Source organism: Moschus berezovskii, chromosome 3, assembly GCF_049115385.1.
Source record: "Moschus berezovskii isolate FMDL1 chromosome 3, NW_MosBer_1.0, whole genome shotgun sequence".
NCBI lineage: Eukaryota > Metazoa > Chordata > Mammalia > Artiodactyla > Moschidae > Moschus > Moschus berezovskii.
Genome location: NC_142462.1, coordinates 58249812 through 58393990, shown reverse-complemented (window position 1 = coordinate 58393990; position 144179 = coordinate 58249812). Strand labels below are relative to the sequence as shown.

General features: G+C 40.4%; 3 gene segments (V, D, J or C); all 3 read left to right on the top strand.

Moving 5' to 3' along the window:
• The first annotated feature begins 77838 nt into the window (after window positions 1–77838).
• Window positions 77839–78557, top strand: LOC148778333 (T cell receptor gamma variable 8-like). The segment is given in 2 exon segments: window positions 77839–77989; window positions 78133–78557. Coding segments are annotated over 2 exon segments (450 nt in total).
• A 5397-nt stretch (window positions 78558–83954) lies between these two features.
• LOC148778332 (T cell receptor gamma constant 1-like) lies at window positions 83955–99880 on the top strand. The segment is given in 5 exon segments: window positions 83955–83963; window positions 85031–85145; window positions 91063–91392; window positions 95251–95370; window positions 99416–99880. Coding segments are annotated over 5 exon segments (717 nt in total).
• An 8874-nt stretch (window positions 99881–108754) lies between these two features.
• LOC129551940 (T cell receptor gamma constant 2-like) lies at window positions 108755–135883 on the top strand. The segment is given in 8 exon segments: window positions 108755–108934; window positions 109021–109324; window positions 121155–121207; window positions 125064–125393; window positions 131395–131454; window positions 131947–131994; window positions 132296–132337; window positions 135306–135883. Coding segments are annotated over 8 exon segments (1056 nt in total).
• The last annotated feature ends 8296 nt before the right edge of the window (window positions 135884–144179 follow it).

Below are 144179 nucleotides of genomic sequence, written 5' to 3'. Positions count from 1 at the left end.
TGGACATGAGTTTGAGTGTACTCCGGGAGTTGGTGATGGACAGGGAGGTCTGGCGTGCTGTGATTCATGGGGTCGCGGAGAGTCGGACACGACTGAGCGACTGAACTGAACTGAACTGATGCGTATTTCAGAAAAGGAAGAAAATGGCAAAGGCCATAGGTTAAAGAAGGCTGAATCATCCCTTAATTTAAGAAATGGTGAAGCCCATAACCTCCAAAATATACAAATAGCTCATACAACTCAACGGAGAAGGCAATGGCAAGCCACTCCAGTACTCTTGCCTAGAAAATCCCATGGATGGAGGAGCCTGGTAGGCTGCAGTCTGTGGGGTCGCTAAGGGTCGGACATGGCTGAGCGACTTCACTTTCACTTTTCACTTTCACACATTGGAGAAGGAAATGGCAACCCACTCCAGTGTTCTTGCCTGGAGAATCCCAGGGACAGGGGAGCCTGGTGGGCTTCCGTCTATTGGGTCACACAGAATCGGACACGACTGAAGTGACTTAGAAGCAGCAGCAGCATACAACTCAATAACAAAAATTCAAACAATCCAATAAAAAATAGGCAGGAGGCTTTAATAGATATTTCTCCAAAGAAGACAGAAAGATGGCAAGTAGGCATATGAAAAGATGTTCAACATCGCTAATTATTAGAGAAATGCAAATCAAAACTATAATGAGGTATACCTCACATGGGCCAGAGTGGCCGTCATTAAAGTCTACAAATAACAAATGCTAGAGAGTGTGGAGAAAAGGGACCCTCCTACACTATTAGAGGTAATGTTAAGTTGGTGCAGCCACTAGGGAAAATAGCAGGGGGACTCCTAAGAAAACTAAAAATAGAATTCCATACATCCAGCAATCCCACTCTTGAGCATATACATGGACAAAGTGTTAGTCATTCAATTGTGTCCAACTTTTTGTGACTCGTGGACTGTAGTCCATGGCTCCTCTGTCCATGGAATTCTCCACGTAAGAATACTGGAGTGGGTTGCCATTTCCTTTCCCAGGGAATCATCCCAACCCAGATTTTTAATCTGGGTCTCCACACTACAGGCAGATTCTTTACCATCTGAGCCATGAGGGAAGCCTATCTAGACAAAACTCTAATTCAAAAAGATATATGCACCCCTATGTTCACAGCAGAACTATTTGGAATAGTCAGATCATAGAAACAACCTAACTATCCATTGACAGATGAATAGATAAAGATGTGGTACATATATACAATGGGAAATTATTCAGCCATAAAAAAGAACAAAATAATGGCATTTGTAGCAATATGGATGTAATTAGAGATTATCATAGTAAGTGAAATAAGCCAGAAAGAGATAGGCAAATATCATGTAATATCACGTATGTGTGGGATCTAAAATATGAAATAAATGAGCCTATCTACAAAGCAGAAGGGGCTTCCCAGGTGGCGCTAGTGGTAAAGAACTTGCCTGCCAATGCAGGAGACATAAGAGACATGGGTTTGATCCCTGGGTTGGGAAGATCCCCTTGAGGAAGGCATGGCAACCTACTCCAGTACTCTTGCCTGGAGAATCCCCTTGGACAGAGGAGCCTGGCAGGCTACAGTCCATGGGGTCACAAAGAGTTGTACACGACTGAAGTGACTTACTCCTGGAGTTGGTGATGGACAGGGAGGCCTGGCGTGCTGTGATTCATGGGGTAGCAGAGTCAGACACGACTGAGTGACTGAACTGAACTGAGCTGAACTGAAGTGACTTAGTAAGCATGCACACACGAAGCAGAAAACAGACTCACAGATGTAGAGATCAGACTTGTGGTTGCCAAGGGGGTGGGGGGAAGGGAAATGAATGAGCTAGGAGTTCAGGGTTGGGTATAGGCAAACTTACTTTCAGAATGAATAAACAACAAGGTCCTACTCTATAGCACAGTGAACTATATTCAATGTCCTGGGACAAACAGTAATGGAAATGAATATTAAAAAAGAATGTATGTATGCATATAAATGTCTCACTCTGCTGTACAGCAGATATTGACACAACATCGTAAATCAACTATACTTCTATACAAAATAAAAACTAAAAATTAAAATAAGTTTTCTTTTAATATGGGTTAAAAATATACAAAGGACTTCCCTGGTGGCCCAATGGCTAAGATTCTGCGTTCTTGATGTAGACGGGCCAGGTTCGATCCCTGGTCAGGGAACTAGATCCCACGTGTCACAAAAAGGAGTGAGGACCTCGCCTGCTGCAACTAAGACCTGGTGCAGACAAATAAATAAAATTTCTTAAAAAGGAAAAGAAGAGAAATGATCAAACCTAGAGTATTCTCAGAGATTATTAACCCTGCAGTAAAGCTAATCTTAGAGCATAATTTAGCTATTCTGCAAAAGGTCCAAAAGGTTAAATTTTAATTTTAGTTTCTACAAAAAGCAAAAACAGTTTCTTCCCCATATACCAGCAAATGAAAAGAAAGTGCTTTTGTGTTGTCTTGATTTGATGGGAATGCACATAGAAAAGCTATTATACTTCAAAGGTGCCATTGAATTGAAAGTATAATACAAAAAAAGACTAGCTATTAACAAAATGGGCTTCCCTTGCGGTTAGGCTGGTAAAGAATCCACCTGCAATGCAGGAGACCCCACTTCAAATCCTGGGCTGAGAAAATCGCCTGGAGAAAGGATAGGCTACCCACTCCAGTATTCTTGGGCTTCCCTGATGGCTCAGCTGGTAAAGAATCTGCCCGTGATGTGGGAATCCCTGATTTGGGAAGATCCCCTGGAGAAGAGAAAGGCTACCCACTTTAGTATTCTGGCCTGGAGAATGACATGGACTGGCATGGGGTGGCAAAGAGTCAGACAAAACTGAGTGACTTTCACTTTCAAGACTGGGCCACTTTCCTTCCAAATATACAGTAGTGAAAAGGAAGTTCATCTTCACTTTCCAAGAGAGCCTCTTGATGAAAATGAAAGAAGAGAGTGAAAAGGTTGGCTTAAAACTCAACATTCAAAAAACTAAGATCATGGCATCTGGTACCATCACTTCATGGCAAATAAATGGGGAAACAATGGAAACAGTGTCAGACTTTATTTTCTTCAGACCCAAAATCACTGCAGATGGTGACTGCAGCCATGAAATTAAAAGACGTTTGATCCTTGGAAAAAAAGCTATGATCAACCTAGACAGCATATTAAAAAGCAGAGACATTATTTTTCTGACAAAGGTCCATCTAGGCAAAGCTATGGTTTTTCCAGTAGTCATGTATGGATGTGAGAGCTGGAAAAGAAAGCTGAGCGCCAAAGAATTGATGCTTTTGAATTGTGGTGCTGGAGAAGACTCTTGAGAGTACCCTGGACTTGCAAGAAGATCCAATCAGTCCATCCTAAAGGAAATCAGTCCTGAATATTCATTGGAAGGACTGATGCTGAAGCTGAAGCTCCAATACTTTGGCCACCTGATATGAAGAACTGACTCACTGGAAAAGACCCTGATTCTGGGAGGGATTGAAGGCAGGAGGAGAAGGGGACGAAAGAGAATGAGATGGTTGGATGGCATCATAGACTCAATGGACGAGTTTGAGTAAGCTCTGGGAGTTGATGATGGACAGGGAAGGCTGATGTGCTGCAGTCCATGGGGTTGCAAAGAATCAGACATGACTCAGCAACTGAACTGATTAACAAATACACCCTTTGGAGAGTATCTCCTAAAAAATAATAATAAATAATACAACCTGGTAAAAATTGACAAAATATGTGATCAGTTCATTTCAGTTCAGTCGCTCAGTCATGTCCGACTCTCTGTGACCCCATGAATCACAGCACGCCAGGCCTCCCTGTCCATCACCAACTCCCGGAGTTCACTCAAACTCATGTCCATCAAGTCGGTGATGCCATCCAGCCATCTCATTCTCTGTCGTTCTCTTCTCCTCCTGCCCCCAATCCTTCCCAGCATCAGGGTCTTTTCCAATGAGTCAACTCTTCACATGAGGTGGCCAAAGTATTGGAGTTTCAGCTTTAGCATCAGTCCTTCCAATGAACACCCAGGATTGATCTCCTTTAAGATGGACTGATTGGATCTTCTTGCAAGTCCAGGGTACTCTCAAGAGTCTTCTCCAACACCACAGTTCAAAAGCATCAATTCTTTGGCGCTCAGCTTTCTTCACAGTCCAACTCTCTCATCCATACATGACCACGGGAAAAACCATAGCCTTGACTAGATGGACCTTTGTTGACAAAGTAATGTCTCTGCTTTTTAATGTGCTATCTAGGTTGGTCATAAATTTCCTTCCAAGGAGTAAGCGTCTTTTAGTTTCATGGCTGCAATCACCATCTGCAGTGATTTTGGAGCCCAAAAAAAGTCTGACACTGTTTCCACTGTTTCCCCATCTATTTCCCATGAAGTGATGGGACCAGATGACATGATTTAGTTTTATGAATGGAGCTTAAAGCCAACTTTTTCACTCTCCTCTTTCATTTTCATCAAGAGGCTCTTTAGTTCCTCTTCACTTTCTGCCATAAGGGTGGTGTCATCTGCATATCTGAGGTTATTGATATTTCTCCCAGCAATCTTGATTCCAGCTTGTGCTTCATCCAGCCCAGCGTTTCTCATGATGTACTCTGCATGTAAGTTAAATAAGCAGAGTGACAATATACAGCCTTGACATACTCATTTTCCTATTTGGAACCAGTCTGTTGTTCTATGTCCAGTTCTAACTGTTGCTTCCTGACCTGCAAACAGGTTTCTCAAGAAGTGTTAAAACCAGTGATAGATGTTATATCCCAGGTTTGCAACCAAGATGTAATTTTTGCCCTTCTCTTCTTCCTCTGGGTTCCTGTATACTTTCCTTTTCAGGAAGGATTCAGGTCAGTGCCTCATTTGGCTCCAGGTAGAAGTCAGGAGACTTGATCTGAAAAGAATTTTATATGGACACATGATATTAGCCTGGCCATTCAGGATGTCTGGTCTCCTTCAGCTATTTTTATCCAGATAATCATCTCTAAGTTGTTTAATCTTGGTTTTGTTGAAAAACAGAAGAAAGGTTAACAGAAAGACAGGAATCCAAGACCAGTAAGTGAGTCAAAACAGTGTACAGACAATAACACACGGAACAAACCCATGTGACCCCATGAGAAGGAACAATGGTTTCCAAGGGTGGAGCAAGGACAGGGCACTTGGCCCCTTTGAGCAGAGGAGGGAATTAGAGGTCCTTGGGATTGAGGGTGCTGGTTCCCACATCCACTTTCTGCTTCACTTTTGTCTAACTCACCAAATGCATCTGTTTATCTTTATTGCAGTGTAAGCTAAAGTACAAAGAACACTTAGAAGCCATGGTTTCCAATTCCTGGAAATTAAATTCTGAAATTTAAAATAAATTTTTAAAAATCAAGTTTTATGACATCATTAAAAATATAGAATCATTTAATGAAATTTTGATAAGCATATATGTGCATATGTGCATTTACAGAGGTATCTGAGGAGATGGTTCCCTAAATATGGACAAGACTGATCTCTAGGCAGTAGCGTTTTATATAATTTTAAATGTTTTATGTATTTTAATATTTTAATCATAGTATGCACTATTTTTATAATCAAGAAAAATTTATCTTTTCAAATTGCAAAGCAGTTCATGAACTGTCAAACACCAACTATTTTTTAGAGTTAAAAGTCATCTTAGAAGTACATATTTTTTAATACAAAAACATTTTTTAAAGTGTGTGTATGCTCAGTTGCTCAGCTGTGCTTGACTCTTTTCCACCCATCAGGCTCCTCTGTCCATGGGATATTTTTCAGGAAAGAATACTGAAGTGGGTTGTTACTTCCTCCTCCAGATTTTAAGTGAAGTGGCATTAAAATTGTTTACTACTAACGTTTAGCTTCTTAAAATATTGAGTTTTTGTGACAGTCCTGATGTTAAATACAGGTTCCTGTGTACAAAAGGAGGTGCTATGGTGTCATAATTTACTTGCAGCTGACACTTCTATGTTATAGGTTTATAATTTCATAATATCTCATTCCAATTTAACTTTTTAGAAAAGCGCTTTTGATTATCAGCTATGGGGCTCAAATGATTCTTGCATCACTTTGCAGACAGAGACCACCAATCATAAGCAGTGAACATAAGTCCTCAACACATTTGCAAGCAGAATCCAGGCCCATCTCAGCCCCCATCCCCTCCCACCTACCATCTGGACCTCCCTGTGGTGACGGGAGCAGCAAGAGGAAGCAGAAAGGTGCACCCCTCCTCCATTAACCATTGCAGCCACCAGAAGCAAGATCCAGAAAAACAGGCCCCAAGTCATGACTTGCCTCCTTTCTCAGCACCTTACTGACCTGACAGAAACTTTACAAGATTCTTCAAATCCTTTTCAAATCTATAATCTGTGAATTTACAAATAATTTCAAACAGTAGGCTTTCAAATCTAGTGAAATTGAGTGTTTTATTCCCTCTTACTAATTAGATCAACTTTTTGATAGCAGATTATTAATAAATTTCCAATTCAAACCCTACCCTTCCTCTGTTTTAAACTCCGAAGTTCTTCTCATAAAAACATCTTTACCAATTTAGTGACATCTCCTTGCTTGGTGACTTCTCTGGGATTTGATCCATCAAGTACTCTCTCTCTGTCTCTCTCTTCTGAAGTTCTCTATTGACTTGATATATCTAAACAAGTTTATCTGCTCCCATGCTTAAAAGGACTTTCCAGGTGGCACCATGGTACAGAATCCACCTGCCAAAGCAGGAGACAGAGTTCAATCCCTGGGTCAGGAAGATCCCCTGGAGGAAGGTGTGGCAACCCACTCCAGTATTCTTGCCTGGAAAATTCCATTGACAGAGGAGCCTGGTGTTGCAAAGTCAGGCCTGAGTGACTGAGCACATATGCTTAAAAGCAAGGCCTAACACTACCTTCTACTTCAGCTACAATCCCGCCTTTTTCTTCCCTCCACCCCCATCTTCACCTTTTATTTCTCCTCTCTTCACCCATGATCGATTCCCTCTGCTGTCACTCTGAGTAGTAACGGCTTCTAAAGACAGAACCAATGGTCATCAGGCGGCACCTTGATGAATCATTTTATTTTGTTCATTTTTTCTTTCCTTCTTAAAATGTACTTCCATCAGGATCATGGACACTAAATTCTCCTGTTTTTTTCCCATTCCACTAGACTCTTTGCTGGTTTCTTGTCTTTGCTTACTTCTAAATATTGGTGTTTTCTAGATCCCATCTTATTTTCTCCATTTTCCTAGGCATCTCACCCAACTGATATTGTTGGTCACCCCTATATACCTCCATTTTTTTATATGAGTCCCACATCAACATTTTTATTTCTCAGTGGATATTTATTTTTTTTCTCAAACACTCAGCGAGTCTATCAGTGCACCAGTTAAGAAGTAAAAATATTTAGTCTAACTATTGGCCTCTTTTTATTCATTTTTCCCTCTTTCTAACCTATGTTTCATTCTAAGATACGAATCTGAGCAGGTTAATCCTCAACATTAAAATTCCGGGTCTTCCTAAGGGTCCAAGTGAAAAATACAAAATGTCAAACCCTGGCTTGCAGAGTCCTTCCTCTCCAGCCTGCCTGTGGATCTTCATTTTCTTTCTTTCTTTTTCTTTATTTCCTCAGGCCTGCCAAACAACCATACATATGGGGGTACTCTCAAGCACACCATCTTCATGCATATCATTGGGTTTCATCAGATGGTTTTCTCAGACTGAAATGCTCTCCCCTTTCTTCACAGCCCAAATGCTTCCTGCTAAATTAAACTTCCCCAGTTTCATCGTTTTCCCCACTCATGTGTTAACTTTAATACAATATTTTTTCTGTACTGCAAATCTTGGGCGAACTAGAACCCCATTTTTGTGTCTAGAATAATTCCTGATAAACAGGAAGGCTCTTCAAATTTGTGAATGAATTAACAAATGAAATTACAGACTCACACAATAGGTGAAATTTGGATAGCCAGAAAAATGAGAAAGTTTGGATTTTAAGTGAATAAATAGGGCTTTCATTTATATCTCAGTTCAGGTCAGTCACTCAGTCATGTCTGACTCTTTGCTACAACATGGACAGCAGCAAACCAGGCCCCAGAGCTTGCTCAAACTCATGTCTGTTGAGTTGGTGATGCCATCCAACCATCTCATCCTCTGTCATCCACCTTCATCTTGCCCAGCATCAGGGTCTTTTCCAATCAGTCAGTTCTTCGCATCAGGTAGCCAAAGTATTGGTGTTTTAGCTTTAGCATCAGTCCTTCCAATGAATATTCAGGACTGATTTACTTTAGGATTGACTGGTTTGACCTTCTTGCAGTCCAAGGGACTCTCAAGAGTTCTCCCACACCACCTCTCAAAAGCATCAATTCTTCGGTGCTCAGCTTTCTTTATAGTCCAACTCTCATATCCATACATGACCACTGGAGATACCACAGCTTTAATTATATGGACCTTTGTTGGCAAAGTAATATCTCTGCTTTTTAATATTCTGTCTAGGTTGGTCATAGCTTTTCTTCCAAGGAGCAAGTGTCTTTTAATTTCATGGCTGCAATCACCATCTGCAATGATTTTGGATCCCAAGAAAATAAAGTTTTTCACTGTTTCCATTGTTTGCCCACCTATTTGCCATGAAGAGATGGGACCGGATTCCATGATCTTTGTTTTTTTAATATTGAGTTTTAAGCCAACTCTTCACTCTCTTCTTTCAGTTTCATGAAGAGGCTCTTTAGTTCCTCTTTGCTTTCTTCCATAAGGGTGGTGTCATCTGCACATCTGAGGTTATTGATATTTCTCCCAGCAATCTTGATCCCAGCTTGTGCTTCATCCAGCCCAGCATTATGCATGAGGTACTCTGCATATAAGTTGAAAAAGCAGGGTGACAATATACAGCCTTGATGTAGTCCTTTCTCAGTTTAGAGCCAGGTCATTGTTCCAAGTCTGGTTCTAATTGTTGCTTCTTGACCTCCATACAGATATCTCAAGAGGCAGATAAGGTGGTCTGGTATTCCCATCTCTTGAAGAATTTTCCAGTTTGTTGTGATCCACACAGTCAAAGGCTTTAGCATAGTCAGTTAAGCAGAAGTAGATGTTTTTCTGGAATTCTCTTCCTTTTTCTGTGATCCAACGGATGTTGGCAATTTGATCTGGTTCTGCTGCCTTTTCTAAATCCAACTTGAAAATCTGGAAGTTCTCGGTTCATTTCATTCATATTTGTATGAATTACTTGTAACAACTATGATTAATATGTGCCGTTATATGACTCCCTACATTCTCCCCGATCCAAGAATTTTCAGTAGGAGAAGTAGACTTTTGTTACCCTCTCCAGTATTCCCTAGCTTGGCCTCCATGTCTCTCCCTGGGTTTCCTTCTCTTCCTGATATTCTTCTCAGTACTCAATACTTACTCTGTGCTGCCATCTTGAATTTAACTGAGCTAATTCAGATTATTAAATCACAACAGATTTATTTCACACTTGTTGCAGTCTAATGGTGGTAAACTGGATAAGTACTTGTGACTAATACTTATTTACTCATCCATTTACCTCTTTGCAGTTGTTGTGAAATAATGCTTACAAAATGTACTGGAATAAGACAGATAATGGAAGCTATTGATGATAAAGCTTAGTACATCACTATATTGATGCATCCTTAGCAAAAAGATTAGGAATTTGTTTTCATATCTTTTTCTTTCCTCAGGAGCAATCCTTAGATTCTCTGTCCAGGAGTAGAGGAGGACTTGTATTTGACACCCACTTTTCTAAGTTTGTCATACCCAGCCACTGAAATTTAGAGAAAAACTAGAAACTATAAGCTGATAAAAATCAGAAGTTCTTATTTTTGGAGTGAATGCCACTCCAGTAGTGAGATAGCAACCTGTTTACTACCTTTTATTTAGGTATCAAAGTCTTATCATTTCACTGGGATGTAGCTATCACTCAAAATCAACTATTCATCAACATGTTGGGGGATCTCAATTGATCAAGCAATCACAAACGAAGTAATTGCTAAATGTCAATATATGTGCTTTAGAAAAAATAAACTGTGTGTCACCTGAGGGAGAAGAAATATAGCTCAAATCTCCTTAAACAAATGTCTATGTCTTATTTTGCATGAAGCAAATATTTTGCATCTTAGAGCAAATTTTTAAAAATTACAGCAAAAGAGACACAGACGTACAGAACAGTCTTTTGGACTCTGTGGGAGAGGGCAAGGGTGGGATGATTTGGGAGAATGGCATTGAAACACGTATATTATCATATATGAAACGAATCACCAGTCCACGTTCAATGCATGATACAGGATGCTCGGGGTTGGTGTACTGGGATGAACCAGAGAGATGGGATGGGGAGGGAGGTGGGAGGGGGGTTCAAGATGAGGAACACATGTACACCTGGGGCAGATTCATGTCAATGTATGGCAAAACCAATACAATAATGTAAACTAATTAGCCTCCAATTAAATAAATTTAAAAAAATAAAAATAAAATTACAAAATATGAATCAATTCTAATAATTTATCCATGTTTTCAGTAAAGCAAAGATACAGGTTTCTATTTTGCTCAATTCAACTACATTCTTAAGGACAGATGTACATGAAATGTTACTGAACAGTGATGCTATGTATCCATCATTTTTACTTTTTTCTGTACAAAAGAGAATATCCAAGACTGAAGTTATTGAATCAACCTTTTCTACATATTGTTATTGGTAGCAGCGAACCGTTGACAGAGCTGTGGGAAAACCCTAGCAACCTGGGGAATAATGACCTCATAATCCTGGGAAAACCGAGCAAGATACCCTCCATGCTACTGTGTATTTTGTGCTAGACATTGAGAGACAGGAGAGAGTAAACAGAAAGACAAACATTTTAAGCCAGTGCCTAAGGGATGCCAATACAGGAAGTACTGAATACTCAATACCACCAGCTCAGCTTTGCCTGTGGTGGAAGCAGATTTAAAGGAAGATAAGACAGGCTTGAAGAGAATAAAAGACATTCTCAGAGATCATTCTAAGGGACCTGTGGAAGGACAATAAACATAAACATCTCGCAGTGATGGTGGATGGATGTCACAAGTTGCTTAAGTGCATATGAAACTTGAGTCTTTGTGACCCCAGCTGATGGAATCACCTCTCTCCTATTACTCACTGAATCACTACCCATTTATTAGCAGAAAGAATAGAGAAAGGGACCTAGTTTCAAGGACAACGAGAGCTATCTCTCTGCTCAAATATCTAAAGAGTCTTGCTGGTGGGATGGTGCTTAGATAATGTTTTTAGCTGTGTATCTCTGTTGAGAAAACATGCCTACTTAACCTGTACGTGACATAAAAAAGGTCACCTTTCATTTCTTTCTGTGCACATTTTTTCCCATGCCACAAAAATGAGGTAAATGGGAAGAATAACACACAAATGTGCCGGTTCAGAATATTTGTTTATTCTAAATGCTTCATGATTTTTTTTAAGTGGCAGCTGCTGAAAATATGGAATAGCTACTGTGTACTTGGTTTTATTATACTTACTGAAAAATCTCTAGAAATAAATAATTCACATAGTTGAATTTATAAGGGCAACTTGGTTACTGTTGCTTTGGAAACTAGTTCTGTGTATGTCCACAGATTCAGTTGATATTGACCATTATTTTTTAAATATCACAAAAAATTCTGAATTTGCCAGAGATATTTTTTCCTTCTCTCTTTATTGGTTGGATAAAGGCTATTCAAATTACATAGAAAGGGATCTGATCACGAGTAACATCTAACCTGCACTTTCTGCTCTGCTGCTGCTGCTAAGTCGTGTCAGTCGTGTCTGACTCTGTGTGACCCCATAGACGGCAGCCCACCAGGCTCCGCCATCCCTGGGATTCTCCAGGCAAGAACACTGGAGTGAGTTGCCATTTCCTTCTCCAATGTGTGAAAGTGAAAAGTGAAAGTGAAGTTGCTCAGTCGTGTCTGACTCTTCGCCACCCCATGGACTGCGGCCTACCAGGCTCCTCCATCCATGGGATTTTCCAGGCAAGAATACTGGAGTGGGGTGCCATTGCCTTCGTTTTCTGCTTTAGGAACTGCAAAAAGTATAACAGAACTAGGGCTTTGTGTTCAGTCAGGGAAGCTAGGGGTTAAATCTAGGGTGCCTTTCTGGCATTATAAATTTGAAATTTTCTCAGTGTAGTAAGGGTTGCTTTGTGATTCACTGAAGATTTCATTTAGGAAAATTAAATATTTACATGTGTAGGTGCTATTTACAGATAGTAGTGTTCTTTTAAAAATGGTTAACAAGTCAAGGCTGTAGCTACCACTCCTCTGTTCCACCATAATTACATAATTAAAAACTATTATTATTTAAGGAAAAAAATCACAAATAAATAAATATCAAAGCTATCCATTCAGGACATTTCCCTCTAGCTCTTAATTGTATAAAACAAAAATTATAGAATCTTGGTTTTGAAACAAACTTTGAAAATCCTCTAAGAATAGAGTGATAAGGTTTTGTCTTGATCTGGATAAAAATGAATGATGGTGATCTGGGGCTGCATCTATGGACTGTTCAATCAGATAGGAGTAAAAGGCAAATCACAAAACTGCCCAGGGACAAAAGATAACATAATGAAAGCTCTAAACTACCCAGATATCCTGTAAAGATGCAGTCTGCTAAAAACCAGTTTATCTCATAAAATTTGCCTTGTTTTCCAGACAATATAATTTTTCAGATTTTAGAGAAAACAATAAAGGCAATTGTTAGTCTAAACTTGGTTACTAAGACTGCAAAGGATTGATGAACAAAAATTGACAGGTGCTTTGGGACCGTGCTGCTTCAGAATTGATAACAGCCAAGGAAGTATGTATTAGGCATAATCAACAGGGTCAGCAGTCTTTGAAAAAGCACATGTACACCCGGGGCGGATTCATGTCAATGTATGGCAAAACCAACCAATATATTAATGTAAGGTAATTTGCCTCCAATAAAATAAATTAAAAAAAAAAAAGAAAAAGTAAGTACTCCCACTACCCACCTATTAGAATGGCCAAAATCTAGGAACACTGGTAATACCAAAATCTGGTGAGCTTGGAAGCAATAGAAATTCTCATTCATTGCTGGTGGATGTGCAAAACAGTACAGCCACTTTGAAAAACAGCTTGGTGCTTTCTTATAAAACTAAGGCCACTTTTACCATAAAGTCCAGCAGCTGTACTCCTTAATATTAACCCAACTGAACTGAAAACTTAAGTAAACATAAAAACTTTCCCAAACTATTTACAGTAGCTTCATTTATACTCAGCACAAGTTGGAAGCAACCAAGATATCCTTCAGTAGAGGAATGGATAAATAAACTGTGGTACACCCAAAGAGTGAGTATTATTCAGCACAAAATCAAATGACCTATCAAGCTGAAAAGATATGGAGGAACATTAAATGCATGTTACTAAGTGAAAGAAGTCAACCTAAAAAGGTAACATACTGTATGAGTCCAGCTGCATGACATTCCAGAAAAGGTAAAACTATGGACAGGATAAAAAGATTAGTGGTTGCCAGGGGTCCAGGGGTGGTGAGAGGAGGTGAGGTGAGGGAACATGTTCAACAAACATTTGGTGACTAAATAAGATAATGAAAATGAACTGGAGAGAATTTGGAAAAACAAAGAAAAGTGATTATTAGGCGGTGACTTTTGTTTCTCTTTGATTTCTTTTATTGCTGTTCTATATTTCATAAAGAACACTTTCAAATAACAAAGAAATCAAGATATATGTGCACATAATGTTTCCCTGATTTTCCATTATGGTAACTGAAAGAGAAAGCAAATCTAATTTGTTGTAACTTGTAGTTTATGCCTTCTGATAACTACCACATTTTATTCTATGCATTCACAAGTTATCTAAGTATTCACAAGCTTAATTATCATTCTGAGTGTTGCCCAAACGACATTAATCAGGTTTATCCAAACACAAAATACTCAACATCTTTTTCTTTTTTGATTGCTGAAAGTAGATTTGACTATAAACTGTCACAGGAGGAACTATCATGCTGAAGGAATGCTGAAGGATGACTAGTAAAGATACATTCTTTGTGAGGACAGAATATGTGGAGTTTGTAATGTATTTTTGCTACTGTTGGTGTCCTTGCAAAAGCTGTAAGGCTGATTCTGAATCAGTTTATGAATGACTCGTTTGGTTTCAAGTAGTAATACCATTTACTTCCTATTGTCTGGAACTAGATTTTAACTGGAAGTAAAATATGAGAGCCTAAATATGCTTCTTCACCTCTTAACAATACAAGTTTGCTTCTGAGCAGCGTGAAATCATACAGAAAACAAAATATTATGCTACTAATTCAATAAATATTTACCACATCTACTTAAAATACAAAGTCCTGTGGGTGAATTAAAATTAAATAAAATTTATTTCATAAATGTATTATGTGGTAAGAGAGTAATGGATACACAAACTACTTAAGACCTGACCTATAGAAATAAGTTTATAAAAATATTGGTGTTTGGCCACACTTCATGGAGAAGGCGGCATTTCACAATAGTAATTCTAAAGATTAGGTTTGGTTATAGAATAATAAAATATGTAGAAGAAAAAGAAGTTGAGAGGGGAGTGCATGTAAGGGGAGAGGTGGGGAGGTGCTTGGTCTAGGCAAAAACAACTTCATTAGCAAAGGTAGAGAGGACAAAAATTGTCAGGTGTTTCAGTTCAGTTCAGTCGCTCAGTCGTGTCCAACTCTCCGCGACACCATGAACCACAGCACGCCAGGCCTCCCTGTCCATCACCAACTCCCGGAGTACACTCAAACTCATGTCCACAGAGTCGGTGATGCCATCCAGCCATCTCATTCTCTGTCGTCCCCTTCTCCTCCCGCCCCCAACCTTTCCCAGCATCAGAGTCTTTTCCAGTGAGTCAACTCGTCCCATGAGGTGGCCAAAGTATTGCAGTTTCAGCTTCAGCATCAGTCCTTCCAATGAACACCCAGGATTGATCTCCTTTAGAATGGACTGGTTGGATCTCCTTGCAGTCCAAGGGACTCTCAAGAGTCTTCTCCAACACCACAGTTCAAAAGCATTGATTCTTCGGCAATCAGTTTTCTTCACAGTCCAACTCTCACATCCATACATGACCACGGGAAAAACCATTGCCTTGACTAGACGGACCTTGGTTGGCAAAGTAATGTCTCTGCTTTTTAATATACTATCAAGGTTGGTCATAACTTTCCTTCCAAGGAGCAAGCGTCTTTTAATTTCATGGCTGCAATCAGCATCTGCAGTGATTTTGGAGCCCAAAAAAATAAAGTCTGACACTGTTTCCACTGTTTTTCCATCTGTGTTTAGGGGATGTAAAATGGAAGACAGAGCTAAAGATTATGTTTTGGGTAATATTGTGGGAAGCAGCAGATTCTAAGCTAAAATGATCGGATTTTTCCATAGGAAATGAGGAACTTATTAAGACATTTACATGGAGAAGTGACATTATCATAGCTATACTCCAGGGCCCTGAATATTCATTGAAAGGACTAATGCTGAAGCTGAAGCTCCAATACTTTGGCCACTTGATGCGGGAGACAGTGAAGGATAGGGAAGCTTGGTGTGCTACAGTCCAAGGGGTCACAAAGAGTCGGACACAACTGAGGGACTGAACAACAACTCCTCCAGGGAAATTATTTCAGCAGTGACATTTTCAATGTATTTCAGAGAAAGAGTTTGACATGGGTGATTAATAAAGAGTACAAGTGAGTAACAATGAGGGATGGTCTAAGTGGTGGCATAATATGCCTTATTTCATTACTCAATGTATTTGAGTCTTTAATAAACAAATATGATAGAAAATATTTATTCAGTATATTTTACTTAAAACCAAAGCAAAAGATCATATTATAGACTATGGTGAAAATAAAATTTTTAAAATAATTCAACATTTATAATACTGTTTCAGTTCAGTTCAGTCACTCAATCGTGTCCAACTCTTTGCGACCCCATGGACTGCAGCACGCCAGGCTTTCCTGTCCATTACCAACTCCCAGAGCCTATTCAAACTCATGTCAGTGATGCCATCCAACCATCTCATCTTCTGTCGCCCCCTTCTCCTCCTGCCTTCAGTCTTTCCCAGTATCAGGGTCTTTTCCAATGAATCAGCTCTTCGCATCAGGTGGCCAAAATATTGGAGTTTCAGCTTCAGCATCAGTCCTTCCAAAGAATATTCAGGACTGATTTATTTTAGGATGACCTGGTTGGATCTCCTTGTTGTCCAAGGCACTGTCAAGAGTCTTCTCCAACACCACAGTTCAAAAGCACCAATTCTTCAGCGCTCAACTTTCTTTATAGTCCAATGCTCACATCCATACATGAGTACTGGAAAAACCATAGCTTTGACCAGACGGACATTTATTGGTAAGTAATGTCTCTGCTTTTTAATATGCAGTCTAGGTTGGTCAATAATTGTAAAATAAAATATAAGGAGAGATCTAAAAATATTTTATAAACAAATCAATAACATTTTCAAAAATAATCTGAGGAAAATAGATCTCTGACATAATGTAAAATGCAAAGGACCTGCTAGTTGTCACTTCAACATCATTCCTTCTATTCTTCTTAGTAACAGAACCCACAAATGCATTAAGGGATGTGGTCACCCTGATTAAAGTTTATTCCCAGCCTTCCTTGCAGCTAGCTGGGCTCATGTCACTAATTCTGGCCTATGTGATTTAGCAAAAATGTACTGTGTGACTTCTAGAAAACGTCCTTACATGGAGGAGATGTGTTTTGTCCCTATTCCTCCTTCCCACTAGTTGTAGCGCAGACCCTGGGGCCAGAAGGTAAGCAGCCACCTAGAAAAGATGAAGAGGCCAGATATTCAGGATGGCAAAGCAATGATTCAGAAGGAATCTGGTGCTCTAATGACCATAGAGTCACCACATATTGCTACAGTGTGTGGGGGGGTAGATAAAGATCTTGCTTATGCTTATGGTTTTGATTCCCCCATCACTTGAAACCAAACCTAATCTTTAGAATTACTATTGTTCTAGATCTTAAAATTTGTCATCAGAAGAAAAAAAATTGTTAAGTATGTATGGGGATGGGCGTTAATAATACTTATTGCAGATATCATTTTGTAATATATGTGAACTCTGAGTTATTATGCTGTATATCTGAAAGTATTATAATGTTTTAGTCAATTCTCTGGACTTGGCAGGTGTTGAAAGCTCTATTGTCTTTGGGAATCATTTTCAAGTTTCCTTGGAGGGAAGTCTGTTACTGGGAAGACTTACCCAAGGTTCCTGTGGTGCAGGGCAATGCACCACCTCTGACTGACTGCCCGTGATTCCTACCTGGGCCCCTAGACTTTCAGGGTGCCCCTCCAGCTTCTCTCTTCTGAGAGAGAGAATCTCTCCAGGTAAAGCCTCCTCACCTACTCTCCTCTACTTCTCCTTTCCCTCATCTGGTCTGTAAGAAACTCATGCATTCTTTGTCCCCAACAAATTCTGGAAGAACAGACTGCCTCCATGGATCAATATCTCCTCATTTCACCATCAGAGCAGCCAGCCAGCCAACCACAGTCAGTCTCCTACCCTTTCCTTTGTCTGACCTGAGACTGGGTCCACTGGGTCTCCAAGAAGCAAGAACTTGGAAGAACCATGCCGAGCTCGCTGGTTCTTTTGATGCCTGTTTTTCGAGGCAGAGTTAAAAAGCAGAGGGTAGTAGGCTTACAGTTCTCTGATGGCTTTCCTCTAATTCCTCTTCTAATCTCTGTTTCTGCCCTTTTGGATCATCAACATGGGTGATGACCTACTCAGAACTAGTTTTTGATCATCTGCTTTGCAAGTACCATAGGCTAATCTCACACCTCATTTGATATATGGGTGACATTTGCACATGCTTACAAGGCCTCAGCCAAAGCTAAGACTTAGATACTTTAGTTTTAGTATTCAGTTATAAAAGAGTTGGACTGTGAAGAAAGCTGAGCGCCGAAGAATTGATGCTTTTGAACTGTGGTGCTGGAGAAGACTCTGGACAGTCCCTTGGACTGCAAGGAGATCCAACCAGTCCATTCTAAATAGAGCAATCCTGGGTGTTCACTTTAAGGACTGATGCTAAAGCTGAAACTGCAATACTTTGGCCACCTCATGAGACGAGTTGACTCACTGGAAAAGAGTCTGATTCTGGGAGGGGTTGGGGGCAGGAGGAGACGGGGACGACAGAGAATGAGATGGGTGGATGGCATCACCAACTCGATGGACATGAGTTTGAGTGAACTCTGGGAGTTGGTGATGGACAGGGAGGCCTGGCGTGCTGTGATTTATGGGGTCGCAAAGAGTCGGACATGACTGAGCGACTGAACTGAACTGATAATCACAAATATCTACTTTTTTAAATTTAGTTTTCATCATGTTTAGATACACTTTGTTGGATTTTTGTTATTATTGTTTTGAAAACAATCATTTGCTTGTATGGACAAGATTCATTATTAAAAATGATGCCACCCACTGATCACAAAAGGCAACATGTTGCCCAAGTTTCCACTGGCTAACTTTCAAGGAATTCACTTAAACCACCTGAGGCATGTTTGCTACTACCCCACCTTATTTTGTAACAGTTAGCCATTGTTTTCTCCCTGTTGAAGTTGGTATATCTGCAAAGGTTGTTACATGGCCTTCCAAGCTAACAATAATGGCACTAAAGATATTCGGCATAGTTGGAGACAACTGAAGGGATATCATAAGTTGGTAACACTTACTTGATCTTTTTTTACTATTTTGATTTAATGTAAATAAAGCAATGGTTTTGTTGTATTGTAGGGCCAACTTTAAGAAAACTGTAGAATAAAATTATTGAAAGTTTCCAAATAATTTATCCTTTTGTATCAAGATTTTAAAATTTTGCAATTCTAGAAGTTGATATTTTATTAGTTGGTCCCCAATTCAGAGCTTGGCTACTGCTCACATTTGATTTGGGGCATCACCTCATTATAGACATGTAAAAAAAATAGCCACCTTGATGCTTTGTTGGAGAGGATAAGAAGAGGTCTGTAGCATTGCTACCAAATACAAATTTTTTGTTGATACTAGCAATCAATCATTTTATTCACCAAAAATATAATCAAGTGTCTACTCAGTTAATAAGATAAAATTCTGATGTTTTGTATGTGTTGGGATGTATTGTGGGTATGGTGGGAGGAGAGAGAAAAAAAGGGGGGAAGTGGTAAAATCTAAGAAATTACACATGTGAAAGCAGCATTTTAAAAATGCAAAAGGAAACAGAATAAAGTATATTTAATAACTACCACATATAAACTGAAGTATGTTCACAGAAAAATTATCCAAAAGTGATAAAGTCAAACTATATTATGTGAAGGGGTAAGAAGATTTGATGCTTTTCAACTGTGGTGTTGGAGAAGACTCTTGACAGTGCCTTGGACAGCAGAGAGATCCAACCAGTCTATCCTAAAAGAAATCAGTCCTGAATATTCTTTGGAAGGACTGATGCTGAAGATGAAACTCCAATACTTTAGCCACCTGATGCAAAGAAGTGACTCACTGGAAAAGACCCTGATGCTGGGAAAGATTGAAGATGGGAAGAGAAGGGGACAACAGAGGATAAAATGGTTGGATGGCATCACCGACTCAATGGACATGAATTTGAGTAAACTCCAGGAGTTGGTGATGGACAGGGAGGCCTAGCGTGCTGCAGTCCATGGGGTCGCAAAAAGACAGACATGACTCAGCAACTGAACTGTACTGACTGATTTGTGTGCAGAAGACAATCTCAAGGGAAATATGTGAGCTATTCACGTGTTGGAAGGTCTATCATTTATAGAGAGAATAGACTCTCATGGTTCCTAGTTTCTTAAAGAACAAAGCCCATACATCTCAGTTTGGCATACAAAAATCTTGCACAATCTGATTCCAAATTGCTTTTCCAACTGTAGGCTTTCTAATTGCAAACACATCAATTCCAAACAATTTCTCTCTTACTTCTACTTTTTCCTTGTATCATTTTCCTACCAAGAATGCCTTACTCCTCTTTTCTGTCTAAAGGACACTTACACATCATCTAAAGATCAGTATGGATTTTTTTTCTTTTCTTAAATTAATTAATTTTTAATTGAATGATAATTGCTTTACAGAATTTTGTTGTTTTCTATCAAATTTCAACATGAATCAGCCACAAGTACATATATAATCCTTCCCTTTTGAACCTCCCTCCCATCTCCCTTCCCATCCCACCCCTCTAAGTTGATATAGAGTCTCTGCTTGAGTTTCCTGAGCCATACAGCAAATTCCTGTTGGCTGTCTATTTTACATATGGTAATGTAAGTTTCCATGTTACTCTTTCTGTACATCTCACCCTCTCCTCCCCTCTCCCCATGTTCATAAATCTATCCATCTGTTTCTCCATTGCTGCCCTGTAAATAAATTCTTCCATATCGTTTTTTTAGATTCTGTATAAATGCATTGGGTATTTATCTTTCTCTTTCTGACTTACTTCACTCTGCATAATTGGTTCTAGGTTCATTCACCTCATTAGAACTGACTCAAAAGCATTCCATTTTATGACTGAGCAATATTCCATTGTGTATATGTACCACAACTTCTTTATCCATTCATCTGTCAATGGACACCTAGGTTGCTTCCATATTCTAGCTATTGTAAATAGTGCTGCAATGAACAATGAGATACATGTGTCTTTTTCAATTTTGGTTTCCTCACGGTATATGCCTAGGAGTGGGATTGCTGGGTCATATGGTGGTTTTATTCCTATATTTTAAAGAAATCTCCATACCATCTTCCACAGTGGCTGTATCAATTTACACTCCCACCAACAGTGCAAGAGCATTCTCTTTTCTTCTCACCCTCTCCAGCATTTATTGTTTGTAGACTTTTTGATGATGACCATTCTCACTGGTGTGAGGTGATATCTCATTGTAGTTTTGATTTGCATTTCTCTAAGAATGAGCAATGTTGAGCATCTTTTCATGTGTTTGTTGGCCATCTGTATGTCTTTTTTGGAGAAATGTCTGTTTAGGTCTTTTTCCCACTTTTTGATTGGGTTGTTTGCTTTTCTGGCATTGAGTTGTACGAGCTGCTTGTGTATTTTGGAAATTAATCCTCTGTCAGTTGTTTCATTTGCTGTTATTTTCTCCCATTCTGAGGGTTGTCTTTTCACCTTGCTTATCATTTCCTTTGCAATGCAAAAGCTTTTAAGTTTAATCAGGTCCCACTTGTTTAATTTTGTTATTTCCACTACTCTAGGAGGTGGGAGAAGGCAATGGCACCCCACTCCAGTACGCTTGCCTGGAATATCCCATGGATGCAGGAGCCTGGTTGGCTGCAGTCCATGGGATTGCTAAGAGTCGGACACGACTGAGCGACTTCACTTTCACTTTTCACTTTCATGCATTGGAGAAGGAAATGGCAACCCACTCCAGTGTTCTTGCCTGGAGAATTCCAGAGATGGGGGAGCCTGGTGGGCTGCCAGACTATGGGGTTACACAGACTCAGACACAACTGAAGTGACTTTAGCAGCAGCAGCAGGAGGAGGTGGGTCATAGAGGATTTGCTTTATGTCATCAAGTGTTATGCCTATGTTTCCCTCTATGAGTTTTATAGTTTCTGGTCCTCCATTTAGATCTTTAATCCATTTTGAGTTTATCTTTGTGTATGGTGTTAGGAAGTGTTCTAATTTCATTCTTTTACATGTAACTGTCCAGTTTTCCTTGCCCCAGTGTATATTCTTGCCTCCTTTGTCAGAAAGCCTTCCTCAGCGATCAATGCAAAGAAATAGAGGAAAACAACAGAATAGGAAAAACAAGAGATCTTTTCAAGAAAATTAGAGATATCAAGGGAACATTTCATGCAAAGATGGGCTCGATAAAGGACAGAAATGGTATGGACCTAACAGAAGCAGAAGATATTAAGAAGAGGTGGCAAGAATACACAGAAGAACTGTACAAAAAAGATCTTCATGACGAAGATAATCATGATGGCGTGATCACTTACCTGGAACCAGACATCTTGGAATGTGAAGTCAAGTGGGCCTTAGAGAGCATCACTACAAACAAAGCTACTGGAGGTGATGGAATTCCAGTTGAGCTATTTCAAATCCTGAAAGATGATGCTGTGAAAGTGCTGCACTCAATATGCCAGCAGATTTGGAAAACTCAGCAATGGCCACAGGACTGGAAAAGATCAGTCTTCATTCCAATCCCAAAGAAAGGCAATGCGAAAGAATGCTCAAACTACCGCACAATTGCACTCATCTCACACGCTAGTAAAGTCATGCTCAAAATTCTCCAAGCCAGGCTTCAGCAATATGTGAATCATGAACTTCCAGATGTTCAAGCAGGTTTTAGAAAAGGCAGAGGCACCAGAGATCAAATTGCCAACATCCACTGGATCATGGAGAAAGCAAGAGAGTTTCAGAAAAACATCTATTTCTGCTTCATTGACTATGCCAAAGCCTTTGACTGTGTGGATCACAATAAACTGTGGAACATTCTGAAAGAGATGGGAATCCCAGACCACCTGACCTGCCTCTTGAGAAACCTGTATGCAGGTCAGAAAGCAACAGTTAGAACTGGACATGGAACAACAGACTGGTTCCAAATAGGAAAAGGTGTACGTCAAGGTTGTATATTGTCACCCTGCTTATTTAACTTATATGCAGAGTATATCATGAGGAACGCTGGGCTGGAAGAAACACAAGCTGGAATCAAGATTGCTGGGAGAAATATCAATAACCTCATATATGCAGATGACACCACCCTTATGGCAGAAAGTGAAGAGGAACTCAAAGGCCTCTTGATGAAAGTGAAAGAGGAGAGTGAAAAGTTTGGCTTGAAGCTGAACATTCAGAAAACAAAGATCATGGCATCTGGTCCCATCACTTCTTGGGAAATAGATGGGGAAACAATGGAAACAGTGTCAGACTTTATTTTTGGGGGCTCCAAAATCACTGCGGATGCTGATTGCAGTCATGAAATTAAAAGACGCTTACTCCTTGGAAGGAAAGTTATGACCAGCCTAGATAGCATATTAAAATGCAGAGACATTACTTTGCCAACCAAGGTCCGTCTAGTCAAGGCTATGGTTTTTCCCGTGGTCATGTATGGATGTGAGAGTTGGACTGTGAAGAAGGCTGATCGCTGAAGAATTGATGCTTTTGAACTGTGGTGCTGGAGAAGACTCTTGAGAGTCCCTTGGACTGCAAGGAGATCCAACCAGTCCATTCTAGAGGAGATCAATCCTGGGTGTTCATTGGAAGGACTTATGCTAAAGCTGAAACTCCAATACTTTGGCCACCTCATGCGACGAGTTGACTCACTGGAAAAGACTCTGATGCTAGGAGCGATTGGGGGTAGGAGGAGACGGGGACGACAGAGAATGAGGTGGCTGGATGGCATCACCGACTCAATGGACATGAGTTTGAGTGAACTCCGGGAGTTGGTGATGGACAGGGAGGCCTGGCGTGCTGTGGTTCATGGGGTCGCTAAGAGTTGGACAAGACTGAGTGACTGAACTGAACTGAACTGAATGTGTCAAAAATAAGGTACCCTTTAGGTGCATGGGTTTATTTCTGGGCTAACTTGTTCCATTGGTCTACATTTCTGTTTTTGTGCCAGTACCATACTGCCTTGATGACTGTAGCTTTGTAGTATAATCTGAAGTCAGGAAAGTTGATTCCTCCAGCTCCATTCTTCTTTTTCAAGACTGCTTTGGCTATTTGGGGTCTTTTGTGTTTCGATAGGAATTATGAAATTTTTTGCCCTAGTTCTGTGAAAAATGCCACTGGTAATTTGATAGGGATCACATTAAATCTGTAGATTGCATTTGGTAGTATAGTCATTTTCACAATATTGATTCTTCCTACCCAGAAACATGGACTATCTCTCCATCTGTTTATGTCAACTTTGATTTCTTTCATCAGTGTCTTTTAACTTTCTGTGTACAGTTCTTTTGTCTCCTTAGGTAAGTTTATTCCTAGATATTTTGTTCTTTTTTTTGCAATGGTGAATGGGACTGATTTCTTAAATTCTCTTTCTGATTTTTCATTGTTAGCATATATAAATGCAAGTGATTTCTGTGTATTGATTTTGTATCCTGAAACTTTGCTAAATTGACTGATTAGCTCTAGTAATTTTCTGATACTATATTTAGGATTTTCTATATACAGTATCATGTCATCTGCAGACAATGGGAGCTTTACTTTTTCTTTTCCAATCTGGATTCCTTTTATTTCTTTTTCTTCTCTGATTGCTGTAGCTAGGATTTCCTAAAACAAAAAATCAAAAGCCCCAGACTAGATGGCTTCACAGGAGAATTCTATCAATCATTTAGAGAAGAGTTAATGCCTATCCTTCTAAAACTCTTTCAAAAAATTGCAGAGGAACACTTCTGCAATTCCAAACTCATTCTACAAGGCCACCATCATCCTGATACTAAAACCACACAAAGACAACACAAAAAAGAAAACTACAGGCCAATGTCACTGATGAACACAGATGCAAAAATCCTCAAGAAAATTTTAACAAACAGAATTCAGCAGCACATCAAAAAGCTCATACACCATGATCAAGTTTGGTTTATTTCAGGGACACAAGGATTCTTCAATATATCCTTGTGCAAATCAATCAATGTGATATACGATATTAACAGATTGAAAGATAAAAACCATAATAATCTCAATAGATGCAGAAAAAGCCTCTGACAAAATTCAGCACCCATTTAAAGATTAAAACTCTTCAAAAAATGGGCATAGAAGAAACCTACCTCAACATAGTAAAGGCCATATATGATAAGCCTACAGCAAACATTATTCTCAATGGTGAAAGACTGAAAGCATTCCCCCTAAGATAAGGAACAAGACAAGGGTGTTGTTCCACTTTCATCACTATTATGCAACATAGTTTTGGAAGTCCTAGCTACAGCAATCAGAGAAGATAAAAATCAGAATGAATTTCTAAGTAAACATCTAACTTTCTATTCTTCCTACATGATGGTTCCTAGATCTAGGATTATTATTGTTGCTGTAATTTCCCGTTATCCTTTTTACATAATAAAGTTTAAATTTCCACAATGTAGATTAAGAATTTGAAAGCAAAAATTGAGCTTGACCATTATGTCCCCACAATTACTGATGAATAGCTATGTAAGGTTGAGATGAAGAAAGTCTTTGTCAGCAAACACTAAAGACATAATACATTAGGAAAACATTACCTGAATTGTCACAAAAAATAGAAATAAAAAGTAAAAAATGAAATTAAGGGGCAAACAATAATGTTCCCATTATAAATTAGGAAATTAAATATATTCAAAACACACAGAGCAGTGACTATTCAGTGCTCTTCCTGCCTAATCAGAATGGATCACTTCTTCCCCTCTAGTCTCATAGCATTTTTGTTTTCAATCACTTTCAACATGTTCTAATTCTATATGGATCTTTTTTGACTAGTCTGAGATTCTCTAAAGTGGAGCTATTTCACCTTTATCGTCTCCTTTTTGCTCTTCAATTAGTAATTCAAACAGTGGAACTGTAATAAGCTGAATTATGCCCCCCTAAACAATATGTGTATTTTCTAACCCATGGTACTTTTGAACATGATAATACTTGGAAATAGGGTATTTGCAGATATAGTCAAGCTAGAATGATATCATTAGGGTGAACCCCAATCTGTGTCTTATAAGAAGTGAAAATACGAACACAGATACACAGGGAAATACCATATTATGATGGAGGCAGAGATGGGAGTGTGCTCAGTCACTCAGTCATGTCCAACTCTGCAACCCTGTGGACTGCAGCCTGCCAGGCTCCTGTATCCACAGGATTCTCCAGGCAGGAATACTAGAGTGGGTTGCCATTGCCTACTCCAGGTGATCTTCCTGACCCAGGGATCAAAACCCTGTCTACTGCACTGACAGACGGATTCTTTACCACTTAGCCACCTGCGAAGCCCCAGAGATGGGAGAGACCCATCTAAAGCTAAAAAAAAAAAAAAGCAAAAAAACACAAGGACTGCTGGCAACACCAGAAGCTACAAAAAGAGCATGGAACAGATTCCCAGAAATTTCAATAAGAGAATGGCCCTGCCAATTCCTTGATTTTGGACTTCTATCCTCCAGAAATAGAATAAATTTCTATTGTTGTAAGCCATCGTTTTTGGTACTTTGTTACATCAGCTTCTACATGACCTCCAGGGATAAATTCAGAACCCAAAAGTTGGATTTTAGAGGGAGAAAATTCTTACTCTATATTAGGAAAAAGCTTCTTAGCATGAAAGTAGTTCATAGGCAAAATTACTTCAGGAGGTACCGAGTTCTGTTTTGTGGCAAGGAATATAAACTTATGCTGAATAAATATATGATGTAGTTTTATAAAGAAATGCAAGCCACAGATAGGTATTTAGACACTGTTCTAAAATCTAAGATTCTGAAATATGCTATTTCAAATTAACAAAAGAGTTAATAACTGTTTGGCAGTCTAGTTTTTATAATCCAAGATTCAGTGAAATGAGTAAGCTTAGTCAAGTTGTCCTGGGCTGAATTAGGTCAAGTGATATTAGCTCCATCTACTGGTACATGAGCAATGACTCTGTGATAATATTTATGCAAGTTACCTGGAACAGCACATAACATAGTCAGTAAAAAATTATTTCCTTTCCTTTTCCAGAAGGTAGAAAAACAAAAATAAGAACTATGGATGTCTTAAAATTTCTAAATTTAGTTTATCTAAAATCACTATCTGAAAAAAATAATTCAGGTAATATGCAAAGTTCATTTTAGACACTGATTTAGATTAAGTAGGTCTTATTAAAGTAGAATTAAAATCTGAATACAGCTGGGCCAAAATATAAGATTATAATTCAATTAAACCAATACATAAAGCCCTTTGTAAGAGTCAAAAATAATGCAAGATGAGAATACAGATGTAAATACAGCTATTTTTGACAACACATTTCAATTACTGGAATAAATATAATCTTTATTGTGCTTGTATAGAGGAAAACATTCAATTAAGATACATTGAATGTAACTGTCTGATGACTATTGGGGTTAAAACACTCTTCAAATAACTATGATGATTATAGCTCACCTTCTGTACTTTTTGTGGACTAATATTTTATGAAAACAAGCCAAATAAAATTTCAACAATTTTGTATGTACATGAGAATGAATGGATATCATGTATATGTATGAGTGTATATATAAATGTCCACATATTTATAGAGTCTCTGAATTGCTACAGTTTAGAGTATAAACACATACCACATGTATATTTTTCACCAGTTATATGACAAATCTGTGTTAGAATTGACTTTTCATAAATGTTACTTCTCTACCTCAACTTTATTGTTGTTCAGTTCAGTTCAGTTCAGTCTCTCAGTCGTGTCCGACTCTCTGCGACCCCATGAATCACAGCACGTCAGGCCTCCCTGTCCATCACCAACTCCCGGAGTATACTCAAACTCATGTCCACAGAGTCGCTTATGCCATCCAGCCATCTCATCTTCGTCGTCCCCTTCTCCTCCCGCCCCCAACCTTTCCCAGCATCAGAGTCTTTTCCAGTGAGTCAACTCGTCGCATGAGGTGGCCAAAGTATTGCAGCTTCAGCTTTAGCATCAGTCCCTCCAATGAATACCCAGGATTGATCTCCTCTAGAATGGACTGGTTGGATCTCCTTGCAGTATAAGGGACTCTCAAGAGTCTTCTCCAACACCACAGTTCAAAAGCATCGATTCTTCGGCGATCAGCTTTCTTCACAGTCCAACTCTCACATCCATACATGACCACAGGAAAAACCATTGCCTAGACTAGACGGACCTTGGTTGGCAAAGTAATGTCTCTGCTTTTTAATATACTATCAAGGTTGGTCATAACTTTCCTTCCAAGGAGCAAGCGTCTTTTAATTTCATGGCTGCAATCAGCATCTGCAGTGATTTTGCAGCCCAAAAAATAAAGTCTGACATTGTTTCCACTGTTTTTCCATCTATTAGTCTCCCTCTATTGCTCCCTATAGGAAAACATTTAGAAGCAAACATATTCCCACACCAGATCAGATCAATTATATTCTTTGTAGCCAAAGATGGAGAAATTCTATACAGTCAACAAAAACAAGACTGGGAGCTGACTGTTGCTCAGATCATGAACACCTTGTTATAAAATTCAGAGTGAAATTGAAGAAAGTAGGGAAAAACAATAGGCCATTCAGGTATGACCTCATCATATCCCTTAAGATTATATGGTGGAAATGACAGATTCAAGGGATCAGATATGATAGAAAGAGTGCCTGAAGAACTATGGACAGAGGTTCGTAATGTTGTAGAGGAGGTGGTAATCAAAAAGAAATTCAGAAAGGCAAAGTGGTTGTCTGAGGAGGCTTCACAAATAGCTGAGAAAAGAAGAGAAAAGGAAGGAAGGAAAGGAAAGATATACCCATCTGAATGCAGAGTTCCACAGAATAGCGAGAGAGACAAGAAAGCCTTTTTAACTGAACAGTGCAAAGAAATAGGGGGAAATAATACAATGGGAAAGACTAGAGATCTCTTCAAGAATATTAGAGATACCAAGGGAGCATTTCGTGTAAAGATGGGCACAATAAAGGACAAAAATTGTATGGACCTAACAGAAGCAGAAGATAGTAAGAAGAGATGGCAAGAATACACAGAAGAACTATACAAAAAGATCTTCATGACCCAGATAACCTTGATCATGTGATCACTCACCTAGAGCTAGACATCCTAGAGTGCGAAGTGAAGTGTGCCTTAGGAAGTATCACTACAAATAAAGCTAGTGGAGGTGATGGAATTCCAGCTAAGCTATTTAAAATCCTGAAAGATGATGCTGTGAAAGTGCTGCACTCAATATGCCAGCAAATTTGGAAAACTCAGCAGTGGCCACAGGAAAGGCAAAGTTCAATTTTTCATTCCAATCGCAAAGAAGGGTAATGCCAAAGGATGTTCAAACAATTGCACTCATTTCACATTCTAGCAAGGTAATGCTCAAAATCCTTCAAACTAGGCTTCAACAGTATGTGAACTAAGAACTTCCAGACATACAAGTTGGATTTAGAAAAGGCAGAGGAACCAGAGATCAAATTGCCAACTTTGATTGGGTCATAGAAAAAGCAAGAGAATTCCAGAGAAACATCTACTACTGCTTCATTGACTATACTAAAGCCTTTGACTGTGTGGATCACAACAAACTGGAAAATTCTGAAAGAGATGGGAATACCAGACTACCTTACCTACCTCTTGAGAAACCGGTATGCAGGTCAAGAAGCAACAATTAAAACTGGACATGGAACAATGGACTGGTTCCAATTTGGGAAAGGAGTACATCAAGATTGTATATTGTCACCCTGCTTATTTAATTTATATGCAGAGTATATCATGTGAAATGCTGGGCTGGATGAAGCTCATGTTGGAATCAAGATTGCTGGGAGAAATGTCAATAACCTCAGATATGCAGATGACACCATCCTAATGGCAGAAATCAAAGAGGAATTAAAGAACCTCTTGATGAAGGTGAAAGAGAAGAGCTGGCTTAAAATTCAACATTCAGAAAATGAAGATCACGGCATCTGTTCCCATCACTTCACACAAATAGATGAGGACACAAGGAAACAGTGATAGACTTTATTTTCTTGGGCTCCAAAATCACTGCAGACAGTGGCCACTGTAACGAAAATAAGACTTGCTTCTTGGAAGAAAAACTATGACAAACCTAGATAGCATATTAAAAAGTAGAGACATCACTTTGCCAAAAATGGTCCACATAATCAAAGCTATGGTTTTTCCAGTAGTCATGCACAGATGTAAGATCTGAACAATAAAAAAGGCTGAGCACCAAAGTTTTGATGCCTTGGAACTGTGGTGCTGGATAAGACTCTTGAGAGTCCCTTGGACAGCAAGGATATCAAGCCAGTCAATTCTAAGAGAAATCAACCTTGTATATTCATTGGAAGGACTGATTCTGAAGCTCCAATGCTTTGGCCACCTGATGTGAAAAGCCAACTCATTGGAAAAGACCCTGATGTTGGGAAAGAATGAAGACAGGAAGAGAAGGGGGAGACAGAAGATGAGATGGTTGGATGGCATCACTGACTCAGTGGACAGGAGTTCGAGCAAACTCTGGGAAATAGTGAAGGACAGGGAAGCCTGGTGTCCTGCAGTCTATAGAATCGCAAAGAGTAGGACACCACTGTATAACTGAACAACAACCCTCTACTGCCCCCTAAGGAAAACATTTAGCAGCAAACATATTCCCATACCAAAATCCTGAGTCAGTCATACCTGACTCTGAGCGATCCCATGAAACACAGCCCGCCAAGCTCCTCTGTCCATGGGATTCTCTAGGCAAGAATGATGGGTAGGTTGCCATGCCCTCCTCCATGGGATCTTCCCGACCCAGGGGTCAAACCAGTGTCTCTTATGTCTCTTGCATTGGCAGGCAGGTTCTTTACCACTATGGGCCACCTGGAAAGCCCAAACATCGTATTACATACAATTATTTTTTCACCTGTGTCTCATGAGGTAATAGATAATGAAATTACAGTATATCTACTCCCAGTCAAAATAACTCCTTGGAAAGATTGTTTATGTGCCCTTTGCAAAAGTTAGTCCATTGTCTCAATATTTTAAGAAACCATCATGAGGAATGCTGGGCTGGAAGAAGCACAAGCTAGAATCAAGATTGCCGGGAGAAATATCAATAACCTCAGATATGCAGATGACACCACCCTTATGGCAGAAAGTGAAGAGGAACACAAAAACCTCTTGATGAAAGTGAAAGAGGAGAGTGAAAAGTTTGGCTTGAAGCTCAACATTCAGAAAACAAAGATCATGGCATCTGATCCCATCACTTCATGGGAAATAGATGGGGAAACAGTGGAAACAGTGTCAGACTTTATTTTTGGGGGGCTCCAAAATCACTGCAGATGCTGATCGCAGCCAAGAAATTAAAAGACGCTTACTCCTTGGAAGGAAAGTTATGACCAACCTAGATAGTATATTAAAAAGCAGAGACATTACTTTGCCAACCAAGGTCCATCTAGTCAAGGCTATGGTTTTTCCTGTGGTCATGTATGGATGTGAAAGTTGGACTGTGAAGAAAGCTGATCGCCGAAGAATTGATGCTTTTGAACTGTGGTGCTGGAGAAGACTCTTGAGAGTCCCTTGGACTGCAAGGAGATCCAACCAGTCCATTCTAAAGGAGAGCAATCCTGGGTGTTCACTGGAAGGACTGATGCTAAAGCTGAAACTCCAATACTTTGGCCACCTCATGTGACGAGTTGACTCACTGGAAAAGAGTCTGATTCTGGGAGGGGTTGGGGGCAGGAGGAGACGGGGACGACAGAGAATGAGATGGCTGGATGGCATCACCGACTCGATGAACATGAGTTTGAGTGAACTCCGGGAGTTGGTGATGGACAGGGAGGCCTGGCGTGCTGTGATTCATGGGGTCGCAAAGAGTCGGACACGACTGAGCAACTGAACTGAACTGATAGTCACAGAAAGAGTATCGCCTGGTAAATGTTTATTTAAAATATGCCCCCAAACTGGGCTGGAACTCTGAAATGTTAGATTTCCTTCAGAAGTGTTTACCCAGATTCACAAATCTTTCACACTGTGTCTGTACAGAGTTGCTGACTCAAGTCATTTCTTCAGACAGGTTTTTTCTGGTATCTTTTTATTTCATTCCAACAAAAATATTTTCAAAAGCAAGGAAATTTTTTCTTGAGAGGCCATTTCTACACACTGAAAAGTTTATTTCAATAATTCTGCCTTTTTGAAATTAAATAAACTTTGAAACTGAAGAAGAAAAAGAGTTACTTAAACACTTGTGTAGCTTTAACTATGTATCATCAATTTTGTTTCTAAATAGTTACCTTTGTGGGGTCTCCCACACTATCAACTCTCACCATTATAAAAGTCTGATAAAACAGCACAGTAATTAAAATACGTCTGAGAAAAGAAGATATTTAAACTAATTTGTATCTCTGTTGGAGTTGTGTGATTTCCAGTGTGCACTTATTGCTTTGAGAAGTTGGGAGGAATACAGTACAGGTTTTCAAATCAAACAGGCAGATTCAAATCCTAGCTCTGACAGTCATTAACCATGTGCCCTTGGGATGTTCATTTCCAGTAGTCTTGAGAAAATTGGAGAAAGGAATGGCAACCCACTTCAGTATTCTTGCCTGGAGAATCCCGTGGACAGAGGAGTCTGGTGGGCTATAGTCCATGGGGTTACAAGGAGTTGGACATGACTGAACAAATAACTGTGTGCAAATAAGGGTAAGGATACATTATGCATACTAATACATAATACATTAGCTAGTATTGCTGTGAAAGTTAAATTAGATCTTTAAAATATCTAATATCCTTTATTAGACATAAAGCTTCTGTCACATGGGGATACTTAATACTGACATTTCCTCTTTCCTTTTGTGATGAATAATTGTGGGGGGTGTGATGAAATGAATTAAAATAACTTTCAAAATATTCATCATATGATTTTGGATTCACATTTTTTTTTTGGAAAACAGTGTTGGGTAGTTCATACAGATGGTTCCAGGAAAGGCAGGGTACCATCCATGTCTTTATTTTTGGTAGAAATCATATGACTAAGAAATAAACAGCACTTTCAGAGAGAGAGATTTGAAATTAAGTGAAGGATGGGTGAATGTCACTGCATTGCAGTATTTCATTTTCAAAAAATTTTAAGAGCATGTTCACACACAATGCCACTCACATCATTATGTACCTCCAGTAAGATAGGGCCAGATTCACTGCAGGGAGTGGCATACAGATATCAATACATGGCAAACACGGCTTGAGAAATTTTAGCCTCCAGGTTTCTCAGTCATCTGATAGGCTTCCTGATAGAACACTGTGGGTGGAGGGTGTTAACACCGAAAGCTAAGAAAAATAAAGACAAACCTAGGGGTACTGCACGGTTCGTTTCTTACCAGTCCATGGCGGCCTCCACAAGTTTGAGATTCAGTCAACAAATACTGGTTAAGTACTAACTTCGTGCCAGTCTTTGTATGGTTACTAACTGGAATACAGCAGTCAACAAAACTGATTCTGCTCTTGACCTCATGGAGCATGCAGTCTTGTGTCAGAAAGATGTGTCTGTAAGTACTTTTGAAGATGATTAGAACATTAATAGAAGGGCAACCAGACAACCCCATGAAGATAACTGGAAGACATCAAGGGAATGTACCTAAAATTTCTGTTAGCAATGATACTTCTGCAATAAGCTGATACATAAATATATAGTGACAATATCTCTTAAGAGAAAATAGGTAAAATAAATCAAAAGAATTAGAACTGTTGAAATATTTTCTGAATATGAAATATTTTACATAGTAAGTCTCTTATTTGGGTAATTTTTAAAGGCTGATGGCCACCATTTGCTTAGAATTCACATGTTATAGTGGGCTAATTGCAACAATCTCTTTGGGAAGATTCTGAGCATGAGTATGTTTTTAAGTTGACCTTTTAAGGATAAAATATCTAGATAATTTAACAAGGTATGACATATCCGTTGTGTCTGTTTTCTGGTTTTAACCATTGAATTTTCATGCCTAATAACTGTCTTCAATAGACATGGACTCAGACTCAAAATGACGGAATGCAGCTTATAAAATTGAGAAAGATGATATAAAGAGTATCTGGCTATATTAACAACTAGTATAGTATCTTTCTGGGAAGAATAGGATCAATACATATTGATGGAGTCTCTGGCTGAAATCCATAGGCTCTTCCAGCTGCTTTCTGCTAATCATTGAAAGGGTCTTAGTTGGTTTTTGAGCACTTCCAATCATGCCTTAAATGTTTTAAAATGTTTCTTTTTCCATCCATATTGCCTAAGTAGAAGGAAAAAATTATATTTGCATAGATGCATTCCTGTGATGTCAGCATGAAGTCTTTACAGATGTTTTTTTTCAATCAGAAATAAGAAGTTTTCTATATTATTTTAAAAAATCAAGAACACTCCTTTTCCTAAAAATAATCTCAATTACCATATAGGCATTGCTCAAATTTAAATGTGAAAATCTATTTCCATTTAAGGTTATCCTTGTGTGCATGCTCAGTCACTCAGTCGTGTCCACCTCTCTGCAACCCTGTGGAGAGTAGTCTGCCAGGCTCCTCTATCCCTCGAGTTTTCCAGGCAAGAATACTGAAGTAGGTTGCTATTTCCTACTCTGTGAGATTTTCCCGGCCCAGGAATTGAACATGTATCTCTTGCATTGGCGGGTGTATTCTTTGCCACTGTGTCACCTGGGAAGCCCACAGTTATCCTCAGTTCAGTTCAGTTCAGTCACTCAGTCAACCCCATGGACTGCAGCACACCAGGCCTATCACCAACTCCTGGAGTTTACAGTTATCCTAGAAATATGCAAATTTTATAAGCTGACTTATTATACAGCAAGAAGTAGTTTCTTGAAGTATTAATTTCTACCTATGAATACAACTATTAATAATAATACCAGCTGTGAACACCTTACATATAGGTAGGTGTAATTATTAATATTTTCCTGTTACAGAAAGTTAGGTTCAAAGCAGGCAATTAATTTCCTCAATGTTACAGCAGAAGAGTTAGGGTCTGAATTGAAGTCTTTTTTACTTCAAAATTCTTGTACTTGACCACAAAGGTCTTATTTTGAACATAAATTTAAAAGACTATTTACATGTGATTTTTAATAGTTTCATTTTATGACTCATAAAGTTTAAGTGATGGTTGGATAAGGACTCCAAAAAGACCCAATAGGAAGATTTTTTTTTTTTTCCTGGAAAAATTGTTTAGTTCACTTTCTTTGGCATCAAAGAATAAATATCAAGTTCTTGTCAATGAAGAACAGGGTAGACCCTGCCTCTAGAAGTTGGGGCAGTATGAAAACAGCTAATACTTGCTGCTTTAGTCTTCATTAAAATGAAAATCTTGGTAACTGCATTTCTTCTCTGTGTGTGTGAGTGTGTGTATGTGTATGCAAATATTCTACTTGAAGGATTCTTAAATTTATTCTTAAGAATTTATGTATTTTGAATATTTTTCCTTAAAAAGTTTCTATTTGTGAGTATGAAATATTTCCTAGTCTTCTTCCAAAAGTTTATTCAATATTCAATCAAACTGTACTTACTAGCAAAAATTTTGGAAAGGTGGTCTTTCTCTGATAAATAGTATTAGATTGTCAATTGGTGTTCTTTGGTTTCACAATATGGAAAACAGTTCTAGTTAATTTAGGCAAAAAGGGAAGCTTATAGGATATGGAGTGAGGGCTCCCAAAGGTGAATGAGAAGTTGAAGGATTGATCTAAGAGCAAGAACCAGGGCAGTTCAAGGAGATGAGGAACAATGTCTTCAAGGAGGAACCTCCCCAGTGAGCATCAATTGCATAGTGTCCTCTGTTTGGTCACTGAGCTCAAGATTCCTGTTCCAGGAGACAGGGCTTGGACAGCTTCAGCTGGGGCACAGGCCCACTTGCTGCCAGAAAAGGACAAGGCACCTCCCCCTCTTAGCAGACTGTATGCAGTGAGGATTAAGTACCTTCCTCAGAACAAAATAGAGGTGCCTTACCCAGAGGAGGAGGAATGAATATTAAGAGACAAAACAAAGTTATCCTAGTACAGTAACTACAGCATATTATTCTCTTCATATTTTTTTTAAATAAAGGGAGTCAACATTCACTATTCTTAGTATTAAATTTTAATTTTGACAGCCATTTTTTTTACCAACAATAAAAAGCGTGACCTTTTAGATGTGCTTAACATTTTTGATGCTGTCAAAATAATGTTGCAATTAATTTTTAGAATTAATTCACATTTTCAGCATCTATAGGAAGAGACATCTTAATTGTCAAAATGCAAGATTTTTATTTCCAGGTTTGGGGTTGGGGGGTGAATTGCTGGGAGGAGGACTCAAGTAGTCATCTAGGAACTTCATTTCATCTCTTTTTTTCTCCTTTCCATTCTATCCCAAGTCCCTCACACCCACTTTGGCTCATGGATTTTTTCATATGTAACTTTTGAGAAAAACTAAAACTACAATTTCTGTATTCCAAATCCAGTTTTTAGTTTCAGCATCTAAATCTTATTTTTATGCTTGCCTTTACCAAACTTTCTAGATAATAAAAATTTTACTTTGAAAGTACAGATCATTAGACATTAGTACACTCTATTTCACTTTTTATGTAAGTTTCTTTTTTGTCAACTCAGGGTTCTTTTTAAATTTTTTTAGCAACTCCTATGAACTTTCTAATTTTGAACCTTATGTAGAAAATATGTCTATTTTTATTATCTGTCTCACATTGTATTATTAGGAAAGAACTTTTCAGTATGAATTTCATGAGATCAAGCAGATGACTAATTCCTGTCACAAGGTTGCAGGTGAGTTTCTTAAGTTTCGCTCTCCTGATTTCTAAAGATATCGCCTCCTCGGTGTCCCATCGCTCTACATCCACATCATTTGCTGTGCAGAAAACGGTTAGCATAAATGCAGTGTTAAATTGAAAAAATAATTACTTTAGGAAGGGGGGATGCATGATAATGAATGCAGGTAATGTTTTGTTTCTGAATCTTGTTGCTGGTTACATGGGTGTGCTTTGTATACTTTGTGAATATTCATCCAGCTGTATGCTTACAATTTGTGCACTTTTCTTGGATAAAAGATTTACTTAAAAAATACTTTAAGGAAAATCACTTTCTATGTTCAATTGCATCGTGATCCATTTTTCTACCGAGGTGTTCATCATTTTCTAATTGATCTACAAGGGCTCTTCAGTAACTCAGGACAAAATCCTCAGTCAACTTCAACTTCTCTTTGTTTCACAACTATGTCCAATTTTAAGAAAACACCACCAATTACCCCTTCAAATAGATCCACAGTCCTATCACCTCTCCCCACTCCACTGCTACTGCCCTACCCAAGCCAGTATCATATTTTGTGCAGATTATTACAATGTTAGTTGCTCAGTCGTGTCTGACTCTTTGAGATCCCATGGACTGTAGCCCACCAGGCTCCTCTGTTCATGGGATTCTCCAGGCAAGAGTACTGGAGTGGGTTGCCATTCCCTTCTCCAGGGGATCTTCCCAACCCAGGGGTAGAACCTGGATCTCCTGCACTGCAGATAGATTCTTTACCATCTGAGTCACCAGGGAAGTCCAATTACAAAGGTCATAGTAAGTTACATTACTATGGCATGTCATAATCAATGTAATGGTCATAGTAAATGGTCTCACCACCCCCACACTGTCTCCACTCCATTTCATCTATGTATCACACAGCACCCTGTACAAATGGGAGACAACTTTTTTATGATACCCCTGCTCCCAATCCGCTAGTAGCTTCACATTTTACTCCAGTTCAGTTCAGTTCAGTTCAATTCAGTCGCTCAGTCGTGTCCGACTCTTCGCGACCCCATGAATCACAGCACGCCAGACCTCCCTGTCCATCACCAACTCCCGGAGTACACTCAAACTCATGTCCACAGAGTCGGTGATGCCATCCAGCCATCTCATTCTCCGTCGTCCCCTTCTCCTCCCGCCCTCAACCTTTCCCAGCATCAGAGTCTTTTCCAGTGAGTCAACTCGTCGCATGAGGTGGCCAAAGTATTGCAGTTTCAGCTTTAGCATCAGTCCCTCCAATGAACATCCAGGATTGATCTCCTTTAGAATGGACTGGTTGGATCTCCTTGCTGTATAAGGGACTCTCAAGAGTCTTCTCCAACACCACAGTTCAAAAGCATCGATTCTTCAGCGATCAGCTTTCTTCACAGTCCAACTCTCACATCCATACATGACCAAGGGAAAAACCATTGCCTTGACTAGACGGACCTTGGTTGGCAAAGTAATGTCTCTGCTTTTTAATATACTATCAAGGTTGGTCATAACTTTCCTTCCAAGGAGCAAGTGTCTTTTAATTTCATGGCTGCAATCAGCATCTGCAGTGATTTTGGAGCCCAAAAAAACAAAGTCTGACACTATTTCCACTGTTTTCCCATCTATTTCCCATGAAGTGATGGGAACAGATGCCATGATCTTTGTTTTCTGAATGTTGAGCTTCAAGCCAACCTTTTCACTCTCCTCTTTCACTTTCATCAAGAGGCTTTTGAGTTCCTCTTCACTTTCAGCCATAAGGGTAGTGTCATCTGCATATCTGAGGTTATTGATATTTCTCCCAGCAATCTTGATTCCAGCTTGTGCTTCTTCCAGCCCAGCGTTCCTCATGATGTACTCTGCATATAAGTTAAATAAGCAAGGTGACAATATACAACCTTGACGTACACCTTTTCCTATTTGGAACCAGTCTGTTGTTCCATGTCCAGTTCTAACAGTTGCTTTCTGACCTGCATACAAGTTTCTCAAGAGGCAGGTCAGGTGGTCTGGAATTCCCATCTCTTTCAGAATGTTCCACAGTTTATTGTGATCCACACAGTCAAAGGCTTTGGCATAGTCAATGAAGCAGAAATAGATGTTTTTCTGAAACTCTCTTGCTTTCTCCATGATCCAGCGGATGTTGGCAATTTGATCTCTGGTGCCTCTGCCTTTTCTAAAACCTGCTTGAACATCTGGGAGTTCACGGTTTACATACTGCTGAAGCCTGGCTTGGAGAATTTTGAGCATGACTTTACTAGCATGTGAGATGAGTGCAATTGTGCGGTAGTTTGAGCATTCTTTGGCATTGCCTTTCTTTGGGATTGGAATGAAGACTGACCTCTTCCAGTCCTGTGGCCACTGCTGAGTTTTCCAAATCTGCTGGCATATTGAGTGCAGCACTTTCACAGCATCATATTTCAAGACTTGAAATAGCTCAACTGGAATTCCATCACCTCCACTAGCTTTGTTCGTAGTGATGCTTTCTAAGGCCCACTTGACTTCACATTCCAAGATGTCTGGCTCTAGGTCAGTGATCACATTATCACATTATTTTACTCCAAGTAAAAGCAAAATCATTCCTGTGGCTCAAAGGATCTCATACAATTGTCCTGTGGTGACTGCTCTCATGTCTCCTCCTACTACTCACCCCTTGTTGCTTCTCCAAAGCACTAGACAAGCTCCAACATCTGTTTCTTTGCAGTCACTGTTCCCTCTGCCTGGAAAACTCTTCCCCAAGATACCCATCCACACGTCTTGCTCTCCTCACCTTCAGATCTTAACACAAATGTCACCTCATTGAGACCTTCCCTGACTATCCTATTTAAAGTTTCAACTGTCCTCTTCCACTGCTTAACTTTTAGGTTTATCATCATTTAATACCCTACATATAGGTACACAGATAACAAATAAATGCAGATACAGAAATATATAAACACGGTTGGCAGAAGATTGCTTTCGATATCTTCAATAATCCCTTGCCAACAATGAGAATCACATTCTTGAGGAAAGTATTATTATTAAAAGCACTATTAGCAATCATGTTTCAGAAAATTAATGATACATGCCAAAACAATTTAAAAATCATTACATATTTCTGTAATGGATTTTGTAATGGATTTCATAGATTTGAAACAGGGTAAGTAGAAGTTACAGAAGGCATCTGCTTCTGAAACAACCTAGATTAATCAGAAAAAATCCCTACCCTCAGGCACTCCTGAGTTTCATTTAATTGTTTACAAAATATTGCTGAGCCTTTCTGTGTCACCAGGCATACCCACCCACAAATTTTCATTTCTGTAGATGATTGTACCTGTTTACATTTCTTAAATCAACTTTTATTAAAGATTTTAAATGTTTATGGATGAATTATTTCTTGTTTCCCAAAGGTAGGTGGCGAATCTATTGCTGATTCAGGAAATCAATTTAGTGGGTTTAGTGAGCCAATTTTGATGAAATAGAATAAAAAGTAAAAATATTATTGTGAATCCTGAATATCAAAAGTAAATAATACTTTATGAAACTTCTGTTTCAGGTGTGTGTGTATGTCTATCTGTCTTTATGGATCAGGTCATGAAGTACAATGAGTTACCTTGTGAGGTTTGCAGTAAAAACTCTAGTCCATAATACACTATTCTAGATGCATCTACTACGGTAAGTCACCCAGAAACTTGTATCACTTGTATCCAATAAAACTTGTATCACTTGCTTTAACCAATAAAATATTCTGGTGTGTGTTTATTTGGAGATGGGAGGTGAGGCGAATCAGACATTTCTAGGAATCCAAAGGCTGTCAGCCAAAAAGTGCATTATTCCCAGAAAGGAAGTTTTCAGTGAAATAAAACAAGTTTGGCCAGCACTTGAACTGTGGTGCTGGAGAAGACTCTTGAGAGTCCCTTTGACTGCAAGGAGGTCCAACCAGTCCATTCTAAAGGAGATCAATCCTGGGTGTTCATTGGAAGGACTGATGCTAAAGCTGAAACTGCAATACTTTGGCCACCTCATGCGACGAGTTGACTCACTGGAAAAGACTCTGATGCTGGGAGGGATTGGGGGCAGAAGGAGAAGGGGACGACCGAGAATGAGATGGCTGGATGGCATCACCGACTCGATGGACATGAGTTTGAGTGAACTCCGGGAGTTGGTGATGGACAGGGAGGCCTGGCGTGCTGTGATTCATGGGGTCGCGGAGAGTCAGACACGACTGAGCAACTGAACTGAACTGAACTGAAGAGCTCATTGGCCAGAACTGTTGTTGCTGATTCAGTTACTACTTCTTTTCCTTGAACTGCTTTTCCCGTCATAAATGGGGCTGAGTAATATCTTTAAAAATTCCAAGTACAAAATGAAACATTGTGCATCTTCCTGCTTCCATCCTCAGAGAGGATTGCAAAACTCTACAGTGCCCTGTCTTTCTTTTCGAGCTCTAATCCAGATTCATATTCTCTTCCCTACAGCCACCTTAACAGGAGCGGTTCAGAAACAGTCTGTCTGGTTCAGTTCAGTTCAGTTCAGTTCAGTCGCTCAGTCGTGTCCGACTCTCCGCGACCCCATGAATCACAGCACGCCAGGCCTCCCTGTCCATCACCAACTCCCGGAGTACACTCAAACTCATGTCCACAGAGTCGGTGATGCCATCCAGCCAACTCATTCTCCGTCGTCCCCTTCTCCTCCCGCCCCCAACCTTTCCCAGCATCAGAGTCTTTTCCAGTGAGTCAACTCGTCGCATGAGGTGGCCAAAGTATTGTTACTGCTTACTAATCCACCCACAAATGATTCCTATGTCTCTAACATACCATGGTAAACCCCTCACCAAGTCCACCCCCTTTTTGGCAATCTAGAAACACCATGAGGTTGTTTCATTTAAGGGATTATCCACCTGCTGATTTCTTTTGCCTGGGCTTCCCTGGTGGCTCAGAGGTTAAAGCGTCTGCCTCCAATGCGTGAGACCTGGGTTCGATCCCTGGGTCGGGAAGATACCATGGAGAAGGAAATGGTAACCCACTACAGTATTCTTGCCTGGAGAATCCCATGGACGGAGAAGCCTGGTAGGCTACAGTCCACGGGGTCGCAAAGAGTCGGACACGACTGAGCGACTGAACGGAACGGAACCCCTTATCAAAGTACATATGATACAAAAATTAATGGTGACCTAAGTGTATTTAGGATAAGCCACATGAGATGGCCATTATTTGATCATTCTACAAAACAACAGATACAACCAAACAATGTGAGTATACTCAGCTATGGTATAAGTCTATTAAGAAATTGTGTCCAGGGATTTGGAAGTTTGAGTGGGGAAGTTCAAATGATCTAGTAAGAAAATAACTCCATGGAGATGTTTATGAGTTCTATTAAAATTAGCACTTAATAAATTTTATTATTTATCTCTTCAATACTGCAAACACCTATTGAAAATCCATAGTGTGCTCAGACCATTTCTTAGGTGTTCAGACGAGAAAGTTGAGTAAAATATAACTCCTGATCCAAAGGCACCCACAGTCTACTAGCCTGTATTCTACTTGAATTTGAATGGAAGCATTAGCTTTAAAGTCTGTGTTGCCAAAATATTATATTTCAAACATTTATTTTCTCCTATTTTTATAATTAAATATAACTTTTATTTAAAAAGAAAGTAATACCGGCTCATTATTAGTGAAATGTTACATAAGTGTGCTAGTTATATAGTAAACCTCCTGTGCTGGTCTTATCTATTTGGAATTTTAAGATATTTCAGTGTGACCATAATCTAGACAGTGCTAAGAAATCATTAAAGTGGCTATTTTGTAAAAAGTCCTTGGAATGCCTTCTCCTGATAAAATTTAAGGAAGAAAAGATACAAAGACAAATTTCAAGACCAGTGCTGTCAAAATACAAACATAATCAAGGGTCATTATCAAATCCAGGTCTCCTGCATTGCAGGCGGGTACTTTACTGTCTGAACCATCAGGGAAGCCTATATATATATATACTACATATATTATATGTAGTATATGTAGTCCTTGCTACATATATTTAATTATATATTTTTATATATGATGCATATATATGTGTATATATGCATATATATAATGCATATATATGTGCATTTATATATAATGCATATAATATATATAATGTATTATATATATTTATATAAATACATTAATATATATAATAAATGCATATATATATGCATTATATATAAAAATATATAATTAAATATATGTAGCAAGGACATTCCAAAGATTCCTGCTGGAAAATTTTGAAAGAAAGGAAGATTTATTGAATAAACATTAAGAGCAACAAAGAATTCCCAAAGGGAAAACTAAAATGTTCAGGGAATTTCTAATTAAAGAAAACTGAAGAATTAAATAATGGCATAGATCATAGACCGCCAAGGTTCAGAATTATTTCCATCCTGACATTAAAGAAGAATGAAAAGACACTCTGTAGACTTTAGCCAGCTGCCTTGGGTGGAATGTCTCAGCGCTCCAAGGGCCATCCGGGCCAGAAGCCACCTTGTTTTTCCAGCCTTCTTTGGGACCAAGAGGGTGATGGAGACCAGCAGTGGTGAGGTATCTAGAGAATATTTAAAAGAGATTATGTCAGAGCACATACTGCATAAATCCCTTGGCATTCCTTGGCAGCAATAAATAACTTAGCTCTAGAATCAAGGTGAATGGAAAAAATCAAGAGGGCTATAATGGTGAGAAATGAAACTATTTATAACAGTAGTTTTCAAACTTTTTAGTCCCAGGAGATTATACTCTTAAAAAAATTATTGAGGCCCCTAGAGTTTGTTTAAAGGGTTATAACTAGCTTATCAGTTATAAATTAAAACTAATAAAAAGTTTAAATATTACTTTATTCATTTAAAGAGAGCAATAATACAGAAAGTATTCTTGTTTATTTAGTTGCTAAGTTGTGTCTGACTTTGCAAGTCCACGAACTCCTCTGTCCATGGGATTTTCCAGGCAAGAATACTGGAGTGCGCTGCCGTTTCCTTCTTGAATAGTCAGTATACATTGACATAGATGTTTTTATGAAAATAACTTTTGAGTGACGTGCATCCCTAAGTGTCTTGTGCTCCCAGACATCTTGCTGTGGATGCCAAGAATGCAAGCCTCTGACAGCTCTGTACCCAGATTTTCCCATGACTGGGTAGACAGCAAGCAGCCTTGAGGGATAAAGTAACATGTCCCTGCAGTACAAACGGTAGGTTTGCTCATTGCTTGCAATAAATGACAGGCTCCTCAAGATCAGTCCTTTTCTTTATCATGCAGCTCACTGCGTGTACAGGCATCCATCCAGACCCATCCGTGTCACCCCTGGGGACCTGGTGCTCACTGGGGAAATTGACGTAAAATACTGACATTCTGGCTACTGGTTCTGCTGTGAGCAATAAAGTCTTTTGACTCTGACACAGAAGTCTCATGCCTTCTGTCAACCTCCATTAAACTGGATAAGCTAACTTGTTAATCTGCCAAACCTCAGAGCTTTTATAGTTCTTGACAATAACAATCAAACACTGTAATAAGAAGAAGAGCATTAACATTTTTGCAAATCTCTAACGTCTGGCTTAATAGAAGAGAGGCTCTCATCTGATTCAATCCTTTGTAATATGTTGTTTCAGTTGAAACAGATGAAGAAAATCTGGCCTCACACAAACATGTTATTGGAAAGCTGACAATTTTGTCAATCCCCTGAAAAGATCTCAGCATCCCTGTAACTCTTGGATTACACTTAGAGAACCACTGATTGACTGCTATGTAGCTTATTTTCTACATTAAGATGATTTTATTTTTATTTTTTTTAGACATACAATTGCAGGCAATATAATTTTCTCTCTTCACATCTAGGACTAAGAAGTACCTGTCAAGAAACTAGATTTGGAACTTGAAATTGCTTGGCCAGATTAACCCAGGGTTGTCTCGGTACAATAAGAATGGTATGGCGAAGCCCCCAAGAGTTGAGCCAGAAACAGGAGTTACTCCAGGAATTAGAAGACTTGAGCTCTCATAGCCACTCTGCCCTCATCAAATTGTGGGACCTTGGATTACTCTCAGACCACTTCTGAGACTCTGCTTATGCTTTGATGAATGAGGAAAAAACACCATTATATTGCCTATATATATATATATATTTTTTTTTTTTTTTCCCATGCTGCATAGCATGCGGAATCTTCCCAGGCAGGGATTGAACCTATGCCACCTGCAGTGGAAGCACGGAGTCTTAATCACTGGATTGCCAGAGAAGTTCATATTAAAGAGAATTTTGCTTGAAATTAGAAATGGGGATTATATGCACAAATATTCAAATTCAATTAAGAAATAGTTTGAGTTCAACTAACACATGCTTGAGTTTTTCCAGCCTAAATTCACCTTGAATCTTATTCTCGATTATAAAATTTAAAAAAAAATCATTTTAAGTACTTTTTCTGTTATCATTTGTTTTTTTTCTTTTCTTTTTTTTTGGTGATTCATTTCACATATGATAATATACATACTTCAATGCCATTCTCCCAAATCATCCCACCCTTGCCCTCTCCCACAAAGTCCAAAAGACTGTTTTATACATCTGTGTCTCTTTTGCTGTCTCGTATACAGGGTTATCGTTACCATCTTTCTAAATTCCATATATATGCATTAGTATACTGCATTGGTGTTTTTCTTTCTGGGTTATTTCACTCTGTATAATAGCCTCCAGTTTCATCTACCTCATTAGAACTGATTCAAATATATTCTTTTTAATTGCTGAGTAGTACTCCATTGTGTAAATGTACCACAGCTTTCTTAGCCATTCTAAGATGATTTTAATATTGGACTTTCTGCAATTACAGGACTTACATAGTCCACAAAATTCTTGCTTTAGAAGATGAAATTGCAAAAAGCTTAAAATCAATTGTGTGTTATGTTACTGTTATTGTTGTGTTTGCTCTTTGTTACAGAAATGTTCCGAAAATCCACTTATCCAAATAATCAACCACTAAAAAATGACACGCAAATTCGTGAAGCGTTACATATTTTTCTGGATGGCATCACCGACTCTGTGGACATGAGTTTGAGTGTACTCCGGGAGTTGGTGATGGACAGGGAGGCCTGGCGTGCTGTGATTCATGGGGTCGCGGAGAGTCGGACACGACTGAGCGACTGAACTGAACTGAACTGAAACTTTCCCTCAGAGTAACAGATCACATATCGGACTCATCAAAGACTATTTATTCTTCAAGGCTAACTTCAAATCCCTTGCCTTGCTGGGCCTGTCAACTGTAAACAACTATTTCATAAACTTTGCCCAATCTCTTTTACCCCTTCTACCACATTGAAAGACCCACAATAGACTCCCCAGTCCTTGCAAATACCTTGTCTTGACCACCACTTCTTGACACACTGAATTACTGTCAGTATAATGACTTCCCTTAGTGGAATAAGCAATAAACTTGTTTTGTTTTTTTTTTATAAACAGGTTTGGTAGATTTTACAAGATGTTGGTAATTGACAATTTACTTCCTATTTAGATCGCTGTCTCTCCAATAAATGGATCTCTGCTTTGAGAAACTAAGCATCAGATATGTTTAGTTCTTAGATCTTCCCTGGTGGCTCAGTTGGTAAAGAATCTGCCTACAGTGCAGGAAACTCAAATTTGATCCCTGGGTCAGGAAGATTCCCTGGAGAGGGGAACAACTACCCACTCCAGTATTCTTGCCTAAAGAATTCCACGAACAGAGAAGCCTGCAGCTACAGTCCATTGAGTCACAAAGAGTCAAACACGACTGAGCCACTAACACTTTCACACTTTCACTTGGTAGTTTTTACAAGATATTGTCAATTGACCACCTATTTCCTATTTAGATCACTGTCTCTCCAGTAAATGGGTCTCCGCTTTGAGAAAATAATTATCAGATATGTTCAGTTCAATCTTTCCTGCATAGGTTAGAAAGAGAAGCTTACGGAGTCTTTCATTACATGGAAAACTCTTGATAGTCAATCTATCATCAAATCTGTACAATTAGAGTTGCTGGATTTAACAAATAAAAATACAGAAGACCCAGTTAAATTTCAGTTTCAGAAAATAGTGAATAATTTTTCAGTATAAATATGTCCCAAATATTGTATTCAATGTCTTGTGTTTTATCTGTTAGTGTGCTAATGTTAGTTGCTCTGTCATGTCAAACTCTTCGCAACACTGTGAACTATAGACCACCAGGCTCCTATCTCCATGGGATTCTTCAGGCAAGAATACTGGAGTGGGTTGCCATTCTCTTCTCCAGGGGATCTTCCTGACCTAAGGATCAAATCCAGGTCCCTTGCACTGCAGGCAGATTCTTTACCATCTGAGCCACAAGGAAAGTCCATGTTTTATCTGTTAATCCTACATAAAATCTGTGCTGACAGTTTTACAACAAACATTCTGCATTTGCTTATTATCCTTGATCATGAAAGTTCCTAATCACTCTATATAATTGATTACAGTTATTACCTTACTTTGGGTTCCTTACTTTAGGTAAGTAAGCCAATTACAGAGGAAGAATGAAAAGAGCAAAATCCAAAGAAGACAAAAGAAAACTCACTGTCAAAGAATCCTGAAATTTCCTTTTTGTTTAAATTTTTGTGCCCCGAATTTTAAGGTGTCAGCTATAATGGTAGGCTGTCATGATTTTGAACTATGCAGAGAGAAAATCATGGAATAGTGTAGTGTAATGCCATGGAACTGCCGACATTATACTTAGTATGCAAGAGACTAAGTTCAGATACTGGGATGTAGAGGTAATGCCAAAGATGAGATTGATAATACAATAACAAGTGTCAAAGTTTTTCATAGCTTATAGGGCTCACAGGCTGAAATGGTAAGATTTTTTGTCTGGATGGGTCAAACCTAATATTCAACCACATGCTGATATCCAACACTTGTTGAAATCATCTAATGTTTAAGGTGAATGAAGAATAAGAACAATCTTCAAACTGTTCTGGTATACTAATAACACTATGATTTTGCATAACAACACCTTTTTGAGAACCAGTCTTTTATGTATTAATAGCACCATGATATAGAGTGAATTGTGGAGAAGGCAATGGCAAGCCACTCCAGTACTCTTGCCTGGAAAATCCCATGGATGGAGGAGCTTGGTAGGCTGCAGTCCGTGGGGTGGCTAGGGGTCAGACATGATTGAGCGACTTCACTTTCACTTTTCACTTTCACACATTGGAGAAGGAAATGGCAACCCACTCCAGTGTTCTTGCCTGGAGAATCCCAGGGACGGGGGAGCCTGGCGGGCTGCCATCTCTGGGATCGCACAGAGTCAGACACGACTGAAGTGACTTAGCAGCAGCAGCATAGAGTGAATTGTACCAAACTGAGAGGTAGAAGCCTTGGATTTTAGCCCAGTTCCATAGCTAATTAGCTCTTTAAACTTGGGCAGGTTGTTTTCTGTGGCTGCCCTAACAAAGTATCGCAGGGTAGGTGGCTTAAACAACAGAAACTTATTTTCTCACTGTTCTGGAGGGAAAAGTCCAAGAACAAAGTGCCATCAGAGCTGGTCTCTTCTGTGGGCACTCTCCCTGTCATTGGCAGGTGGCCATTTTCTCCCTGTGTGTTCGCATCACTTTCCCTCTGTACACACCTGCAAAAGCCTGTATTTCCCCAAAATTTATATGATGAAATCCTAATCCTCAATGTGAGGATAGTTTTAGAAAGTGAGACCTTTGGGAGGTGAATACATCTTGCGGGTGGAGTTCTCAAAAATGGCATTTGTGTCCTTATAAGAGACCCCAAAGAGATCCTTTGCCCCTTCCACTGTTGAAGATGGCAAAAAGATAGCCATCTATGAACCAGGCCCTCACTATACACCAAACCTGCCCGCACCTTGATCTCAGACCTCCCAGTCTCAAGAACTGTGAGAAATAAATTTCTATTGTTAATAAGCCACCCAAGCTCTAATATTTTGTTACAGCAAATCAAAGAGAATAAAAACTGCTATGTTCAAATTTCCTCTGATAAGAACACAAATCAAATAGGATTACCTTAATGACTTCATTTTAATTATCTCTTTAAAGGTCCTATCTCCAAACACAGTCACATTCTGAGATGCTGGGAATTACAACTTCAACAAGTGGATTTTGAGGGGACACAATGCAGCCCGTATCAGTTCCCCTTTTCTGAGTCTCGGTTTCCTGTCTCATAAAGGAAGGATATTAAAATGGATGATTTCTAATGTCTCCTCTCACTCTATGATTTATTTATAATAAATCAGATTACCTGTTACAGTTTATGGACTACAAAATTAAAACTAGCTGGTAAAAGCCTCAAGAAAACTATTATTCATCAACAGAAATGTCTGAAATCATGATGCCATTACAATGTTAATGAAGACCACAGATGGCAAATAGTCATCTGAATTTCAAACAGTTGTAGCTTTTTAAGTGTAGTGAAATGATTCAGCAAAATTTGTATGGTATGAAAATGTACATAATTGTCTTTCTCTTATTCAAGTAGGATCCAGCAGGACACTGCAAATATCTGCTGAAATGTCCATTGATTGATGCTAAAAACAAATTATTTTTATTGAGGCTACATCAATCAGGGCAATAACACCATCATCTATATTCTGAGGATATAAGAAGAGATTTGTATTTGCACCTCTTATTTTGTTTCTTTCTTTCTGTAATGATTTTATAACTAAGGTCATAGTATGTGTTTTCTCAGAGTTTTAGATTTTTTGATTAATGACCTAGTAGAGAAGAAACGGAGAAGGCAATGGCAAGCCACTCCAGTACTATTGCCTAGAAAATCCCATGGATGGAGGAGCCTGGTAGGCTGTAGTCCATGGGGTCGCTAAGGATCAGACACGACTGAGCAACTTCACTTTCACTTTTCACTTTCACACATTGGAGAAGGAAATGGCAACCCACTCCAGTGTTCTTGCCTGGAGAATCCGAGGGATGGGGAAGCCTGGTGGGCTTCCGTCTATGGGGCCGCACAGAGTCGGACACAACTGAAGTGACTTAGCAGCAGCAGCAGAGAAAAAACATTTATCTCCATACTTGCTTAGAGAACTCAAAGGAAAAGCTACATAAAACTTCTCTGTGGCAGATACAGAGGCCTCAATAAGTTTTTCTGATGCATCTTGATAATAACCACACAACCATGAACATGTTCAATAATCTAGACCAGTGGATAAGAAACTTTGGCCACCTAGAATTATCTGAGAAGTACCTTCAAAATAAGATTATTCTGGCCTCACTTCAGCATATTTTGATTTTAGAGAGAAGCTAAGAGTCAAAATGTTGACAAGAACATTATTCCTACCCCCACCTAGGAAGATAAACATAGGCTGGTTTAACCTGTGTTTGGAAATTGCTGATAGAACCCTGGATCTCATAAACCTTGGGACCTTATGTGTTATACAATGTTATAACCTTGGACTCTACTTACAAGACTAGCACCCCCATAGCACTGGGATGGTTTGGTTTTACTCTCCATCGCCAGAGATATTCTCTATTCCACAAGGTCAAGAACCATGTGTAAGGGAACAGAAATGTATTATCAAAGTCTGGAGATATATCTGAGAAACTAACATATTTAAGAAGCTCTATTTCCTAATCATCAAGAAACTTGGATCTCCGATTAAGCATCCCAACTGCTTACATGAATTTGAAAAGAAAAGAGCAATGACTATTCTCTAGTTGGCCTTGTCCTGGGGTGCAGTCTGTAAAATTCATTTGTAAGAAAAAATTTCGCAAGATTTTGAAATTTAGTGAGCACACCATCTAGTTTCCCAAAAGGTTATCTGAGTCTTTGCCTTTGACTATATTATTTTACAGCACCTAGAGGGGGAACTTAATTGTAGAAAACTGTTAGTAGGCAGAATAAAATACAAATTGTCTTCCGTGTGTTTAGTGTGGCCATTGATTATTTCCCTGTGAATATTGACCAGTTTTGCCAGTTTGAACTCATTTATTAAAATCATGTCAACATTTCTTATCTGATAATAAATATTTGGTCCTTTAGGTTTTTATTTGAATGGTTTTTATCTTACTTTGTACTCTGATTAATTGATGAATTAAAAGATTTAACAGGTATTCACTTGGAAGACAGTCATGACCATACCCACTTTTGAAATTTATTATTCACTCTGTTCATTTATTAAACATTTACTGACTACGCACTGGATACTGCATTTGTTACAATAGTAAGCAAAACAGATACAGTCCTTGTTTTACAGAGTGTACAATCAAAAGGGAGAAACAAAGTCAACAGGTTCTAAGTAAGCGGGCAATGACACTATGTGGTCTCTGTAGTTCAGTTCAGTTCAGTTCAGTTCAGTCGCTCAGTCGTGTCCGACTCTCCGCGACCCCATGAATCACAGCACGCCAGGCCTCCCTGTCCATCACCAACTCCCGGAGTACACTCAAACTCATGTCCACAGAGTCGGTGATGCCATCCAGCCATCTCATTCTCCGTCGTCCCCTTCTCCTCCCGCCCCCAACCTTTCCCAGCATCAGAGTCTTTTCCAGTGAGTCAACTCGTCTCATGAGTAGGAGTCCTTAAAATGGCCTGCTGCTGCTGCTAAGTCACTTCAGTCGTGTCTGATTCTGTGCAACCCCACAGATGGCAGCTGACCAGGCTCCACCGTCCCTGGGATTCTCCAGGCAAGAACACTGGAGTGGGTTGCCATTTCCTTCTCCGATGCATGAAAGTGAAAAGTGAAAGTGAAATCACTCAATCTTGTCCGACTCCCAGCAACCCCATGGACTGCAGCCTACCAAGCTCCTCCATCCATGGGATTTGCCAGGCAAGAGTACTGGAGTGGGTTGCCATTGCCTTCTCCTAAAATGGCCTAAGAGCCCCAATACACCAGTGTTCTTGCTCCTACATCATCCCCTCCCCTTTCATATAGGTTGGATGTATTGACTTGTCAGAAAGCAGAGAACGGGAGAGGAGAGGAGAAGAGAAGAAATGAAAGGAGAGGAGAAATGTTACTTCTAAGATTAGGTTATAGAAAATTATAAATCCAGTATTGGGCACCCTTCCTTGTTTCTTGCTTGCTGGCACTGTGCTGAAAGCCAGCTACTGTGCTATGATCTGCCCCGAGGAGAACTTCCTATGGAGAGGAACTGCTGTGTCCTGTCAACAGCCACACAAACGAATTTAGAAGTGCCTCCTTGCTAGGTCCATCCTTGAGATGACTATAGAGCTAATCAGGCCCTTAACTGCACACTTGTGAGATACTAAACTGGAGAGGCATGTGTAATTATTACTCATAGTAACTATAAGATGGGCTTCCCAGGTGGTGCAGTGTTTAAAAAAAAATCCACCTGCCAATGCAGGAGATGCAAGAGACAGGCTTGATCCCTGGATTAGGAAGATGCCCTGGAGTCAGAAATGGCAACCCTTTTCAGTCTTCTTGCCTGAAAAATTCTATGGACACAGGAGCCTGGTGGTCTACAGTCCATGGGGTCGCAAAGAGTCAGACACAACTGAGCATGCACACATGCACGTAAAATATTTTATGCTGTTGTTTTGAGCCATTAAGTTTTAGAGTAATGAGTTATGCAACAAATAATAACTATCATATTCTTTTTCTTGGAAAACCATTAAAATATTCTATCACAGCTACCCCACTGGTAATCACAAAGCTTAGGTCGATCGTCCAGGAATCAGAGTATCCAGGTTCAAGTGAACCAAACTGGAAACTCACAATGCAAACATCCAGAAAGGCAAAACATTCTTCTCCCAGAGGGGATCTAACGTGATAGGAGAATTCTCACCACTACTACAGATGTTACAATAGCAAAAGGGAAGTATCAGTTTGTGATGCTATATAAATCATGGAATAGCTCTTTCTAACAAGATTTTTAAAAAATAACCCAGCCTCCATTTGAGCCCCCATGGCTTCTTCTCATATTGTAATCAACACTAGTCCTGTTTTGTTTTCTTTTGTTGTGATTTCAGCATTTTCATATGCCATGCTTTTGTAAGAGGTAATCTGGGCCAGCTGGAAAAACAATAGGCAAAAGAGAAAGCCCACAGATTTTGAAACAAGAAATGCCTGGGTTTGAATTCTGGCTATTATCAATTGTAGAGCCTTGGGTAAATCTTTGAACCTTTAAACAAGCGTGCTAATACCTTTATGAGTTGCTGTATTTAAACTTCAAATTTTGAAGTAATGCACTGAAGGACTCAGCACACAGTAAGTCTACATAAATACAGATTTTTCTGCACTTCGATATTTACATCCCAACAAACCCATTGTAAACTGAAAATACCTGGAGCCAAAACAGCATTTAAAACACTTCAGCTGGGACTTCCCTGGTGGTCCAGTGATTAAGACTCCAAACTCCCAATGCAGGGGCTCCAGGTTCTGAACTAGATCCTGCATGCTGCAGCTAAGATCCAGTGCAGCCAAATAAATCACACACACACACACTTCATCTACCGAACACCATAGCTCAGCTGAACCTACCTTAAACATGCTCAGAGTACTTACATTAGAACACAGTTAGGCAAAATCACATAACACAAAGTCTATTTTATAATAAAGTGTTGAATATCTCATGTAAATCACTGAATACTATGCTGAAAGGGAAAAAGAAAATGGTTTTAAGAGCATGGGTTGTTTCTTCTTGCAATTTTGTTGCTGACCAGGGGCTGTGGCTCGCTGACTCCGCTGGCATCACAGGAGGGTATCTATTGCCATGTCACTAGCAGGGCAGGAAAATATCAACACTCAGTCTCAAGTATGGTTTCTACTGAATCCATCTCACTTTCACACCACGTGCTAAGTGTGCGTGCTCAGTCGTGTGTGACTCTTTGCAACCCTATGGGCTGTAGCCTGCCAGGCTCCTCTGTCCATGGGACTCTCCAGGCAAGAGTACTGGAGTAGGTTGCCATGCTCTCCTCCAAGGAATCTTCCTGACCCACAGATAGAACCCGCCTGTCTTAAGTTTCCTGCATTGGCAAGCAGGTTCTTTACCACTAGCACCACCTGGGAAGCCCACTGTAAAGTCAAAAAATCAAGTTGAACCATCATCAGCTGGAAACTATCTATAATCATCATCATTCCTTCTCTCATGTTTTTTCTTGAGGCCAATCTTATAGCATCTCCAACATATTTTATTAAAATTCCCTTTGTCAAGCTGTTTTTAATAGCAAGAGACATTCTAGGTTCTACCCACATGCTGATCCCAGAATCTAAAAAATCCTATTTCAGAGTACAGGTATATTTACAACATGGAAGTATTGGCTCATCAGGGATTATGGAAAGGTTGTTTACAGATATTTGCCAAGAAAAAGCACAGCAAGCTGACCACAGGCAATTCATAGTCTGCCCTCTCCCCTAAAATAAAATAAAATATAGAATAATTGACCAACAACTTAAGACATTTAAAAATCTTTGAACTAAATTTAACAATATATATTTGGTTGATTCCTGAGTGGAAAAATCTCGAGATTCAGGGTACAAGAATAGAAGGGAGAATTCATCTTAATGGCATTTTTTTCTACTAGTCTAAAATTTTTGTACTTATATGCAGATATTACCAAAGCAAAATGTGATTGATGAAAACATACCCACTCTGAACCCTATTTAATACTGTACAATTTTCCCTTCAGTTTTATTATTCCCAACATTTATTTTTTTCTTTTAGTAGAAGAGAACATGAATTCTAAAAGTTTTTTTTTTTTTTTTTCAGAAGTAATATAGTATCCCATAGGTCAGAGGTCTCCAGCATTTTCGGTACCAGGGACTGGTTTCATAAAACACAATTTTCCAACAAATTGGGGAGGGATAGAGGGGTGGGGTGGGTAGTGAGGAATGGTTTCAGGAGGATTCAAGTGTATTACATTTATTGTGCATATTATTTCTATTATTATTATGTAAGCTCCACCTAAGATTATTAGGCATTAGATCCCGGAGGTTGGGAATCGCTACCATCAGTTCAGTTCAGTTCAGTCTCTCAGTCATGTCCGACTCTTTGCGACCCCATGAATCACAGCACCCCAGGCCTCCCTGTCCATCACCAACTCCCAGAGTTCACTCAAACTCATGTCCATCGAGTCAGTGATGCCATCCAGCCATCTCATTCTCTGTCGTCCTCTTCTCCTCCCGCCACCAATCCTTCCCAGCGTCAGAGTTTTTTCCAGTGAGTCAACTCGTCGCATGAGGTGGCCAAAAGTATTGCAGTTTCAGCTTTAGCATCAGTCCTTCCAATGAACACCCAGGATTGATCTCCTTTAGAATGGACTGGTTGGATCTCCTTGCAGTCCAAGGGACTCTCAAGAGTCTTCTCCAACACCACAGTTCAAAAGCATCAATTCTTTGGCGATCAGCTTTCTTCACAGTCCAACTCTCACATCCATACATGACCATGGGGAAAACCATTGCCTTGACTAGACGGATCTTGGTTGGCAAAGTAATGTCTCTGCTTTTTCATATACTATCTAGGTTGGTCATAATTTCCTTCTAAGGAGTAAGTGTCTTTTAATTTCATGGCTGCAATCAGCATCTGCAGTGATTTTGGAGCCCAAAAAAATAAAGTCTGACACTGTTTCCACTGTTTCTCCACCTATTTGCAATGAAGTGATGGGACCAGATGCCATGATCTTCGTTTTCTGAATGTTGACCTTCAAGCCAACCTTTTCACTCTCCTATTTCACTTTCATCAAGAGGCCTTTGAGTTCCTCTTCACTTTCTGCCATAAGGGTGGTGTCATCTGCATATCTGAGGTTATTGATATTTCTCCCGGCAATCTTGATTCCAGCTTGTGCTTCTTCCAGCCCAGTGTTCCTCATGATGTACTCTGCATATAAGTTAAATAAGCAAGGTGGTCACCCCCAACTGCAATCTTACCTCCAATTTGATCTAGCATTTCACCCTGCTCATCTGTATTCTGGAAGGAGGTCACCTCTCTTCCAGCCTCTTCTGGAAGAAGGAAAAAACTCCCCACCAACTTTCATGCCATCACTGCCCATTAGCCACAGCTATGGGCAGTTCACCCTCAGTTGCAAGGGGACTCGAGGACTCTGTTGGATGGATCAAACTAAAGCCCTTGTTCTCCCTCAGCCTCCAAGATCTGGGCAATGATGTGGGCTGCTCGGGTATTGTCTGTGCTCTTGGATATTTATAATAGTGCCTCCTCATTTAAGAGAAACAATAAGACATGGAGGGGGAAGAAACACTTAACAAAACTTAGAAGAGCCGTTTTAATTGTCCTTAAACCCAACTGATAGTAATAGCTATTTCAATGGGCTCAGGGTTCTTATCTCTGCTGGATGGTTAGTGGAAAATGTATGTCTTTGAAACTGTTAGAGCCAAGATTCCAAGGAAACAAAACAAAAGCAAAGAACTTGAACCAATTCAAAGCAAATTAACTCCTAATTAACCAGCACAGACCAAATGTTTTGTACCTTTGGTAAAATAAATAAAAGAACCAAATGATGCACTGTCACTGTAACAGACATGATATTTATGTTCCAAACGATGCACTGTCACTGTAACAGACATGATATTTATGTTACAGGGATTTTTACGGGCTCAACATTCAGAAAACAAAGATCATGGCATCTGGTCCCATCACTTCATGGGAAATAGATGGAAAAACAGTGGAAACAGTGTCAGACTTTGTTTTTTTGGGCTCCAAAATCACTGCAGATGCTGATTGCAGCCATGAAATTAAAAGACGCTTGCTCCTTGGAAGGAAAGTTATGACCAACCTTGATAGTATATTAAAAAGCAGAGACATTACTTTGCCAACCAAGGTCCGTCTAGTCAAGGCAATGGTTTTTCCCGTGGTCATGTATGGATGTGAGAGTTGGACTGTGAAGAAGGCTGACCGCCGAAGAATCGATGCTTTTGAACTGTGGTGTTGGAGAAGACTCTTGAGAGTCCCTTATACTGCAAGGAGATCCAACCAGTCCATTCTAGAGGAGATCAATCCTGGATGTTCATTGGAGGGACTGATGCTAAAGCTGAAACTGCAATACTTTGGCCACCTCATGCGACGAGTTGACTCACTGGAAAAGACTCTGATGCTGGGAAAGGTTGGGGGCGGGAGGAGAAGGGGACGACAGAGAATGAGATGGCTGGATGGCATCACCGACTCTGTGGACATGAGTTTGAGTGAACTCCGGGAGTTGGTGGTGGACAGGGAGGCCTGGCGTGCTGTGATTCATGGGGTCGCGGAGAGTCGAACACGACTGAGCGACTGAACTGAACTGAACTGAACTGAACTGAACTGAAGAAGATCTGCTCTGTCTTCTATAGGGATTTGAAAGTTCCTGAGAGTGGCTGAGTAGAAGGGAAGGTGATGAGGTTGTGCCCACCTCTCCACCTTCACTTCTTCACCAGGAACAGTAGGATGGTTTGGCCCCAGACACTGGGAAGGCACACCCACCTCCCCACTCCATCAGGGACCTTGTTCCTTTTTGTTTCTTCTCTGTTTTCCCCTTCTCTCTGATATGAAGGAGGCACTATATGACCAGATGTTACTATTTTTATAAAAATTTCACTGATACTCCTCTAATTCTAACTTTTAGCTTATTTTATTGGATTTTAATTTTAAAATTACATGAGTTCTTTTTCTTATTTTTAGTTTTTGCTATCATTTAAAATTATTGTGATTGATTAATTTTCTTTACCGTTAACATTCTCCAATAATTTACTCCAATGACTAGTTTAGGTTTGTCCTTCACTTGGGTTTTGCTGACCTCTTTGTTCTACTGTGTTTTCTTTTTGGTTGAATTGAATAGGGTGATGAGAATGGGGCATATTAGGATGGTCAGTCAGAAAGTCAGTTCAGTCGCTCAGTCGTGTCCGAACTTTGCAACCCCATGAATCACAGCACGCCAGGCCTCCCTGTCCAACACCAATTCCCAGAGTTCACACAAACTCATGTCCATCATGTCAGTGATGCCATCCAGCCATCTCATTCTCTGTCGTCCCCTTCTCCTCCCGCCCAAATCCTTCCCAGCATCAGAGTCTTTTCCAGTGAGTCAACTCGTCGCGTGAGGTGGCCAAAGTATTGGAGTTTCAGCTTTAGCATCAGTCCTTCCAGTGAACACCCAGGATTGATATCCTTTAGAATGGACTGGTTGGATCTCCTTGAAGACCAAGGGACTCTCAAGAGTCTTCTCCAAAACCACAGTTCAAAAGCATCAATTCTTCAGCAATCAGCTTTCTTCACAGTCCAACTCTCACATCCATACATGACCACGGGAAAAACCATTGCCTTGACTAGGCGGACCTTGGTTGGCAAAGTAATGTCTCTGCTTTTTCATATACTATCTAGGTTGGTCATAACTTTCCTTCCAAGGAGTATGTGTTTTTTTAATTTCATTGCTGCAATCAGCATCTGCAGTGATTTTGGAGCCCAAAAAAACAAAGTCTGACACTGTTTCCACTGTTTCCCCATCTATTTCCCAAGAAGTGATGGGACCAGATGCCATGATCTTTGTTTTCTGAATGTTCAGCTTCAAGCCAACCTTTCACTCTCCTCTTTCACTTTCCTCAAGAGGCTTTTGAGTTCCTCTTCACTTTCTGCCATAAGGGTGGTGTCATCTGCATATCTGAGGTTATTGATATTTCTCCCAGCAATCTTGATTCCAGCCTGTGCTTCTTCCAGCCCAGCATTCCTCATGATGTACTCTGCATATAAGTTAAATAAGTAGGGTGACAATATACAACTTTGACGTACTCCTTTTCCTATTTGGAACCAGTCTGTTGTTCCATGTCCACTTCTAACTGTTGCTTCCTGACCTGCATACAGGTTTCTCAAGAGGCAGGTCAGGTGGTCTGGTATTCCCATCTCTTTCAGAATGTTCCACAGTTTATTGTGATCCACACAGTCAAAGGCTTTGACATAGTCAATGAAGCAGAAATAGATGTTTTTCTGGAACTCTCTTGCTTTCTCCATGATCCAGTGGATGTTGGCAATTTGATCTCTGGTGCCTCTGCCTTTTCTAAAACCTGCTTGAACATCTGGGAGTTCACGGTTCACATATTGCTGAAGCCTGGCTTGGAGAATTTTGAGCATGAATTTAGTAGCGTGTGAGATGAGTGCAACTGTGCGGTAGTTTTGCGCAGACGCAAGACGCCAGCTCCGGCAGCTCAGACGCGAGACAGTGCAACCGACTACTAGCAGAAGCCTGGCATAGAAGAGCTACCCCACGCCCGAGGTTAGGGCCGGCGGCCACGAGGAGCTACCCCACGTCCAAGAGGGGTGGCTGCGCGGGCACAGGAGGGCCGAGAGGAGCTACTCCACATTCAAGGTCAGGAGGGGCGGTCTTGAGGAGATACCCCTTGTCCAAGGTAAGGTGCAGCGGGTGCACTTTGCTGGAGCAGCTGTGAAGAGATTCCCGACGACCAAGGTAAGAGAAACCCAAATAAGATGGTAGGTATTGCGAGGGGGCATCAGAAGGCAGACACACTGAAATCATAATCACAGAAATCTAGTCAATCTGATCACATGGATCACAGGCCTGTTTAACTCAATGAAACTAAGCCATGCCGTGTGGGGCCACCCAAGATGGGCGGGTCATGGTGGAGAGGTCTGACAGAATGTGGTCCACTGGAGAAGGGAATGGCAAACCACTTCAGTATACTTGCCTTGAGAACCCCATGAACAGTATCAAAAGGCAAAATGGTAGGATACTGAATGAGGAATTCCCCAGGTCAGTAGGTGCCCAGTATGCTACTGGAGATCAGTGGAGAAATAACTCCAGAAAGAATGAAGGGATGGAGCCAAAGCAAAAACAATACCCAGTTGTGGATGGGACTGGTGACAGAAGCAAAGTCTGATGCTGTGAAGAGCAACATTGCATAGGAACCTTGAATGTTAGGTCCATGAATCAAGGCAAATTGGAAGTTGTCAGACAGGATATGGCAAGAGTGAACATAGACATTCTAGGAATCAGTGAACTAAAATGGACTGGAATGGGTGAATTTAACTCAGATGACCATTATATCTACTACTGTGGGCAGGAATCTCTTAGAAGAAATGGAGTAGCCATCATGCTCAACAAAAGAGTCTGAAATGCAGTACTTGGATGCAATCTTAAAAATGACAGAATGATTTCTGTTCATTTCCAAGGCAGACCATTCAATATTACAGTAATCCAAGCCTATGTCCCAACCTGTAACGCTGAAGAAGCCAAAGTTGAACGGTTCTATGAAGATCTACAAGACTTTTTAGAACTAACACCCAAAAAAGATGCCCTTTTCATTATAGGGGACTGGAATACAAAAGTAGGAAGTCAAGAAACACCTGGAGTAACAGGCAAATTTGGCCTTGGAGCACGTAATGACACAGGGTAGAGGCTAATAGAGTTTTGCCAAGAGAACACACTGGTCATAGCAAACACCCTCTTCCAACAACACAAGAGAAGACTCTACACATGGACATCACCAGATGGTCAACACCGAAATCAGATTGATTAGGATGGTAGTGGTCATTTACTTCCAGTTTTATGACTTTAAGATAAAATTGCTGTATGACACTTTATAAGTTTTCAAGAATACAACATTTTAATTCGGTATCTGTATCCTCTACAAAGCAATCATAGTCATGATGACTTTTAATCATCATGGGCAAAGGTGTGAGTCTGAAGAAGTGGTTACCACACTTCAGTGTCCCTCAGAATCACCTAAAGGGCTTGTTAAAACAAAGATAGACAGCACCACTCCCAGAGTTTCTGACTGAGCAGGTCCAAGCAACCCACTCCAGTACTCTTGCCTGGACAATCCCATGGACAGAGGAGCCTGATAGGCTACAGTCCATGGGGTCGCAAAGAGTCGGACACGACTGAGCGACTTTACTTACTTAACTTACTTCACTTAGGTTGGGCTCAATAAGTATATTGGAGTGTCAATTGATGACGATATTTTGGGAAACAGTCATCTGGAGGAGTATATAAAGGGGAGAGAGTCCTTACTATAAACCTGGGAAAACCCTTTCCATGTAGCCTAACTCATTTCTTTCCATGTACCCACAGGTTTATTAGATTCTCCCCAACACATTCCACTCCCTGATTAGTCTGAGCTTCTCCTGGAGCAATTAATCTCATGTATATATGGGTCGTTGATTGGCTGAAAAAGTTACTTGCTAAAATCTCACACTATTCTGACCATGAGGAAATATGTAACTTTGAATCCACGGATCCAGAATATATAATAATTGGGTTTTAGGCAAAGTTTGGCAGTTGTCTGCTAGGCAAAAAGAGCATAGTGAATCTCATACCAAAGAAAACACAGTTCTGGCCCGAACCTTGTGAGGAGCCAGAAATAATGGCACTCGAGAGGGCGAGGAGGGTAGGGACATGGAAGTCAGGTTCCCATCTCTGCTTTCAAAATTATTGCTTCTCACATAGTTTGGGGAGAATAATGACAGAGACACCCCCACCATGGCCCATCTCTTCTCCTTTCCTTCTCCCCAGGCATAACTGGTTCCTTCCAGTGAATGTGTACTCTTCCCAGGCTGTTGGCATAATTTTATTATCTATGTATGTGTGGGACGGGAGGGGCTGTTCAGTTGCTTCAGTCATGTCAACTCTTTGTGACCCCATGGACTGTAGCCCTCCAGGCTCCTCCGTCTATGGAATATTCCAGGCAAGAATACTGGAGTGTGTGGCCATTTCCTCCTCCAGGGGATCTTCCCGACCCAGGGATCAAACCCATGTCTCTTGTCTCCTGCATCAGCAGGCAGATTCTTTACCACTGTGTCACCTGGGGAGCTTTATCTGTGTGCCTACCAATAATATATAGCATTATTGCATGTTATATGATACTTACAATAGTTTGTACCTTTTTTCCTACTTTTCAGTCATGTCTGGGTCTCCCCTTTACCTCTGTTACCCCGTCCACAACCTCCCTCTTTCCCCCAAATTCTGAAATCACAGGAATATGGCTGGGCTGGGCTTTACCAATCTTTATCCTTCATCTCTGGAGAGTTTAGGATGGTATCCTGAGAAAACTAGACTCCCTCAAAGGACACTTTATCAAATGTGTATCTAAGCCATACCAATAATTCTGATAATAATTCCCTCTTTCAACTAAATCTCTTGTTGGCTTTGTGTCCTCCACTGAGAGAAGGATTTTCCCACTGAAATGATTCTTCCGCAATATTGTTATCTTTCTGCCTTCTTCCTAACTCTCCACTGTTCCATCTCAAACACACCGCAAAGTTTCAGAAAATGGGATGTCACTTCACTCCCTCCAGTTGGAGGGATCTGCCCCACAGCTTAATTCCAGCCATCTCCCAATGCAGTAGGGATTAATGGTCAGTTAGAAATCCTGTAGACTCATTCACCATGTTGGCCCAGGTTGGCATGGCCAGCTGGATGTGGGATGCACTGCTCCACAAGAAACAGTATACACTTTCAGACCATGAGTCACACAGTACCAGCAATGAGCGTATCTTTTTTAACCTTGGTAGATCTGGAGTATGAATTCCATTCTCCAAGAATCCCTTCATCCATTGTGACTGGTTGGGACTCTGGTAGTAAATTCTCCAAAATGTTAAGGACTTTTAATATTAATTATCTGCTAGAATTCTGGATTTTCATTATCTATTTCTCTCTGTTTGGTCTTTGGGGCCTTTTAATTTTCCAGCCATCAGGGAAAAAAATATCTTACAGGAATACACATGGATCTATCATCCTTACCTCTGTCAGTTTTAGAGCTACTGTTACAAAACTGTCTAACTCATTAGGAGAGAAACCTTCTCCTATGAGTTTAGATCTTGCTCCTTGGCAAGCTGACCATGATGTGTCTTCACATTGAAGTAAGCACAGAATTTATCACCTAAACTGGGACATTTTTGAAAGTGACAACTGCTAAACCATTTGGGGTGCCAGTACAACATGAGAACACCAGGCAGTCAGACAAACCAGGCTCATGGTCATGGTCACCCTACTTAAAACATGCAAAATCCCTCTCCTATAAGAAACTTCCAGAGGACGCTTTCAGCAAACATGCTGTGGTGTCACCCCTGCCAGGACCATCTGCTTGTGTTTGCAGCTCCAGGAAGCCTCGAGATTGGCTAAGTCACACAAAATATATTTGGACACATGTGGGATCTGTAGTCCAACTGCCAGAGTTCTACTGGTGGAGAAATCTGTACAAGTCTGTGTTATAAATAGAAACTTCATTATCTGTGCACTGTGTGTTTCTGCCTTGGCTCAAAATGTAGGAACTGCCATCAACATTTCCTTTCTCTAAGGAAAGTGTTGGAGACTTTGACAAACACTTCTGCCCTCTCCAAAGTGCCAAAGAAAAATCTTCCATTCTTGGCTCGGTACTAGCAACTCCTCATGCAAGGAGGAGTAACTTAAGTGATCCAATAGACCACAAAGAAACCAGGATTCATTAGGCTACATTTTTCTATAGTTCAGGGGAAATTATAATGATGCCTAATATTTATTATTTGCTATACACCAGGAACTTTACATAGTTTGTATTTTGTACTATTTCCCTTGGCTGTTATAACAAACTACTACAAACTTGGTTTAAAACAACAGAAATTTATTCTCTCATAGCTCTGGAGGCCAAAGTTAGAAATCAAGGTGTTGATAGCTTGTGCTCCCTCCAGAGGTAATATATCAGAGAATCAATTCCTTGCCTATTCCCACTTCTGGTGGCTGTTAGCTTCTCTTCACTTATGGCTGAGTCAGTCTGATCTCTGCCTCCCTGGCCACATAGCCGCTTCCTCATCAGTTGAGCTCATCTTTCTCAGCCTCACTCTTGTAAGGATACTTGTCATTTGATTTAGGACCTCTCCAGATAATCTAAGACAGCCTCCTCATCTCACAGTCTTTAACTTTATCAAATCAGCAAAGCCCCCCTTTTTTTTTTCCAAATAAGGTAACATTCATGCATTCTGGGGATTAGAATCTGAACATATCTTTCGGAGGACCATACTTAAACATGCTACATAAGGATTATTTCTCTAAATTCTTAAAACATAAGTCTAGGCAATGGGGACTAATAATGTCATCTGTATTGTTCCAGGGGAGGACTGGTGCACACTTTCTCAGGTCACAGAGCTAATCGGTGGAGGAGCCAGGATTTGAACCTAGGGAGCTAGACTGTAGGCTCCACATCCTTAACCATGACGTAACAGGTCAGATTTCATAAATAGCCTTTCTTCTAGATTTCTCACTGTCTTGTACTTCTTTCCACATAAATTTTTAAAAGGCCAGAGTTCTCTGTTACTTCTGGCTTCCATGTCATAAACAGACCAAAGATACAAGTCCTACCTACAGAACAAACAGTTCAGACCGAGCAGGGAAGCCCCATTCTCCACATTCTCTTGGAATATGCTGTAATTTTAATCAATCAAGATACATGTGTTTCTACTACATAAGGAAACATATGTGTTGTTCAGTAAAATTACTAGAGCTTAATAATAGAATTATCAGTGTATGAGTGGATGACTCAAAGTCTGTGTAACTTGGTGACCAACACAGTAAAAAACAAATAAAAACAAAATAATAATAATCTCAGAGAAAACTTGGAATGCCTAGGAATGCAATTCAGCATGACTGAAGGATGCCACAGAGGATATTAAAAATGCACAAGCAAAACAAAACCAAAATTCCCAGCAGAGTCCATTTTGGGACACACGGTTTACTCTGTGTGCATATGTCTGCATTAATTTCATTCCACGAGTCCCTGACAGAACTGATCATCTGTGGGTGTCTACACCCTCCCACTGCTGGTAAGCTTGCAGGACCCCACCTGCAATTGCTGAGGCCTGCTTCCACTTGCTTTGCACCAGCATGAGTAAATAGCTGACATTCAGATTTAACCTTAAAATGAAAGAGCACACACAAGTCCCACCATCATAGAACAGGCTGCTACATATAACTCTGTAACGTGATTTAGCTCACACATAATTGGTAAATAGGCAAGTGTTAATCAGGTTAACACAGAAAGCAAGTCAGTTCACACTCAATTTTTCCTTAGCCAAAGGAGAGCAGAGGAATTATAATCTTCTGCAGGAAAGAAAGAACTCAGGTTTTACAGTGGCAGCAGGAACACTGCAGTTCTAATTTTTAAATATGAAGCAAACATCTGCTGTCTGAGACAGAGACCTCTGACCTTGTATTTTTCTTGGCTCAAGTCAAATTGTCCTCACCTTCCAGGGAGAACCAGGGGCTCAGGGGATCACATCTACCCACATGTCTCTGCTCCATCTGGTTCTACTGCCTTTTTATGTCTGTTCTCTCTAGTGGTTCAGAATCTTGAAGGAAGGAGAGATAAGGCATAAGGTTCTCCCTCACCTTTAACTCTAAGGACACAAACTGTGGTACAGGCGAGCTGGACCCAAACCTCCGTTATAGATGCTCACAGAGGATCCTACATGACAGTCACAGCTACACACACTCAGAGAGTGCTTGCTGCTTGTCAGGAATGTTCTAGCACTATTGCATGGTCTTATATATTGAAGGGGATCAGGATATGCCATCCCCAAATATGCCACTTAACATAAGGAGTATTTTGAGCTGAAGGCATTTCAGTTCCTGAAATTCCTAATCTGCTAAGAACAGAACCTCCCCAAAGAACTCAACTGTCATAAATCCCCCATAGGAAGCAACTATAATCTCTTTTGGGAGAGGAGAAGCCAACGCCACACCCAGACACACAAAGCCACCATCACCTCTCCCGTATATCCCCTCAAGGGCCCATCTGTCCAAAGAGTCATTTGCTTTTCTATAAAGGCTCTTCCCCACCTCCGAGTTAGGTAAATAGACCCTCAGTCCTAAGGACTCCTTTGAGTTACCCATCTCTGAATATGTCTCCCATATGTCTATGCAATGTACACGTGAATAACCCACTTTTTCCCTCCAATTAATGTCTTTTGTTAGTCCAATTTATAAGGCCTCAGTCAGAAAACTTAGGAGGGTAGGGGGAAGAAACATTTCCCTTCTGTACAGTACGTTTGTATTAAATTAACTCATCTAATTACCACAACCCTCATACCTCAGGAGTTTTCACCTGAGGACTCTGGGATATGGACAGGTTAAGTGGTTTGGCCAAGGCCACTGCTATTACAAAGGCACAGCCTGCTGAGAGAGTAAAGTTCTAGAGCTGAAATAACCGTGTTGGGGAAGGGGAGTTAAGATAAAAGGGAAAAAATAAAGAGCTAACACCAAACTTCTTGAGCTGGTGACAAAGGGAACCTGTAGGATCAATCTTATTGAAGTAATGGGTTTACAAACATTATCCTGGGGATGCCCAGATCATTGATAGCTGATTAAACATACTATTTTTTTTCTCATTTTTATGTATTTTTTAAATTTTATTTTTTTATTTTAATTAAATGTTAATTACTTTCCAATATTGTGGTGGTTTTTGCCATACATTGACATGAATCAGCCATGGGTGTACATGTGTTCCCCATCCTGAACCCCTCTCCCACGTCCCTCCCCATCCCATCCCTCAGGGTTGTCCCAGTGCACCAGCTATGAGTGCCCTGTTTCGTGCGTCAAATTTGGACTGGTAATCTATTTCATATATGGTAATATACATGTTTCAATTTTATTCTCTCAAATCATCCCACCCTCGCCTTCTCCCACAGAGTCCAAAAGTCTATTCTTTGTTTCTGTGTCTCTTTTGTTGCCTTGTATATAGGGTCATCATTACCTTCTTTCTAAATTCCATATATATGCATTAATATACTGTGTTGGTGTTTTTCTTTCTGGCTTACCACTCTGTAAAATAGGCTCCAGTTTCATCCACCTCATTAAAACTGATTCAAATGCATTCTTTTTAATAGCTGAGTAATATTCCATTGTGTATATGTACCACGTCTTTCTTACCCTTTCATCTGCTGATGGACATCTAGGTTGCTTACATGTCCTAGCTATTGTAAACAGTGTTGCGATGAACACTGGGGTACAAGTCTCTTTCAAATCTGGTTTCCTCGGTGTGTATGCCCAGCAGTGGGATAGCTGGGTCATAAACATACTAATTTTTAAAGTACATAACAACTATTTTTAACTAGAATAGCAGCATAGAACAATTATTTTTTCTTTTCTTTCTTTAAGAGACATCAATGATTTACTGGATGGGGGAGCTTAAACGTCTGAAGCAAGGTCCTGGAGCAACACCTCCGCTGCGTGCAGCAGACAGCAGGTGGGACACAGTGGCAGTCTTCGCTCTAGAACAATTCTTAAATTTATCAAAAGTGGACTTCTGATAAAAGAGCTTAAATTTTCCACAAGGGCAAAGTGAAGCGATCAGCCCCACCATTCTTGCTAACTTGATTCTTAATGATCAGATACCACTTCTGATGAGTTGGACACAGTCCCACAGAGAGGAGAAAGATGAACACTGTTTTGTAGACTAGTGATGTGGTTATATTATTATCTCAAATCGTGAGTGACCTGAACAGGCTCTGCAAGCTCATTATTGCGGGGAAACAGTTACAGACAAGTTTTTAAATGTGAAAATCGCTATTTGGGGAAGATATCTCAGAACTTTTAACCTCTTTATATACAGGTCAACACAAGTTGTCTCAGTCCCTTGTACAAAGTCATGTAGCCAGATCTGGGGATTCAACCCAGGCCACCTGAATCAACGGTTCACACACTTAATTCTCTATTCCTCCTATAAGATATAGAGATAGAACAAGAATCCCAAAGCTAGGGCCCTGAGACAGGGTGGATCCATGGGCAGGGGTGTAAGTACATGGGCTTCTGAATTATCACAGCCTGGACTTCAACCCCAGTTCTTTTATTATTAGTTGCATGAATGTGGGTACATTACTTCTATTTCTGAGCAATACTGCCCTCTTCTGCCAACTGGGAACAATTGCACCTAACTCTATTACTACAAAGATTGCCTATGTGGCATGTCTCCATAGGGTATCCAATTAGCTGGAACAGGATCAGTACTAGTTGGTGGCCCCATCTCCCTGTATGAAAGTTCTCAGTGAATTTAGAAGCACTGGCTCTGGTCCTGCTGATCCCTCCTCCATCCCCAGTATCAGGGGGCCTGGAACTCAGCTAACACCTGACCTGACCTGACCCTGGGCAGTGAGTTACAAGCATGTCACCGTCTGAGATCCTTTCCACACCAAGTGCTACTGATTCTGGAGTTCTGACTCCATAAAGATAAAACATAGAAAAGCAAAAGTTATATAGGAAGAAAGTCAGTCTTGGGGTCCATCGAGTAGCCAAGTGAGGCTCATCATCAGTGTTGTTAATTGTTTTTTGATATTGTTTTTTTATATGATATATTTGTTGCAAAGCTTCAAAGGAGCATAAGGGCAGTTATCCTATGACATCAGTCACGATGTTAGACATCCAGGAAAGATAGATAAGTGAGGCACGAGCTCCTGTTGTTTCAGGAGTTTCAGACTAAAGACTTTCTTCCGTTTTGTGAGATGTCCTCTTTACCAAAACCTCTCTCCCACCCCAGTGTGTCACAGCCAGATTTCCCTGGTTTATACCCTTCATAGGAATTTCACTGATGTACAACATGTAGTGGCTCAGATACTTCCATATCAGCAATTCAACTTGCTATTTAGGCTTAACTTTGATGTCTGGGTATTTATTGCACATGAGATGCAGGACTACAGAACAGCTAAGAATGTGTTCTTCAGAATCAGGTTGCTGGGACTGAAATGTAGTTTCTGGTACTTTCTAAATGTGTGACATCAGACAACTGTCCTCAGTTTACTGGTAAATGGGGTTCAAAATATTAATCTCATAGGTTATTTGAAAACTTAAATAAGATTAGAATTTTGCATGCAGAGCTCTCAGAATAGTGTTTGACATTTGGTTAGTGGGCCTCATTGGTGGTTTAGATGGTCAAGAATCTGCCTGCAATGCAGGCAACCCAGGTTCAATCCTTGGGTTGGGAAGATCCCCTGGAAAAGGAAACGGCAATCCACTCCAGTATTCTTGCCTGGGAAATCCCATGGACAGAGAAGCCTGGTGGGCTATAGTCTATGGGGTCACAATGAGTCAGACATGACTGAGTGACTAATACTTTCACTTTCTTAATGAATATTGCCCGTTATTATTACTCAGAGATGAAGGGGACGCTAAATGCTATTTCGCACAAGTATTTTTTCCTTTCAGTTCAGTTCAGTTCAGTCGCTCAGTCGTGTCTGACTCTTTGCAACCCCATGAATCGCAGCACGGCAGGCCTCCCTGTCCATCACCAACTCCCGGAGTTCAAACTCATGTCCATCGAGTCGGTGATGCCATCCAGCCATCTCATTCTCTGTCGTCTCCTTCTCCTCCCGCCCCCAATCCCTCCCAGCATCAGGGTCTTTTTCCAATGAGTCAACTCTTTGCATGAGGTGGCTGAAGTATTGGAGCTTCAGCTTTAGCATCAGTCCTTCCGATGCTAAACGTGATTTATGACAAATATTTTTCCTTTGGACTCATTCAGTAAAAACATAGTCTTGCTTTTTAATATTTTGGAAGGTTCTAGTGAATTTAGCTGAGGTTGTTGATGGACTTGAATTGTCAACTGGATTCTGATTTTTCCTGGTGGAGGTGATCACGGTGGTTGTTCATGTTTTGTTTGGGGTTTGGGGTATGAGAAGTACTATTTCATTGTAGGTCACCAGAAATAAATAACTGTGATCACTGCTTTCATTAATATGTCCTCTCCTCTCAAAAGAACACTTGAAACTAACCAAAATGACTTCTAGGTACCCTGTAGCTGCAGCTCGTGAACACCTCTGCCTGTTACACCTACCTGTTACTCCTCCTCATGAGCACAGTCTACTTTGCTGTCATCACCTCCTGTGTGTTTAGGAGAACAGGCGTCTGCTGTGACGGGAAGATCTCGTGACAGGGGGGTGCTACAAAGAGGTCAACTTTCCTTCATCATCTACAGTCCCAGAAACTCTCTACTTTCTTGGTGGGTTTAAGATATCTCAGTTCATATGTGTGTTTATCTATGATGTCTTTATTGCATAATTGATATAGGTGCAAAAAATTAAAAAATATTCAGAAGTGCCCTTTGTCTCTGTACTTTAATTTCATGAAATCTAGCCAAGGTAAGAAGCAGCATGGCAACTGAGGTGTCAGATTCAGCACTGATTGTAATAATAGTCAACACCACGTTTCTAAGTCTTTCCCTGAGATGGTAGCTACGGTGCTTCTCGGGAGCACTGGCTCCAAGTGAAACTACCACCAAACAAAGGTGCCCAAGTTCCTTTTCTTTCAGAGTTGCCAGATTCAGAGCCATGGGTCTGGGATGTTCCTGTGGGGACAGTGCGACACCCAGCATGACTTACACTGAGTGTGCGCAGATCTGTACTAGCGTCCCACAGGCACTGCCGCCTGCTCTTCACAGTAATCCCATGAGAACTGCACCAACACCAGAGAGGCATCGGGGGGGGGGGGTAAAGCATGCAGACTCTGACCCTCGTAGGCTTGGATTTAAACCCTGGGTCTATATTAGTGTCTGTGTGGCCTCAGGCAACTATTGGAACTCTCTGTGCTATCCTTTCCTCATCTGTGTAATCAAGTTGCAGCACCCTATCTCCTGGAGCATGTGGAATTGATGAGTTAACAATGCTCGGTCCGTCCAAGTCCTCAACAACATTATAGCTTCTACTGTTGGTACCTCTGCTGTAGAAACAGTAGATTCCAGACGTACCCATAAGCCCTGAGAGCCATCTCTAATCTCATTTTGCCTGTAGACAGGTTAGATATGGATAGAGCAGGAACTCAGTTTCTACTCTTCACTAGGTAGTTTTTTTAATCCTCTAAGAGCCCTTTGGAGGAAGGTACAGTTATAGTTCATAGTTTACAGTTGAAGATGTGGAGGTATGTGCTCGTCACAACCATTTTAGAGCTGGGTCTCTCTGATCTCCAAGCCTGTATTTTGTCACCTAGTATCTCCAGTTCGCAGATAAGAAGAGGAGGTCCCAGAGAGTCTATGAAATATGCCCAAAGTTAAACACAGAGCAGTGCCAGAGTCTTCATGGGCCAAGTCCACCTGTCTTAAATCCTGCTGCCTTTTCATTATACCAGTGGCTCTCTTATTATAGCTGTAAATAAATAATTACAGTGATAAATAAATAAATAATACATAGAAATAGTAAACAGATAAATACATAACCGTATAAGAAAAGAAGTTACTGAGGTCCAGCCTTCATCATAGCCCAGGTATTAGACTTTTAAAATGCTCCTTCAGTAATTCTAGCGTGCAGCCAGGGGCTGAGGCATCAGGTGACTGAAACAGTTTCGGCACTGCCAGCTCAGATCTCAGGCATCAAGGAGCCACCACAGAATTCATTACACAAGCTGCCACACGCTTTATGCCGAAAGTTGTCTGACCATTCACTCATCACTTTCCTAAGGAAACAAAATATGTGTTCTAAGATTTATGTCCCCAGATGCTCATTCACTGTAGTACCATTTACTTCAGCCTCCAGTGAACCATAATCACCAATAAGAATCTAAAAAGTAAACAATGTCCTATGACAGAGTACTATGCATCTTCAAAAAACATAGTTATTTAAAGAAATGGAACATTAGTCAGGAAGTGTCATTGAAAAAATAATCTGCATATCAGGGGCCTCCTAAACTTGTCAGATAATATCTTTGCATGGATCGAAAATCAATCAAAACCCTCTTAAAAATGCGTTAGTCTCTACCTCTCCTCCTCTTTCAAGTCATGATTTTGTTTTCTCTGCATCCTTTATAGTAAATATGAGTGTACATAGAAATAAATATATGCATGTGTATATATGCTAATTTCCCTCTATGCTCAAAGGTAGCATGCAGAATATATTGTTTCGTACCTCTCTCCACTGACACAATCTAGAGCTCCTTTACTGTAAATGTAGAGAGATCCTTAGACAGCTAGATCGTATTTTGCTGCTGAATGTACAATAACTTATAAAATCATTTCCTCATAGTACACTACTGTTTTATTTACACATTTTGCTGCATTTTTAAACTGCTAAAATTCTAATAGTGTTTTATGTCATGAAGATTGTGTGTATTGGTCATTTTAATAGATATGGCCAGTGGAGATATCACCATTTTGCATTTGTACCAGAGGTATGTGACTGCCAGAAGAGTGCTGTGAAATGTCAGGATTTTGCTAATCGGATGAGTAAACAGTAGTATATGTTTGCTATTTTAATTTGCTTTTCTTTTATTATGAGTGAGCATAAGCATTTTTCACATATTTAAGTCTATCAAATTTCCTTTTCTATGAAATAATGTTCATGTCCTTTAACCATATTTTCTCCTAGGTAACGATACTAACAAGTACAACACTATGTGCATCTATGTATACAACATTTCTAGGTGTGTCTGTGTATTTCTAAAAAAGGCAAAGGCGTAAAAAAATGTTCAATTTATAGGACAAGGGAGAAAAAAATAAATATTTTTTCCTAATAGTATATTTTCTCTAATAGATATTTTCTCTAATAGATCCTTTTAACGGAAAATCTTTTATGTACTAGAATTACAACAATGTCTCATTTACAACTGGGAAGGCTTTTTGCTTGTTTACACTCAGCTTCAGTGTGTGTGAACCAAATTCTTGTGAAACCAAAAGGAGGTCTCCATTTGAAAATAAAAAAATAAACAACCCAAGATAGATAAAATCTAATCTAGGTCAGCTCCTTGGTTCTCATGAATTTGATCAGATTTCTCTAGACAAAATACACCACCCTCGTCTTAGAGATCTGGAACTATTTCTTCATTGGGAAGGAACTGTGTATTAAGCATAGAAGGCAAGAGGGTAAACTTGCAAATAGCTGAAAATTTGGTGCAGCTAATTTCCTCGCCAGAGCCCCAAGGGCACTGTATCCTGTGGTTTCCAGCTTCTCAGCCACTTCCTGCCCCTCTCTTCCCGGGCTGCCCTGGCCTGCTAGGTGCAGAGAGGGGAGGGTAGTGGGGGTGGGGAGACAGCCTGAGTGGCAGCAGGAGGTCGCTGGTGCAGCTGGTGGGGTTTCACTCTTTCAGGCTTCTTTGTTCACCTGCTCTGTCAAATGTGGTTGATTCGTGGAAAATGCTCAAAGTCAAACTAGCCCCTACTTTTTGGGTTTGTGCAAGGGGTAGCTGGGATGTCACAAGAAAATGAGCACAATTAAACCACAACTTACTTTGTTTACTTTCAAAGGGTCACAGCTAACGGAAGAAAAGGTCCTTCTGCACAGACACACGATTGTTATCACACATACTCTAGGCTTTGTGATCCGGATTCCCCATTGTTTATGTATACAGTTCCTCCAATGAGCTCCTAGGTGAACTGGGAAACTTACACCCAGGATGTTCAGATGCTGCACCTTCAACCATGCTCACGACCCTGAAGGAAAGAGCAGATAGGACTCCTTGCGGCACTAAGGTCATCCCTGATGTTCTACCAGTCACCCGTGGTCTTCCATGATCTGTGACTTACTGAGGCTGGTACATCTTGATTCATTTTCTCAGTTCAGATGGGGTGACACAAGACCCGATCCCTGAACCAAGCTGTGTGGACAGATGTGGGATGCTTTCTTCCTCATAAGAACAGAGATATGGAGGCCCTAACCACATCTGTGCAATGGAATCTCAAATACTGAGCCATCTGCTGCTGCTGCTGCTAAGTCGCTTCATTAGTGTCCGACTCTGTGGGACTCCATAGACGGCAGCCCACCAGGCTCCCCCGTCCCTGGGATTCTCCAGGCAAGAGCACCGGAGTGGGCTGCCATTTCCTTCTCCAGTGCATGAAAGTGAAAAGTGAAAGTGAAGTTGCTCAGCCATGTCCGACTCTTCACGACCCCATTGACTGCAGCCTACCAGGCTCCTCCGTCCATGGGGTTTTCCAGGCAAGAGTACTGGAGTGGGGTGCCATTGCCTTCTCCACTGAGCCATCTAAGTCCCCCCTAAAGGACAAAACGACTTCAGAGTCAACCCAAGCAAGGGTTACTAGGGGCACTAACATCAGATGACAGTGTGATGAGTGAATAGCAAGGGCTGCTCAGCAGTGTGAGCGTGAAGAGCAGCTGTCCCCCAAGCCCAGCAGGTCCAGAGTCCATGCCCGGCACTCCATCCATCCAGCCCCAGAGGGAAGCAGGCTCCATGGCTAAGGTCGAGGCTTCAGCTCGCACAGTCTGACCTCACCGCACATTCAAGTCACATCCTCATTCCTCCTGTCTCTTGTTTAACCATATTTTCTATTAGGTAACTATATTAACAAGTATGACCCTCATTTCTATGTGTGTCTGTGTGTTTCTATAAAAGGCATAGGCATAAAATAATGTTCAATTCACACTATGAGAGATAAAAATAAATGATTGTATATTTTCTCTAATGGATCCTTTTAAAGGAAAATCCGAGAGCCAACATCTGGGGTCTTTGCCCTCCTAAGAGGACTGGCCGCATCCTTCTCGTCCAGCCCAAGCATGGGGGAGAGCTTCTTCTCAGATTAAAGCCACACACTGATGTCCAGCTCAGGCCCCAGCTACGGTCGTGGTGTAGACACAGGTCCACTCCCGACACAGGATATTCTCATTGTGATGACACCACTGAAGTCTTGAGGTTTTAGTCCACAGCCTGACCCTGGAGCTCCCTCTTCCCCTCTTTCCATATAAGAAGCTCCCCCTGGTGAGGCCCCAGGCTCCCAGGGAGCCTCCAGCTATACCTTTGTTCTGTGGCCCATTCTTAGACCAAGCACAGATGGAGCCGATTAGATTTGGGAGGCCAGTTTCCACCCAAACCAGCACCATTTCCATCACACACAGTTGGATTTTTCTTGAATGACAATGAATAATGAAAGGAAACTGACAGATAACACTGTCTTCCCATGAAGCATTGAGTTGAATGTTCCTGTTTAACAAAACAACTCATAATGTAATTGAGTTCATTTTAATTCAAACTAGCTAAACACAAGGGAGAATGATTTCATCGAGTTGGTTCAAAATAAGATTACTCAGACTATTTTAGGCGATAAGTCAAGAGAAAGCGATTATTTCATGATACAAAACGGTATTTTTTATATGTATTCACAATCCATCTTGTCTTCCTGTTGTAATTCTAACACTTTAGGCCAAATACATAATGCAAATCTAGAAAAATAAAACTAATCGCTTTGATATGTTCAGTTTTATTACTTTTTACAGTTGTACATATATTGCATGTTCATGAGCTAAAAAATAGAAGAGAAATGTAGGATGTTGAAAAAATACTAAAGAAATCTGAGACATGAAACAAAAATTCCATTCTGCAAATCAAAATAGAGATTTTGCTTACAATGTAATGCCATTCTAATATATTAAGAGGTCTTTTGATTAGAAAGACAGCACAAGACTTTTCTGTAACTTTTCATTAAAAGATCAGACTCAATCTCACTGAATATAGGGGGTCCAAGTTTTCCCTGGTGGCTCAAATGGAAGAACCCACCTGCAATGAGAGAGACCTGGGTTCGATCCCTGGGTTGGGAAGATCCCCTGGAGAAGGGAACGGCTATCCACTCCAATATTATCACCTGGAAAACTCCATGGACAGAGGAGCCAGTCAGGCTACAGTCCATGGGCTCACAAAGAGTTGAACATGACCGAATGACTTTCACTTCACCTCATGACACTATCGTATGAGCCATGTGCAGGCAAGACTTTAATGTATGTGAATATGGTATCATGTCTGTGAGATAACACAATAAACAAATTCTTTATTAGCCATTCGATAACATCAGCAGTAGATGTCTTCATTTCAGCTTTCAAAAAAGGAGACCCCATCCGATGACTTTCAATGATCTTTTCATGCAGAAAAAGAATACATCAAATATTTGAGGTGTAACATGAAAAGGCAAAAAGCTACATTTTACTCTGTTTTTATAACAAAGCTTATATATCAAACATGAGCTTATGTGACAAACATGAGCTGTGACACTAAAGAGACCGTGGTTGAGGTCACTCAAGAATTTATTATAAAGTATTTTAGAAAAGGATCTACTATTCACTCACCCACATTTTTGCTTTATGTCTGAACACTGCTGTGGAAAAGAGAGGACGAAGTGTGTTGGATGCACTGATGCAGGCAGGGCCTCTGTTTGCCACGACTGTGGCTGCTTCTGCCATCCTGTCTGTCCCTATACCAGTGCCCCCAGCTACTCCACTCAGTCCACTACTTTTCCTTTATTTTTTTAGAAAAATACGTTTTAAAAAATAAAATTGGCATAAAATATTACATTAGACTCAGTTACACAACACAACGATTCAATATGTGCTCGTGTTTTGAAATGGTCACCACACTAAGTCAACGTCCCTCACTGAATGTAGATACAGAATATTTTTTTCTTATCAGATGAAGTTTTAAGATCTACTCTTTCCCTTCTGTGCTTAAATAATTAAGCAGAGTTACGGCTTTTACAGTTGACTGTTTATTTACTCATATTTGTGAGGTTGAAATGTTTCCTTTGATGATTTGAAAGGACTGTACAACGTGCCCTGACCTGGAGGCACGTGGAGCCCGATTGCTGTGACTGGACCACACCTGTCATCTCAGAAGCTCCAACACACTCCAGAGACGACCATCCTGTGCAGACCAGAGTGGATGCTGGTACAGACGGGGCGCCTGAGTCCTGGCTCTGCCCCTCCAGCTGTGGGACCCTGGACCAGTCACTCACCCTCAGTCTTCCCTGCCAGTGGAGACAAGGACAGCACCACCTCCCGGGACTGCTGTCCTTGCTGACCTCAGAAGTTAGGGTTTGTCATTAAATCATGCCTGACATGGAGACATTCTGGCTACAGTAAACAAAAATGAACTAAGTCATCCTTATTTAGAAACGTGGGACTCTGATGTAGTTTTCATTCTTCACCAATGTATACCTGTAAGGAAAATGTTTTAAAAATTCACGTTATAAAAATATAGCTATATAATCATAACCATATTCTTTAAATTTTGATTTGAAACTACTCAGGTGGCACACACAATGCTGTGTGCATAGCACTGCAGAGTCTGGAACTTGCCTCTCTGGACCTGCCCTCCGATGCATTCCACAGCTGGGTCGATTCCCGGCTCTCAGCACACTCCACAGTATTAAACACTGCCTAAGTCCATAACATGATATTCCAAATGTGCAGGATATAATCCCAAATTCCTTAACTTACAGAACCAGGAACATCACAACATGGTAATGTAGAATAGTCAGTTACCAGATGCCAGTCCTGAGATATCGCAGATGTTGGACTAACCGAAAATTTAAAGTAGTTAGGATGATCATGAGAGAAAATGGAAAGAGAGGGAGAGAGAGAAGTCAAATCAATAAGAAATGTAAATAGAGAAACAGAAAAGGGAAGACAGGTGGTGGAGATAGGCGAGAAGAGAGACAGAAAGTGGCAGAAACAGAGGCGAGGAAGGAAATTGTAAATGGTGGAGAGAAAACGAGCAAGAGAGGGGAAGGTCAGAACTGGAAAGAAGGAGTGTGTAGAGGGTGGGGAGCAATAGAAAATGGAGAGGATCTGCGCACAGAGATGCACAAACAGACGGAGGTAGAGGGTCAGAACGGTAGAGAAAGAACTGGTCAAGAGGCAGAGCTGCAGAGCAGTTGGGAGAGCTGTCTAGACCCGTGACGTAATTAGGGGCCACAGAATGGCATTATGTGTGTATATATGTGTGTGTGTATAAATGTACACGCCACAGGCACTTTATTCTTCTGTCCATGGCACTCAGGTTGCTTCCGTGCCTCGGCTGCTGTAAACTGTGAATATAGGAGTGCAGGTATCTCTTAGTGTTTTTGTTTTCTACAGACGAACACTCAGAAGTGGAATTGCTGGATCATGTGGTAGCTTCATTTTTGACTTTTTGAGGAAACTCCAAACCGTTTTCATAGCGACTACACCAATTTACATCCCACCAGCAGTGCACAGGGTTCTATTTTCTGCCCGTCTTCAGCACATTATTTCTAGCCTTGTCAATAATAGCCATTCTGACATGGGTGAGGTGATACCTCGTTGTAGTTTTGATTTGCATTTCCCTGAATTTCAAAAAAAGATATATGTTTTTAGTTTGTCTGTTCCAACTATTGTGAAGCTCCTTATTTTTTCATGAGATCTGGACACTCTATATGAGGCAGCCTTTTACTTGAGGCTGAACATGAATCCTCTCTCCAATTGATTTATAACACATGCACACACACAAACACACATCTGTTTAATTTTAAGGACAGTCAAATGTAGACCAACATAATCAATCTTAATTTCTTATAATAAAGCAGGTTCAGTTCTTATTGGATTCTCTGGTTGTTGCCTCCGAGTTTGCTTACAGGGGTAAAAGGAAAGGTAGTTCAGGGAAGGAATATAAAGATGTCACCGGACAAGACCGTGGCAGCAGCATAAACACTGAAATGCTGAACTGCAGGGAACTTAGCCCCATTCAGGACTGCTCACTCCACTAGGCAACAGGCAAGCTTGGTCCATGGCTCTCCTCCCCTCATTTGCATTTGATCCATCTGCTTGCAGTTCTGAGTCTCGGTGCTCAGGCTTCTCTTCTGTGGGGGAGATGGCAGCTCCCAGCCCACCACAGGGGGGCCCTCAAGAAAGGGGTTGGTGCAGAGAGGCAAGGCTCCTCCCCAGACTTCCCCCAGCACCCACCCACTCTGGGATCAGCCTGGTGGTCTTTAGAGAGATCCTCCCTGACTTCTCTGCCTGTCACATCGGCTCGGAATCCCAGTCTAGCTCACTGCCGGGGCAGGATGCGGGCCCCAGCACTGCTTCTGGTTGTCCTGGGTCCCGGTAAGCGTGTTGCCTGGATGCTCCTGGAATTTTTCTGTATTTTGTGGCAATGTGGTGGGGGGGGTGGGGGTGGGGAAGAAGGTCGTACTAAGAAATCAGTGCTTCCTCTTTCTCATTATTTTTTGTTGCTTTTCCCATTGCAGTCATGCAGGTATCATCCAACTTGATGTTAATCACTCGTAAGCCTGGGGAGACTGCTTCGTTCCCTTGTGATCTTACACAAGGGGCCACCTATATCCATTTGTACAAACACGAGGAGGGGATGGCCCCCCGACGCCTTTTCTACTACGACAGCTACAACTCAAAGCTTGTGCTTGAATCAGGAATCAATGGAGCAAAATACCATGTCTATAAGGGCACAGGGAGGAGCTATACATTTGCAATCCTAAATCTGCAACAAAGTGATTCCGGCATATACTACTGTGCTATCTGGGATAAGCACGTTGGTTCAGACTTCCTGTACACTGCACTGGAAACTTTGCTTGTGGCTGCAAATCACAGCCCTGATATCAGCAGCTGCTTCACTTCCTCCCCCAATTTCTTTTTACTCTAAACAAAGAAAAACCCTGAACTCAATGCCCATGAATCAAGCTTTATATTCCACGGCCACCTTCTACCTCCCCACAATAGCCATAGTTTTTCCTAAAAACAGGCCTCCATCTCCAGTCTGTAGGCAAGCACTCTGGCAGGCAGCATATTCTCAGTTCTCCCAGAAGCTGGTAGAGTTCATACTACTTTCGCTTTCAGACAGAGAACCTAGGATTATGTTAGGGGAGATATTTAGGAGAGGAAAATGGAAAGGCTAGATAATACTGAACGATTCACCTGATGATTTTCCAGAGAAAATGGTTGGGAATAGAGCATCCTTATTATCAGAAGTATGAAGAATGAGAAATGATGGAATGAAAACTCGGACTTCTTGAACCTCAATCTGATATCCAATTTATTTTTTGGACAAACTGATATTTCTCTTACATAATCAACTAGGGCATGGTTGACCTAATGAAAGAGTAGAGGAAAAGTGATTGTTTGAGGTGGTGGTCGGTGGTTTTGTCGCTAAGTCATATCCGACTCTTGAGACCCCTTGGACTGTAGCCTGCCAGGCTCCTCTGTCCATGGCAAGAATTCTCCAGGCAAGCATATTGGAGTGGTTTGCCATTTCTTTCTCCAGGGGATCTTCCAGACCCAGGAATTGGACCCAGGTCTCCTGCATTATTGCAGGTAGATTCTTTACCGACTGAGTTACGAGGGAAGCCCCATTGTTGTATTTTACTTATGCCCTCTGTTGAAGTTCAGCCCACAGCCAGAACTGTCTTAAACAAGTAAAGCCAAAGCTTCTTTCTACCTCCACTCCCTACCATTAACAAGACCAAATGCCAAACTAGAATGAGACTTATCAGATCATAATTTTCTCAATAATTAAAATTAAAGACCACTTTAAGTGAAAAATCAATGAATGATATAATATTTCAATTGAAAAGTTATATAGCCTAGGATTGTGGCTGCCTTATTGGACTAGGTTTAAGGAAGCAAAATTAATATTGAAATACAGAAATGTCAGCTCATGTGTATATACGGTCTTTTGTGTATTGGTTCCTCCAAATTTGTACCAGTGTCTGAGCTTCTAGAACAGTGTTTCTCAAACTCTGGTGGTCCATGTACCACCTGCATCGGAAGAACCTGAATTGGAATAAAAGTGCATGTTCTGGGTGGCACTCAACACAGTGACTCAGAATCATGGAATGAAGGCTGAAAATGTGCATTTTTTGATAGGCTCCTACTGATTCTTCTTCAAATTGATTTGTAAGTCTTGCTGCACTAGCACAGGAATGCCTGCTAGAATAGTGTTCATGGTCTTATCCCCAACCCGAAGCCCCATCTGTCTTGTTGCATCCTGGGTGCTGCTGCTCTCCAGGTCATCATATTTCTCCATCAGAATCTTGCAATCAAAAAAAAAAAAAACAAACCTGCTCACACTACAAGTCAAAGCTTCAGATCCTTCTTAGTTCAGTGACTGCAGGCAACAAGGAATTGGATAGTAAATGCACTGCCTTTAACTTGCTCTACTGTATCAGCAACCACATACTGTAACTATTTGCAGTTTTAGGAAAGCCTGAAGCATAAATATATTTTCATTTATACTTTTCCAATGGTGTTAAGACTTTGTTCTGCACATTTGATTCCTTGATCCACTTTAATCTGAATTTTTGTGTATGGGTATAAGGTAGCAATCTTAATGTGGAGATCCAATTTCTCCTCTAATTACTGACTAATGCATTATTATATCACTGTTCTTTGCACTTTGTGAAAACTACTTTTCCATGTACTAACAGAACCCTTATGATCGCTCCCTCAGTTTCCATTCTCTGTCTCTGCTTATACAGGTCAATTTCTCTAAGGACACAGCTAGAGGTAGAGACACTGTGTATGCACAAGAAACAAAAACACATGTAGGATGAGCAGTATGCTATACACAACCCAGGTGTGACTGAAGAAATCAGAGGAAATAAAAAATACTTGAAGACAATGAAAACAGGAAAACACCATAAAAAAAATCTGTGGTATACAGCAAAAGCTGTTCTAAGAGAGAAGTTTATAGGGATACAAGCCTACCTCAAGAGACAAGAAAAACCTCAGACAAACAGCCTATTCTTATACATAAAAGAACCAGAAAAAATAACAAACAAAACCAAAGGTAAATGAAAGAGAATAAAAATCAGAGCAAAGTAAAATAGAGACTAAAAACATCATAGAAAAGATCGATATACCAAGAGCTGGTTATTTGAAAAGACAAACAAATTGGTAAACCTTTAGCCAAACTCATCAGGAAAAAAAAAGAGAGAGAGAGAGAGAACTTAAAGATACAAAATTAGACATGAAATTAGAAGAAGTTGACAGCTGATACCACCAAAATACAACGGCAATAACTCATTACTACAAATAATTACTGCAAGTAATTACTGCAATTACTACAAATATTACGGCAAGAAAATAGACTGCCCAGAAGAAATGGATACATTCCTAGAAATGTTGTAAAAAGTACAAGTTCTCCAGCAAGAATATAAAAACAGGGGGAAAAAATCTCTTCAGCAAGTGGTGCTGGGAAAGTTGGACAGATGCACATAAATCAATGAAGTTAAAACACACTCTCACACCATACACAAAAATAAACTATAAAAAAAAAAAGACAACTAATAGAATTGGAGAAACTATTTACAAATGATGTGACCGACAAGGGCTTAATTTCCAAAATATGTGAACAGATCATACAACAAAAACAAAAAACAAACAACCCAGAGGCAAAGTGAGCTGAACACCTTAATAGACATTTCCCCAAAGAAGACATACAGATGGCCAGTAGACACATGAAAAGATGCCCAACATCACTAATTATTAGAGAAATGCAAATCAAATCTATAACAAGGTGCAACTTCATACCAGTCAGAATGGCTATCATTAAAATGTCTACAAATAACAAATGCTGGAAAGGGTGTGAAGAAAAGGGAATCTTAATATACTGTCAATGGGAATGTAAATTGGTGCAACCACTATGGAAAATAGTATGGAGTTTTTTCTCAGAAAAATAAAAATAGAATTACCACATGACCTAGCAACCCCACTCCAGGGCATATACCAGGACAAAGCAGTCATTTGAATAGGTACACGCACACCTGTGTTCATAGCAGCACTATTCACAACAACCAGAACATGGAAATAGCCTAAATATCCATTGACAGATGAATGGATAAGGAAGATGTGGTACATATCTATAATGGAATACTGCTGCTGCTGCTGCTAAGTCGCTTCAGTCATGTCCGACTCTGTGCAACCCCATAGATGGCAGCCCACCAGGCTCCCCCGTCCTTGGGATTCTCCAGGCAAGAACACTGGAGTGGGTGGCCATTTCCTTCTCCAATGTGTGAAAGTGAAAAGTGAAGTCGCTCAGTCGGGTCCGACTAGTAGCGACCCCATGGACTGTAGCCCACCAGGCTCCTCTCTCCATGCGATTTTCTAGGCAAGAGTACTGGAGTGGCTTGCCATTGCCTTCCCCGAATGGAATACTACTTAGCCATAAAAAGAACAAAACACTGCTATTTGCAGCAACATGGATACAACTAGAGCTTATCATATTGAGTGAAGAAAGTCAGAAAAAGAAAGACAAATACCATATGATATTACTTATATGTGGAATCTAAAATATGACACAAATAAATCTATCTATGAAACAGAAACAGACTCATAGACATAGAGATCAGGCTTGTGGTTGCCAACAGGGAGGAGGAGGAGAAGAGGGATGGACTAGGAATTTGGAGTTGGCAGATGTAAACTATTACATTTAGAATGGATAAACAACAAGATCCTGCTGTATTGCACAATGAGCTACATCTAATATTCTGGGATGAATCATAGTGGAAAACAATGTCAAAAACTAAGAACGTACATATGTGTAACACAGAGTCACTTTGCTATGCAGCAGAGATTGGCACAAATTGTAAACCAACTACACTTCAATTTAAAAAAAAAGAAAAAAGTCTCCAAATTTCTCCTTCTTAAAAATTAAACATTAAGTAAAGGTGTCTCCTGTACTCTTCACATTCCAAGCTTTTCTGCCCAAGCACTCAGTCCCCTACTCATTGCTCAGTTGATAAAAAATCTGCCTGCAATGCAGGAGACTCGGGTTTGATTCCTAGGTCGGGAAGATCCCCTGGAGAAGGAAACAGCAACCTGCTCCAGTATTCTTGCCTGGAGAATCCCATGGACAGAGGAAATTTGTGTGCTACAGTCCATGGGGTTGCAAGAGTCGGACCCGACTGAGTGACCATTCATTGTTCTTTATAACTCACACTTTTAGATGCCTTTTAATACAAATCTAACTTTTATGGTATTTGATAGAGAGCTATTTTTTTCCAACATATAATTGATAGTTCATAACTAATTTTAAGACAATCTATCATTTCCCTACAATTAAAAATGCCTTAATTATATTTTTATATTAACACATGCTTGGAGGATTTGTGTTTTATTCGTGTCTCAGTATTCTTACTCCATTATCATGTTATGTCAGTAACTTTGCAATAAGGGTTAAGAGCTGTTATGCCAAATTAGTTACTAAAAATCATTATTTCAATAAAAAATTTTAAATTATTTCATATTTGCTTTTTATATCAATTTAAAATAAATATAGCTAGCTCAGCCCCAATCTTTACAACATGGAACAAAAAAATAAAATGTTACCTTAAGTCTCATTGGAATTAACCTATTTATACACATGAATTTAAGAAGAGTTTGCATGTTTATGACATTGAGCTTTTCCTTCATGAATATGATATGTCTCCCCATTTATGCAGGTTTGATTTTATGCCCTTTTGCAAAACCTTATACTCTTTCTTCTTACTGTTCTTATATTTAATAAAACTTAATAACTGCATAGCTCTTTAGCTACTCTTTTGCATTTTATTGCTTAAATCTTGCATGTATTTTGAAAAACAAACAATTCCTAAAGCTCCCGATAATTCTTCTCATGGTCTTGGAATAAGGAAAATCAGAGGACAAGTTTTCAGAAAGGAACTGAGGGGACATCATTCATGACTACAATAGATGCAAAGGGTATATTACAGCCCCAAGTACTAACAACTTAGAATTCTCAGTTTTTCTTGTGGACATTCTGTGGATCATGAGATCTTATTTCCCCAACCAGAGACTGAGCCCAGTAAAAGCAGTAAAAGTGCAGAGTCCTAACCACTGTACTGCCAGGAAATTCCCATGAACTCTCAATTTAAAAAAAATCTATCTAAACATAATTGGTATCTGAATCTCTCATCCTCCCCCATTGTGTTGGGACTGTGAGATGAGCTCCTGTGAGTGGACAGTTGCCCAACATGACCTCCTCTGACTTTCATCCTTGGGGCAGAGGGACTGATTGCTCACAGGACTTAGACCATGAACAAGTACATCTGGAGTCGACATGGGGATAGTAAGAGCCTGTCCTGTCTGGTCCTGGCAGATGGACAACTCATCTGTGCTCAGAGGAGTCCTCAGCTGCTCCTGGCAATTTCTTTCCCCCTGCCCACTCCAGTGTTCTTGCCTGGAGAATCCCAGGGACAGGGGAGCCTGGTGGGCTTCCATCTATGGGGTCACACAGAGTCGGACACGACTGAAGTGACTTAGCAGCAGCAGCAGCCCCAAGATGAATGGCTTGAAATTACAGAATAGCCACGAAGAGACTTCTTTTGACTATCAGAGAAATGGATATTGATTTCAAGTTTTAATTTAAAGAAAGTATTATTTCAACGGAGATAGAATTTTTCAAATTTCTTCCTTTATCCTAGGAAAAATAATATTAAACAAGCCATCATAGGATTTATTTTCTCATTTCCCTTTACCTTGGTAAAGAATTGTGTTGCCCAATGAATGGAGAGCTTTGTTCACATTTCTCAAGTACATGTGTGATGGCTGATGGGGTATTTGCATTTTCAGTTACTGAAGGTTTTCCTCCTTTTAGCAATACATTCCCAAATCACTAAACAGCCCTGGTGTTTGTGAAAAGAGAATGGCCTTTCAACTGATGCAAACTCTGAGCAGTTTCAACAGAACTGAACACCTGGAAATTAAAATCGTTTGAATATCATTCCTGGAAATTTAGAAAATCAGGTGGTTAACCAGTTGGTGTCAGTGATGTATTCTTTTCCTGTTTTTATACTTTTCATCTTTCATCAGTGTTTTCAGTGATTACTACTCCTTGGAAAGCAGATGTTTGGGTCCATTTATCTGAGGAAAGTGGCTTCCCCAGTGGATCCCTTAGTCGGGAAGATTCCTTGGAGAAGGAAATGGCAACCCACTCCAGTATTCTTCCCTGGGAAATCCCATGGCGGGCTACAGTCCAAGGGGTTGCAAAGGAGTCAGACACATCCTAGTGACTAAATAATAACAACAAATTTGAGGAAAACTTATAAAACATTGGATGCTGTGAAACCTATATCCAAGGACTTCCAAAAGAATTCAGAAGGTCAAACTGCCAGTATGAAGTTTTCTGACTTCTAGTCACTTTATAAAGGTAGAAGAAGGCTGGATTGTTGTAGGAGCTTTTACCATTGTGACAGCTCGGGCTGGAAGAAGATATTTGGAAAAGGAGCTAACATCATAGTAACTCCTCCTGGTAAGTATCATTTTTCTATTCTTACTGTAGACATAAAATACTGATAGTTGTAGAAACAACTTGGGGTCTCCCTGATCTGGCTGCCACATTCTTGGTCTCAGCATCTGAACAGTAGTTTTACAGCTATTGGTCACTGTATATGGAAGCTAAACCACTTTGTAAATGGTTTATTCTTGTCCCTGCTTGTAAGCAGTTGAAATTTTTGTTCTAGAGAACACACACAAAATAGACTCCGGCTAGATAGTAAAGTATTCTGAAGACCATGTCTGTCTTTTGCTTCGTTCATCTTTCTGTATTCTAACATAAATAGCATATTATATCATCACATTGGTGTGAGTTATTAGTTCAAGTTCCTTTTCTTGTAGGCAGTCTATTAAGTGAGAAACACTTTTCTTACTATCCCTTCTCTATATTTTGAGATAAAATACTGTGCTCCTAAATCCCCTGCAAAACCAATGTTACTGATTTCCATCTCATTCCTAAGAGCAGTGGAAGAAGATTCTTATAGTAAATGATTATACAACATTGATAAATCTCACTTCTTTTTACTCTAGCTTCTTAGAGGGAGGCTGAGATTATTTGAAATTTAAACTATCTCATCTCTTGTGAAATTGTCTAGACATGGACCAGTTTGTGAGCTCGATGAGACATTTCAGCTCCAAAGTTCATGAAAGGGTCTTCATGGCTGGGCATTCTCCTTTGCTGTTTCATTCTCTCAGCAAATATTTATTGAGGACAGTTTCTGTGCTGGGAGCTGCAGACAGAAGGGTGAACAAGACACAGAAGAAGTCTCAACACCAAACAGCTTCTATTCTAGTGGAAAAGCATTCTAGATTCTGGCTTAATCGAGACCTGTCTTCTATGGTCCCTGGCTGCAGAAGTAGGACATCTTGGATTGTTGAGCTTGGTGTAAGAGTTATTGCTTATAAAAAACATATCTTTTGTTTGATGGAAGATTTTTATGAAATGGCCTCAAACCATGCCATTAAAGAGAATTTTAATATTAGTTAATATTTACTGAAGGATAGACATCATGATATGTAGTTTCAATGCCTTATACTTTCCTCACCAGTAATCCTTTCATTCTCATTTTATAGATAAAGTGAGGTTTAGAGAAGTTTAGTTACTTGCCTAAAGTCACATGACTAGCTACTGTGGCAAAGTTTGGGATCCAGTAGAGACTTGTCAAAGTAAGAGGATTGGATCATTATGTGATATTTGAAACATTAAATCATACTTTTATATCCTGAATATTTACCCTTCTGTAGCCTGACCTGGATTCTGTAACTATTTGTAATAGCTCATACTTTGTATTGCTACTCACATGTGAAAACAACACTCTTGCTTTTAATCATAGCACTGAAATGACATCTCTTTCCCTCAGAAAGATCATGTAAGTCGCATGAATGTGCATTTATTAAACATTTAGAATATGTGTCAGTTCTATCTCAATCCAAAAGAAGTGAATTAAAAACAAGAAATAAAGCAAGAAAAAATGTAGTGGAATAGATACCCTATATTAAGCAACTAAAATAAACACACCAAATTTTCAAATATGTTTTCCCACCACAAAATTAGAAAAAAGAAATTCAATGTGGGAGTCTTTAATAGGAAAATGAGGTAAAAAGGGGACATTGCCTTCAATATCCAGTTTATAAAACAGAAGAAATGGTCTTCAAACAAGCATGTTTATACTCCCAATGCATCAATGCAACGGGCACCAAAATGTAATGTCATTCATGAATGGTGACCCTCAGCTGATAGGATGAGGCAGGCAATGAAGCGATCCAACTTAACAAAGGAGGATTTGAGTATCAGGCATCCTGCCATTTTTGTGGTCATTTGTCATAAGGCCCATACCTGGAGCTGCAAGCTGAACTTTTGGCATGAACTGGATAGATTTTTTGAAGCTGAAATTTCTGGTAAAATCTTGAAATGCCCATAGATTGTGCTGTTGTTGGGGAAAAAGCCATTTATTGTGGACAACAGAAGTGAAGTTCCACACAGTGGCTGCATACATTAGGCTTTAGCCAATGTTCCCTTTGATTTTGTTCACCCTGGAAATGCAGCAAATACGACAAAACAAATGACTGCCTATTAACTGGGTGTGTGAAAAGCTGTGATACGGGCTTGGAGAATCCCATACATATAAAAACACAGAGGAATGCAAACAAGTCATCAGTTGCTATGGATTTATTTGTAAACCCCAGACATTGAATTCCCATCAGATAGGCAAGATTCGCTCCCATGGTACTAAGATGTCATTTTGGACCACACAATTATCACAAATAAAAATGCTAATAATAATGTCAATGATAATATAGTAATATTTACAATCTCTTACCTCTGTATAATTTTATTATATATTTTATATTATGTTATATATTATATATATTATATTATATATTTTTATATTATTATATATATTTTTTATATTATTATATATGAGAAATTTCTTTTCAGATCTTGTTTCATTTTGAGCTCACCAAAACACTAATAAGGATGTTCACTTGACGTAACAGTAGCACAGTCATTTTCAAATAAATAAGGTACCCAATGCGTTAGTTTACTTGATTTGCTCAACCACAGAGCTTGTTAGGAGCAAAATGAACCAGGACCAGAATCCTAGTGTCTTGAATTCCAAGTCATCATAGTTCTACTAGAATTTGAAGAAATCAGAGAAACTAATTAAGTCTAAAGTTTTTGATACGACTTGAATCACTGTGGAATAATTATGTAAAAAACTTCAAGGTCGGAGCAAAACTCATTGTCACAGGTAGGTATCAGAAGAATATAATTTTTTTCAAGGTAATAGAGGGAAGGTAATAACAATTAAATAGGAATGATATTTACCAAAAATGGGAATGTGGATGGGAATTAGATGTAGAGATTTAGGAGAGATTTTACAACAAATTCACATAGTAAAGGAGAGCATAGACAACACTGTACAAATATTGTAATAGAATCTGGCTTCGTGTCTGTGTAGACTTCTATAAAGGGCTCATGTATAATGTACATAATCATCACGAAAGTATTTGGCCCAGGGTTGACGTTTGTCATTACAGGTAAGTTTAATGAGTTAACGTGTTTCTTTTTCTGATGCTGAAGGGGTGTTTCCAAAGAAAATGGGCTTTGGAGTCAGACTGACCTAGAACTTCCAATCCACCACTGACTACATATGGGACTGGACTCAGTCTCCTAATCTGTAAAATAGTATAACAGTATTATTATTATTCTCCGGAATAATATTCTCTGGACTCAGTCTCCTAATTATTCTCTGGACTCAGTCTCCTAATCTGTAAAATAGTATAACAGTATTATCCAGCAGGGGTAGTATGAGAATTAAATGAGACAGTGTGATGAAGTATTTAGCACGTTGTCTAATACATCAGTATTCCCGTCTGGATAAGCCCATGGACAGAGAAGCCAGGCGGGCCACTGTCCACGGGGTCACAAAGAGTTGGACACGACTGAGCACCGTACGTTTTGTTGGCTACCACATCATAGGTGTTGGATAGGTGTTTACTCTATTCAAATGTAAAGGGAAAATTGCATCCAAGAGGGAGAGTATTGGTAGCCAAACTATTGATGAACTGTAATTCTTCAGAGGATGCAGTTGTACTATTAACTTCTCAAATGGAAAGTTATCTTATGGTTCCCTCACACACATAAAATTGAATTGGAAGGTATCTGTCTCTCTTTAGCAGACTTTGGTTTACATGGCAAGAAAAAATGAGATTAACATGTTTATTTTTTATATGTCCTATTGTTCTGTGTGCTTTAAATCTTAATCCTTTAATTTAACTGATGTCATTTCTAACAACAATATTTACTGGCTCTAAAATATATAACCAGTAAGCTTGGGCTTCATGCTCATACTTATCGGAAAAAAGTTTTAATTTATAAAGAAAATGATCAAGAAGTGAAGTCAATTAAATATAGATAGAAATCTCACAAATTAAAAATTCTTATTTAAGTATGAAAGAGCTCTAATTATTTAGTTTATAAAAGAAAAATGAGAGGGAAAAAAAGAGGGAAGACCTAAATCACTATCTACAAAGTATGTGGTTGGAGAAATACACAGTGTCTTGCTTTTATAATGTGTAAAATACTACTTGTACTAAAAACAAGATGTATAACATTAAAACAGCACATTACAACCCAACTTTATTTACAGCATGAGTGAAAAATCAACCCTGTCTGCTTACTGATTTAGTAGAAAAACCAGGACCTTTGCTGCACAGGCAGAAATTCTCAAGAATTTTTTCTTTTCAGATGAGAAGTCCAATTTCTCCCTTCTTAAGATATTTCCCAGTGGTCCAATGGTTAAGACTCCACCTTCCAGTGCAGGTGGCACAGGTTCGATCCCTTGTCGATTTATATACTTTATGCAGCTGGTGAAAAAATAGAAAATAGTGGCAGTAAAGCAGTTTAGCAGCCTCAGGGGGCAAATTCAAACTATAAGGAAAACACCGAGAGCCAGAATATTGTGTATTAGTACTCAAGCTAAAACTTCAGATGAAATTCCAAAATAAAATGTGCTTTTGGGGAACATTTTCTGAATTTAGAAAAATTGTAAGTAGATTACTTGATAAGTTTAGTATAAGAGCCTTACTGAAAGTACATTTTTTTACATGAAAGTATAGTTAGTTCACAATGTTGGGTGAGTTTCAGGTATACAGCAAAGTGATTCAGTTTTGTGTGTGTGTGTATTATTTTTCAGGTTCTTTTCCATTAAAAGTTATTAAAAGATATTTAATATACTTCTCTGTTCTACATAGTAGGTTCTTATGGTTTATCTATTTTATATACAGTAGTGTGTATCTGCTAATCCCAAATTAGGAGTTTGGGATTAATAATAGATTTTTAAGAGAAGTTTTGGAAATACCATTATACAATCAAGGCACTATAAATAACATGCTGCTCTACTCCAAAATCTGGAGTGGTTCAGGTACAAAACTGAGAGGTCATGTAAAATCAGAAATAAAGAGTATCATCACTTCAGAATTGGGCATGGGATCCGCATCTGGAGCTCAAAGTTCAACTTCATAGTACACATGTCAGGTACACATAGGTGTTGATTCCCATTCTCAAAAGTAACTATATTATTTTGTAAAACCGATAAATTTTCTCTGGGTATTTATTTTTTATGGTTCATTCAAGAATCAGTTAAATGAAGAATGAGATTCCACAGAGTTGCAGAATATGAGAATGTGTTATTTGGACAAAGAGAGGATAAATTGCAAAACACAGGATGGGAAAGGGAAGTAGTTTAGAAGCTAGCAAAGATTTTCACCAATGCGGAAACCATCAGTTACCTAATTGCCCCCCTCCATCCCTATTCCCACCACCCACCCATCCACTTCAAAACAAGCTCCAGTATTATAGAACAAAAGAGATTTTTTTAAAAATTAATTGGGGACTTCCCTGGCAGTCCAGTGACTGGGACTCCACATTTCCACTGTAGGAGGCATGGATTCAATCAGTAAGCGTGTTCATGAATGTTGGAAGTCTTGATGTAGGGTATTTATATGGGATATTTAAAAGTCATAATCCCATGGACAGAGGAGACTGGAAGGCTATAGTCATTAGGTCATAAAGAGTCTGACACGACTGAAACGACTTGGCACGCACACAAGATGCACCCCATCTCTGCATATGGAGCAAAAGTGAAGGTCAAGTTATAATCCAGCTCTGCTATTTATAAGCTGTGTCTTTGGGCAAGTTCCATGAAGTCTTGAACTTCTCTTGCCATTGAAAATAAAACAGTACTAAGCACCTAGCAGCGTTCTGTGGATGAAAGGCCATAGTGAGAATAGCCTTTTGTTCTTTTACTACTCACTAGGTTTTTCCAAGCCACAACATATTGGTTTTTCTTTACCATTCTTTTTAATTACTATTCCATATTCCCCTACAGACAGAGACCTTGCTGCAGACACTTCTCCCAAGCCCACTATTTTTCTTCCTTCGATTGCTGAAATCAACCATGATAATGCTGGAACATATCTTTGTCTCCTGGAGAAATTTTTCCCTGATGTTATTACAGTTTCTTGGAGAGTAAAAAATGACAAAAGAGCTCTGCCATCCCAGCAGGGAAATACCATGAAGACCAATGACACATACATGAAGTTCAGCTGGCTGACCGTGACTGAAAACTCCATGGATAAACAACATGTATGTGTTGTCAAACACAAGAAAAATATAGGAGGAATTGATCAAGAGATTATTTTTCCTTCAATAAAAGAAGGTAAGTGAATATAAATGTAAATATGACCTCCCAAAATACTGTTTTTCAAAGGCAATACCCCACCTTTCCGGCTAAGTGTTAATGAAAAGTTGATAAAATGATGTTTCATTTAATGGTAGCATAAATGTTCTGCTATCTCCCCATAGAATTAAAATAGGATAGGCTTTGAAATATAAAAAAGAAAAAATTTTACTTCTCTCACCCTCAGTTTCATCTTCCAAAATACTAAGATCATATGATGTTTAAGTGTTAGAGTTGTTGTATGGATTGAATGAAACAACATACGTGAAAGCATCGATCAACTTAGCACACAACAGATCTTCACTGTTGGTGATCTTGGTTGGTCAGGAAATAAGAACATTTATACATCTTTCAGGAATGTCCTACTCAGCAGGCAAAGTCATTCTCAATTCAGTCCTCCTTTATAATTCCAAAGCAATGAGTTATTAAATGACAAAATGGTGTTTGTATAAGGGAGCCAAATTGCAGCTCAGCAAAAAGAATAATTTGACCACTATGGTTTTTTAAGGTCTTAGGTTTTTGAAATTTGTATTTTACATACCACTATAAGATAAAATTTGTAATCAAAGATTGGGTGAGGGACGGGAGAAGGGGACGACAGAGAATGAGATGGCTGGCTGGCATCACCGACTCTGTGGACATGAGTTTGAGTGAACTTCGGGAGTTGGTGATAGACAGGGAGGCCTGGTGTGCTGTGATTCATGGGGTCACAGAGTCGGACACAACTGAGCGACTGAACTGAACTGAAAGTGTACAAACTTACTCCCATTCTACATAATGAATGCATTTCTTGCTATTAGAAAAGGTCTTTCAAGATATTTTTATTGCAGCCCTAGCACATGCCAGGTCTGGAGGGATGTACCGATGGACACACTGGGGTGAATTATTGTCCGAGGAGGATGCACTACAGTCAAGAGAATATACACTTTCCTTGATGACTTAGGGTCACTTGTGATCCAGGCATGACGTCTCAAAGCAGCCCCTGTCCATGGACGTGTCCATGCAGTGTGAGCAGAGGGCTGGGATGTGCCTTGGCCCTGGCAGTGGTCCTGTAACTCACTGGACTCAGGATTTAATGTCCTGCACGTTCACCTAACAGACCAGAGGCCCCAAAGTGCCCATCAGAAGGAATCATTTTGTGCTTTTCCCTGTGGTTAGGAAACCTTTTTTGAGCAGTGGGAACCAAGCACATAAAATGTGCATAGATGTTTGCTATGCACCAGTCCAAATTTCTGAAGTAAGTCTTTATCTTCTCTGATTCTTAGTTTATCCAATGATCAAATCAGGTTTGAACACTTGTCTTGGCTTTGTCCTGGGGCTGCAATGAAGAACAAATGAAATAACATCAGAGAAAACACTTGCTTTCCAAAATATGACACGGCTGTACTTATTCATATATTCATCATATCCATTTATATCCTCTCCTAAAACTAATTAAAAATAAAATTTGAAAAATAGCTCTAATTTTAATTTTTATTCTAATAAAAATGAAGCAAATTTACAATTTAATGTAATCATTTCCTTAAGTGTCCTACTTAAGGACAGCAAAACTACTAGGTTTTAATTTTTCTTGTGATGAGAAAAAAATAAGTATAGTAAGTTTCATTGTGACAGTTACCATATTAGAGAGACATTCCAGTTCATAATGTGTTTTACCTGAACACAATTCTGAAACAAAAGCATTCCAAGGGTTTCTAATGGCTGTAAAGCTAATGATGGCATTTCGGTTAATGATATTCTATAGCAAATTTCCAATGCTGTTTCTTAAAATTTTTTTGTTTTTGATAAAAGCTAAGAATATAACATGAAGTACATATCAATGAAATGATTTTACAGAGAAATAAATCTAATCTGGTCCTAGTTTTCGACCAACCTTCACTGAGAAAGAGAACTTTTAATAAACACAGAGAGTTTATTATAAAACTTTGTTACTTTATTGTTTCTGCCTCAACCAATGCATCTTAATAAGAGGTTTGTTTATCTTTTACTGAATAAAGTCATTGTAAGGGAAAGAAGGAGGCTTTCAAGCACATTAAAGTCAGTTTTTGAGGATATTTTAACATGGGCTTCCTGGTAGCTCAGTTGGTAAAGAATCTGCCTGCAGTGTAGGAGACCCAGGTTCAATTCCTGGGTGGGGAAGATCCCCTAGAGAAGGAAATGGCTATCCATTCCAGTACCTGGAAAATCCCATGGACAGAGGAGCCTGGTGGGCTGTAGTCCACGGGGTCATGAAGAGTCAGGCACAACTGAGCAACTAACATCTAAACATGACTACTAACATTTTCACTCTTGGATTTACTCTAAAGTCTTTATACCTCAAATCAATTTTTCAGAGCTTACTGAAAAAAGACCTCATTGAGGGCATAAAATGGCATATCAGAACCAAATCTTTATGAACAAGAACACATCCAGGAGAAAAAGGATAAATAAAACAACCATTGTTACTTTGTTTTCCTCCATCCAATAATCCATTATCTTTTTAAAAAAATTCTACTTGTATGACTGTCTTTTTATTTTTTTTACATTATTCATCTCAGTTTCTATCGAGTCACAGAACTATAAATGTGGTTTGGCCTGTTTTTCTATATCTGGAATTGCACTGAAATGTTGAGCTTTTATAATAAAAAAAAGAAAGATCATCGATAAGAATAATTAAGACATCTGGAAAAGAAGATGCTTTTAGCATCTACAATAGTGGAATTATATTATTTATAGGTTAATTTCTCTTTATTTCTGTGGCCTACTTTACAAAGTACTTTCCACAGGCTCTGTCTCATTTAATCTCCCACGATGACCCTTTGAATGCTGGCTCTGCCGTCACTGGTACCATTGGTACAACTCTCTGCCAGTCACTTTCCCTCTGATCCTTATTTCCTCTTTGTAACATGGAATCCTCCAAAATACACCCCACACAGTGTCACTGGAGGACTAAAGAGGATAATACACGTGAAGGACTTAAGCAAGTATAGTCACTTTCTGGCTATTAGCCTAATTAATACCGTTTTCATTATGCCCACAAACACCGCAAATGCAGAAAATCAGAGGATGTGCTTGATTTGGAAAGGTGTGACTGCTGTCCTTTGCTTAGACAGGAAGTTTGCCTGAGCCAGACTCTTTCAAATGTGGGATTCCCTTGGTGGACTCTTGGATTGGATGAATTAGACTGGGTAGCAACTCACCTCTCAGTGGGTGCTGACCATGCAGAGTAGCCACTTTTTGTGATGATTTGTCTTTGCAACAAGTATTTTTCAAACACCTACTTTGTAGCAAACACAGTGCTAGGAGCTATGAATACAGAAGGAAGATAAGATGCCCTTGGGTATTACCTTCCAGTTATGGTAAAAAGAAAAATGTAGCCTTCATGAACTTCCACATTTCCATGTGTAGAAAATTATAAATGAATTAAAACTATGGATTACATAGAATCAGACCACTATCTTTGTAACTGTAGGACTCAGGTTTTTAATTGCTGTCTCTCTGTCAGCAGGTTTTATATGTGTATACATGTACACGTATATATTATACATACATATATATTACAAATACACACACATATAAACATATGTGCACGCGTGTGACGTCGCTTCAGTCGTGTCCAAATCTTTGCAACCCCATGAACTGTAGCCCGCCAGACTTCTCTGTCCATGGGATTCTCCAGGCAAGACTATCAGAGTGGGTTGCTGTGCCCTCCTCCAGGGGATCTTCCCGACCCAGGCACCACACCTGTGTCTCCTGTGACTCCTGCACTGCAGGTGGATTCTTCACTGCTGAAACATAATCACAGTACCAAATAATGGGCACAGATAATTCACTAATACTTTTTCTCATTTCTCGTAGTTGTCGCCTCAGTTGTCCCTACTACTGAGCCTCCTACTACTGAGCCTCCTACTACTGAGCCTCCTACTACTGAGCCGCCTACTACTGAGCCTCCAAATGATTGTTTGACCGACGAAAGCGGTAAGTTTTTGTACAGATTTGCCTTTATGTCCGGAGAAGGCAATGGCAAGCCACTCCAGTACTATTGCCTAGAAAATCCCATGGATGGAGGAGCCTGGTAGGCTGCAGTCCGTGGGGTCGCTAAGGGTCGGACACGACTGAGCGACTTCACTTTCACTTTTCACTTTCCACTTCCACACATTGGAGAAGGAAATGGCAACCCACTCCAGTGTTCTTGCCTGGAGAATCCCAGGGACGGGGGAGCCTGGTGGGCTTCCGTCTATGGGGTCACACAGAGTCGGACACGACTGAAGTGACTTAGCAGCAGCAGCAGCAGCAGCCTTTATGTCATGCTATAGTCTTTATTTCTTCCTGATTTTTCTTCTGAACATCTCTGTTTTAAAGTTCAGTTCAGTTCAGTTCAGTCGCTCAGTCGTGTCCGACTCTCCGCGACCCCATGAATCACAGCACGCCAGGCCTCCCTGTCCATCACCAACTCCCGGAGTTCACTCAAACTCATGTCCACAGAGTCGCTGATGCCATCCAGCCATCTCATTCTCCATCGTCCCCTTCTCCTCCCGCCCCCAACCTTTCCCAGCATCAGAGTCTTTTCCAGTGAGTCAACTCGTCCCATGAGGTGGCCAAAGTATTGCAGTTTCAGCTTTAGCATTAGTCCCTCCAATGAACATCCAGGATTGATCTCCTTTAGAATGGACTGGTTGGATCTCCTTGCAGTCCAAGGGACTCTCAAGTACTTCTCCAACACCACAGTTCAAAAGCATCGATTCTTCGGCGATCAGCTTTCTTCACAGTCCAACTCTCACATCCATACATGACCAAGGGAAAAACCATTGCCTTGACTAGACGGACCTTGGTTGGCAAAGTAATGTCTCTGCTTTTTAATATACTATCAAGGTTGGTCATAACTTTCCTTCCAAGGAGCAAGCATCTTTTAAGTTCATGGCTGCAATCAGCATCTGCAGTGATTTTGGAGCCCAAAAAAATAAAGTCTGACACTGTTTCCACTATTTCCCCATCTATTTCCCATGAAGTGATGGGACCAGATGCCATGATCTTTGTTTTCTGAATGTTGAGCTTCAAGCCTCTCCTCTTTCACTTTCATCAAGAGGCTTTTGAGTTCCTCTTCACTTTCTGCCATAAGGGTAGTGTCATCTGCATATCTGAGGTTATTGATATTTCTCCCAGCAATCTTGATTCCAGCTTGTGCTTCTTCCAGCCCAGCATTCCTCATGATGTACTCTGCATATAAGTTAAATAAGCAAGGTGACAATATACAACCTTGACGTACTCCTTTTCCTATTTGGAACCAGTCTGTTGTTCCATGTCCAGTTCTAACTGTTGCTTCCTGACCTGCATACAGGTTTCTCAAGAGGCAGGTCAGGTGGTCTGGGATTCCCATCTCTTTCAGAATGTTCCACAGTTGATTGTGATCGACACAGTCAAAGGCTTTGGCATAGTCAATGAAGCAGAAATAGATGTCTTTCTGAAACTCTCTTGCTTTCTCCATGATCCAGCGGATGTTGGCAATTTGATCTCTGGTGCCTCTGCCTTTTCTAAAACCTGCTTGAACATCTGGGAGTTCACAGTTTACATACTGCTGAAGCCTGGCTTGGAGAATTTTGAGCAGGACTTTACTAGCGTGTGAGATGAGTGCAATTGCGCAGTAGTTTTAACATTCTTTGGCATTGCCTTTCTTTGGGATTGGAATGAAGACTGACCTTTTCCAGTACTGTGGCCACTCTTGAGTTTTCCAAATCTGCTGGCATATTGAGTGCAGCACTTTCACAGCATCATCTTTCAAGACTTGAAATAGCTCAACTGGAATTCCATCACCTCCATCCCATGGATGGAGGAGCCTGGTAGGCTGCAGTCCGTGGGGTTGCTAAGGGTCAGACACGACTGAGCGACCTCACTTTCCTTTTTCACAGTAGTGATGCTTTCTAAGGCCCACTTGACTTCACATTCCAAGATGTCTGGCTCTAGGTCATTGATCACGTTATCGTGACTATCTTGGTCGTGAAGATCTTTTTTGTACAGTTCTTCTGTGTATTCCTGCCACCTCTTCTTAATATCTTCTGCTTCCGTCTATGGGGTCACACAGAGTCGGACATGACTGAAGTGACTTAGCAGCAGCAGCAGCAGCACGAACATGGGTTCAGTTCAGTTCAGTTCAGTCGCTCAGTCATGTCCGACTCTCCGCGACCCCATGAATCACAGCACGCCAGGCCTCCCTGTCCATCACCAATTCCCAGAGTTCACTCAAACTCATGTCCACAGAGTCGGTGATGCCATCCAGCCATCTCATTCTCTGTCGTCCCTGTCTCCTCCCGCCCCCAACCTTTACCAGCATCAGAGTTTTTTCCAGTTACTTCTATTTCTAGGCAGTAGTGCCCTCTTCTGCCAATAGGGAGCAATTGCACCCAACTCAGTTATTACAGAGATAAGGTCAGTTCAGTTCAGTTCAGTCGCTCAGTCGTGTCCAACTCTCCGCGACCCCATGAATCACAGCACACCAGGCCTCCCTGTCCATCACCAACTCCCGGAGTACACTCAAACTCATGTCCACAGAGTCGGTGATGCCATCCAGCCATCTCATTCTCCGTCGTCCCCTTCTCCTCCCGCCCCCAACCTTTCCCAGCATCAGAGTCTTTTCCAGTGAGTCAGCTCGTCGCATGAGGTGGCCAAAGTATTGGAGTTTCAGCTTTAGCATCAGTCCCTCCAATGAACATCCAGGGCAGGAATGTCTCCCGTAGGGTACCCAGTTAGCTGGCACAGGATCAGTACTAGTCGGTGGCCCCTTCTCCCTACACGAAGGTTCTCAGTGAATTTAGAAGCACTGGCAATGGTCCTGCTGATCCCTTCTCTGTTCCCAGTGTGTCAGGGGGCCTGGAACTCAGCTAACACCAGACCTGACTCAGGGCCATGAGTTATGAGCATGTTATGAGCTTGTCCTGAGATTTTTTCCACACCACTTACTAGTGATTCTGGAGTTCTGACTCCATGAAGGTAAAGCATAAAAAAGGGAAACTTATACAGGAAGAAACTCAGCCTTGTGGTCCATTGAGTAGCAAGTCAGGCCCAGTATCATTGTTAATTGCTTCCTGACATCATATATTTCTTGCAAAACTTTGAAGGAGAATAAGTGCAGTTATCCTATAACATCAAGGGCATGAGTTTAGATATCTAAGAAAGACAGGTGACTGAGTCATGAGCTCCTAAGGTTTCAGGGATTTTGGACTAACCAATTTCCTCCATTTTGTACAAAGTTCTCTTTACTAAAACCTTCCACCCACCTCACTGTGTCACAACCAGATTTCCCTGGTTTATCCCCTTCATAGGAATCTCATTGGTGCACAACATGTAATGGCTCAGATGCTTCCACATCAGCAATTCAACTTGCTATTTATGCTTAACTTTGATGTCTGGGATACTTATTGCACACGGAGATGCAGGAATACAGAGCAGCTAAGAATACCTTCTTCAGATTCAGGTTGCTGGGATTGAAATGTGATTTCTGGTGCTTTCTAAATGTGTGACACTAAGTAAACTATTTTTCTCTGTCCTCGGTTTACTGGTAAAAGGGGGTTGAAAGTAATAATCTCAGAGGTTATATGAAAACTTGAATAAGGTTAGAATTTTGCATGCAAAGCTCTCAGAATAGGTGTTTGACATTTGGTTAGGGGTTTACAAACATCACCTGTTATTATTACTCAGTGATGTGATGGCACAAAAAAATGCTATTTATCACAAATATTTTTTCCATTTGGACTCATTCTTTAAAAACACAACCTTGCTTTTTAATATTTTGGAAAGTTCTGTTGAATTTAGTTGAGGTTGTTGATTGACTTGAATTGTCAACTGGATTCTGAACTGTTCTGGTGGTAGTGGTGCTAATGGTGGTTGGCATCTGGTTTCTTTGGGCTTGGTGGTACAGGGGTGACACTTCTTTTCAGATCACCAGAAATAAATCATTGTGACCACTTCTGTGAATATGTCCTCTCCTCTCAAAAGAACACTTGAAACTAACCAAAATGACTTCTCCTAGGTACCCTGCAGCTGCAGCTCATGAACACCTCTGCCTATTACACCTACCTGTTACTCCTCCTCATAAGCACAGTCTACTTTGCTGTCATCACCTCCTGTGTGTTTAGGAGAACAGGCGTCTGCTGTGACGGGAAGATCTTGTGACAGGGGGTGCTACCGAGAGGTCAACTTTCCTTCATCATCTACAGTCCCAGAAATTCTCTGCTTGCTTTTTGGTTTGGGTTATCTCAGTGCAGATGTGTATTTATCTATGATGTCATAGTTGTCCCACCCCCAAGTCCTTTCAACTCCTGCGCACACACTGCGGGCAGCTCCCTGTCTCTTCCCTCAGCAGCTTCACCCAGACCACGAGCCTGACCCTCACACACCCTGGAGAAGTCAGCTTTGCTGCTCGGATTCTGTACTTAGGTTTTCATAACATGCACAATAAATAAAAAAGAATCACAAGTCCCCTTTTGTCTGTGTACTTTAATTTCAAGAAATCTAGCCAAGGTGAGAAACAGCATGACAACCAAGCTATCAAATTCAGCGCTAATTGTAATAATGGTCAACACCGCATTTCTAGGTCTTTCACTGAGATGGTGGTTATGGTGCTTTCTCTGGGGCACTGGCTCCCCGAGGAGCCAAACAAGGGAGCCCATGTTCCTTCTCTTTCAGAGTCACCAGAGGCAGAGTCATTGGTTTGGGGCATTCGGATAGTGACAATATAACACCCAGCATGACTTGCACTGTGTGTGCTCAGATCTGTGCTAGGGTCTCACAAGCCTGACTCCAGGTCCTCGTATTGACCCCTGATGAGACCTGCACCAACACCAGAGGTGCGTCGGGTGGAGGATGAAGCACGCAGACTGTGACCCTCGAGGGCCTGGGTCTGAACCCTGGGCCCGTGTCAGCACTTGGGTGACCTCAGACAGCTCTTTGAGCTCTCTGTGTCATCATTTCCTCATCTGTGTAATGAAGTTACAGAGCCCTGTCTCCTGGGGGCTGAGGATTAGATGAGTCCATGGTGCCTGGTCCATGCAAGTTCTCAGCAACATTGGTGTCTACTGTCAGTACCTCTACTGTAGGAACGGTAGATTCCACACATACACAAATGCACTGAGGTTCATTTCTAAGCTTACTTCCCTGCAAAGAAATTAGATGTAGATGGAACAGAGACTCAGTTTCTACTGTCCATCAGGTAGTCTCATTAATCATTTAAGAACCCCTGGAAGAAGCAACAGTTAAAGTTCACAGTTTATAGGTTCAGTTCAGTTCAATCGCTCAGTCGTGTCCGACTCTTTGCGACCCCATGAATCACAGCACGCCAGTCCTCCCTGTCCATCACCAACTCCCGGAGTTCACTCAAACTCATGTCCATCGAGTCGGTGATGCCATCCAGCCATCTCATTCTCTGTCGTCCCCTTCTCCTCCCGCCCCCAATCCCTTCCAGCATCAGAGTTTTTTCCAGTGAGTCAACTCATCGCATGAGGTGGCCAAAGTATTGGAGTTTCAGCTTTAGCATCAGTCTTTCCAATGAACACCCAGGACTGATCTCCTTTAGAATGGACTGGTTGGATCTCCTTGCAGTCCAAGGGACTCTCAAGATAAGAGAGGTTAATTTGTCTGTTCATGGTCACTATTTTGTAAATAAGAGTCATTCAGGTTTTTCTGAACCTGGAGCTAACATTTTATAATCTAGTATCACATGGCTTTCCCTTGACTCACTTTCTGCTGGGAAAAAACAAACTACAACAGGACAAAACACACACTGCTTCTTTACTAAAGGCTTCCTCCAAGGATTCTGAGAGAATTTTCTTAAGAATTTGTGATTGTATCTGTCTTTTTCTTATGTATATACACTGTTCTCAACACACCTACTCCCTTGGTTGTCAGCATGGTAGAAATCCTGCCTTGTTCTATGTGTGTGGTTTTATAACTTCTTTTTCTTTTCAGCTGAAATATTTGTTCATGTCTTTCAACCATTTTTCCTATTGAGTAATAATACTAATAAACAGGACACTCATTATATGTGTTTCTGTGTATTTCTGTAAGTACAGACATAAAACAAAAAGTTAAATTCATGGTAGAGGGAAGAAAAAATAAGTTAGTGTATGTTTTCTGTTTTCTCTAATGAATCCTTTTAAAGGAAATTTTTTATGTATTAGAATTGAAACACTGTCTCATTTAAAATTGGAAAAGCTTTTTATTTCTTTTTTATGATCGGCTTCAGTGTGTATGAAACAAGTTCTTAGGAAACTAAACAAAGGTTCCCATTTGAAAACAAAAAAAGACCAACCAGATAAACAATGGTGGTTTAGTTGCTAAGTCTTGTCCAACTCTTGCGACCCCATGGACCATAGCCTGCCGGGCTCCTCTGTCCATGGGATTCTCCAGGCAAGAATACTGGAGTGAGTTGCTATTTCCTTCTCCAGGGAATCTTCCCACCCCAGGAATTGAACCTGGGTCTCCTGCACTGCAGGCAGATTATTTACTGAGTTATGAGGGAAACCCTTAGATTGATCCCTTGCTGCTGCTGCTGCAAAGTCGCATCAGTCATGTCCGACTCTATGCGACCCCAGAGACGGCAGCCCACCAGGCTCCTCCATCCCTGGGCTTCTCCAGGCAAGAGTACTGGAGTAGGTTGCCATTGCCTTCTCGGAGATTGATCCCTTGGTTCCCATTAATTTGACCAGTCCTCTTTAGGTAAAATATATGGCCCTCATCTTAGTAATTTGGAAATATTTATTCACTGGGAAGAAATAATGTAGTAAGTACAGAAGCCAAGAGGGGAAACTTGCCTTGGCTATTGTACAAACTACTGTGATGAACTTTAGGGTGCAAGTATCTTTTCAAATTATGGTTTTTTCCAGATATACACCCATGAGTGGGATTGCTGGATCATATGGTAGTTTTATTGCAATATGGATGGATCTGGAGATTATCATACCAAGTGAGGTAAATCAGACAGAGAAAGACAAATATCGTATGACACACTTATATATGGAATGTTAAAAAAATGATACAAATAAACTCATATTAAAAAAAGAATAGATTCACAGACTTAGAAAACAATTTTACAGTTACCAAAGGGGAAAAGTTGGGGGAGGGATATATTAGGAGTTTAGGATTAACATATGCTGCTGCTGCTGCTGCTGCTAAGTCACTTCAGTCATGTCCGACTCTGTGTGACCCCATAGACGGAAGCCCACCAGGCTCCCCCTTCCCTGGGATTCTCCAGGCAACTGGAGTGGGTTGCCATATACAAACTGCTAAATATAAAACAGATGATCAACGAGGACGTACTGCATAGCACAAAGAACTCTACTCAATATTCTGTGATAACTTATATGAGAAAAGAATCTGAAGAAGAATGGATATATGTATATGCATAACTGAATCACTTTGCTGTACACCTGAAACTAACGCAGCATTATAAATCAACTACACACTACTATAAAATAAAGATCAAATTTTAAAAAGGAAGCAATAAAAATTTAACAATGGGGAAATTTGCAAATCTCTGAAAAGTTTTGTGCAGCTGATTTCTCGGCCAGGACCATACTGGACAGCGTCTCCTGTGGTTTCCAACTTTCTTCCCCTCTCACCCTCGGCTGCCCGGGCCTGGGAGGTGTAGAGAGGGGAGGGCAGTGAGGGTGGAGGTGACAGCCTGAGTGGCAGCAGGAGGGCGCTGTGTGGCTGACTGGGGTTTCATTCTCTCAGGCTTCAATTTTGTTCACGTGCTCAAAACCACATTTTGGTTGATTTGTGGAAACTGTTTAAAGTCAAACAGGCTGTACTGGTTGAGACTGTGCAAGGGGTAGCTAAGGTGTCAAAAAACTATAGGCACAGTTAAACCACAATCAACTTTGCTCACTTTCAAAAGGTCACAGCTAATGGAAGAAAAGACCTCTCTACACAGGCATGTAATTGTTAGCAAACATACTAGGCTGTGGGTCATGGTTCCCCATTACGGAAATATATGCAAGTGCATACTCAGTTGCTTCAGTCGTATCTGACTCTTTGCGACCCTATGGACTGAAGCCTGCCAGGCTCCTCTGTCCGTGGGGATTCTCCAGGCAAGAAGAGTGGGTTGCCATGCCCTCCTCCAGGGGATCTTCCTGACCCAGGTATCGAAGCCAAGTCTCTTTGTCTCCTGCACTGCAAGAGGATTCTTTACTGTTGAGACACCAGGGAAGCCCATTTAAATATCCAGTTCCTCCAATGAGCTCCTAAGTGAGTTGGGAAACTTACACCCAGAATGTTCAGGTGCTACACCTTCAACCACGCCCTTGACCCTGAAGGAAAGAGCAGACAGGACTCCTTGCAGCACTAAGATCATCCCTGACATTCCTCTAGCCACGTGTGCTCTTCCTTAATCGGTGACTTACTGAGGCTGGTACGTCTTGGTTTCATTTTCTCAGTGTGGATGGGAGGACACAAGACCCAATTCCTGAACCATGTCTGTCTCATGGACAGACATGAGATGCTTTGTTTCTCACAAGAAAATAGACACGGAAGACCAGGGTTGACCTGTGCAATTGAGTGTCATATACTGAGTCACCTAAGACCCTGTAAAGGGACTAAATGACTTTAGAGTCAACCTGAGCAAGGCTTACTAGGGGATAGTAAATCAGATGACAGTGTGACAGGTGAATAGCAGAGGGTTGTTCAGCAATGTGAGCATGAAGAGCAGGTGTCCCCACACACATGCACCCAGCAGGTCCAGAGTGGGGTCCAGACCCTGCACTCCATCTATCCAGTCCCAGAGGGAAGCAGGGCTTCATGGCTGAGGTCAAGGCTTCAGCTCTCACAGTCCAACCACAGGGCACATTCAAGTCACATCTTCATTCCTCTTGTCTCTGCTCTGAAAGCCAACATCTAGGGGGTCGTGCCCTCCTAGGGGGACTAGCCAAGTCATACTGGTCCAGCCCAAGAGTTGTGGGGAAAGCTCTTTCTCGGGTTAAAATCACACACTGATGTCTGGCTCAAGCCCCAGCTATGACCGTGGTGTAGACACGGGTTCACTCCTGGGACAGGATGCTCTCATCGTAATGACACCACTGAAGTCTCGAGGTTTTAGTCCAAGGCCAGACCCTGGAGCTCCCCCTGCCCTCTCTCCATGTAAGAAGCTCCCCCTGGTGAGGCCCCAGCTCCCCAGGGAGCCTCCAGCTGCATTTCTGTCCTGTGGCCCATTCTTAGACTGAGCATGGCTGCAGTCAATTAGATCCACACAAATGACCATTTCCACCCAAATCAGTGCCATTTTATCTATACACAACTGTTTCTTGAATAACACAATGAATAAACTAAATAAATAAATCCAAAAACGAGTAGACATGCTCCCTTCCTATGAAGCATTATGTTGAAAATTCTTGTTTGAAAAAGAATCAGTTCAGTTCAGTTCGGTTCAGTCGCTCAGTCGTGTCCGACTCTCCGCCAATTCAAACTAACTAAATATAAGGGGAAATGATGGCAATGATTTCATGGTGTAGTTTCAAAGACGAGTATCCAGACTAATTTAGATCATTCTTTTTTTTTCAAAAGTTTTTATTAGAAAACTGAAATTTAGAATGTGTTTATATCACTCACTGAGTACATGGCATTTAAAAGCAACATCATTACAGAAAGATAACAAAAATACAAAGTCTGAAAACCTATGGGATATGGAAAACATTATCCACTGAGGCCTTAAATGTAGTAGACTTTACATAAAAAGGAAAAGCAATGAGTATACAAGTATGTTGCTGCTGCTAAATCACTTCAGTCGTGTCCGACTCTGTGCAACCCCATAGACGGCCTCCTACCAGGCTCCCCCGTCCCTGGGATTCTCCAGGCAAGAACACTGGAGTGGGTTGCCATTTTCTTCTCCAATGCATGAAAGGGAAAAGTGAAAGTAAAGTCGCTCAGTCGTGTCCGACTCTTAGCAACCCCATGGACTGCAGCCTACCAGGCTCCACCGTCCATGGAATTTTCCAAGCTAGAGTACTGGAGTGGGGTGCCATTGTACAGACAGTTTTAAAAGTTAGCAGAACAAACAGAATAATCATAAAGAAAAGAAAGCACCTAATACATTCCAGGTATTAATGCAATAAAAAATAAAGATAAAATTGAGAGGCTCAACAGAGTCAAAGCTGCCTTAAAAAGCTTCTCTAAAAAGGGAAACATCAGGTAACAATAATCAACAAGAAAAATCTTGGAAACAAACAATACTCAAAATGGGAATTACTCATAGAAGCATTAAGAATATAAATAGTAGAAACAACTTTCTTAAGAGAAAGATAATATTTCTGGAGACCTTTGGTATGTATTCATAATCCCTTGTGTCCTCCTTGTTCCAACATGTTAGGCCAAATGCACGATGCAAAACAAGAAAAATAAAACTAATTATTTTGATATATATGAACTTGTTACTTTTTAAAACTGTACAAAAAGGACATGTGCATGAGTTTTAAAAAAAGGCAAGACAAATGTAGGGTCTTAAGAAATATTTGAGTAGGAAATGGCAACAACTCCAGTATTCTTGCCTGGAAAATTACATGGATGGAGGAATCCAGTGGGCTACAGTCCACGGGTTCCCAAAGAGTTAGATATGACTGAGCACGTACACTAAGAAGAAATATAAAAGAAATCTCGGACATGAAAGAAGAAATTCCATTCTGCAAGTCAAAATAAAAAGATACTTTGCTTACGATGAAATACTACTGGCAACTTTTCATTAAGAGATCAGCTTCAGTCTCCTCTGAATACAGGGTAGACCATGACATCAACTTACCATCCTCAGGCAGGTGACTAAATGTATATGGATATGGCACTATGTCATGAGATATTACAATCAATAAATTCTTTATTAGCTGTTCAACAACATCAGTAGTGAATGGCACCTTTTCAGCCTTCAAAAGGAAGATCTCATCTCTGGTGTTTTTCTCTTTTTTAGTGACTTTCAGTGAGGGTTTGTTCACGGTTAGAAAGAGTGAAAATAAGAATATTTGAGATGTGGTGTAAAAAGGCAAAATGCTACATTTTGCCCTATGTTTTCATTAAGAAGTTTATGTACTGAACATGGACTGTGTTTTAGACCCTTAAAGAACCATATGGAAGGCTATCGAAGGATTTATTTTTAGAATAAATTTTAGAAATGGATCTACTATTTACATGTCCACATTTTTGTTTTATGTCTGAACACTACTGAAGAAAGACAGGTTGAAATATGTTGAGTAGCACTGATGCAGTACAAGGCTTCCAACTGCCACTGTTTGTCTTTCTTTCCACTGCTGTTTTTCTGTGTAGATGTAACCTCAATTGTCACTTTCTTTTCTACTAAACATTTTGCCACAGCTGAGCTATACATCTCAGGATGGTATAAATGATAGTCCCGGAATACTCTTTCAGCAAGTATTCCATTAGCTTTATATTTGACCTTGCATCTGAGTCTTGCATCTAGGTTGAAGCTGAGCATGTCTGACTTTGTGCTGCAGAAGAGAAGCTCAGGAACTAGGCCTATTGTGCGTGTTGAGGGACTCACAGCTTCCCTGCCCAACCCAAGTCCCCTTTCCTCACCATACCCTCACCACCCCTTCTCCTGAGCTTCAAGGCAAAATTAGCCTGAAAATTCCCATAGCTATACACACGACTGAGTGATTTAAAAAAAAAAAAAAAAACATACTAAGGAGGCCCTGGGTATAATTAATAAAACTGGAAAGGAACCTGTATTTCAGTGGAAGTGATTGCTATCTTTATTCTCGAAGCTTCATTTCAGGTAGATCCTTCAGCTGATCTCTCCCAGTACCCTTTCTTTAAAATTTCTGAGGATATGATGTGGAGACAGGGGGACCTGGCCCTGTCCCCTGGTCCTCACTGCCACTGGTCCTCACTGGTTCAATTTAGGTGTCCTCCTTTGAACACACACACACACACACCTGATTCTCCAAAACTGCAATCTTCCCTATAATTTCCATGTTAAGTGGACCCCAGACATCATTTATTAGAAACTGTCCAGGTTCAGTCTTCCCTAGTGGCTCAGGAGGTAAAGAATCTACCTGCAATGCAGGAGACACAGGAAATTTGGGTTCGACCCCTGGGTCAGAAAGATCCCCTGGAGGAGGGCATGGCAACCCACTCCAGTATTCTTACCTAGAGAATCCCATAGACAGAGGAGCCTGGTGGGCTACAGTCCCTGGGGTCACAGATAGTTGGACACAACAGAATGACTGAGCATGCACACACGTCCGGGTTCAAGGTAAACAATAAGCCCTACCTGAGCTCTTTCTCTGCCTCTAGGACTGGACTACACACTATACTCACATGATCCTATTTACTCTCCATGCAACCCCATGACTTCCCTTTGCACAGACAGAAAAAAGGAGGTGAAACTCCTTGCCCAAAATTACACAGCTATCATATTATTTGGAAAATTTAGTCCCCCTCTGATGGGACCCTTGGAGGATACAACCCAATGCTGGCTTAGATAGTAGCAGGACTTTTCAGCAAGGATGGTTGTTCTGCGCTTGTCTTCTCCTCCCAAATTAGTAGGGCATTCACTGCTCTGCAGGGATAAAGTGGCCAAAGAAAGCATGAGATTTGTCTCCAGCCAGATCTGGCTTCAAATCCCAACCTAATTCTTGGGCATGCAGCGACTTAAAAACCATCTCCTTTGGGGAAGGGATAAATTAGGAATTTGAGATTAATATATACACACTACTATATATAAAATGGGCTTCCCTGGTGTCTCAGTTGATAAAAAATGTGCCTGCAATGCAAGAGACCAGGTTTGATCCTGGGTTGGGAAGATCCTCTGGAGGAGGGCATGGCAACCCACTCCAGTATTCTTGCCTGGAGAATCCCCATGGACAGAGGAGCCTTGTAGGCTACAGTCCATGGGGTCGCAAAGCAAAGGACATAACTTTGAGACTTAACCACCACCGTATATAAAATAAACAACAAGGAACTACCATATACTACAGGGAACTCTACTCGATATTCTGTAATAAACTATATGGGAAAAGAATCTGAAAAAGGATATATATATATCACTTTGCTGTACAGCTAAAACTAACACAACATTGTAAATAGACTGTACTATACTCTAAAACAAAATGAGATAAAATGGCCCCAGCTTTCCCCATTTCTAAACTGAAGATATTATTTACCCCGCAAGGTTTCAGGATTTAATAAAACAGTGAACATAAATCAGCACACTGCCAAAGTATATCTGATGCCCAGTCACCGATCTCTGTATTCCTATTTTATTATTCCACCAATATTCATTAGTGTTTCTCAGAACTTTCTCGTTTATCATTCCTCCCCTCACCCTGTGGTTAGACTCTTGGCTCCTCCCTCCTCCACCCTGCCCTTCTTTATCTCACCAGTTGCCCCCGGGAGCCTGAGAGAAGCACCCGCTCAGACCCTGACCTGATCTCCATCACACCCAGGTGTGGAGCCTCCAGGCAGTTTGACCCCACCACCATGGGCTCTTTGCTCGGGGCAGGGGGCAGAGCCGCGCTGGGCCGCCTGGCCCTCCTCTGGGCCCTCGTGGTTCCAGGTGAGTCCCCGCGGCTTCCCCGGTGGGCCCAGCGGGATGCACCCGGAGGCTGCGGACTCAACCTGCCCTCATCTCATCCCTTGCAGGTATCCAGCAGGAGATCGGGGTGGCACAGTGGCCCGTGATGGTGGGGCACGCGGGTGGATCTATCACTATGCCCTGCAAGGTCAGTAGGTCTGTGGATTACGTCCACTGGTTCCGCCAGCTGGAGGGCCAGGTCCCTGAGAGGCTTCTCTATCTAGCCTTGGCCAAGCGGGATGTGCAGTGGGATTCGGTCCTGAGAGGTGATAAAGTCAACGCGGCCCGCGGCGGGGATGGCAAGAGCTGCACCATGTCCTTGATGAAGCTGGCGAAGAGCGACGAGGGACTGTACTACTGTGCTGCCTGGGGATCTGCACAGTAGTGCGCTCAGCCCCGGGATCTGCACAAAAAGCACAGAAACCCACAGCTCGCCCAGACCTGGCAACTGCCCCCGCCTCCGGGTCCCTAAGGTTGCCTTGGGGTGATCTCTCAGTATCCTGATGACTCCCCCCATTCTAGGGCTTCTGCAGATAAAATCTGATGTGAGCTGAAGCTGACCCAGGTAAGAAGCTGTGCAGGTGGCAGGGACTTTTCCAAAGATCGTCCAGTTCAACTTGTCTGGAGCATTTGGAGGAAAATCTGGGCTGCTCAATCCACCAGCTACTAAACATATCCAGCTATTGAACCCTTGAAATGTATTTAGAGTCCAAGCTGAGATGGGCTGTATGTCTACAACACAAGCTATATATTGAAGATAGTCACAGGGAAAAAAATGGAATATCTCCTTAATTATTTTTATATTGACTTACTGTTGAAATATTTTGGATATCTTGGACTAAGTAAAAACAGTCCTAACATTCATTTTAAGTGTCCTTTTTTTTTTTTTTTTAAATGCAGAAGCCAAAACATTTTCATCTATGGCTTGAATTGGTGACTCACATTTATTTCTAACGGATAGCTCTGGTATTGACTGAAAATATAAAAGTCTGACCATTTCCCTTGAAGGATGCACAGATATAATGTCACATAAATGATTTCAAGGGTGAAGGACTGTCTAGATCTGCCACAAAATGTTTGAAAGCTGAGCCTGGAAGTGTATGCCTGTTTCCAGTCTCTGAGTTGTTCACCCATTGTTACCATTTTGCGGGGGAAGAGACAGCAGTTAGAAGCCCAGGAAACAATATTGGCAATGTCTCAGTGTCCTCATCTACTGGCATGCCTGGCACTCATGAGTTTGAGTTGATAAAAATCCTCATGATGATGCCGTTAAACCTGGATGAGACATCAGGTTCTCTGCTTTACACTTCTCTATGCTTTTTTTAAAAAAAAAAATAATTTATTTTCATTGAAATATAGTTCACAATAGCCAAAACAGGCAAACAACCTAAACTTCCATCAACAAATGAATAAATAAAGAAGATGTGGTGCATATACACAATGGAATACTACTCAGTCATAAAAAAGAGTAAAATAATGCCATTTGCAGCAACATGAACAACTAGAGATTATCATACTAAGTGAAGTAAGTCAAAAATAGAAAGACAGACACCCTTTTATATCACATATATGAGGAATCTAAAATATGGCACAAATGAACATATCTATGAAACAGAAACAGACTCAGGGGCATAGAGAACAGACGTGTGACTGCCAAGGGGAAGGAGGGTGGGGGAGGGAAGGACTGGGAGCTTGGGATTAGCAGATGCAAACTATTATATATAGAATGCATTGGCAAAAAGGTCCTATTGTATAGCACAGGGAGCTATATTCAATATCCTGTTATACACGTCTCCTTGAATGTCACCACATACGGAATTTTGAGTGAATCTCTGGCCACTCTGCTCTCTTCCATAAAATAAGAAGGTTGAACAGCTAAAAGTTTATGCCTCTGATCTCTGCATTTATAGGAAAATCACACACATCACTTATCACTATATTCACTACCTTCTTATGAAAAGAAGAAGAAGAAAAAAAAAGCCTGTGTCACTGATTCTTCAACCCCAAAACAAGAAAGCCCCTGATGCTGTATGAGGGAGAGAAATAAAATCTTTTTGAAGTTTAGGCTGAATTTAGACCCTTTTCAAGTGGAAATTCAAAGTTTATGTACAGCTTAATAGCAATGATAAAAACAATTAATAAAAGGAGAATGTAAAAAATTCTGAATTGGTCCTGCAGATTCCTAAACTCATTGTCTACCTCCCTGAGCTCTGGTTTTGCAGTTAGAAATGTATAATTCATATATGCTTTCCTTCTGAAAGAGCCCAACCCCAACCCTTCACTGAAGGCCTCATTCAAAGCTAAGATCCCCCAGTATGTGTTAGAAGAGGTGGAGGTAAAGGGGACAGAACTCTAGTTCTGTTTCTCGTTTGTTTACTTCATCTTCCCCATCATCCTAATACAACTCTTTCCTGTTCTTGCAGTCACACCAATGCCTGACTCCACAGAGAGTGAATTTTTTGAACTGGTGACAATGTGGCCAACAAGAAGAACCAGCTCGTCACCCATGTCCTTACAGAGCTATTAATACATGGTCCACAGTCCCCAGGAAGAGAAAGCCCAGTGCCTCTACTGTGAACCTCGACTATGGCCTGAACCCTATTCTCACCCCTCACTGACTCCAGCTTTTCCCTTATGAGCTCTGTCACCTTGTGCAAGATCTTCACGCTTTTAGGCATCAGTTTTCTGAGGTCTAAAGCAGAATATAACTGTTCCAAAATCTCTGTGTTGGAATTATACCACTTAATGTCAGTTGCAACCTCCATGGTGATAGATTAGCTCTTTTCTGCATGAAAAAATCCTACTGAAACATATTTAGAAACCTAGAGTATATCTCTCTTGGGTGATCTCGTTTTCAGGGTAATCACTGCCAGGATGAAAGAAATGGTCCCAAGACTGTCACTTTGGGAAGCATTTCAGCTAGCCTGTCTCCCTCAAAGTGAGGGATGTAGGATGGCAAAGGCAAGGCTGTGTATTGATGATGCCCCAGGTCATGTTCACCGAGGGCAGTGTGATAGAGTAGAAGAGTAATAGATTTTTACTAATTTTTTAAAAACTTTATTGGTATATAGTTATTAATTTTTGAATCAAACTTTTCTGACATTAATTTTCCATGCCTCTTTGGCACAGGAAAAATAGGACATTTACAGTCAGCTCCTTCCTTGCTCACGTTAGGTGTGAGATGGGTGGGGATCTCCCTGAAGGACAAAGATGGGTGTGGCTGCCCCACAGCCTTGACCATGAAGCTCCATCATAGAGTGTATACTGGGAGGCAAGGCTGAGATCTCTAGCACCCCATGACAGAGACTTCTTCTGTCAGGAGATACCAATGATATCATTCAAGTCAAGGATGTACCCCAGTCCACATTAGGTCCCCTCAGTGGTATCTCTGTGACCTGCCTCCTTCCAAAAAGAGAAGGAGCGGAGAGGAAGGAGATACAGGTCATTGATCCACTGAACTCCTGTGTTATATCTGGATTGTGCTATGCATCTTCCTTATAATGATATGAGACATATGTGTTCTTACTACATTTTCAGAGTTAGAACACAGTGTTAGACAGCAAATAAATCAAGCAGGTAATAGGCAAAATTAGAATTAAAATCACTTTGTTGTACACCTGAAACTGACAGAACATTGTTAATCAACTATATTCAAAAAGAACTTAAAAATTGTTTTAAAAAGAATGAAAAGCAGTATTGAATGATTCCATGTTCCCTTCTGTAGCACACTGTGGGCACTTGGTATTACCGAAATGCTTGCATTCCAGCTCTATCACTTTCTCCCTGATCATCCATCCTTATGTTACATCCCCATCTCTGTGGAGACTTGTTTCTTGGCTCAAAATACAATCATTTACATAAAAGGAGCTAATGAGTATAACTGTTTTTGAAAATATAGTCTAAACACTATATAAAAGAATTACAGCTTTATTTTAACATTTTTCTTTTGTACCAATAATATCTATCGTATAGATTTATCTCCATGGGGAAGGCACTATGCTTGATGCAGTAATGGATTTAACAATGACAGAGTGGGTCTGGAGTGGACACGGGGATAGTCGGGGTCAGTCCTGTCTCTGTCCTGGCAAATGGACAGCTCATCTGTCCTCAGAGGAGCATTCAGCTGCTTCTGGCAATTTTCTTTTTCTCTTTATCCAATTGAGTGGTTTAAGATTACAGAACAGTCTGGAAGACGTTACTTCTTTCATCATAAGAGAACTGGCCTTAGCTCTCAAATTTTAGTTTAAATAAGGAATCTATAATTTCAAAGAAAATCGTATTCTACAAATTTCTTCTTTTCTCCTATGAAAGATAATAAGTCATCACAGAACTTGTGTTCGCATTTCTAATTATTGTGGTAAAGAATCATGTTGCCTGTCACTACTTATTACAGAAATGCAAATCAAAACAATGAAGATTCACCTCACACTGGTCAGAATGTATCATTAAAAAGTCTACAAATAACAAATGCTGGAGAGATGATGAAGAAAATAAGCCCTTTTACACTGTTGATGGGAATGTAAATTGCTGCAGCCACTGTGGAGAACATTATGGAGGTTCCTTAAAAAACTAAAAATAGAGTTGCCATATGATCCAGCAATCTCACTCGTGGGCATATATCTGGACAAAACTATAATTCAAAAAGATATATGCACTCAAATTTCATAGCACCAATATTTACAATAGCCAAGACATGGAACCTACCTAATGTCCACTGACAGATGAATGGATAAAGAAGAGGTGGTATATATACACAATGGAATACTACTCAGCCCTAGGAAAGAATTAAATAACACCATTTGCAGTGACATGGATGGGCCTAGAGATGATATGCTAAATGAAGTCAGAGTAACACAAACACCGTGTGATGTCACTTATATGTGGAATCTAAAATATGACACAGATGAATTTATTTACAAAACAGAACCAGACTCACAGACATAGAAAACAAGCTTATAGCTACCAAAAGGGAGGGGTGGGAAAGGGAGAGATTAGGAGTTTGGGACTAACAGATACAAACTATTATATATAAAGTATATAAACAACAAGGTCCTACTATATAGCATAGGGAACTATATTTAATATCCTGAAATAAACATATCGGAAAAGAATATGTATATACACACATAGATATGTATAATTGAATCACTTTGTTGTAAATGGTCTATTAAGTGACACTTCTCTGAATTTTTTTCTCTATCGTTTAAGATTTTAAAAAATCATTCTCCTTTCTCCAATAATTTGCAAAATATGTATTATTGGTTTTCATCTTAGAAACTAACAACATTGTAAGTCAACAATACTCTCCCTCCCCCTGAAACAGAGTCATGATACTTGGTGAATGGAGAACTTTGTCCACATTGCTCAAGTACACTTGAATTGGCAAATTTGTATTTTCAGTTACTGAAGAGTTTCCTCCTTTCAGAAATATATTCCCAAATCACTAACTGAGCAGCCCTGGTGTTTGTGAGAACGGAAGAGCTTTTTCTTTGATGTGAACTCCAAACAGCTTCAACACAGATGAACACCTGGAAATTAAAAAAATATATATTCTTAATTCTTTGAATACTCTTCCTGGAAATATGGGATAGCAAAACAGGTGGTTAACCTACTAGTGTTAAACTCTTCTTTCCCTGCTTTTATCCTTTTCATTTATCAGTATTGTCAATGATTAGTCCACCATGGAAAACAGATATTTGGGCCCATTGATCTGAGGGAAACTTATAAAATATCAGATGCAATAAAACCCATTATCGAGGACTTCCAAAAGAACTCAGGTCAAATTGCCAGCCCAAAGTTGTTAAACTGCTAGTCACCTCATGAAGGTAGGAGAAGGCTGAGATCATTGTAGGAGCCTGAACCAGTATGACAGCTCAGGTTGGAAGAAGATGTTTGGAGAAGGAACTAAGCTCATAGTAGCTCCCTGTGGTAAGTAACTTTTTTTCTATTTCTACCTTAGTCATGAAAGACTGAGAGATGCTTTTCGGGAAAAAGCAAAAAACTTACAATCCCCCTTATCTGACTGCCACATACTTGGCCTCAGCATGCAAACAGCAATTTTGTAGCCAGTGGTCACTGTATATGGATGTACATGGAAACAAAACTACTTCCTGCTTGTAAGCCACTGAAATTCGTCTTTTAGACTATCCACACACACACAAACACCCACACACGCACAATAGGCTAGATATTAAAATATTTTAGAGACCATATCTGTTTCATTGTTTCATTTATGTTTCAATATACTTACACCATTACCATAATATGTCATTATGTCAGTAAAGTTGTTGGCAAAGTTTATGTCAGTGAAGTTTTTTTTTAAAGGAATTTACAAAAAAAATTTCTTTTCTTATAAATGGTTTATTAAGTGAGAAACATTTTTAAAATTTTCTATTCTCTATAGTTTTTCCCCAATAACCTGCAAAACCTGTATTACTGATTTTCACCTAAGACCTAACAGCAGTGCAAACAAAATTTCTTATAATAAATGACTATATAACATTTTCAAATCCCACTTCTTAATACTCTAGTTTCATAGAGGGAAGCTGAGAGCAGTCAGAATATATGTCATGACAATTCTTGCCGCATTGCTTCCAAATGGACCAGTGTAATGGAATTTGTGAGCTCAAGCAATCTCAGCTCCAAAGTCCATGAAAAGAGGCTCCATGGTTGGACATCCTTACTTGCTCATTCTCTCAGTAAACATTTTTGGAGGACAGTTTCTGTGTGGATGCTGGAGACAGAAGTGTGAACAAGACAGAGACAGAACAAATCCCAACATTCAAACAGCTTATAGTCTTGTGGAAAACTTTCTAGATGCTGGCTTGATTGGGCCCATATTCTATGGCGTGTGGCTATGAGAGAAACAACAGATCTTGCATTGATGAGCTTGTTTCTTTCTCAAATGATGTAATAGTTATTGCTTATAAAATTCATATATATTATCTGTCCAAAGATTTTGATAAAATGACCCAAAAACCATCCCACTAAAGAGAATAATAATAATATCAGCTCCTACTTACTGAGGGCTAGACATCATGATTTGATTTAGGTTATATCTGAAAGGTCTAGTGGTTTTCCCTACTTTCTTCAAGTACTTTCCCTACTTCTTTAAGTCTGAATTTGGTAATAAGGAGTTCATGATCTGAGCCACAGTCAGTTCCAGGTCTTGTTTTTGCTAACTGTATAGAGCTTCTCCATCTTTGGCTGCAAAGAATATAATCAATCTGATTTCGGTGTTGACCATCTGGTGATGTCCATGTGTCAAGTCTTCCCTTGTGTTGTTGGAAGAGGGTGTTTGCTATGACCAGTGTGTTCTCTTGGGAAAACTCTAGTAGCCTTTGCCCTGCTTCATTCTGTGTTCCAAGGCCAAATTTGCCTGTTACCCCAAGTGTTTCTTGACTTCCTACTTTTGTATTCCAGTCCCCTATAATGAAAAGGACATCTTTTTTGGGGTGTTAGTTCTAAAAGGTCTTGTAGGTCTTCATAGAACCATTCAACTTCAGCTTCTTCAGCATTACTGGTTGGGGCATAGGCTTGGATTACTGTGATATTGAATGGTTTGCCTTGGAAACGAACAGAGATCATTCTGTAGTTTTTGAGACTGCATCCAAGTACTGCATTTTGGACTCTTTTGCTGACCATGATGGCTACTCCATTTCTTCTAAGGGATTCCTGCCCACAGTAGTAGATAAATGGTCATCTAAGTTAAATTCACCCATTCCAGTCCATTTTAGTTCACTGATTACCTAGAATGTCAACGTTCACTCTTGCCATCTCCTGTTTGACCACTTCCAATTTGCCTTGATTCATGGACCTAACATTCCAGGTTCCTATGCAATATTGCTCTTTACAGCATCGGACCTTGCTCCTATCACCAGTCACATCCACAACTGGGTATTGGTTTTGCTTTGGCTCCATCCCTTCATTCTTTCTGGAGTTATTTCTCCACTCATCTCCAGCAGCATATTGGACACCTACTGACCTGGGGAATTCCTCATTCAGTATCCTATCATTTTGTCTTTTCATACTGCTCATGGGGTTCTCAAGGCAAGAATACTGAAACGGTTTGCCATTCCCATCTCCAGTGGACCACATTCTGTCAGACCTCTCCACCATGACCTGCCCGTCTTGGGTGGCCCCACACGGCATGACTTAGTTTCATTGAGTTAGACAAGGCTGTGGTCCGTGTGATCAGATTGACTAGTTTTCTGTGTTTATGATTTCAGTGTGTCTGCCCTCTGATGCCCTCTGGCAATACCAACCATCTTACTTGGGTTTCTCTTACCTTGGTCGTGGGGTATCTCTTCACAACTGCGCCAGCAAAGTGCAGCCGCTGCTCCTTACCTTGGATGACGGGTATCTTCTCAGGGCCGCCCCTCCTGACCTTGAACATGGAGTAGCTCCTCTTGGCCCTTCTACGCCGGTGCAGCCGCCGATACTTTGACAGCGGCTTACTCTAGATCTGACAGGTAGAGTGCCTGATGAACTATTGGATGGAGGTTTGTGACATTGTACAGGAGACAGGGATCAAGACCATCCCCATGGAAGAGAAATGCAAAAAAGCAAAACGGCTGTCTGAGGAGGCCTTACAAATAGCTGTGAAAAGAAGAGAAGCGAAAAACAAAGGAGAAAAGGAAAGATATAAGCATATGAATGCAGAGTTCCAAAGAATAGCTAGGAGAGAAAAGAAAGCCTTCTTCAGAGATCGATGCAAAGAAATAGAGGAAAACAACAGAACAGGAAAGACTAGAGATCTCTTCAAGAAAATTAGAGATACCAAGGGAATATTTCATGCAAAGATGGGCTCGATAAAGGACAGAAATGGCATGGACCTAACAGAAGCAGAAGATATTAAGAAGAGGTGGCAAGAATACACAGAAGACCTGTACAAAAAATATCTTCACGACCAAGATAATCACGATGGTGTGATCACTCACCTAGAGCCAGACATCTTGGATGTGAAGTCAAGTGGGCATTAGAAAGCATCACTACGAACAAAGCTAGTGGAGGTGATGGAATTCCTGTTGAGCTATTTCAAATCCTGAAAGATGATGCTGTGAAAGTGCTGCACTCAATATGCCAGCAAATTTGGAAAACTCAGCAGTGGCCACAGGACTGGAAAAGGTCAGTGTTCATTCCAATCCCAAAGAAAGGCAATGCCAAAGAATGCTCAAATACCACACAATTGCACTCATCTCACGTGCTAGTAAAGTCATGCTCAAAATTCTCCAAGCCAGGCTTCAGCAATACATGAACTGTGAACTTCCAGATGTTCAAGCTGGTTTTAGAAAAGGCAGAGGCGCCAGAGATCAAATTGCCAACATCCGCTGGATCATGGAGAAAGCAAGAGAGTTCCAGAAAAACATCTATTGCTGCTTCATTGACTATGCCAAAGCCTTTGACTGTGTGGATCACAATCAACTGTGGAACATTCTGAAAGAGATGGGAATCCCAGACCACCTGACCTGCCTCTTGAGAAACCTGTATGCAGGTCAGGAAGCAACAGTTAGAACTGGACATGGAACAACAGACTGGTTCCAGATAAGAAAAGGAGTACGTCAAGGTTGTATATTGCCACCCTGCTTATTTAACTTATATGCAGACTACATCATGAGGAATTCTGGGCTGGAAGAAGCACAAGCTGGAATCAAGATTGCTGGGAGAAATATCAATAACCTTAGATATACAGATGACACCACCCTTATGGCAGAAAGTGAAGAGGAACTCAAAAGCCTCTTGATAAAAGTGTTAAGAGGAGAGTGAAAAGGTTGGCTTGAAGCTCAACATTCAGAAAACGAAGATCATGGCATCTGGTCCCATCTCTTCATGGGAAATAGATGGAAAAACAGTGGAAACAGTGTCAGACTTTATTTTGGGGGGCTCCAAAATCACTGCAGATGCTGATTGCAGCCATGAAATTAAAAGACACTTACTCCTTGGAAGGAAAGTTATGACCAACCTAGACAGCATATTAAAAAGCAGAGACATTACTTTGCCAACAAAGGTCTGTCTAGTCAAGGCTATGGTTTTTCCCTTGGTCATGTATGGATGTGAGAGTTGGACTGTGAAGAAATCTGAGCACCGAAGAATGGATGTTTTGAACTGTGGTGTTGGAGAAGTACTTGAGAGTCCCTTGGACTGCAAGGAGATCAAACCAGTCCATTCTAAAGGAGATCAGTCCTGGGTGTTCATTGGAAGGACTGATGCTAAAGCTGAAACTCCAATACTTTGGCCACCTCATGCGAAGAGTTGACTCATTGGAAAAGACTCTGATGCTGGGAGGGATTGGGTGCAGGAGGAGAAGGGTACAACAGAGAATGAGATGGCTGGATGGCATCACAGACTTGATGGACATGAGTTTGAGTGAACTCCGGGAGCTGATGATAGACAGGGAGGCCTGGCGTGCTGTGATTCATGGGGTCCCAAACAGTCGGACAGGATTGAGCGACTGAACTGAACTGCACTGAGACATCATGATAAGTAGTTTCAGTGCCTTATCTTTTTCTGAAAAGGAATTCTTCCCACTCCACAGATAAGAATACTGAGATTTAGAGAAGTTTGGACACTTGCCTAAAGTCACATAACAAGTTACTGTGGCAAATATTTGGATTCAGTAGAGACTTGTTTATTCTAAAGGATAGAGTCTTGGCCATTACACAAGGTGAGAAAAATAAAGTCTAATTTTTTATATTCTGAACATTTCCTCCTCTGTAGCTTGGTCTTTTAAATGGATTATTTAATTGACTTCTTAATTTGTTATAGGTTATAATTTGTATTATTACTCATGTGTGAAAACAGTGCTTCTGTTTATTTAAATTGTGTGTTTCCAAATTTTATTTGTGAAGACCTAAGATAGAAAATGCCATGCACAGGAAGGGCATGAAATAAGAAGATCAAAGGCACTTGGGGATGCAGGAGGAAAAACAACTTCTAGGAGAAAGCACAGGTTAAGATTTTAATGCTCAAGGGTAGGAAGGTATGTGTCTGCTCTAGCTCAATTTAAAAAGTGAGTATAAAAAAGAAAAAAATGAGTGGTGGAATACATACTTTTTATTAGCTGATAAAATAAGCACACCAAATTTTCTAATATGATGTGTTTTTACAACATAAAATTAGAAAAGGACTTTAATATATGAAGTTAAGAGAAAAGTGAAATAAAGATGGGATATAGTCTTCAACATCCATTTTATGAAATGGAAGAAATGGTCTTTAATCAAACCCATTTATACTACCAGTTCACCAATGCTACGGATACCATAACATTTAATGTCATTCACAGGTGGTGGGCCTCAGCAGATAGGGTCAGGCAGGTAAGATTTTCACAATCCAACATGACAATAATAGGATTTGAGAACCAGGCATCCTACCATTTCTCTTATCTTCCTGCCTTGAATGCCAAGAGTTGCAAGCTGAAATCTATACACGAGCTGGAGAGTAGTCATACTGAGGCTGAAATCTCTAGTAAAAGCTTGGAAAAATATTAATTGTGCTGTTGATTGGGCAGGAGGAGGAAGCCATTTGTTTTGGACAACACAAGTGAAGTCATTCCATATACTGACTATACATATTAGGCTTTAGTCAATGTTCCCTTTGAGTTGCTTAACCCTGGAAATACAGCGGGTAAGACTAGAGAAACAGTTGCCTTTACGTTGTGTGTATGAAAATCACGTGTCCTATGACAATGGCTTTGAGAATTCCTGACTTGTGGAGCGTAGTAGAAGACAAACAAAGGAACCACTCTTCACAGTTAATTGCCACAGACTCAGTTGCAACCCCAAAACACTGAATTCTCATCAGTAAGGGCAAGCCCTGGTCCCGTGATATTAAAATATTATGTTGGAGCACACAATCAGCTAATAATAAGGAATCACTAATAATAATGATAATAATTATTATTATGGTCTTTCTTTTCCATAGCGTTTTTAATAAAATCACTTTTTCAGATCTTGCTTCATATTGGTCTCACTTCAGCATTGAAAAACATGTCGAACTGATTCATGCTAACACTATGTTTTCAAATAAACAAACATGGAAAGCTTTAATTTACCTGGTTAGCTCAGCCATGGAACCTGTCATGAGCAAAGTCAATCGGGACCAGAAACTTGGTCTCTTGTATCTCAGGCTGTCATGATTCCACTGGGATTTAAAGAACTCAGAGAAGCTAAGTTAGTCTAAAGTTTTTGCCACAGGTTGAATCACTGTGGAATTTAAACAACATGATCTTTGGTGAAGGAACAAAAGTTTTCGTCCTAGGTAAGTACTTGAAGGAGGGCATTTTTTTTTCAAGGTAGTGGAGGGAAGGCAAGAAACAAATTGGAATAATAGTTTAAAATGTTTGGGAAAATGGGAATGCGCATGGGGATTATATGTAGGAGTTTAGGAAAGATATTGAAACAAATCCTTAGAGCATACCAAAGACAACTGTGTGCAAATATAGTAGGATTTGGTTTTGTGAACATGTGGACTTATATAAAGGGTTCCTGTATAACGTATGTGATCATCATGAAAGTGTTTGGTTCAAGGCCAAAGTTGGTTATTATAGGTAAGTTTTGTAAGCTGACACATTTCCTTTCCTGATGGCAAAGTGGTGTTTTCAAAGAACTTGGCTTTGGAGTCACTCTAATCAGGATGTCTGGGTATACCACTTTCTGTTTATGAGCACTTGGTCAGTTATTCTTTGGCCTCAGTTTCTGAATCCACAAAATGGGAGAGCCATGTGTATCCAGCAGGTAGCATATGAGAATTCAATGAAAGCCTGTCAGTAGTGTCCCTGACACACTGTAACACATTGTCGGTGCTGGATAGGTGTATCCGCACTCTATTCAATGTAAATGGAAAACTGCACCCAGGAAGGACGGTTGTTTGCAGCCAAAAATATTGACAGAAGAGAAATGCTTCAGAGGAGGCAGCTGTACTTCTAACTCCTCAATATAAGTTTTCTTACTGTCCACTCACACACACAAAATCGAATTGGGAGGTATTTGTCTCTCTTTAACAGACTGCTTTCTATTTGTCAAGAAAAATGAAGTTAAAATGTATTTGTTTTTATATTTGTTGCTCTTCTATGTGTTTTACATCGAATTCTTTCACTTAATTGATATCATCTCTAACACAAACATTTATTGGCCCTTAGCCAATAAACTTGGGCTTCATGATCATATTTATTAGAAAAAATTTAATTCATAAATTAAATGATCATGATGTGAAGTCAATTAAATACAGATACAAAGGTCATAATGTAATTTGCTTATTTAAATGTGAAATAGTTCTAATTATTTAATTTATAAAATATAAGGAAAAATAGAGTACTCTTAAACAATAAAAACAAAGTATATAATGGGAGAAATATATGGTATCTATTATAATCAATAAAATACTATTTACACCATGAGTGAGGTGTATAAAATTAAACACATTAGGACCTAATTGTATGTAGAACATAAGTTTTAAAATGACCTCTGTTTGCTTACTTCTTTAGTAGAAAACTCAGGAATATTGCTACAGAGGAAAAATTTCTCAAGAATTTTTTTCTTTTTCTTTTCAAATAAGATGTTTAATTTTTCTGTTCTTAAGAAACTGACCTCAGAATGATTAAACCAACTCTAAACTAGCTCAAAAAGAATATGAGTAAAGTATTTGTGTTTCATGTGGAAATAAATTGGAAAGAGTTTTAACATTTATAATTTCAACCATTACTTTAACCATAAATATATAATCAAGAAACATTCCAGCATTTAAGTGGGATCATTTATAAACTATGTTTTGTTATATATGTTGACATCATGTCTATAAGAAATTCAGGAAGCATACATTTAATTTTTAATTATATGTATACTTTATTTAGCAGATGAAAACAGAGTAAACCATGGAGCTCTAAAGAAGTTCAGCAAACTTATAGGGTAGATTGAACACTGGGGGAGACACAGAGTCAAAATACTATGCATTCTTAATCATGCTTAAACTTGAAATGAAATTTCAGAAGAAAATGTGCCTTGGTAAATATTCTCTAAAGTGAAGCAAAATTCTGATAAATGCATTACTTGATAAAGTTTATATAAAGCATGTCAGAAAATTATACATTTTTTAATAGAAGTTTTGGAAATATTGCTATTTTGTTTCCAAATTCAAGGCACTGTAAACAGTCAACTCCTCCACTCAAAAATCTGAAAGTTTTCAGATCTGAAGTTCGGATGTTATATGAAATTAGAAACCCACCAGAAGAATCCCATCACTTCAGAAATGGGCAGGTGATCTACATTTGAAGCTGTAAGTTCAACATCACAGATTGTCAAACACGCAGGAACACTAACTCCCATTATAAAAAATGACTGTATAATGTTTAAAAATACAATAAATTTTCTACTGACATTTATTTATATGAGAAGTAAGATAAATATGGTTCAATCCAGAGCAGTTAAATGAAGTTCCAGAGTTGCAAAACATGAGGATGAGTTATGTGGCCAAAGAGAGCACAAGTTACAAAACAGGATAGGAAGGGAAAGTAATGGAGAGAAGGGAACTTTCCTACACTGTTGGTGGGAATGCAAATTGGTGCAGTGACTACGCACAGCAGTAGGGAGGTTCCTTAAGAGAGTAAAAATAGAGCTACCATATGATCCTGCAATCCCACTCCTGGGCATATTCTCAGAGAAAAACATGGTCTGAAAACATACAAGCACCTCTATGTTCATACCAGCACTATTCACAATATCCAAGACCTGAAAGTAACCTAAGTGTCCAATGACAGAAGAATGGAGAAAGAAGATATGGTGTGTGTGTGTGTGTGTGTGTGTGTGTGTGTGTGTGTATTTACTGGAATATTACTTAGCCATTAGAAAGGATGAAACCATGCCATTTGCAGCAACATGGATGGACCTAGAGATTGTCGTACCGAATAAAGTAATTCAGACAGAGAAAGAGATAAATATCATATGATATCTCTTATATGTAGAATCGAAAAAGAAACGATACAATTGAAATCATTTACAAAACAGAAACCGACTCACAGACTTAGAGAGCAAACTTGTGGTTACAGAGGGGAAGGGTGGAGGGAGGGACAGTTAGGGACTTTGAGACTGACATATACACACTGCTATATTTAAAATGGACAACCAACAAGGACCTACTGTATATAGCACAGGGAAGGGAACTTTGCTCAATAGTCTGTAACAATCTAATTGGGAAAAGAATTTGAAAAAGAAGAGATACATGTATACGTATAACTGAATCCCTTTGTTGTACATTTGAAACTAACACAGCATTGTTCATCAGCTATTCTCAAATATAAAATAAAATGTTTGAAAAAAGAAAAAAGTCAAAGATTCTCACCTCTAGAGGAACTATCAGAGTTACCTGGACTTCTCCCCCATTCTCATTACCACCACACTCCCAAACGCTTCATTTTTTAAATATAATTTTATTTTTTTAATTTTTGTCCTTGGTGCATCTTCTTCGCTGCAACATGGGCTTTTCTCTAGTTTCAGAGAGTGGGGTTACTCTTCATTGCAGTGTGGGCTTCTCATTGTGGTGGCTTCTCTTGTTTGAAGCTTGGGCTCTAGGGCACAGGGCTTCAGAGTTGCAGCACAAGGGCTCAGTAGTCATGTCTTCAGGGCTCTAGAGCACAGGCTCAATAGCTGTGGTGCAGGTGCTTAGTTGCTCGAGGCATGTGGGATCTTCCGGCTCAGGGATCGAATGTGTGTCTCCTACACTGGCAGGAGGATTCTTTACCACTGAGCCATTAGGGAAGCCCATCCATCCACTTTTAAACAGACTCCACTATGATAGAACAAAAGAGATGTTAAAAAATAAATGTGTTCATGAATTTTGGAAGGAGATAAAACTCATACCCCATTTTACCATGTGGAAAAAGAACAAAGGCCAACGTGTGATCCAGGTTCTGACTTTGGGCAAGTTACATAACCTCTTGAACATCTCTTCCTATTGAAAATAAGAAGGATAGTAAGTCACTTACAATCTACTGTGAATGGAATCCATGGTGAGCACTAGTTCAGTGACAAGTTTTCTTCCTTTTATTACATGCTAGTTTGTTCCATGGTTCTCCGTGTTTCTCTAATAACTATTTTAAATTCTTTTCTATCTCCCTCCGCAGATAAAAAACTTCCTCCCGATACTTTCCCCAAACCCACAATTTTTCTTCCTTCAATTAATGAAATCAACCATCAACAGGCTGCAACATATCTTTGTCTCCTGGAAAACTTTTTCCCTGATGTTATTAAGGTTTCTTGGAAAGAAAAGAATGGCAACAGAATTCTGCCATCCCAGCAGGGAAATACCATGAAGACCAATGACACATACATGAAGTTCAGCTGGCTGACAGTGACAGAAAACTCCATGAAGAAAGAGCACATGTGTATCGTCAAACATGAGAAAAATGCAAGAGGAAAAGATCAACAGATTCTTTTTCCTGCAGTGAATGAAGGTATGTGAATATAAATATAACGTCCCTTGGGCTTCCCTAGTGGCTCAGTGGTAAAGAATCCACCTGCCAAGGCAGGAGACATGGGTTTGAGCCTTGGGTTGGCAAGATCCCCTGGATTAGGAAACACAAAGCCACTCTAGTATTTTTGCCTTGGAAATTCCAGACAGAGGAGCATGGGTCAGAAAAGAAGAGTCAGACACAACTTAGCAACTAAACAACAATAACCTCCCAGAATACAGTTTTTCAAAGACAATACCCCAACTTTTCTGTCAAGTCAAATAAACACGTCTTTCTAAGAGGTCGTTATGTTTAATGGTAGCATAAATGTCCTGAAATTTACACTAGAATTAAAATAGTACAGTCATGGGAACATTAAAACAAAAAAGAAAAAATATTTTTAAGTTTTCTCAGCCACAGTTTCATCTTTCAAAATGTTACAGTCACAATGATGATTTTAGGGTCTTTGTATGGATTCAACGAAATAAAATATATGAAAGCATCTAGCAACTTAGTGCACAACAAATGTGCAAAAAGAAATTCCACTTTGGATTGTCTTGGTTGATCAGGAAATAAGAACATTTATATATCTTTCAGGAATGCTCTACTCACCAAGCAAAGTCATTCTCACTTTAATCCTGCTTTTACTCAAAGTATAAGTCAGAAACAGTGGGTTATTAAATGACAAAATGATGTTCTTATGAGGAAACCAGATTGGAGTTCAACAAAAAGTGTTGAGTTGGCTAAAAAGTTTATTTGGGTTTTTCATAAGATGTTATGGAAAAAAAATTGAAAGAACTTTTTGACCAACCGAAGAGAATAATTTACTGCGGCAGTTTTATTATGGTCTTAGTTAAAATTTGTACTTTATTTACTACCTTGAAGTTAAAATTTGTAATGAAAGATCAGGTGAGACTAAAGTATGCAAACTTATTCCCACTGTACATAATGAATGGTATTTCTTGCTATTAGAAAAGGTCTTTCAAGAAACTTTTATTGCAGCCCTAGCACATGCTAGATCTGGAGGGATGTGTGATGGACACACTCAGGTGACTTACTGTCCTAGGAGGATGCACTGCAGTCAAGAGAATGTACGCTTTTCCGAATGACTCAGGGTCACTCGTGATCCAGGCGTGACATCCCAAAGCCGCCCCTGTGAGCAGAGGCTGGGCGTGTCCACGCGGTGGGGGCAAAGTGCTGGGTGTATCTTGACCTTGACGGTGGTCCTCTAACTCACTGGACTCGGGACTTAACGTTCTAAGTAATTCACCTAATAGACCAAAGGCCACAGAGTGCCTACCAGAGGAATCATTTTGTGCTTCTCTCTGTGGTTAGGAAGCCTTTTTAAGCAGTGGGAACCAAGCACATAAAATGTGCACAGACATTTGCTGTGCACCAGTCTGAACTTCTGAAGTAAGTCTTTATCTTCTCTGATTCTTAGTTTGTCCAGTGATCAAATCAAGCTTAAAAATTTGCCTTGGCTTTGTCCTGGGGCTGCAATGAAGAGCAAATGAAATAAAGTCAGCAAAAAAAATTGCATTCCAAAACATAAATGGGTGTATTTATTCACGCAGCTACTGTATTATTTATATTCTTTCCTTAAACTAATCAAAACTAAGATTACAGAAACTGCCCTAAATTTCCATTTCTACTCATTCTACTCTAAGAAATGCATAATAAACAAATTTGCTAAGTGCAGTTTAATATAATCATGGCTCTAACTGTCCTATTAGGTTTTAATTTTTCTGTGATTAAGGAAAAATAAAAAGGGTAGTAAGTTTCATGGTGATAATTACTATAAAGGAGACAAGTTCCCTTTTATCACGTGTGATACTTGGCACTTAATTTCTGAAATAAATGTTTCCCATGGATTTCATGGCCATGTAACTAAAGAGGGCATTTCTGTAAATGTCATTCTTTAGTAAATTTCTAATGTTATTTTTGGGAAGTTTCTTGTTTTTGATAAAAGTTAAGAATATTATATGGGCTTCCTTGGTGGTTCAGATGGTAAAGAATCTCCCCGCAATGCAGGAGAATTGAATTCTATTCCTGGGTTGGGAAGATACTTTGGAGAAGAGAATGACAACCCACTCCAATATTCTTGCATGGAGAATCCCATGGACAGAGGAGCCTGGTGGGCTACAGTCTATAGGGATGCAAAAAGTCGGACACGACTGAGAGACTAACACTTTCACTTTCAAGAATAGTATGTTGTTGTTCAGTTTCTCAGTTGTGTCTGACTCTGCGTGCTAGGCTTCCCTGTCCATCACCATCTCCCGGAGCTTGCTCAAACTCATGTCTATTGAGTTGGTGATGCCATCCAACCATCTCATCCTCTTGTCCCCTTCTCGTCCTGCCTGCTATCTGTCCCAGCATCAGGGTCTTTTCCAATGACACGGCTCTTCACATCAGGTGGCCAAAATATTGGAGCTTCAGCTTTGGCATCAGTTCAGTTCAGTTCAGTTCAGTCGCTCAGTCGTGTCCGACTCTTTGCGACCCCATGAATCACAGCACGCCAGGCCTCCCTGTCCATCACCAACTCCCGGAGTTCACTCAAACTCATGTCCATAGAGTCAGTGATGCCATCCAAAGAATGTTCAGGGTTGATTTCCTTTAGGATTGACTGGTTTGATCTCCTTGCAGTCCAATGGACTCTCATGAGTCTTCTCCAACACCACAGTTTGAAAACATCAATTCTTTGGTGCTCAGTCTTCTTTATAGTTCAACTCTCATATCCATACATGACTACAGGAAAAAACTAGGTTTGACTAGATGGACCTTCGTTTGCAAAGTAATATCTCTGCTTTTTAATACACTATCTAGTTTTGTCATAGCTTTTCTTCCAAGGAGCAAGCGTCTTTTAATTTCATGGCTGAAGTCACCATCCACAGTGATTTTGGAGCCCAAGAAAATGAAGTCTTTCACCGTTTCCATTGTTTCCCCATCTATATACCATGAAGTGATGGGACCAGATACATGATCTTTTTTTAATTTTGAGTTTTAAGCCAGCTTTTTCACTCTCCTCTTTTAACTTCATTAAGAGGTTCTTTAGTTCCTCTTCACTTTCTGCCATTAGGGTGGTGTCATCTGCATATCTGAGGTTATTGATATTTCTCCTGACAGTCTTGATTTCAGCTTGTGCTTCATCTAATCTGCCATTTCACATGATATACTCTGCCTCTAAGTTAAATAAGCAGGGTAACAAGATACAGCCTTGACGTACTCCTTTCCCAATTTGGAACCAATCTGTTGTTTCATATGCAGTTCTAACTGTTGCTTCTTGATCTGTATACAGGTTTCTCAGGAAGCAGGTAAGGTGGCCTGCTATTCCCATCTCTTTAAGAATTTCCCACAGTTTGTTGTGATCCACACAAAGGCTTTAGCATAGAAGTAGATGTTTTTCTGAAATTCTCTAGCTTTTTCTATGATCCAACATATGTTGGCAATTTGATCTCTGGCTCCTATGCCTTTTCTAAATCCAGTTTGAACATCCGGAATTTCTTGGTTCATGTGCTGTTGAAGCCTAGCTTGGAGGATTTTGAGCAAGACGCTGCTAACATGTGAAATTATTGCAATCGTGTGGTAGTTTGAACATTCTTTGGCATTGCCCTTCTTTGGGACTGGAGTGAAAACTGATGGTTTCCAGTCCTGTGTCCACTGCTGAGTTTTACAAATTTTCTGACATATTGAGTGTAGCACTTTAACAGCATCATCTTTTAGGATTTGAAATGGCTCAGCTGGAATTCTATCACATCCACTTGGAAGCACAAATCATGAAGTGATTTTTGAAGAGATAGAAAACTAATCAGGTCCAAGCTTTTGACCAATCTTGACTGAGAAAGTGGTCTTAATATACACTGCGGTTTATGTTGGAATTTTTTTATTTTTTCACCTCAATCAATTCATAGTGATAAGAGGTTTGTTCATCTTTAATGAATATAGTCACTTCAAGCAAAAGAAATAAAGTTAAAAAAATTTTTTTTGGTTGTCCTGGTTCTTCGTTACTATGTGCAGGCTTTCTCTGGTTGCAGTCAGTGGGAACTACTCTTCTTTGAGGTGCTTGGATTTCTCATTGCAATAACTTCTCGTGCTGTGGAGCATGGGCTAAGTACTTGTGGGGCATGGGCTTAGTTGCCTTGTGGCATGTGGAATCTTTCAGAAGAGATTGAAACCATGTCCCTTGGATTGGCAGATGAATTCCCACCCACTGTACCATCAAGGAAATCCCAGAGAGTGAGTTTTAAGTCACATTAAGGCTATGGTTTTTCCCGTGGTCATGTATGGATGTGAGAGTCGGACTGTGAAGAAAGCTGATCGCCGAAGAATTGATGCTTTTGAACTGTGGTGTTGGAGAAGACTCTTGAGAGTCCCTGGACTGCAAGGAGATCCAACCAGTCCATTCTAAAGGAGATCAATCCTGGGTGTTCATTGGAAGGACTGATGCTAAAGCTGAAACTCCAATACTTTGGCCACCTCATGTGACTAGTTGACTCACTGGAAAAGACTCTGATGCCAGGAAAGGTTGGGGGCGGGAGGAGAAGGGGACAACAGAGAATGAGATGCCTGGATGGCATCACTGACTCTGTGGACATGAGTTTGAGTGAACTCCGGGAGTTGGTGATGGACAGGGAGGCCTGGCGTGCTGTGATTCATGGGGTCGCAGAGAGTCGGACACGACTGAGCGACTGAAATGAACTGAACTGAACTGACTGAAGGTCAGTTCTTGAAGATGATTATATTAATATTTTCACTTTTGGCATTTACTATAAAGCCTTTACACCTCAAATTCATTTTTTATAGTGAAAACTGATCTCAATGAGGGCATAAATGGCATACCAGAACCAAATCCATATGGATAAGAACATACCCAGAAGAAAAGGAATAAACCAAACAACCACTGTGACTCTGTTTTCCTGGATCCATTTTCTTTTTAAAAATATTTATCTTTGTATGTTCACCTTTTAACATTGTAGATAAGTACAACTCTTACTTCAACTTTTATCGAGTCAGAAAACTATAAATGCAATTTGGTTGATTTGTTCTGTATCTGGAATTTTCTATCCCTGGAATTGCACTGAAAAGTTGACCTCCTATAATAAACGAGGTCACTGAGAAGAATAATTAAGATATCTGGAAAAGAAGATGTTTTCAGTGTCTACAGTAGTAGAATTCTGTTGTTCATTGGTTACTTTCTCTCTCTTTCTGTGGTTTATTTTACAAAGTACTTTCCACAGGCCCTGTCTCATTTAATCTCTCACAATGCCCCTTTGAATGCTGGCTCTGCCATCACTGGTTCCACTGATACAACTCTCTGCCACTTTCCCTCTGATCCTTATTTCTTCTTTTGTAACAAGGAATCCTCCAAAATACACCTCACTCCAGTGTCGCTGGAAGATTAAAGAAGGTAACACATGTGAAAGAGTTAAGCTAGTTATAGTTGCTCACTAGCTATTAGCCTTATTATTATTGTTTTCATTATCCCCACAAACACCGCAAATGTAGAAATCATGTGCATGAGTCAGGGATACTGGGACCATGTGTGATTTGGAAAGGTGTGACTGCTTTCCTTTGCTTAGAAGGGAAATTTACCTGAGCAAAGACTCCCTTGAATGTGGGATTCTGTTGTGGATTCTAGGATTGGATGTGTCCATCTTGGGAACATCCTTTCATGTCAGCAGTGGACGCTGAAGATGTAGAGCAGCCACTTTTTCTGTTTGCTTTTCTGCAAATATTTCTTGAAATTGTATTTTGGACAGAAATTGTCATGTGTAGAAAACAAATATATGAATTAGATCTACTGAATTACATAGTATCAGATGAACTCTTTCTGGATTTGGAGAGCTCATATTTTAATCTGTATATATATATATATACAGATTATGCATGTATATAATCATGCATAATCATAGACATATATATGCTACACATACACGTATAAACACACATGCACACTGTCAAATAATGAACATGAATAACTGGCGATACTTTCTCTCACTTATTGCAGTTTTCACCCCAGTTGTCACTACTACTGAGCCTCCAAATGATTGTTTGAAAGATGAAAGTGGTAAGTTTTTGTGTATGTTTCCCTTTATGTTGGGCTTCCCTGGTGGCTCAGTGGTAAAGAATCTGCCTGCAATGCAGGAGCCACAGGAGATATGGGTTGGAGCCCTGGGTCAGGAAGATCCCCTGGAGGAGGACATGGCAATTATATTGTTCCTGGAGAATCCCATGGATAGAAAAGCCTGGAGGGCTACAGTCCATAGGGTCTCAAAGAGTCAGACATGACTGAAGCATCTTAGCAGGCTTGCATGCACCTTTATGTTAAGCTTTAGTATTCTTTTCCCTTCTGATTAATTTACTTCTTTTGAACTTCTCTGGTTTAAAGTAGAAAAGAACAAATATCTGGAATGGTGATGCTAAAAATTTTCAGAGTTTTAAGAACCGACTGACTTGTCTATCAGCAGATTTTATATATATACACTTATATATACATACATACACACACTGTCATAATGGGCGTGGACAATTGATTAATATTTGCTCTCATTTCTTCTAGAAGTCACTGATACTGATTTTATGAAAGCTTGTGTAAGAGATAAAAGTGGTAAGTTTTTGTATATATTTGCCTTCATGTCATCTTACAGCATTTTCTTTTCCTCCTGATGAAATTACCTTTTGAACTTTGCTGGTTTGTGGTAGGAAAGACCAATTATTTCTGAAACTTTAAGATTCATACATTTGATTAGTATCTCTCCTGTCTCTATTGGCAGATTATATATATATATATATATATATAATGTGTGTGTGTATTGTATACATATATACATACACACAAACATACATATACATATATACCATGTATCAAATAGTAAGTATGAACAATTAACTACTATTTTCTCTTCTAGAAGTCACTAATTCTACAAAAGCATGTCTGAAAGATGAAAACAGTAAGTTTTGTCTGTATTTGCCTTTATGTCATGTTATAGCACTTTCTCCCTCTAGATAAATTAAACTTTTGGACTTGGTTTAAGGTAGAAAGTCAGAAAGTCTGGATATTGCAAAATAGACTGTTATATAGTCTATAAGGAAATCTTAAGTAAGTCTATTATATAGACTGTTATATAGACTGTTAAACAGACTGTTACACAGCCTATATATTTTAAGTTACACATATTTTAAGTAAATTCAACATTCTGTAAGAGTCATCTTAACACAATAAATACTGGTTTTGGTGTGAGATGACTCTCAATTAGAGGATGCAGTGATAGGCTCTGAATTATTCAATAATGGGTTTCACTCAATTGTGTAGCTTTTGATTAAAGTGACTATGCAAAAATGATACCAAGATGCTTTTATGTACGTTGAGTCTTTGGTTATTGCTAGTAGCTAATAACATAAACTGATGCTTATAGAGAGTTTCATATTCTTACAGAAGGCCTTATACTATGTCTCTCATGTATTTTAAGTATGATTTTCATAAAGCTCCTGCTGCTGCTGCTGCTAAGTCACTTCAGTCGTGTCCGACTCTGTGTGACCCCATAGACGGAAGCCCACCAGGCTCCCCAGTCCCTGGGATTCTCCAGGCAAGAACACTGGAGTGGGTTGCCATTTCCTTCTCCAATGTGTGAAAGTGGAAAGTGAAAAGTGAAAGTGAAGTCGCTCAGTCGTGTCCGACCCTTAGCGACCCCACGGACTGCAGCCTACCAGGCTCCTCCATCCATGGGATTTCTAGGCAACAGTACTGGAGTGGCTTGCCATTGCCTTCTCCACATAAAGCTCCTAAGAGGGTATATATTCAGTTCAGTTCAGTCACTCAATCGTGTCTGACTCTTTGCAACCCCATGAACCGCAGCACGCCAGGCCTCCCTGTCCATCACCAACTCCCGGAGTTTACCCAAACTCATGTCCATTGAGTCAGTGATGCCATCCAACCATCTCATCCTCTGTCGTCCCCATTTCCTCCTGCCCTCAATCTTTCCCAGCATCAGGGGCTTTTCCAATGAGTCAGCTCTTCGCATCAGGTGGCCAAAGTACTGGAGTTTCAGCTTCAGAATCAGTACTTCCAATGAACACCCAGGACTGATCTCCTTTAGAATGGACTGGTTGGATCTCCCTGCAGTCCAAGGGACTCTCAAGTGCCTTCTCCAACACCACACTTCAAAAGCATCGATTCTTCAGCACTCAGCTTTCTTTATAGTCCAACTCTCCCATCCATTCATGACCACTGGAAAAACCATATTAATTTCCCCCCATTTTACAGATGAGGGCAATGAGCTAAAATTAATTAAGTCCCTTGTACCAAGTCTCACAGCTAGATCTGGAATTTCAACCTAGGACATTTGAATCCCTCCTCTAAGACATTGATATAGAGTAAGAAATCCAAAAACCAAGGCCTTGACACAATAGACATCTGGCTGGGGGTGTAAGTGCCTGGGCTTCCAACTATCACAGACTAGAGTTCTTTGGTTATTAGTTGAATTAACGTGGGTGTATTACTACACTGCTAAACAGCAGGATCCTCACCTGCCAATAGGGAACAATTACACCTAACTCAGTAATTGAAGGGGAGTGCTTCCCTGGTGGCTCAGACAATAGAGAGTCTGCTTGCAATGTGGGAGACCTGGGTTTGATCCCGGGGTTGGGAAGATCCCCTGGAGGAGGGCATGGCAACCCACTCCAGTATTCTTGCCTGGGGATTCCATGGACAGAGGAGCCTGGTGGGCTATAGTCCATGGGGTTGCAGAGTCACATATGACTGAGCAACTAACACTTTCACTTTCAGTTATTACAGAGATAAAGTCACCTATGTGGAATGTCTCCATAGGCTATCCATTTAGCTGGCACAGGATCAGTACTAGTTGGTGGCATGAGCGCCTAAACTTTCTTAGAATTGGGCTAACCACTTTCTTCCATTTTGCACAATGTTCACATTACTACACGCTGCCCACCCACTGTAGATGCCACCAAAGCTCACAGATCATAACTTTATCGTAATCTCACCGATGCACAAGGGGTAATCCATCAGATCCTTCCAAACCAGTGATTCAGCTTGATATTTATGTTAAATAAATATCAAATGTCTGGGGTATGCACTGAATGTGGAGATGCAGAACTACATGATAGCTAAGAATGTGCTCATTAGAATCATGTTACTGGGATTGAAATGTGGTTCCTGGTACTTTCTAAATGTGTGACGTCAGGCAAATTACTCCTCTCTGTCCACTTTATTTGTAAAATGGGGGTTGAAAACAATGATCTCATAGGTTATCGTAAAAATTAAATAAGATTAAAAATTTTCATGCAAAGCTCTCAGAAAAGTGTTTAGCATTTGGTTAGCTGTTAATGAATATTACTCATTATTTTTTAGACTTATGGCAAGGGTAAAGAAAATGCTGAAAGCAATTTATCACAAATGATTTTCCCTACTGGACTCCATTAAAAATATAACCTTACATTTTATATTTTGGAAGGTTCTACTGAATTTAGCTGAGGTTGTTGACTTGAACTGTGAGCTGAATTCTGAGCCGTCCCGGTGGTGCTGGTTGTGATGATAAATGTTTACCGTGGGGTTTGGTGTTACAGGGGTATCAGGCCAATGTAGATGATCAGAAGTAAATAACTGTGACCACACCTCTTATTGGGCTTCCCTGGTGACTCAGATGGTGAAGAATCTGCCTGCAATGCGGGAGACCTGGACTTGATCCCTAGGTTGGGAAGATCCCCTGGAGGAGGGCATGGCAACCCACTCTAGTATTCTTGCCTGGAGAATCCCCATGGACAGAGGAGCCTGGTGGGCTACAGTCCATGGGGTTGCAAAGAGTCGGACACGATTGAGTGACTAAGCACATACAGAGTGTTAGGAGGTGTGTCCTATCCTTTTGAAAGAATGGGTAATAATCATACGGCTTCTCCTAGATACCGTGCAGCTGCAGTTCACGTACAACTCTGCTTACTACACCTACCTCGTCCTCCTCCTCAAGAGTGCCATCTACTTTGTCATCACCTCCTTCTGTGTGTTTAGGAGAATAGGTGTCTGCTGTGACAGGAAAAGCTCGTGACAGAGGGGACAACAAGAGGTCAATTTTCCTTCTTCATCTATTGTCCCCAAAATTCTCTACTGAAGACCTAGCCAGGCTTGCTTTCTGGGTTTGGGTTATTTCAGATGTTGGGTATAATTTTCTATCATTGTGTAAGGGTTTTTCAAACCACTGGGCAGATAGTCTTCCTCTGTAAAATAAGGAATTCTGCCATTACTCAAAGGCACGGCCCAGGGCTAGTCCCGGAGAGCCTCTCCCACTACTGTCCCCACAACCCCCAAGTCCTCATGCCCCCCTGAGCACACACAGTGGGCAGTTCCCTGTTTCTTCCTTGAGTACCTCCACTGAGACCATGGCCCTGATCTTCCCTGTCACACACCCTGGAGATGCTGGCTTTGCTACTTGAATCCTGTACTTTCATTTTCACAAGAAGCACAATAAATTTTAAAAAAGAAATCAAAAGTCCTTTTTTGCCTGTGTACTTTAATTTCGTGAAATCTAATCAAGGTGAGGAACAGCATGACAATCACTTCTCGGCCTTTTGGCTAAGATCGAGAAACAGCATGACAACAGTGATATCGAATTCACTTCTGCTTATAATAATGGCCAACACCACATTTCTATGTCTTTCCCTGAGACGGTGGTTGTGGTGCTCTCTTTGGGGCACTGGCTCCAAGGGGACCCACAGCCAAAAGAAGGTGCCCGGGTTCCTTCTCTTTCAAAGTCACCAGATTCAGACACACTGGTTTGAGATGTTCCCATGGCAACAGTGTGACTGACACCCAGCATGACTTGCACTTGTGCGTGTTCAGATCTGCAGTAGTGCCTCATAAGCACTGCCTCCTGCTCCTCACATTAATCCCATGAGAACTGCAGCACCAGAGGGGGACCGGGTGGAGGGTGCAGCATGAGGACTCTGACCCCTGAGGGCCTGGGTTTGAACCCTGGGTCTGTATTAGTATCTGGGTGACCTCAGAGAGCGAATTTAACTCTCAGGGCCATCATTTCCACATCTGTGTAACAGAGCTACAGTTCTGTCTCCTGGAACATGAGGAGTAGATAAGTTAGGGATGCTTGGACCATGCCAGCCTCAGCAATATTAGCATCTACTGTCTGTAGCTCTACTGTAAAGTCGGTAGATTCTACACATACACCGAACTACCAAGAATCATCTGTAATCTCATCTCCCTGCAGACAAGTTGGACTTGTCTTGAGGGACTCAGCTTAACAATTCACCAGGAATCCCACTAATTGTCTAAGAGCCCTTGGAGGAAGGTACAGTTAAAGTCGATAGTTTACAGATTGGAGAGATTGAGCATTCTGCTTGTGGTCACTCTTTTGTAAGTAATAGACATTTAGAGTCAGGTCTCTAAGATCTCAGAGCCCACATTTTGTTTCCTGGGATCCTGTGGCTTTCCCTTGACTCATTTGCTACTGGGAAAAACAAAACAAACCCCCCAAAAACAGAACGTGCATTGCTTCTTTGCTAAAGGCATCCTCCAAAGAGTCCGTGAGAATTTTCTTAAGGACCTGAAGGTGCGTCTGCCTTCTCCTCATGTATATTCTCTGGAATCACCATAGCTGCTCCCTCTGTTATCGACACTATGGAAACTCTGCCTGACTCTGAGTGTCTCTAGGTTAGTAACTGCTCTTTCAGGAGTATGATGAACTGGACTGAGAGACTCAGACCGAGCAAGACAGTGGATGGTGCTCTGAAAATCCTGACACCCCAGCTCCTGCCCTAGACTCAGCAGACCCCAGGGTCCTCAGAATCCACATGGAAGCCTCTTAGGTGCCCAGGTGCATTTCTGAGGTGGGGGGAAGGCATACATCAGTTTGGCCCAGTGCTTTTCCACTATAGCACAGCTACCATGTGGTACGAGGGGAGGAACACTGGAGCAGAGGTCCACCGCACACCTCGAGTTAGAACCTTCACTTCCTGGTCTGCTCTAACCAGCTGTGTCATGTCTCCTTGACCACATCACGTTGCCTAAGTTTACCCATGTTTAGAATCACGTGTTCAAATAAGTTCATTTCAGATTTCTATGGCAATTTACAAATTCAGTGAATAACCCAATGAAGTAATAACAGCAACGGCTCTCTGGTTCTAGTCTTAGCATCTGTTAACTTATTGAACTCTCACAAGACATATGCAATGATCTCTGTTTTATAGATGAGGAAACTGAGGCAGAGAGGAGATAAGCAGGGTTCCCAGAGTTAGACCCTCCTGTGTCCTCTCTGCCTCAGTTTCCTCATCTATAGAACAGAGTCTGGAGAGTCCCCTGGACAGAGGAGCCTGACGGGCTAGTCAGACATGACTGAAGTGACTTAGCGTGCGCACACGTGCACACACACACACACACACACCCCAAAGTTAAACAGCTAATAAGAAAGACACACACATGTGCACACACACACGAGTTAAACAGCTAATAAGAAAGACACACATGTGTGCACACAGACACGAGTTAAACAGCTAATAAGACACACACACGCACACACACACACCCAGAGTTAAACAGCTAATAAGAAAGACACACATGTGCGCATGCACGCGCGCGCACACACACACACGCACACACACACACCCAGAGTTAAACAGCTAATTAGAAAGAGATCTAGGATTTAAACCCAAGCAGCCTGGTTACCGGAACTCTGCTCCTAACTTCTACATTAGTTGCTGCTAGAATAGATGTTTACTTTTACTTTCAATTGGAGGTTCGTATTTGCAGCACAGAAATAGAGACACAGAAGTAGAGAACAAACATATGATACCAAGGGGGAAAGGAAGGTGGGGTGAATTCAGTTCAGTTCAGTTCAGTTCAGTCGCTCAGTCGTGTCCGACTCTTTGTGACCCCATGAATCACAGCACACCAGGCCTCCCTGTTCATCACCAACTCCCAGAGTTCACTCAAACTCATGTCCATCGAGTCGGTGATGCCATCCAGCCATCTCATTCTCTGTCGTCCCCTTCTCTCCCACCCCCAATCCTTCCCAGCATCACAGTCTTTTCCAGTGAGTCAAATCGTCGCATGAGGTGGCCAAAATATTGGAGTTTCAGCTTTAGCATCAGTCCTTCCAATGAACACCCAGGATCGATCTCCTTCAGAATGGACTGTTTGGATCTCCTTTCAGTCCAAGGGACTCTCAAGAGTCTTCTCCAGCACCACAGTTCAAAAGCATCAATTCTTCGGCAATCGGCTTTCTTCACAGTCCAACTCTCACATGGAGATCGCAATTGACAGACACCTACTATTGATACTATGTATAAGACGACTAATGGGAACTTACTGTATGGCTCTGGGGACTCTACTCAATGCTCTGTGGTGACCTAAATAGGAAGGAAATTCAAAAAGAAGGGACAGGGAGGCCTGGCGTGCTGTGATTCATGGGGTCGCGGAGAGTCGGACACGAATGAGAGAATGAACTGAACTGAACTGAAAGCTTACTCACTTTGCTGTGCAACAGAAACTAACACAACATTGTAAAACGACTATATTTCAATAAAAACTAGAAAGATAATAAATCCACTTATCAAAAAAAAAAAAAAACGGAAAATTTCCTTCCTTATTAGGCTAAGAGCAGGTGAAGAGAATTTTGCCTTTTATCTGTTTCCTCTCCTTGCACCTAGGCTGGGTGTGCAATTAGAGGGTCATAGGTCAACCCATCCTCCAGTTTTTCATGCTGGAAAGGCTTTTACACACTTACTTTCCATCTGGTAATAGGACGTCTGTGACTCAAGTCCATGACACTTGGTTGGATAAAGAGCCGTCTGCATCTGCAGGCGTGCCACGGAAAAGTGAGGCAAGGATGAGTACAGCTCCACGTGAAACCCTCACGTCTCAACAGTCTTCACAGAATCGGAGCACTTCACACACTTCTCAAGAATGAAAAAGGGAAACTCCAAGGCAACAGCTCTCACAGTCTTTCCCATTATGAATTATCTCTACGATTTTGGAAGGCTTTCCCTCATAGACTTCATTTTTTGAAAGCTCGTTGTCAATCAAGCGGGTCATGATTAAGTAATACAGGATTTCCCTCTTTATTCAAAGTCTTATATAATGGTCAATTAGAAACTGAGTAAAAAGAGATAGAGATACTACAGCAAGCTGGTAAAACTCAGCCGGCAAGCTAGAAATTCAGTGTTTCTATTAGTCATGAGAACGAATCTGGGTAAATGCATGGTCCCTGTAATGTGCTCTTAGGCTACTTCCTGTATGTTTGCTTTCTTTCGTTTTCTTTGAATTACAGGAAGTACCTACCACTTAGTGAGCATCAGTTCTGCTGGGCAGTTTGCTTGCTTCATCTCTGATGCTTTCACTAACTTGCAGATCAGGTAGGACTCGTTTCGCTGATGAGAACACCAGGTCCCAGAGATGCTAAGGAATGTGCTCCACGTTAACAGGGAGCAGCGCCAGAGTCCACACAGGCCACGTCTGCCTGACCGAAGTCCTGCTGCTTTATCCATGATAACAGCTGGTATCTTTGGGGGAACCTATGGTATGTGAATTATAACTCAAAATAAATGGAAGGAAGGACAGAGAAAATTAAGGAATAGAAGGAAGAAATCACTGAGATCCAGACTTCATCATAGGCCAGGCATCAGACTTTAAAAAATTTTCTTTCAGTAATTTGAATGTGCCACTGGTTGAGGCAGCAAGTGGCCAAAACAGTTCCAACGTTGCCAGCTCAGATCTCAGGCAGCAAGGAACCATCATAGGGCTCGTGATAGTGTAGAACTTGCTTCCCTGGAAAGTGTTCTCACCACTGACACATCAATTTCCTAAGGAAATAAAATATACGTACGAAGATCTAGGTGCCAAGATGTTGGTTCACTATAGCACCATTTACAGAAACCCAAATGAATCCAAATGCCCAATTAGAAACTAAAAAATAAAGGATGTCGCATGACAGACTGCTATGCATCTTCCCCCAAAATGTAAGTTATTTAAAGAAAAGGAAAATTAAGAAGTGTACTTGAAAACTATTATGCCTAGGAAACCCCAGTAAAATCATTAGATTATACCATCACATGAATCAAAACCAACAAACACTAAAAACTGCATTAAGATATCTTGCTTCAACCACTGTTACGTACCTCCCTACCTCTTACAGGTTACACTTCCATTTTCTCTGCATCGTTCTAGCTTTTATTTATTTAGCAAATTCAAATGAACGTACAAATAGTAAATAAAAAACACAAATGTATATGCATGAATACATACTCTAATTTCCTGCCTCATACACAAAGGTAGGAAACAATATACATTATTCTGCACTTCTTTGCGCTTACACAGCATAGGGTTGTTTCATGTCAGTCTCTAGGGATACACAGAAAGCTGTGTGATATTTCACTGGTGAATATACAATACTTTACAAAATTCCCCCGTGATATATTATTGGCTTTTTTCCACTCGTTCACTATTACAAAAAGTGTTGAAATTATAACAGTGCTTTGTGTTATTTTGACTAGGCGTATTGGGTCATTCTGACAGCAATGGCCAACTTGCCCGTTACTCAGTTGCTCAGTTGTGTCCGACTCTTTGCGACCCCATGAACCGCAGCACGCCAGGCTTCCCTGTCCATCACTATCTCCCTGAGCTTGCTCAATCTCATGTCCGTGGAGTCAGTGATGCCATTCCACCATCTCACCCTCTGTCGCCTCCTTCACCTCTTGCCCTTAATCTTTCCCAGCATCAGGGTCTTTACCACTGGCTCAGTTCTTCACATCAGGTGGCCAAAGCATTGGAGTTTCAGCTTCAACATCAGTCCTTCCAATGAATATTCAGGGTTGATTTCCTTTAGGATTGCCTGTGATGGACACAGCACCAACCTGCACCTATACCACAATGTAGGTTAATGCCGGAGAGTGATGTCATAGGGCAGGATTTTGCTTATCTGTCAGGTGAAAATAATATCTCATTTATCTCATTGTGGCTTTAATTTGCTTTTCTCTCTGTGAGTGAGGATAAGCATCTCTTTATATATTTAAGGTCAATTCAGATTTCCTTTCCTCTGCAGTATTTATTCATGTCCTTTGATGACTTTTTCTATTGAGTAATAATAGTAACACATATTATAACAATGCTCATTTATACATGTGTCTATTTCTATAGGTACAGACAAAACAAAAAGTTCACTCCATGGTGCTTGGGTGAAAAAAAGAAGTGATTCGAAAATCCTTTGTGTATTAGAAAAAACATTGTCTCCTTTAAAATTGGGAAGGTGTTTTTTATCTGTTTGCTTACAATCTGCTTCAGCTTCCCTGTTCTTTTGAAAACCAAATAGAAGTTCAGATCTGGAAACAAAAGAAGAGCAACCAGATACAAGAAAGAAGAAATCTAATTTAGTCTTCTTGGTTCTGAAGAATGTGATCAGGTATCTTTAGCCCAAATACCTGGCCCTCCTCTTAGCAATCTGAAGCTATTTCTGCATTGGGACAGCATAGAAGGCAAGACGGAAAAACTGCCAATCACTGAAAGTTTTGTGCCGCTGATTTCCCTGCTGGCCCCGAGGGCAGTACTGGGTAGTTTTGAACTTCTCAGCAACTTCCTGCCTCTCTCACTCTGGGCAGCCCTGAACTGGGAGGTGCAGAGATGTGAGGGCAGTGGGGGTGGGGAGACAGCCTCAGTGGCAGCAGGAGGGCACTGGTGTGGTTGGTGGGATTTCACTCTCTCAGGTTTCGATTTTGTTCACGTGCTCTGTCAAGTGTGGTTGATTCGTGGAAAAAGCTCAGAGTCAAACTGGCCTTGACTGGCTGGATCTCTGCAAAGTGTAGCTGGGGTGTCACAAGAAAATAAGAACAGTTAAACCACAACCAACTTTGCTCACTTTCACAGGGTCACAGCTAATGGAATAAATGGTCTTTCTCCACAGTCTTGTGATTGTTATCACACATACTCTGGGCTGGGGGTTCAGATTCCCCACTTTTATAGACAGAGTTTATCCAGTGAGCTCCTCTATGAGTTGGGAACCTTATGCTCAGGATGTCCAAATGCTGCACCTCAAGACCCTGAAGGAAAGGGCAGACAGGACTCCTTGGAACACAGGACTCCTTCCACCAACCCCTGTGCTCTTCCATGGTCTGTGAGGCTGACATGTCTTGGTTTTATTTTCTCAGTGTAGACCAGGTGACATGAGACCCAATCCCCGAACCCAGTGACATAGAAAGACTGCAGATATGGGCAACAGGGATGTGCTTTCTCCCTCATGAGAAATGAGATACAGAAGGCCCTGAGGTCACCTAGCAATTGAGAATCATATACACTAGTCACCCAAGCCCCCTAAAGAGACAAAATGACTTCAGAGTCAATCTAAGCAAGGCTTTCCATAAGGTAAATCAGATGACAGTGTGACAGGTGAAGAGCAGAGGGCTGCTCAGCAACATGAGCATGAAGAGCAGGTGGGCCCCCTCCCCACCCAGCAGGTCCAGAGCAGGGGTTCAGGCCCTGCACTCCATCCGTCCAGCTCCAGAGGGAAGCAGGGCTGTATGGCTGAGGTCAAGGCTTCAGCTGTCACAGTCTAAACTTACAGCACAGTCAAGTCACATCCTTCCTTCTTTGTGTCTTTTCTCTGAGAGCCAACATCTGGGGTCCCTGCCCTCCCAGGAGGACTGGCCACGTCCTACTAGTCCAGCCTGAGTGCAGGGGGAGAGCTCCTTTCTACGTGAAAGTCACACATTGATGTCCGGCTCAGGCACCGTTGGGGTCATGGTGTAGATGTGGGTCCACCTCTGGGACAGGACGTTCTCACTGTGATGACACCACTGAAGTCTTGAGGTTTTAGTCCACAGCCTGACCCTGGAGCTCCCCCTTTCTCCACATAAGGTGTTCCTTCTGGTGAGGCCCCAGGCTCCCAGGGAGCTCCAGCTGCACTTCTGTTCTTAAATGACATAACGAATAATGACAGGAAACTGACAGACATGCTGCTTCCCGTGAAGCACTGAGTTGAATATTTCTTTTTAACAAATACAGCTCACAATAGAATTGAGTTCATTTTGATTCCAGCTAACTAAACACAAGGGGAAATAATTTCATAGAAAGGGTTTAAAGAAGGGTATTCAGACTATTTTAGATCATACTTCTAAGAGAAAGATTCTATCTCTGGTGACCTTCTATATGTATTCACAATCCCTCAGGTTCCCCTTTTGCAATTGCAACACTTTAGGCCAAATACATAATGCAAACAGGAAAAATAAAACTAATCATTTTGATACGCTGGATTTTATTACCTTTTAAAATTGTACAAATAGCGCATGTGCATGAGTTAAAAAACATAAGGGAAACATAGGGAATTAAAAAAGAAATACAAAAGAAATTCGAAACATGAGACAAAAAAATTCCATTCTGCAAATCAAAATAAAAAGATATTTTGCATACTAAAAGAGTGTTATTCCAATATATTAAGAAGTCTTTTTGATTAGGAACACAACACAAGACTTTCTGCAACTATTCATTGACAGATCAGATCCAGTCTCACTGACTATAGGGTGGACCATGACATTATCTTACCAGCCACAGGCAGGTGACATAAATGGATGTGGGTATGGTACCATGTCTGTGAGGTATTAAAATAAATAAATTCTTTATTAGCTGTTCAATAATGTCAGCCGTGGATGTCACCATTTCAACCTTCAATAGGGAGACCCCATCTCCAGTTCCTTTTTCTTTCTGGTGACTTTCAGTGAAGGTTTTTCACACTTAGAAGAAGAGAGAACACAACAATGTTTGAGATGCAGTGTAAAAAGTCAAAA